Consider the following 137,247-nt stretch of genomic DNA (forward strand, 5'->3'; position numbering starts at 1 on the left):
CCCCCCACAGCCCCTTGTACACCACAAGGCAGCGCGGGTGTCTGGGTCTCGCCCTCCTAGAGGCTCGGGAGGGGATTCCGGCTGCCCCCGCTTCCACCCCTGTTCAGACGCACACTTGGGGGTCCAAGGAGGCAGAGGCGCGCCCGTCCCGTCGGACAAGGACCCGGGCCAGATCCTGGCTTGGAGAGGCGCGGAAGATCGCCCTGCCCACCTCTCCCCTCCTGCCGTGCGCGGACCTGTCGCCCCCTAGACCCCACCTTCATACACATGCCGGTTCTTGGCTAGAGGAGGGAAGCTACCGGTCTATCCGGAGCTCCTGTAAGCCCCCAAACCTCCGTCCACGGGGCCTGTCCTCCCCCAGCGCCGGTCCCCTGCGGGTCCCCCGCCTGCCCTTGCTTACCTGCTCGGGGTGCCCGACTACCCGTCAGTGGTGGCCGCGCCTGCCGCCCGCGCCGGCCCCAGCCCCTGCCCCTGCCGCCGCGACCGCCATCCCGGCCGCCTGGGCCCGCGGCGCCCGGGGGGGCCCGGGCCGGAGGGGGCGGCCGCGGGGGGGACGCGGCGCGGGCCGGCCCATGGGGCCCCCCCGGGCTCGATCAGCCGCGGGCTGCGGCCATCCCGGCCGGGCTGGGGCTGGGGCTGGGGGTGCCCTGGACGGCCGGCGGCTCGGAGGGCGCGGGGCGCGGGGGCGCACGGACGGCGCGGGCGGCCTGGGCACGCGGCTCTGGGCTCCGGGGCTGCGGCGCGAGGGGCCCGGGCTTTCGGAGCGGCTTCACCGCGCGCTCTCCCGCCGCCTCCGCCGCTCCCGCCGCGGACGGCTTGGCCGGCTCCGGGCGGGGGGCGGGGCCGGGGGCGGGGCCAGGGGCGGTGGCTCGGGTTTCCCGGGACGAGAGCCGCCCCCGCCCAAGGAGAGGGGGGCGGGAGGAGCGCAGGTGGCTAGGGTGCAGGGGCCACAGCGCCCCCTCTAGAAGGTCATCTCCCCGGGCCCCTTTAGGAAAGCCGGGGCCCCAAGACCACCCCTCCCCAAGGGCCCCCTTCTGGGTTAAAAGGCACAGCGCCCCCGACGCCAGTATCCGCGGCCTTCAGCGCCCCACGCTCTATTTGAGGATCTGGTTTTACTGCCAAACTCCTGGGTCCTGCCTGGTCCCCTTCCGGAAGGCAGGGCCCCAAGAAGTACCCTCACCAAGGAAGCCCCTCAAGGGAACCGCAGCACAGCGGCCCCCTAATTAGCTGTTTCCCACCCCTACTCCAGAGACCCGAACGGCTCATCTTCCAAAAGTCTGGCGCCCCAGGAAGCACCTCCCCCAGATTCCCCTCCGGGGAATTAAGAGTCACAGCACTACCCCAGACGACGGTCACAGCGGCCACAGTCTCCTCCTACCCCACTGAAGATTGCGGGGTCCTCCTAGTCCTGCCCCAGGTCCTCTTTCCACAAAGCTAAAGAAGCCCCCCGTGACAAAGCCGTTCTAGAGAACTGAGACCCAGTGTTTTTTCCTAAGACAGTAAGTGATACCCTGAGACTGATGATCCCCGCTGCCCACAGAGCCCCTCATCAAGTGGCAGTTCTCCCCAGTCTGGCCTCAGAGCCCTGCGAGGGGATCCCATTCCCACCCCTGGCTCTCCGCGGCGCTCTCTGAGTACCAGGACCCCGCTTTGCCTCTCCCGCCTGCGCGCCCAAACCCACCGCGCCCCCTCCCCGACGGCTCCGCGTTCCTAAAGCGCCCCCTGGCGGCCCCAGCTGACTCCGGGGGTGGGTGGAGTGGGCGGGGCTGGAACTGCCGTGGCCCCGCCCCCCCGCGGCCTAGTTACCGAAAACACCCTCCTTACCTCCCAGCCCTCAGCCCTCGGCCCCCGCATCGGGCTTTTTCCCGCGCCGTCCCGGCCACCGCCTGCGTTCCTGGGGCCGGGTGCTCTGGTTTCTCTCTGCTGCCGCCTGATTTCTTGGGGCCTCCTCACCCTGGCCCAGGCCGCCTGCATTCCTCTGATCCCAGCAGCCCTGGGATTCATACGGGTATTAGACCTTCCTAGGACCACCGTCCCGCCTCTCCCCGCCCCCCCTCCGGGCCCTCAACACCCCCCCCTGCAAAGGCCTGTACAACTTGCACTAGTACGCAGTATGCGCGATGACAGGAGACACTCAGGTAGTCTCACCCCCTGTACTCGGGCTCATGCAGGTGGGGGACCTCGGGAGCACGGAGGAAGGACAGCCGGAAGGAGTCCGCTAGGACGTGAGCTTGCGGGTAGGGTGGGGGCATAACAACGAGCGGGTATGAGAAGTGGCAGCGTGGGAGCTGCCCGGTCCTGGTCTGGGATGGGAAGGGCAGGTGTTTGCTCTGTGCAGCCTTGGGCCGATACTTGTTGAATGTGCCTCAGTTTCCCCATCTGTAACACGGGGTATTATGAGTAGATTCTAATAGGGTTGTCGTAGAGATTAAATAAATAGGAGTAACAGTCCCTGGCTCGTGGTGAGCGATGCCCGAGTGTCTGCCATTATTGGTGTCACCCTGTGCTCCCCCCGGTGACACACTCACCCTGGCCATTCGCACACGGACCCCCCAAATCTTTGATCCAGGCAGGGTCACACCCGGTGCCATCCTTGTTCTCACACACACTGGGACGCCCTTTCTGAGAACAACACCATCCCTAACACAGAGCGGTCACGACCACCCACGTCCTTGCCCGAGGGCATGCATGGACACACACACACACACACACACACACACACACAGGTGTCCTTCCTTCGCTTCCAGCCAGACACACGTATGCACATGGACACAAAGCTCACACTACCCATAACACACACACACACACACACACACACACACACACACACACACACACACACAGGTGTCCTTCCTTCGCTTCCAGCCAGACACACGTATGCACATGGACACAAAGCTCACACTACCCATAACACACACACACACACACACACACACACACGGTACCCAGTAGAGACACAGACACACAGGATATTCACACACAGTAGCCCACCAGCCCTCAGGTCGCCCCGTGGTTGCTCGGGCACATTCACGCGCGCTTGGCAGATCGTTACACACGCCCTTGCTACCTGGCGCCGATACACATGACACACGTTAATTCACACACAGGCACTCCGTGTGACCCACTCCACACCCACTGCTGGTACAACACGGCCACACGGAGACAATTCATGTTCCTGCGGTGTGCACACACAGCCCTTATGCGTACGTTTCACACAGTAACCCACCACATGCACACACCCCGGAGGATGCGGTATGCGCCCCACAGCCACACAAGCGCAGGAGACTCGGAGACACTGTCGTGCGTGCACACAAGCGCACACACGTGTGAGGCTAGTCTGGGAGGCGTAGCCCCTCTGCACACATGCGGCCCAGCCGGGAGCCCACCCTCCTGCACCCAGCCACCATTAAGCTGTCACCAGCCGCCCCTTGGCCACCTCCTGCTCACCCCACACTGCCGGCATCCCCCTCCCCACCGTGGCTGGGGCCATGGGGGTGGGGGCGTGCAGACACATGGGGCGCAGGACACACACATGTGCCCACCATGTGGAGGCTTGTAAAGTGGTTGCCCTGGCAACAGCAACTTGAAAGACTGGGTTTTTCCTCTGGGGTGGGCAGGGGCGCCAGGGTGAGGCTGCGGTGGGGCGAGACAGGAGGTAGGAAGGGGTACGCCAGGACACGTGCCCACCTTCCACCGCTGTTGGAGACCCCATCACCTGCAGGCCCCCAGAAACCCTGTTCTGCTTGGGGCCAGCCCCACGTGGTCACAGGAGACACACGTTCACTCCGTCCCAACACCTTCCCGCACCAGTGTGTCACCTTACGCAACCCAGCACCTCTGGACGCTCTCTGTCACCAACCCACACACTTTGTCACCCCCTGGACAGGCAGTGACAGACACCCTGTCGCACTGGCTGACTCACACAGCAGCTGGGAACTGGGGCGCACACAGACACACCCTCCCTCTGGCCCCCACCCCCCTCAAAGGAGCTGTCTGAGCCCAGCTGCCCGGGAGGCCACGGGGATTCAGGGGCTGGTTCTATTTGCAGGAAACACGGGTATTTACAATGCTTTATTTTTAAACCTTCCTTCTCCCAGACTGTGGCTGCTGTGGGGTGGGGGTGGGTGGAACAGAGCCTTGAACCTCCCCTGCTTCTAGAGCAGCCCGTGGGTGGCATGGGCTGTGGTCTCCCCAGTGCGCAAATATGCACAGAGAAACCGAGGCTCAGTGTGGAGTAGGGGGCATCTGTGGGCACGTGGCCCCTGTGGCTGATTTGAGCCTGCTGGCCCTAGGGTCAAGGCCAAGGCAGGGGTGGGACAGCGCAGGTGCACCCAGAGCTCAGGCCCTGTCACCTACCAGCCCTCTATGTTGTTTGCCTGGGAATTAGTTCCGCTCACTCACTGCCTCGTCGGGTGTCCCACCCCCAATGCCCCCTCCCCTGCAGTGCTCACTTGGCAGTTTTGAAACCTGGGGATCAGAGAGGTCAAGACGCTGGCCCAAGGTCACAGAGTAGGGAAGAGGCTCACACCCGGGGCTGGATGATTCCAGAACATTCAACCACTGCCCTGGCCACTCCTCCACCCCTGAACCCCGAGGCTGCCCCCCCCCCGCCCTTGCTGCACAGTCACTGCTCCCAAGGGGAGTGCTCTGTTCACTAGTGGAGGCCCAGGCAGAGGTTCTGGGAGGCCAGCGGCTGCTGGCCAAGACACGGACTTGGCTGGTGGAGAAGTTTCCATCTTAGCACCAGGAGCTGGTCCAGGCCCTGCAGGCCCCGGGCTGTACCTCAGGACCCCCAGGAACCAGCGCTGCAGGGGTGGAGGTGGCCCGGAGCCCTCTGTGTCTTCTGTCTCTCCCGCCACCCCCAGCTGGAGCATCTCCATACACTCGTCATTGCTCCACCCCACGATGAGCTGGTCACGGAGATGGCTGGGCCTCAGTTGGCTCATCGGTGAAATTGCTCCCACAGTCATTCTGTGCCCAGTGCAGATCCTCAGGGATTGGTAGTGTCATTCTCCCGTGGAGGAGGGAATGGGCTTGCCAGGGGTCACTGGGACAGCTCCGGGCGGCCAACTGCCGGCCAAGAGGCTCCTCTAAACTAGGCTCAGGGTTCTCAATGTGACAGTCATCCTGGCCCCAAGCTGGACAATGCTGGAGTGGAGAGAAGCCTCAGCCCCAACAGGGGACACAGCCCAGGGTCAGAGCGAGGGGGCCAGGAGGAGCTGGTGGCCTCGGCCAGGATGGGGCCCTTGAGGCCCGTGGGCGGCAGGAAGGAGGTGGCCGGGTCGAGGCGAGGGAGGATGGGAAAAGCAGGGCTGACGGCCATCCCCATAGGGCCATTTGCAGCCACAGGCCACAGGTCAGGGGCCCTGTCCCTGGGGGCCCTGGGTCAGCAAGGCGGGAAAGCCATCAGGCCAGCCCAAGGGAGCCAGGGCCGCAGGGCAGGCAGCCGGGTGGGGGCTGGGCCAGGGGCTGTGCGGCACCTGTGGGGCGGGGCGGGGGCTCACGGAGGCACAGCCACACACACACACACACACACACACACACACACACATAAACACACACTCAGAAACACAATTATATACACAGACCCCCCCCAAGTCACACACACTCCCCAGTCACAGCTGCACATGCGTATACACCATCACACATGCAAAAGCCATACATGTGTACAAACTGTCCCCCCCCCACACGCACGCACGCACGCACGCAGCAGCCCCGGCTGCCAAGGCTTGCGGGTGCCCTGCGGCACCCCCCCCAGCACCCTGGCCCTTGCCACCCGTCTGCCCAACCCTGCTGTCTCGCGTCCTTGGCCTGGGCTGCCCTAATCCCTGTCTCGTGTCCTGAAGCCAGAAGATAAGGGGCAGCTGCAGCCCCAGATAAAGGAGGCACAGCCACAAATCCGGGGTGGCCCCGGCAGAAACGGGCACTGAGCCCAGGCTGCACGAGCCCTGCTGCTGCCACCCCATCCGGCCTGGCTAAGAGGGACAGAGAGAGGGCAGGGGAGAGACAGAGGCACAGGGAGGGAGCAGGGAGACAGAAAAGAGGGACTCCGAGAGAGAGAAGCAGAGGGAGAGAGGGAGGGCGAGACCAAGACAGACGGAGACAGAGAGAGAGAGAGTACACGCAGCACCTTCCCCAGGCCCTGCCTCCCCCCATCTGAGTGCCTCGGTGGTCCCATTGGTCCCCTGTGCCACCTACCTCCTTTCTACTTCCCCAAATCCAAATGTCAAGATAGGGCATTCAGAGGACGACTCAGGCCTGGTTCAGCGTGGGGAGGGGGACATCTTCCTGAATGTCCCCACATTCTCCAGGGTGACACCTGGGAAGTTCTCATCCCCCTGCCACAGCCTCAGTGAAGGCAGGACCCCCCAGAGCAGGTCCTGGCCCTTCTGTGCCTCAGTCTCCCAGCTATGATAAGATGCCCTCACTCAGCAAGTGTTCATTGGGCACCTCCGGTGAGCAGGGCCTGGTGCTGGGTGCTGGGGACACACAATGACTGAGGTGGACCCAACTCCCACCTTCTCGGAGCTCATAGTACAGTGGGGAAGATGGCATGTGGCCAGGTAGCACCAGGATGATGAGGGTCACGATCCCAGTGGGGGGGGGGGTGCTCAAATGGCTGCAGAGCCTGAAGGGGGCAGTATCCCCAGCAGGGGGCAGTTAGAGAGGCTTCTGGAGGAGGAAGGGAGGGAGGAGGAAGAGGAGGGGGAGGGGGAAGAGGAGGAGGGGGGAGGGGGAAGAGGAGGGGGTAGGAGGAGAGGGAAGAGGAGAAAACTAGAGGGTGAGTGGAATGAATGAGGTGATTGGGAGCAGGGAATAGACTTCTTGCAAGAGGGAACAGCACATGCAAATGCTGAGAGGTACGACTGGCTCATGGGAAGTCTGGAAAGAACCTGGTGCTTGAGTTTAGGGAGTGAGGGCATAATGAGGAGTGAAACTGGGGAAGGCAGCAGGGGATGGGTCCTGTAGGAACTTGGGGGCCGTGGCACAAGGCTGGGGCAGTAGGGAGACACGGAAGGATTGGGAGCAGGGGAAAGCCATGGTCAGATTTGTGCCTGGGAGGCTGGGTTTTGGGGGCAGGATGGAAGATTGAGGCCCAGAAGTGTGTGTGGGGGGGGCGGGGGGCGTGATGGGAGAGGGGATGGACTAGAGAGAGACTCTGGGGGGCAAGTGGGCAGGAGCCAGGAACCCACAGGCTGTGGCGGCGGGGAGGCAGGAGGGGAGGCTGATGCCCTGCTCTCTGGCTCAGGACGGTGGGGCAGTCCCTGGGCCAGGGACCTCTGGGACCCACGGATTCAGGTGGATTTGGGATGAATGCCTGTTCCCTCTGCACAAAGTCAGAGAGTAGAATAAGTGAGTTAATGCAAGAAAAGGGCTTAGACAAAATAAGTGCTCAATAACTGTAGAGCTACTGGTATACGATTAATACTACACCACTATAATAATAAGCAATTAATATTACGTCATTAATATTAATATTGTTGTCAATGGCCAGTCCAAAGTCCCCTCTCTCTCCCTCCCCCCGCTTACAGGAGGCCCTCGATTGCCTTACACAGAAAGCGCAGGCCATGGCAAGGCAGAGCCAGGGAGGCCTTGGAGGCCCAGAGAGGGGAGGCTATGTTCAGACAGCCCTCTGTGGGCCTCAGTTTCCCCATCTATCCAACTGCCTCTCTGGAGTGGCCTGGGGTGCTTGTGGGGACGGTGGGGGGAGACTCCTGGTGGAACCTCAGAGGGCAATGGGACGGGCATCTTAGGAGGGAGGAGTGAGCTCGGGTCCCCGGAGGTGGGCAGGCACAGCTGGGCAAGAAGTCTCGCCGGGACTGGACACCGCAAGTCCACCGTTTTATCCCCAGACTGTCCTGCAGAGGGCAGCCGAAGCCAGCGCTAGAAGCCAGACCGCTCCCCCGCCCACCACCACCTCCGCTCCTCCGGGAGCTCTCAAGGGTCCGGATTCGCCTGTTGTAGTCGCTGCGGGTGTCTGGCTCTAGGACAGCCTCTGGCGCGCAGGCACTCAACTAATTATCTGTCGATAATGTCCCGCATAAAAGCCGTGGAGTTTATTTTTTTTTAAGCCCCAGTTTCAAAGTTTTTCGAATACCCCTGTGGGTCGACTACGGCCCGTCGGGAGAGCACTGAGCAAGCCCTTCAGCTCAGCGGTACTACCCTAAGTGGGACCCCGAGGCTCCCCCCCCACACTCAGGCTCCGCCCCCTTACGTCGACTCGCGAACAATGGCGTCACTTGGGGCGCCCCGGGCATGCGCATTTCCCCAGCACGACGGGAAGACGCACTCGCGACCCGGAAGGCCTTCCCGCTGCACCCCAAAGCCGGCGTGAGGGGGGCCGATGGCGGAGGGAGCGGCGGAGGCCCCAGCAGAGAGTGGTGGCGGTGGCGATTCAGGAGCCGGCGCTCCGGAACGGGGGGTGGCGCCCATTAAACCTCAGTGAGTCGCCGGGGCAGGAGGAAACCCTCACGAGGCCTTCCCGGCACCTACAAGAGGTGCATGCCGGGTGACGGGGCAGCGGCCCGGGCGGGAAGCTCGCAGGCTCTTCAGTCTGGGCGGTTCCTGCACCCGCAGGGTCGGAGCGGACAGCGCACGTTGGGGGTTGTCACGTGTGCGAAGGACAGCACGGTCCTTGTCGGGCTGGGCAGGGTTGGAGGCTGGGGCCGCAGTGCATGCTGGGGACTGTAGTCCGGGCGTATGGCGGGAGTAGCGCTTGTGCACCTGCAGCCCGCCTCAGCTATGGGCAGGGACTTGTGTCTGAAGCGCGGGCCGTGGGGCATGCTGGGGAATGTGGCGACTGTGGCCCCATTGCAAGGCATGCGGGGACATGTAGTTTTCTCTAGCCGAATGTGGCCGGAGGTGTTTATGCCTGTTTGTAATTTGGCTCAATACTCCCGGCAGTGGGCCCCGGGGACAAAATCTGGGCTCTGCCTGTGGCCTTGAGGTGGGCCCTCACTGGCAGCTGGCTGGTTCTAAGTAATGCACTCCCCATCAGCAGAGGCACCTAAGCAGGGACAGGTGTTAGGACTCCCTCCACAAGCCCTTTCCCCACTGCCTCTCTGCCGGCAGATACCTCACCACTAAGGAGCAGTTCCACGAATTCCTGGAAGCCAAAGGGCAGGAGAAGCCCAGCCAGGAAATCGAGGCAGGAGACCCCGGTAGCAATGACCTGGCTGAACCTGAGGCCAAGCGCATCCGACTGGAAGATGGGCAGACGGGGGAGGCGGCCGAGCCCGGGGAGCAGCCGCAGGCTCAGAAGAGAGCCCGGGGCCAGAACAAGGGCCGGCCCCACGTGAAACCCACTCACTACGACAAAAATAGGCTCTGCCCGTCCCTGGTCCAGGTGAGTGTAATTGTTGCTTGAAAGTCCTAGAGACCTTGGGTCTGAGCCTCTCTGCTCCCGGTTCAATCCTTAGGAAGTTGTGACGTGTTATTGTCCTCGTCTTCCTGATGAAGAAACTCAGGCTTGATGGGTTCCTGACTTGCCCCAGGACACGCAGCAGGAGGGGAGGGGTTTGAGGCTCACACCCAGGCTGCCTGGTTGGCCTGGCCTCCCTCCAACCGTCCTCATGGCTTCTTGGTTCCCATTCAGGATTCAGCTGCAAAGTGTTTCTTTGGCGACCGCTGCCGCTTCCTGCACGACGTGGGCCTCTACCTGGAGACCAAGCCGTCGGACCTGGGCCCCCGCTGTGTGCTTTTCGAGACCTTTGGCAGGTGCCCCTATGGTGTGACCTGCCGCTTCGCTGGGGCCCATCTGGGACCCGAAGGCCAGAACCTGGTGCAGGAAGAGCGGGTCCAGGTCCCGCCAGTCCGCAACGGCCTGGACAAGGCCCTGCAGCAGCAGCTGCGAAAGCGCAAGGTCCGCTTTGAGCGCGCCGAGCAGGCCCTACGCCAGCTAAGTAAGGGCCACGTGCCAGGCCCCTCCCCTGAGGCCGTGGTCCCTGAGGTCTCGGGGGCCGAAGGTGCCCCCGGGCAGGACAGCAGTGACACCCAGCAGGCCCTCCCAGAGCCAGGCGCTGATGCCCTTGCCAGTGGCTCGGTGCAGACCTGTGGGCCCCTGACGGACGAGGATATAGTCAGGCTGCGGCCTTGTGAGAAGAGGAAGGTGCGTGGACGGGGCTTCCTGCTGAGGGCGCTGGTAGTGTGGGGGCAGAAAGAGCTGAACACACACCCCCAGCCCCAGAGAATCAGGGCTGGGGTGGAGGGAGGGAAGGAGGGAGGGAAAGGCTTCTTGGAAGAAGGGGCAGAAGGGGCATCAGGCCTGCGGTTTTCACAGTTGGGTAGAAGCTCTGCAGCAGAGGAGAACACAGAGAACAGAACAGTCCTCCCACAGGTTCCGTTGACTTGTGCAGAGGCCCAGAGGTTGGCGGGGGGTGGGGGGAAGCAGGGGAGCCCCAGAGGCCTGGCCAGCTTCCCTGGGTTTTGTTTCCCTGCAGCTGGACATCAGTGGCAAGCTGTACCTGGCGCCCCTCACCACGGTATGTCAGCCCGGCAGTGCCCAGTGTCTGCCCCTGCCTGGTGGGTCCTGAGGCTGTGATAGGCGTCCGGGGTCCCTGCCTGCTGCCCCTCACGTGTGCCCGTGTCCCCCGCTGCCCCCAGTGTGGGAACCTGCCCTTCCGGCGGATCTGTAAACGCTTCGGGGCTGACGTGACATGTGGGGAGATGGCTGTGTGCACCAATCTGCTGCAGGGCCAGACGTCTGAGTGGGCTCTGCTCAGACGCCACCCGTGCGAGGATATCTTTGGTGTCCAGGTTGGTGCCGCCCCGAGGAAGGGAGGCGGGAAGTGGGGGAGGGGGGAGCTCTTGGCTGCCTAGCTTTGGGGCAAGTTCAGGGTCGGATCTCCCTGACCCCAGGCCTGACTCAGTCACTCCCAGACCCTTCTTGCCTCAGCCATGGGCCCAAGGGCTGACCCGATGCCCCTGTGAGGGCCGGGGGCCTTGGCGCAGAGCCACTTTGGGGAGACAAGGCCGCTGGCTCCATCCCCATAGTGGGCAGGGACAGCCTGGTCCAACCCCTCACTCCCTGCTCTGCCCCCGGCCACAGCTTGAGGGCGCCTTTCCTGACACCATGACCAAGTGTGCCGAGCTGCTCAACCGCACCATCGAGGTGGATTTCGTGGACATCAACGTCGGGTGCCCCATCGACCTTGTGTATAAGAAGGTAGCAGCCGCGTGGCCCTGGACCCTCCACGGTGTGGGTGGGTGGGAGCCCGGGACCTGGCCTTGCTTCCTGCCTGAGTCTCTGGGGACCTGTGGGGGCTCCTGTGCCTTGCTTTCCCTGTTTGGACGGCGAAGGCAGAGAAGGCTTGTCAGGCCCAGCTTGTGTCCCGCCTTCCCTTGCTCTAGCCCCCCGTTTCTCCCAGGGCGGGGGCTGTGCCCTCATGAACCGCGCGGCCAAGTTCCAGCAGATCGTCCGCGGCATGAACCAGGTACGCCCTCGGCCGCCCCCGCCTCCTCCCCGGCCTGGCCCCGGGTCCCGCTGACCGCCGCCGTCGCCGCAGGTGCTGGACGTGCCGCTGACGGTGAAGATCCGCACGGGCGTCCAGGAGCGTGTGAATCTGGCACACCGCTTGCTCCCCGAGCTGCGGAACTGGGGTGCAGCCCTGGTCACGGTGGGTCTCGGGGCACGGAGGGCGTGGGGGCCTCAGGAGCGCTCGGCAGCCCTTCCTAACGGTCTCTCTCTTCCTGCTTCTCCCTCCTGCTCTCTGGCTCTCCCTCCGTCTCTGCCTTCGTCTGTCTCTTCGTCTCTCTGTCTCTCTCTCTCTCAGCCTGTCTCTCTTGATCTCTCTGGGTCTCTTTCTCTGTGTCTGATCCTCCGCCTCCTGGCCCGTCTCTCCCTCCCCGCGCGTGGCTTCTCCTTCAGCTCCACGGCCGCTCCCGGGAGCAGCGCTACACCAAGCTGGCTGACTGGGAGTACATCGCGCAGTGTGTGACGGCAGCCAGTCCCATGCCCCTGTTCGGTGGGTCCCCTGCCGCCAGCCCTGCTCCCAGAGGCCACATGCCTGCCGCCCGCCCCCCGCCCCGGGGATGTCACCGGGCTGGCAGGACCTCCCCTCGAGCTCCCGCCTGCCCCCAGCTCCCTGAGACCCCCCAGCCTCTGTCCCTTAGGAAATGGGGACGTCTTGTCGTACGAGGATGCCAACCGCGCCATGCAGACTGGCGTCGCAGGGGTGATGATCGCCCGGTAAGTGTGCTCTGTGTCTGGGGGGCTACAAAGAGCCGGCTGGAGCTGCACCTGCCTCCCTGCCCCCGTCCCTGCTTGGTGTTCCCGGGAGGTGGCTCTTCCAGGACAAGGGGCAGAGAGGGGGTGCGCAGCGGCTGGGGGGGAGGCGGGGAGCAGGCCTCTGTGCCCTTGAGGGTTGGAACTCTTGGGCTTTGAAGGCTGGCTGAGCCCGGCGGGGAGGCAGGGACCAGGGCTCCAGCCGCCAGCCACCGACCCCCTCCCCGCCCCCCCACCCCCCCCTTTCCCCGCAGGGGTGCCCTGCTGAAACCATGGCTGTTCACGGAGATCAAGGAGCAGCGGCACTGGGACATCTCGTCGTCTGAGCGCCTGGCCATCCTACAGGACTTCACACGTTACGGCCTGGAGCACTGGGGCTCAGACACGCAGGGCGTGGAGAAGACCCGCCGCTTCCTCCTGGAGTGGCTGTCCTTCCTGTGCAGGTGGGTGCTGGGGCCGGGGGGGTGGGGGGCCGTGTGTGGGGACAGCCCGGCCTCACCCCGTGCCCGCCGCCCGCAGGTACGTGCCCGTGGGCCTCCTGGAGCGGCTCCCGCAGAGGATCAACGAGCGGCCGCCCTACTACCTGGGCCGCGACTACCTGGAGACGCTCATGGCCAGCCAGCAGGCGGCCGACTGGATCCGGATCAGGTGCCAGGAGACCGAGGCGCCGGGCTGTGGGAGGCTGGGGGGCCCGCGGGCCGCAGGCCTGACTCCGCTCTCTGCCCTCTTCACAGTGAGATGCTGCTGGGACCCGTGCCACCCAACTTCGTCTTTCTGCCAAAGCATAAGGCCAACGCGTACAAGTAGCCGCAGGGTGGGGAGGGGGCGTCTGAGGGCCCAGCGGGGCCTCCTGGTGCGTGAGAATACAATAAACTTTATTCTTTTAAAGCCCAGGCGTTTCTGTGACCCCGAGGCTTCCCCGTCCGGCTCTGGGGAGCTTTGTCTCGACACCGGGCTGACCCTGTCCCCGGCAGTTACTTTTCCTTTCTCACTGACGAGTCTCCCAGCCACCCCCATGGGCCCAGCCCTGTGCTGGCCACTACGGCTGCCCAGGGAGGCTTTACCCACAAAGAAACCGCTAGGGCTTGTGAGGCAGGGGCCTCAGCCCTCGTGGGTGTGGATCCGGGCAGGCTGCCTGGAGGAAGGAGCCCTAGAGCTGCCCAGGGCATGGCTGGCAAAGGGTCTGCCCCACCCTTTGTGAGGCATGTCTCTGGCTGCCTTGGTTTCTCCATCTGCCCTCTGCCCACCCCCCACCCCCTGATACCGGAACCTGAGCAGTGGGCGGGCCGCAGCCTGGAACCCGCCGCCCAGAGTAACCAGGCAAATAGAACTCTGCAGGACCCTGAGCCTGTTCTCCGGGTGGGCCGCCTGTGCTCCCACCTGCTGCCCTCCTGGCCTGCCCAGGCCGGGCGCCCTGCCTCCCCATGCAGCACCCCAAACCTTTCTATGCGCCTACGGCTCCCCAAGAAGTCTTCAGCCCCCGGGGCCTGGATGGCACCGAGGGGCCAGGCAGCCAGCCTGCTCCCACCTGCACGGAGCCTCTTCCTGCTGTGGGTACGAGTCGGAGGGTGTCGGGTGTGGGGGGGGGTGCCTGACAGGGTGGGGACCAGGGCTTAGGAGTGCTTTTGTCCACAGGGTCCTCCAACCTGTATCAGCCCCCAAACCCGGAGAAAGAGGTGTTTCCAGCCCCTCCGGCAGGTACTAGCCCCTCCCCCAGCCCTTGATGAGGACCCCCGGGGTGGGTTGGAGGGGTCTGGGCCTACCCTGCCCATGCCCCTGGCCCTAGGTGGCTCCTAAAAGGTAAGGCCTATGTCTCTGGTCCCTCAGGTTGGCCTTCAAGGGCAAAGCCTGTGGCACCCATTCCCCAGACAGGTCCCCAAAATGATGCCCAGGACTCCTGACTCCCAGATGGGACCCCAGAGGCAGGACCTCTGTCCCCATTCCTCAGGGATGGACCCCTACGCCAGGTCTCTTCCCTATCCCACGGATGGGTCCCTGAGGTTTGGGCTGTGCCTCTCACCACCTCCACCCTATACTCCTTCCCCCAGGTGGGTCCCAGAGCTCCTCTCAGGGCTGCCCCTCCCTGGCCTGCAGGTTTCCAGATGGCACCCTGCGGGTGCTTCTTTGACCCCCGCATCTACCGAATCGAGTGGGCCACCACCGACTTCGGGCAGTCGTCCCTGTACAAGCTGACGGCAGTGGGCGGTGGGGGACCCCCCGGGGGTCTGGCCGAGGGCCCCGCTTCGCCAGGCACCTACCTCCTAGAGCCCCAGCACTACCTCAAGGCCCCGGTGCCGGCCCCACCGCCCCCGCCATACCCACACTACCAGCCGCTGCCTGGGAGCCCCCAGTACCTCATGCCCTACTTCCCGCCCGAGGGGCCCGGGCCAGAGGCTCTGGGCTTTGTGGGGGATGGGGGGCCCCCTGCCTACATGGAGCTGCCTCCGCCCCTGCTCAAGGAAGGCCTGGGGCCAGCCCCACCGCCGCCCGCACCGCCACCGCCACCTGTCCCCGAGGAGAACAAGCTGCCTCCCCTGCTCCTCACGCTCCCCACTGAGGCCGCGCTGCCCCCCGGCCCCTACGGCCACCTCAAAGGCCGCCTCAGTCAGTTCCACGGGCCCAGCGAGCCCCTGGCCTTCCCGTCCAAGGAGCTGCAGGGTGGTGGGCCCGGGCCGGCCCCGCTGTACCCGCCGGGCCCCGGGGAGCCCAAGGCGGCCGAGGCAGAGGCAGCCCCACTGGGGGCGGGTGAGGCCAGGACCCCCGAGGCAGCCAGGGCCTTCGTGCTACCTGAGAAGGTGCTTCTGGAAGATGCAATGAAGCTCTTCGACTGCCTGCCGGGCAGCGCTGAGCCCGACGGGTCCCCGCGCACGGCCCCTGGGCCTGCCCTGCCGGACAGCGGGGGCGGCGGGGACGACTCTTCCTGCGACATCCGCTCGCTGCACCTGCCGGACGAGCTGCTATCCTTTGACTACAGTGTGCCCGAGATCCTGGACACCGTTTCCAACGTGGACTACTTTTTCAACTTCAAGGCCCTGGATGAGGAGCCGCTGCCCCGCCCGGGGCCCCCAGCCGCCAACACCGCGGCCCCCGTGGTGCGGCCTGAGCTTCCCAGCAAGAAGAAGGCCGGCACCTCGTCCGCCAAGAAGGGCAGGCAGGGAGGCAAGGGCAAGCAGGCTGCGGGCTCGGCCAGCGCCACCCCCTCGGGGCCCAGGCAGGACCTGGGAGCCACCCTGCATTAAAATGGATTTGACCTCTCGGCTTGCTGTCAGCTTGGTGGCATCGCAGGGCCTGGGGACAGCGAGCCTAGGCTGGACACGGAGGACGGCCCCCTCCTCCGCCCTGTCGCAGCGGGCCCGGGGTCACATAGGAAGGCCCGGCAGGCCCTCAGCACCCCCTGGGTAACTGGGCTTCCAAAGCTGAGCCGGGGAGCCCTGCAGTCACGGGGAATTATAAATCCCTCCTCCAAGACCCGGAAAATCGGTCAGCCAGCAGAGACGGCGGGGGCGGGGGGCGGGGAGACGCTATCCAGGCTGCGCTGTGAGGATCTTTTGCCCAGGTGTTTGGCGGGGAAAGGGTTGCCCAGAGAGGGGCACGAAATGGCCCAGTGATGAGGCCTACCCTCCGCCCGCAACCTGCTTCTCTCCCCCTGCAGAGGACCAAGGGGCCCTCCTGCCCCAGGTCCCGGGCTGGGTCTCTGGGGCCTTCAAGGTCGGGCTCTGCTGGGGTGGCCCCGGTGGTGTGGGTGTGGGGAGGCAGCGTCAGTAGCCTGAACCCGGCCCCTCCTGTCTGCCAGGCACCGCACCGGGAGCCTGCTGGCCTCGCCTCCCTGCACCCTCCTTCCGGAGTTTTCCAGAGTCTGCGCCTGCCCCCGCCTGGCCAGACAGACAAGCCCGGAGCCCACTGCCCTCCGCTTCCTGCTGAACCCCCTCTCCCCGCAGCCACGTTTGGGGTATTTTTAAGACTAAAGCTAAGTGCTTTTGGCGAAGGGAACGCCCTGGCCAAGGACGTCGGAGGATGGGCTCGGTTTCCTTGAAGGTCAATGCGAATGTTAGCTGTCAGCCTAATGTGGAGGGTGGCTGGGGACCCGCTCGCCCGGGAGGGCGGGGTAACGGCTCCCTCCTGTGTCTGCCGGTCGAGGCTTTCCACGACCGGACCGAGATGGCACTGGACCATGAAGCGGACCGTGGAATGTACTTTTTTTAACCTAACAGTCAGGAAACTCATGGGGCCACCCAAGTTCTCCCTTCAGATGAGGTGGCCGTCCCGTGCCACCCAGGAGTTAAGAGTGAGGTGGTGGGTGGAGAGGGACCCCCACTGGCCGGCTAGGGAGAATACACATAGCCGTGTATGTGGTATATACGTGCACACACCTGTGCACACCTGTGTGCACGCCAGCTGTGTGCGCACGTGGGTGTGTGTATCTAAGTGTGTACACGTACTCAGCGGCTCACGTGCTCGCGTCATGGGTGTGTGTACACGTTAGGCGTGCACGCACACGTGTGTGTACACGTGGACGCTTCCAAACGTTTCTCCGTGTACGTAGCAGAACGCGCACGTACGCGTTTGTGTACACGTGAGGGTTTATACCCCAGGGATGGAATCCCACCGGTCGCTGCCTTCTGCAGACCCCCCCCCCCCACTTCTCTAGCAGGACTCGTGGCTGTGTCTTAGGCCTTTCAGAGGGTCGCCTCTTACTCCGCCAGGTGCCCTGCTCCTTCATTTCACCGGCGTCCTGTTGAGGACCCGGGCTGCCCCGCTCCTGTCGCAGAGGAGCTGCGACATGGGGATGCTGCGGGAGGCGGCAGAGGCAGGTGGCAGGGGGACAGAACACGCTCAGAACACGCGGCACGCACACTGCCGCCAGCTGTTTTAATGGAACACTTTAAGACCACGCTGGGCTCCCCTGGTGCACTCGGCACCTGCCTCGGAAACATGCACAAGCCTTTCGGCACCTCCTGCAGGGATGAATCCAGAAGCCCTTGAACCGGAGGCCCTTCTCCGTGTGCAGCAGTTTGGGGACGGCGTAGGCCAACCACACGGACAGCAGCATGGCCACCATGAGCGGGATGATCGTGACTGTCGCCGGGATGATGGACAGGGGGAAGGCCCCGTACACGTAAACGCTGAAGGTGGTCTCCAAGTGACAGTAGCTGCAAGGGGTGGTTGGAGAGAGGCCATGGTGTGCTGCCCCTGGGGCCCTGCCCTTCACCCCAGTAAATGTGTTAAAACCCACAGATAGGAGCGCTGGGCCCCCGGTGGTCAGTTGGGACGCCAAGTTCCATTTCTGCCCATTTCAACTCTTCTCCAGTCTGAGTCTGCTGTCCTGTCTGCTGGCAACAGTCCTGTTTCCCCCCCCAGGTTCCCTGTGGTACCCTCCTCCTCCAGGGACCAGCAGTCTCCCTGACTCCGTAGCCCAGGCTCAGTCTAGAGAGGCAAACAAACCAGCCCACTGCCGAGTGGAAGCAGAGGGCGGGCATGCTGGGGCCACAGGCCTCCACGAGCTGGGCAGCGAGCGACAGGGTGGAGCAGGCTGGGAGGGGGAACCCAGGGTATAGGAGAACTCACTGGAAGCACGGTGCGGAGAGAGGAGACGATAGGACCAGAGGTAGTCCTCTCCTCTGGATATGCCACCCCATGTCTTCCACCCATGGCCATCCCAGAGTTGGCCCCACGATGTCAGGGTGTAGGGTCTCAAGGGAAGGCAGGGTCTCCATGGGCTTTGGGGGTGGACTTTGTATCTGTCCAGAGGGGATAGATGATGGGGAAGGATATTGTCCCATATGCCCCCTTCCAGTGGGAGACGTTGGTAATCTAGGCCAGCACGCCTAGAAACCTCTTCGCACACGTGGGTGGAAAATATTCAACAACCAGCTCTAAGGGGGAAAGGCTGAAATTGGTAGGGTGTGCCAGTCCCATGGTGTAAATTCTCCCACTGTGGCTGATTTCAGGCTACCAAGGGAAAGACAGTTGGCTTGCAAGATCCCTGGAGATCTAAGAGTCAGCTCATGCACACCACCGATGAGATGGGGCTTGTGAGGGACGTGGCTGCCGGCCGTTGCTCTTCCCCCAGCACCCAGCATGGGCTCTGAATAAGGACTTATTTAGTGAGTGAACAAATGTCACCTAGAACTTAAAGACTCACTCTTCCCCAGGGACAGTCTGGGCTGCTGGGAACATTGATGTTTATCCAGGACCCGCCAAGGGGAGAGAGAAAAGTGGGTCCCTCGCGTGTGTGTGACCTGCCGCAGGAGAGCCAGCCATGCCCCCAGAGGCCCCCGGCACAGGGCGATTCACCCCCGCTCACCTGTAGTATGGATCCACAATAGAAACGTAGAAGACGTAGATTCCATTCCTTTGGTCAAAAATAACCTTGTTTGCCGTCGGGCCTCCCAAGATCTGATACGGGACATTTGGCCATCTCAACGGGGCATCGTTGTCTGGGTCATGGCAGCTCACGTAGTTCTGGGGAGAAGGACAGAGGCATGCCCACTGGCTCCGGAGGCTGGGGAGGGCCGTGCCAGCGTGCACAGATGCACCCCCACTGCATGCAGGGCCCCACCTGCAACACTTCTCACCAAACACCCACGGGGGCAAGTCCAGGGCCAAGTGCCTGGTGGGCAGGTGGTTCATGACCTTAGAGGGGGACACTGTGGGTGGCTGCTCAGCCTTTATCCTGCCCTCCTGTGTCCGGGCCTTCCCATGCTGCAGGGGCTGCAGGCTTAGCCGCTCTGCTCGCCAGAATCCCTTACAGCCCTGAGTCCGGGTGTGAATGAGGTACTGCCAGTTTCAAGCACTCTTGGTGTTATGGGCTGAGGCGTCCCCCCTGAGCCCACCGCCAGTCATATGCTGGTGTCCTAACCCCCAGGGCCTCAGAATGTGACCTTATTCAGAGATAGGGTCTTTTTCAGGTGATCCAGTTAAAATGAGGTCGTTGTTAGGGTGGGCCTTGATCCAGCATGTCTCGCGTCCTCATAGAAGGGGGAAATTTGGACCTAGCCGTGCCCAGGGAGAACATCACATGTAGACAGAGGCAGAAATTGGGGCATATGTCTACGAGCCAAAGAACACCAAAGATGACCAGCAAACCACCAGAGGCCAGGAGAGCCTGGAATAGATTCTTGCTCACTCTCAGAAGGAACCGACCTTGCCAACACCTTGATCTCAGACTTCTGGCCTCCAGAACCGGGAAAGGGTCCACCTCTGGCGTCGAAGCTGCCTGGTGTGTGGGGTTTTTGTTAGAGCAGCCCTAGCTGATTGATACACCTGGGAAATCTGAAGGCAGAAAAGAGGAAGAGCCACCTTCCTGGGGCTTCTCACTGGCGCTGCCACCCAGCACGGTCGTGGCATCAAGAAGTGGTCAGGTGGTGGCCGCAGCTTCTCCTCCCCGTCCCCGGGTCCCAGGATTTTATCCGTGACTCAACTGCTTGCAGGTACATCATGCTGCCTCCCTGAGCAGAATACTTTGCTCTTCTGCACTATTTGCTGGTGGGCCCAGAAGGGAGGGGGGCTGGGCTTATAAACAAAAGAAGAGACAGAAAATGGAAAAGCCAGAAAGTCAAAATGATGGTGAGCCCAGCGATACAAAAAACTGAAGGGTTCCTCTTGCATGGCATGAGCAAAAACCCAAGAGACATCGAAGACAAACGGAGGGAGGCATTTGCAAACTGTACTGCAACCGAGAGTTAATTAACCTCTTGGCTCTATAAAGAGCTCTTGACAAGCGAGGAAAAGAAGTGAAAGTGGCCCTCAAACAGGAAAAGACACGAAACCCAGCCCACAGAGGAAGTCACGCGCACGGAAATGGACAAGTTCGTCCCTGGGATGGTACACCTTGCTGGTGTGCTGTGGGGACAGGGGCGTGGCGGGAGGCACGTGGCACCAGCCCACGGAGGGGACCTTCGTGGCATCCGCCCAAACTGCACATGCCTGTAGCCTGTAACCCAGCCAGCCCTACCCTGCCTGCAGGCAGCTCCACAGGACAAGGGTGGACGGAAGTGAGAGACTGGAAATGGCCCACGCCTGTCAGTGGGGCAGTGGCTGAACAACCCCAGAGCACCCTCCCAGGGGAGCGCGGTCACGTGACTTTAAAAGGAAGCCCCTCTCCGTGCCCTGAGGCCATGCTGTAAGGGAGCGCGGGCTACCCTGCTGGGTAGAGAAAAAGCACATGGACGACTCAGCTCCTGGCTAACAGAAGCCCCACACAGGAGAGAACCTTCTTGCACCTGCCAGCTGAATGTCCCTGCAGGGGCACCCCCGCCCATGCCTCGGGTCTGAGGTGCAGAACCTCAAGAAACAATCCTGTTGAGTTGGGGGTGGATTGTTTGGCAGCAGTCGGTAGTGGCTAGCTATCCGTCTTACTGCCCTCTCGGCTTTTCTGGGTTTGAAAGTTCTCAGAATTAAAAACAGAACACAGATGCAGAAGCAATGTCCACGGTGTGGATGGCCACCTGGGTGTATGTTGCCCGTCCCCAGGCCCTGCCCCCTTCCCCCACCACAGGTCCAGGGACGGAGTGAGGGCAGACACCTGATTTCAGCTGTGGCATGGTGCCAAGCACCCCTTGGATCTCACCTTCCCGGGGGTTAACAGCAACAGGCCCTCCCGTTTGTCAGGAGCTCCCTGCGTGGTGGATCTACACAGTGCCCCACAAAGCACCTCTTTTCTGGGCCCCCCCAGCACACTCCTCCAGCTGCTCTGGTCCTTCCCTTGGCTTCCTTGGCAGACACATCCTTAAGTCAGAACCCCAACAGAGCTGGTTCTCAAACCCATGCCAGCCCTCACTTGTCCTCCAGCAGCTCCTTATGTTTCGCTAGCCGCTGGGCTCCTCTGTGGCACCTCTGATTTTCCCACGTGCAAAGAGAGCTCTGTATTTCCTTCGGCTGCCCGCTTCGTCCCTGCGATGTAAATGGCCCCAGGGTCAGCCCACATGTTCAAGCTGGAAATGAGGGCAATGCTTGGCTCTTCTCTTCTCCTCCCACATCATCCAGTCCCTCACCAGCCCCTGTTGGTTGTGCCCCTGTTAGGCACTGGATGTGTCCCCCCAGATTCATATGTTGAAACCCTAGCCCACGATGGGATGGAGTTTGGAGGTGGGGCCTCTAGGAGGTAATGAGGTTTAGATGAGGTCCTGTGGGTGGAGTTGCCAGGATGAGATTAGTGCCCTTCTAAGAAGAGACACCAGAGAACTGAAATCAGGGTCTCAAGGAGATATTTATATACCTGTGTTCATAGCAGCATTAATTAACCACAATGCCCAAAAGGTGGAAGCCCCAGCGTCCATTGACAGGTGAATGAATGGTGTCCATCCATCCAGTGGAATGTTATTCAGCCTTAGAAAGGAAGGGACCCTGACACCTGCCACGACTCAGAGGGACCCCGAGGACACCGTGCTCAGTGAGAGGAGCCACACCCGGAAGGACACATCCCGCAGGACCCCACTCCCATGATGTCCCCAGAGGCGTCCCGTCCACAGAGACAGAGAGGAGAGGTTGTGAGCCAGGGCTGGGGCAGGGGGTGGGGAGTCCGTGCTTCGTGGGGACAGAGTCTCCGTGTGGGGAGATGGAACGTTCTGGAGACGGAGGGTGGGGGTGGTCGCAGGACGGTGCGAGTGTGCCTCTTGCCGCTTAAAATGACTACAATGGTACATTTTATGTTGTGCATATTTTACCACAATTGAAAAAACTTTTAAAAATCCTTAATTTTTAAAAGGGGTGTGGGGCACATGACTGGCTCAGTCAGTACAGCATGCAGCTCTTGATCTCAGGGTCGTGAGTTTGAGCCCCACGTAGGGTGTAGAGCTTACTTAAAAAAATAAAAAATCCTTCAGGGTGCGCCTGGGGTGACTCAGTCAGTTAAGCATCCGAACTCTTGGTTTCAGCTCAGGTCTTGATCCAGGGTTGTGAGTTGGAGCACCACACTGGGCTTCATGCTGGGCATGGAGCCTACTTTGGAAAAAAAAAAAAAAAAAAAAGCCTTTGGGAGTAAAAAAAATTTAAAAAGCTGGGTCATATAAAGACCATGTGAGGGTGCCTGGGCGGCTCAGTTGTTAAGTGTTGCCTTTCAGCTCAGGTCATGATCCCGGGGTCCTGGAATCAAGTCCCGCATTGGGCTCCCTGCCCAGCAGGGAGCCTGCTTCTCCCTCTCCCTCTGCCTGCCGCTCCCCCTGCTTGTGCTCGCTCTCTCCCTGTCAAATAAAATCTTAAAAAAAAAAAAAAGACCACGTGAAATGAAAAAGAGGAGACAGTTGCTTAGCCTAAAGCCCCATTGATATTGAAATAGCTAGCTCCACCTTGTGGGTTTCAGTGGCTAAGGGGCTGTATAAACAGTCCATCCAGTGACTGCTGAAAATGCACAATGTGGGTCCAACATGATGGAAAAGCCTCTCATCCTACAAAATTGCCAATCCCCAGGACAGATGAAAAATAATTGTAATGGGACAATCTCTCATGCTACTTGGAATGACAGCACTAACAAGAAGAATGCAATACTCCATATGGGCACAGTCGGAAAATAATAAACGCAAATCACATATGCGTGGCTTTCTCTATAAAAAAAAAATGATCAGGGACGTGGTGCTTGCACAGCATGGTGAATGCATGAAACGCATCGCCTAAGTGAGTTGTACACTTTAAAAGGGTTGGTTATAGGTTAGGTGAATTTCACCTCAGATAGGAAAAAAAAAAAGTAAACCCACCGTCAGTAACAAAATAAATGATCAAACTGAGACAGGAGGAGTGTGAGAAAGCTTTGAAGGTGCCGGGCTAAGACAGGAGCCAAACGTCTACACGCGGGAAGGGGCTTCAGGTGTGGGGAGCGAGCGCCACCTGTTGGCGGCGTTGCTGCGCTGCGTTCTCGCCCTTGGCAACGAGAGGCTGAGTAGACGGAACCGGCGCACCGGAAGGATCTCTTCCTTACGCTGACACCCTACCCTTACTTCTCCATCGAGTACGAACCCGTGTGCACGATAGAAACGCTCCCGCGGCGGGAGAGGCCATGAATTTAATCAGCCCCGGGAGTGATAGGCATTGGGATGGTTCTGGAACTTTGCACATTATGAGAATGCCTCCCCCGCCCGCCCCACCCCAGGGGCCTTGGTGCCAACATCCCCGATTGTCTGGGCAACTCCCTTGAGAGAGATTCCCAAAGACTTGCTCGCCTCGCGCTCCCAGACGCGGCCCCAGGTGTCCTCGTGTGCGTTCCCACCCCCACCCCCTTGCTGTGGACTGAAGGTTTGCGTCCCCCCCCCCATCCCTATGTTGAAACCTACGCCCCCAGGTGAGGGTACGGGGGGGGTGGGGCCTTGGGGAGGGGCTCAGGTCATGAGGGTGGGGCCCCCATGAATGGGATGAGTGCCTTTATGCCTTCTGCCGTGTGAGCACGTGGGGAGAGGACAGTGGTCAGTGACCCAGGAAGAGGCCCTCGCCAGACACGGAACCTGCGGGCGCCTTCAACTTGAACTCCCCGCCTCCAGAACCGTGAGAAAGAAATGTCTATTGTCATAAGCCATCCAGCATGCACTGTTATAGCAGCCCCCGAACACACACCCCAGCCTGAGCAGTCAGCACCGTCTGACCACTGGCTGAGTCGTGCTGTTCCGACCTGTTTTGGAGAAAGAGTGAACGCTACCTCTCGGTTCCAGGCGAAGGGACCTTTGTTGCCGGGGTTCTCCATGATGGTGGTCCAGTTCTGCGGCTGGGCCCGGCAGAGCGCCGTCTGGGCGGTCAGGGAGTACGTGTACGTGAACAGCCCGTGCACCTCCAGCAGGACAAACTCTGCCTTGATAACCTCCTGGAACTTTCCTTCCCGCCACCTAGGACACACGCGCAGGGCTGGGCTGCAGGCGATGAAGCAGCCCTGAGGTGTGCTGGGGGCTGCGGGGGGGGGGGGGGGGGGGGCCCGCAAGCAAGGCGGGGGAGGGGGGCCAGCCTCACCAGGCTGACACTTCGTGACACTTCCAGGAGGGAACCAGCAGCAGGTGGGACAGAGGAGGGCGGGGAGGTGGGGGGCGCGGGCCCTGTCTCCGGCGGCGTGGCCACAAAAGGCCTCTCTGAGAAGCAGAGACTAGGAGAAAGTGATGTGAGGGTCTATAGCCAAAAACTATCACTTGTAAAGAAATAGACTAATTAGTTAATAAGTAAACCAGTACACAGACGAATAAAACCCTTCAAACCTGTCCTCTGACACTTTTCTGAGGACATCTGCCACCATTCCAAAGGGATATATTTAGGGGTGTTGACTCGGATTGTTCTAAAAATCGTTTTGGGGGCACACAGTCTGTGGTCTCCTGCCAGGTGGGAGCTTACGCCCCTCCCCCGACTGGTCGCCGGTTTTGATCTTTACCCCGTGTAGGCTTGCGTCCCCCCACATGGCTGCTCTGAGTTTGGGGCTCGGTCCCGCGTGCCCGGCCCACAGTCTTGCCCGCGCGTGGGATTAGGGCCACGGGGAGTTGAGACGGGACATTCTAGTGACCCCACCTGTTTTGAAGGGTAAGCAGGTTCCTGCCGTCGTGAAGTCAGTCTACTACTATTGAGTTGGATGGTCTGCAGGGCATGGAACTGAGCCACTCGCTGACCCGTGCTTGTTTAAGTCAATCACCATTAAGTACAATGGAAAACGCCAGTCCCTCGGGCGCCCTGGCCAAACTCGGGAGTGCTCAGGAGCCACGTGTCACTCCTGACTGTCGCCTAGGTGGCACGGAAGGATGGAGCATTTCCACTGGGCACTGCTGGTCTGGGGCAGCAAGGAGGTAGCTCCACCTCAGGGTGGCGTGGTTCTGGGCCCCCCCGGGGGCCGGTGCTCCAAGGGCCCCACTGGCTAGTCGACCACCCACGACAGTGTAGAAGCTACGCACGGTGGGGTGTGCAGGGGCTGTGATGAAGGAAGGCAGCAGAGTCCAAAGAAGGGGGAGCAAAATGAGAGCCATGGGCTAGGCCGTGTCCCCCAGACTCCCGTGTGGAAGCCCTAGCTCCCTGTGCGACTATGTCTGGATGTGGGGCCTTTAAAGAGGTGGTTGAGGCTGAATGAGGTCATAAGGGTGGGTCCGGATCCCACAGGAGCGGGGAGAAGCATGGCTGTCCTCACTCGCTCTGCCACCTGAGGACAGAGGGAGAAGGTGACCACCTGTAAGCCAAGGAGGGAGCCTCGTCGAAACCAGCCCTGCCGCACTCTGACCTTGGACCTCCAGCCTCCAGGACCGACCGTGAGAAAACCAGTGCCTGTCATTTAAGCCCCTCATCGGTGGTATTTCATTATGGCTGCGTGAGGTAAGACATTGCAGGAAGAGGGGGCGCCTGCGTGGCTGTCGGTTGGGCGTCCGACACCTGGTTTCAGCTCAGGTCACCCTGTCAGCATCATGAGATCGAGCCCTGCATCAGGCTCCTGCACTCAGCGCCGAGTCTGCTTAAGATTCTCTCTCCCTCTGCCCCTCCCCCACTCTTGGTGGCTCGCTTGCTCTCTCTCTCTCGCAAATAAATGAATAAATCTTTAAAAAAAAAAAAAAGGCATCGCAGAGAGAGGGCACAGCAGGGGCAGGGCCGGGAAGGGCCCCTGGGAGTCTGGGGTGTGCAGAGAGGGGTGGGGAGGGCGGCGGGGAGGAGGGAGCTCTAGGGGAGTGCGGGAAGGGCCCTCCGGGGGGTCTTACAGTTCCACCACGGGCTTCCATGGGGTGTTGTAGTAGACGAGGTGGGGGCAGCCCAGCTTCTGGTACTGGTAGTCCACCACCAGATCCTCACTGGCCTTCTGTCCCTGGAAGTTGGGGTCGTAGGCTTCCCTAGGTAGAGATGGGTGGGGGGCAGCATTCAGAGCCGTGGTCAGAATGACCCCAGGAACGCTGCGACGGTTAACGTCACGGGCCCGCTAGGCCGGGCCGGCTACTGGGCTTCGGGCTGGCCGGCCCAGCCTTTGGACGGGAACTGCAGCGCTTGCCTGCACCCCCAGCCTCCCCCATCAGACTGTGGACGGGCCAAACCTGTGCAGTTATGTGAACCAAATCCTTATACTCTCTCTCTCTGTGTGTGCGTGTCTTTCTCTGTCTCTGTCCCTCTGTCTCTCCTTTTGCCTCTCTTGTCTCTCTGTATCTCTCCATGTGCGTCCTGTCATCTCTTTCCCTGAGGCCCCGCCTCATGCACCCCTCCGTGCCCCCATGAGGGCTGACTGCAGGCTCCCTGGTCAGCAAGCCCAGCAGCGCCAGGTTGGGCCTTGGCCGTGAGTGTGGACAGGTGACTGACTCCTGGCTTGTATCTGAGGGGCCATGGTGTATAAAACACACACACGTGTCTTCCCCTGCTGGGGGTCGGGGGCTCCCTGTGCCCGGGTGCCAAGAAGGGCCAAGTCCCCCCCATGACCACTCAGTGGCACTCGGGACCAGCTGCACCGCACAGAGGGTCACCCTGGCCCTCAGCCCCTCTGCCTTGGCTGACAGTGTCTGGTTACCTCTGCTCGCTCAGGTGAGCAGGTGCCCAGGCTCTAAGAGCTGGCGGCAGGCTGGCAAGATGGCAGAAGGGTGGCCTGGTAGGTGGGCAGACCTAGGCTGGGGGCCCTGCCACATCATACTGGCTCCCTGCTGACGTGCACCTCCCCTACCTGTCCCCTCCTCATCTCAGATTCCCTACTGTCCAGCTATCAACCTAAAAATGATTTCCGATCTGCCTCTGGGGTTAGGGGGCAGTCACAGGAGAGAGGGCGTGAAGGGAAATTTCGGGCTCACTTCTCGATGACGTAGCTGTAATTGTCCTGAAGGCCCACAGGGTCGAGGATGCCCTTGTGACAGGCTGAGATTTCGCTGCAAGTGACAAAAGGTGGTGAGAAGCTCCCTGCCCCCATGCAGCACCAAAAGAATCATGAATTCTTCCCTTGGACATGTATGCCCCCCCTGGTTTCATTTTTGAGACCTTTCTTACTTCCAGGATCAGCTTGCATCTTCCCCGCTCAGAATGTCCAAGGGGTCCGGATTAGTGTGGGAGAATGATTATCAGAGGCCCAGACCTAGGCACTGGGTGTCCTGACTCTTGAGACAATCACTTCCTGGATTTTCTTTGCAGTGTTACCATCTGGGTATGCCTCCTTAGGCAATGTGGTTTATTTCTGCCAGATTGGGGGTTTTAAAGACTAGAATCATGTTGTGTGTGTTCTGTTGTGCCTTCTGTTCCATATCCATGTTTGCACAACCCGTCCAGGCAACTCTGCCTTGACAATTTTCATGGCTGGGATAGTCCACTGCATCCAGCACCTGTTTGTCCATCCTCCTGTCGATGGATTCAAGCTGGCTTGCTTCCAACGAGGAGCTATTAGGAATAATATTGCTAAGAACATTCCAGAACCCTTGCCAATGTCCATGTGCATGATTGGATTGCTGGGTCAAAAGATGTGCTTTCTAAGGCGCTGAAAAGGGGCGCCTGGGTGGCTTAGTCGTTAAGCGTCTGCCTTCGGCTCAGGTCATGATCCCAGGGTCCTGGGATCGAGCCCCGCATCGGGCTCCCTGCTCAGCAGGAAGCCTGCTTCTCCCTCTCCCGCTCCCCCTGCTTGTGTTCCCTCTCTCGCTGTCTTTCTCTCTGTCAAATAAATAAATAAATAAAATCATTAAAAAAAATAAAATAAAACAAAGCGCTGAAAAACGTACCTACCCCCCCACAAAGTCAGTGTGTTCCAGAGGCCGCCAGGGGCTCCCCGTGCCGACCAGCACTTGCTACTGGCCACGCTCGGCAAATTTTACCACGCTGGTGGGCGAATAATGGCCTCTAAGAGAAGTTTTCGTTTTCTTTTTCCTATTAAGTGAGGTTCGCCACCTTTCCAGCACTTCTTCATGTTTACCAGCCATGTGGATTTCTTTCTTTTTTTCTTTTTCGGAAGTGCCTGTTCATGATTTTTGCCTTTTTTTAAAATTTTTATTTATTTATTTATTTATTTAAACTTTATTTATTTATTTATTTTATTCATGAGAGAGAGAGAGAGAGAGAGAGAGAGGCAGAGGGAGAAGCAGGCTCCCAAGGAGCAGGGAGCCTGACGCGGGACTCGATCCCAGGACCCTGGGATCGTGACCCGAGCCGAAGGCAGACGCTTAACCATCTGAGCCATCCAGGCGCCCTTGCCCTTTTTTTTTTAAATTTGTCTTTTTAAAAATGATTAATTTGTAGGAATTCTTTATAAAGTCTGGATACAAGCCATTTGCTGGCTACACATGTGGCAAATATCTTCCCCACTCTCTTTGGCAGAAGCTATTCATATATTGTTTAAAAAATGTTCCCTGCACACATGTCCTAAATATATAATTTATTGATTCAACAAAATGTTTCCATTTAGGGGAAGTGTGGTAAAATCATTGCCTGAGTTTATTATTGCCCTTGATCAGAGGAGTACTGAAGCTAGCTAGCCTCAACTAGCTCCTGAGAGCCAAGTGTTAAATCTTCTGGAATTTTGTGGGCCAGCGGATCGTTCACGCTTGTGCTTGAAGTCGACAGGGCCGGTGTATTCACACCACAGGAATTGGCATGTGCTCTGGGATTCAGCCCCCACCCCCCCCACCCCCCACCCCCGCCCCAGGACCAATTGTTATACATTTATCAGCACACCACTGCCTGAAGGGGAGAAGTATGGCAATTTGGCCAATCTTCTGGCTTTTTTTCTTTTTTAAATTGGATTCTCATGGCTGCATTCCCTGGGGGTAACTATGGATACTGGAGGCAAAGTTCCCCAAAATTTCAGCAACCAATTAAAACCAAAACCCTCAGCATTTTTAATCAAAATGAGGAATTCAGAGACTCATAAAGGAAAGAGAACACACAAAAGATTAGGGAAGAGGAAAAAATGTAAATATTACCAAATTGATAAAGGAGGGGAGGTCACTGTGCCAGAAACACCAACTTAACCTATTAATATTCATTATTTGACTATTTATTATGGAAATGTTAAATATACACAAAAGTAGACAGGATAATGTCACCCGACTTCAACAGTTGTGAAGCAACTGTGACCAAGCTTGTCCCGTCCCCACCCTCAACCCCGACATCAACACACTTACTTCTGAATGACGATCTTTTTCTCCTGGTCACAACCCACTGAAATGAGCGCCGTCTGCGGAGGAGAGAGGCAGGTATGCTGACCTGAGTCGTGAGGGCCACTGATGGTCCAGCCACAGCAAAAACTCACACCCAGGAGAGACTGGACATGGTGAGCCTGGATCCTGACACGGTGACCCGGGCTCCTGGGATTCCCTGTAGCCAGGCCTGGCCCCTGGAGCTCAAGCCCTAAGAGCCCACCAGATCTATGGGGTGAGCCTAAGTGGCCCCATCACAAACCAATTTACAAATGCAGGATAATACTGGGTGTATAGAAGGCAGGGGAGGAGAATGAATGAATGAATGAATGAATGGGCATCAATAATAAACAGAAAGGAGAAAAGAGAAAAAGTTATTTGGGGTTAGCCTGATAGTCTTAGGGACATGCTTTTCAAACTGGACTATGGTCGCACCCTCAGAGTTATAAAAGGGAGTCTAAAAAGCATCAGACAGAGAAACTTTTGGTGTTTGAAAAAGAACTTTATGTTAAGACAAACATGGATTGGGCGCCTGGGTGGCTCTCAGTTGGTTAAGCAACTGCCTTCGGCTCAGGTCGTGATCCTGGAGTCCCGGGATCGAGTCCCGCATCGGGCTCCCTGCTCAGCAGGGAGTCTGCTTCTCCCTCGGACCCTCCCGCCTCTCATGCTCTCTATCTCTATCTCATTCCCTCTCTCAAAGAAATAAATAAAATCTTAAAAAAAAAAAAAAAAAGACAAACATGGATTTACCATGGAACAGAATGCAAGATTGTATCAATTTGACAAAAATTGTGGTATAGAATACATATAATATAAAATGCACCATCTGTTTTTTTACATATGTGTATATTTTATCCATCCATTTGACAGAAAGAACACAAGGGGAGCGGCAGGCAGAGGGAGAGGGAGAAGCAGGCTCCCCACTGAGCAGGGAGCCCGATGTGGGCAGGGCTCGATCCCAGGACCCCGGGATTACAACCTGAGCCGAAGGCAGATGTTCAACCAACTGAGCCATCCATTCGCCGTCTTAACCATGTCTAAGGGCACAGCTCAGTGGTAGCAAGTACCTCCATCCGTCTCCAGAACTTTCCATCTGCCCAAACTGAGACACTCTGTCCCCAAGAAGCACGGACTCCCCACCCCCTGCCCCAGCCCCGGCTCCCACCCTCTCTTCTCTGTCTCTGTGGACGGGACGCCTCTGGGGACCTCCTGGGAGTGGGGTCCTGCGGGATGTGTCCTTCCGGCTCATCTCACTGAGCACAGTGTCCTCAGGGTCCACCCACGTTGTGACAGGTGTCACGATGTCCTTCCTTTCTAAAGGCTAAGTAATGTTCCAGTGTGAGGATGGGCCCCATTGTGTTTATTGATTCACCCATCAGTAGACATTTGGGTTGCTCCCACCTTTTGACTATTATGAATAACGCCAATATGAATACTTGTGTACAGGTTTCTGTGTGGATGTATATTGTTTTCCATTCTCTTGGAGCACTGAGGAGTGCTGTTACCAGAGTTGGTGAGCCCTGTTCTGGGGATGTCCAACAAGGAATGAGACTACCCGTGCGCCTGCTCCAAGGATGGTGAGTCATCAGGGGCAGCCCTGGGGGAGGCTGTCAGGAGGAAAGGGAGTGACCCTGGCAACTGGGACAGAATCACCTCCATTTTCAGATCCTGAGCATGGGCTCAGCCAGCTCCTCAAGGAAAAGCCAGATGAGGCCCACTGCCATTATGCTTTTCTTTTCTTTTTTTTTTTTTAAGTAGGCTCCACACCCAGCATGGAGCCCAATGTGGGGCTTGAACTCACGACCCTGAAATCAAGACCTGAGCTGAGATCAAGAGTTGGACGCTTAACCGACTGAGCCACCCAGGCGCCATACCCCGCCCCCCCCCACCGCCATTATTCTTAACACTAACAGCAAAGAATATGGGACAGCAAAAATTTGGGACATACCAGTGGCTTGAGGTCCACACACGAAATTTCCTTGTTGGCTATGTCCAGAGTGATGGTAGATCCTGTGGGTCTTTTTATGCTGCAAGGCAAAAGGAATGTGTGGTGTTGCACACCTGTGTCACAAATATTGTCAGTGTTAACAGTAATCACTGACCCATCGACTTATTTATGCGCCCATCCATCATCCACCCATCCCTCCGTTTGTCCATCTGTCACCCATCCACTCAGCCATTTGTTGCAGAATAGTGCCCAAGAACCTCTGCTCACACATAATGACCCCACTCTCCCTTGAGTTTCTACCTCTTCTTGAGTCTGTTTTGTTAATTTACATATAATAACTTCCTGAAAACAACATCTGACATTCAATTTCATTATCCCGAGCTACATATTCTGTTTTTCACTGAAGTATAATTGAAATACAGTACCATATTCGTTTCGGGCGTATGACATTGTTATTTGAGGTTTAAATACATTGCAAAATGATCACCATAGTAATTCTAGTTACCATCTGTCGCCATACAAAGTTAGTACAATATTATTGACCATATTCCCCATGCTGTACATTACATCCCCATGACTTATTTATTTTATAACTGGTAGTTTGTACCTCTTGATTCCCGTCACCCGTTTTACCCACCCTCCAACCCCCTGCTCCTCTGGTGACCATCAGTCTTTTCTCCGCCTCTATGAGTCTGGTTTTGTTTTGTTTTTTAGATTCCACATGTAAGTGAAATCATATGTTATTTGTCTGTCTCTGCCTGACTTATTTCACTTAGCATAATGCCCTCAAGATCCGTCCATGTCATCACAGATGGCAAGATTTCAATCCTCTTATGGCTGAGTAATATGCCATTGTACATATACCCCATCTTCTTTATCCATCCCTCTATAGATGCTTAAATTGCTTCCATAATTTGGCTACCATAAATAATGCTGCTATAAACATAGGGGTGCATACACCTTCTCAAATTAATGTTTTTGTTTTCTTCAAATAAATATCCAGAAGTGGAATTACTGGATTGTACGGTGGGTCTACATTTAACTTTTGGAGAAAACTCCATACTGTCTTCCAGAGTGGCTGCACCCGTTTGCATCCCCACCAACAGTGCAAGAGGGTTCCCATTTCTCCACATCCTCACCATCTGGTGTTTCCTGTATTGTTGATTTTAGCCATTCCGAAAGGTGTGAGGTGGTATCTCATTGTAGTTTTGATTTATATTTCCCTGATGATCAGTGACATTGAGCATCTTTTCAAGTACTATTGGCCATTTCTGTCTTTTCTGGAAAAGCGTCTATTCAGATCTTCTCCCCATTTTTTACTCGTATTGTTGTTGTTGCTATCGAGTTGTGTGTGTTCTTTACATATGGTGGAGACCAGCCCCAGTATTTTCTCCTAGTCAGCAGGTCGCCTTTTCACTTTATTGATGGTTTCCTTTGCTGTGCAGGAGCTTTTTACTTTGAGGAAGTCCCTCCCACTATTCTTTTCATAGGTTCTGTGTCCATCTGTGTCCATACTTTCCATTTTCCATTCCCAATGTTCATTTCAATTCTCTCCTCTTTTGTCAGGATCATGGGGTCTCATCTAATGTACTGGTCTTCTGAAGAGCCAGCCTTACGTCTCATTGTGACTTGATACTGTCTTCTGCCTTCTGTTTAATACATTTCAGATGGTATCATTGTTAATTCCTTTCTTTTTGTGGTTCTCCTAGTTCTTCAAGTTAAATATTTAGTTCGTGCATCCTTAGTCCATCTTTCCCCGTAATAATAAAAGTGCTCAAGATACACATTTTCCTCTGAGTATCTTTTAGCTGTGTTCCATGGATTCTGAGATTCAAGGATTATTTATTTATTTATTTATTTATTTAAGATTTTATTTCTTTATTTGACAGAGAGAGAGCACAAGCAGGGGGAGAGGCAGAGGCAAAGGGAGAAGCAGACTCCCCGCCGAGCAGGGAGCCCGACATGGGGCTCAATCCCAGGACCCTGGAATCATGACCCGAGCCGAAGGCAGCCGCTTAACCGACTGAGCCACCCAGGCGCCGCCCCCTCCACAAGGATTATTTAGAAAAGTGTCTCTTAATTTCCAAGAAAAGGGGCTTTAAAAATTTTTTTAAATTAATTAATTAATTAAACTAAGAGAGAGGCAGAGAGAGAGAGAGAGCACAAGCGGCGGGGGGGGGGGGCCACAGGCAGAGGGAGAGGAAGAAGCAGGCTCCCCACTGAGCAAGGAGTCCAAAGTGGGGCTCAATCCCAGGACCCCAGGATCATGACCTGAGCCAAAGGCAGACGTTTACCCACTGAAACACCAGGTGCCCCAGAAATGGGGCTTTTGGTTTCTGGCTGTTCAATTCTAGTTTTGTCAGATTAAAGTCTGAGCATGTGGTCTGAAAATCTCTCCTGGGAGATCTGATTGATGTTTCTAATGGCCAAGGATATACAAAAATTGAGTGATTTTTAAATAAATTCACCATAAGTGTGAGAGAGGAACATGTATTCTATATTAATAACATATAATGTACTTTTTTTACTTTTCATTTGCATTTTTCAGCTTTACTGAGGTATAATTGATAAATAAATTGTAAGATCACGAAGGTATATAATGTAATTATTTGGTGTATACACATATTGTGAAAGGATCCCACCCCTCATGGAGTTAATTAACACATCCATCACCTCACATATTTACCTTTGTTTAGGGTGGGGAGGTGGTGAGAATATTTAAGTTCTACTTTCTTAGCAAATTTCAATTATACTATACAGTGGTACAAAATTCTAGATCTAGAATGAAAACTTATTGTTGAAATATATACCCTGGGGACCTCCTGGCAGTGGAATCCCGTAGGATGTGTCCTTCTGGGACTAGCTTATTTCACTAGGCACAGTGTCCTCAAGGTTTGTCCACGTTGTGGCAGGCATCAGGATGTCCTTCCTTTCTAAGGCTCAATAACGTCCTGTTGTGTGGCTGGACCCCATTGTGTTCATGCAATCATCTGTCTGTGGACACGGGGCTGGCTTCCATGTTTTGGTGACTGTAAATCATGCTGCTGTGAACATGGGTGTGCAAGTATCAGTTTGAGTCCCTGCTTTCCCGTTCTTTCAGGTATAGACCCAGAAACGGGATTGCTGAATCATATAGTAATTCTAGGTTCAATTTTTTGAGGAACCCACCACTTAGAAAATGTTTTCAATCATTCTGGCCTTACTGTCCTTGGAGGGAGTGAGTCTGGATCTTGGCCCCATGTTCCCAAACCCTGTTAAGGGAACCCCATAGATAGCCTGGGCCGCCCCCTCCCCCACTCCAGTTTAAGCGACCACATACCTGGAGGTGAAATTGGGGTCGGCTCTGCCCCAGTGGTGCTGCTGCCTCAGGGAGATGTTCTGTGGAGTCAAGAGCAAATGGGCACTGCGATGGTGGGACATCCTGGGGCCACGCACAGTCGCACAGTCAGGGTTCAGGAGAGATGGAGGTAGGACAGGGCCCTGGGAGAAGGAGCCTGAAGACCATCTAGCCCTCTCCTGATTCTAATTGTACCACCAGCGAGAGGCTTCTAGAAGCTCATGGAAATGACCACCCCAAGCTCATGCATTTCCTTGCTGCCTTTGTCTAGGGGACCTATAGTGAGGGGTGACTTTGTTTCCCCTCTTCTTTAGACGGTGGCAAGGACTGGTCCAAAGACTCTGTGGTGGCGGACTGGTGCCTTGCCCCTGTCCTGTGGAAACCTCCCAACCCCACACCAGGCTTCGGGGGTCAAGCGCAAACCGCATAGTGCGACCATGAGCCCTGGCTTGGCCCTATGGATCCCCCAGACTCCTATTTGGCCAAGCCCCTCCTGGTCCCCCTACTTCCCCTCCATTCTGATGCCTCGGTTTACTTAACCACCCGTATTTCCCCAGGGCTGTGTTAGGCTCTCTGCCGTGGCCCCTGTGCTTATCCCCTGTGACACCTTAATGACCTCACTCATTAGGTCTGGGGGACTGCTGCTTGCCTTGCCTGGGGGGAGGGGCAGGGCAATGTCCTCTCCAGGTTCTCCAGCGCCTTATCCCACTGTGTGCAGGGAAGGAAAGGAGGGAGGAAGGTCAGGCTGAGAGGCACCTTAAGGCGGCCGGAGCTGGCTGGGTGCCATCAAGGCTGTCCTTCATCACACGCCCCTGGGGCTGGGGCAGGGGCGCAGCTCACCAGTCTGTGTTTGGTGTTCCCGTCATAAGTGTAGCCGCCCTCATAGATGATGGCCTGCAGGCCCAGCGAGTGGGGGTTGCTCACCATCACCTGGCAGGGGCCGGGGAGGAGAAGCACACACAAATGTTCTGGGCCAGCAGGCACAAAGGGGTGCCACTGGGGGGTCCCATCCACAGGTGACCCCAGTGCACCTTCCCACTGAAAACCGAGCTTGCTCCGCAAAGGCAGGGGACCCTCCAATCCCCAAATGTGCCCAACCTCATCTACCCCCGAGCCCCGTGCCGCAGACAGCTAGAGCTGCAGAGCTGCAGGACCCAGACCCGTCCCCAGTGCATGGCCTGGCATCCCTGGGCAGGCGCTGGTCCCGGCTGGCTGGCTGGACTTCGTCCCATGGCCTTGTATTAACCGGCCCCCCATTTTCCGCTCCATTACTTATAGCCAAGAGTCCAGGCTTGGACACTTGGGTTTCAGGTCTGGGGACACCCCCTGTCTCTCGAGCACCGCCTGCTGCCTGAGGGAAGGCATGAGTCGGGCTCCAGCTGGCCTAAGAGGCAGGGGAGCTTATGGGAAGCACAGGGCAGCCCAGGAGAAGGGAGGAGAATGAGGGGCACAGGCCCCGAGAAAGGAGGCCAGACAGGCAGATGCTCACTGAGGAGCAGGACAGGGTATGTCTATGAAGCATCATAAGCGAGGTCTCCCCCTGGGGGATACCAGGGGGCTCTCAGAGCCTGGGACTCTGGGGAACGCCCCGTCTCAGGAGCACCTGTCAGATGCAGGAGGTGACCTTACCAGTGGGACCGGGGACATGCCTGGCCGCGGTATCATCAGGGCAGTCAGCTCCAATTTGCTGTTCATATCAATGGTGTACATTTTGTTGTCAAATTCTCCTTGCAGAAGTTCTGCCTGGGTAGAAACGCCAAACAAATCCATGAATTAAACCAAGCTCCCGTTCCCAAAGCAGAACGGGCAAGCAGGTGGGAGGCCTTCCGTGGCCTCCCCTAGGGATGGAGCTTTCCAATCTGTCACTCATGTCTTCCCTGCTAGATCCTGCAACCCCAGAAGACCCTCAAGGTCCACGCCATCACCCCATAGCTGGGCCTCCTCTCTCCAGAAGTGCCTTCCCCCACCCACCTGACTTTTACAATTGCTTTCTTGCTATGTGTGCATCCCTAGGTGATGGGACTTAGTCCTGCCCATTTTCAAATGTTGTTCTGTATAAGTCTCCTTCAATCCCCAGGCTCCCTGTCATCCCTTTCTTTTCATTTCTATTCATCTTTGAAGCACCCGGGCCGCTGGACCTGTAGATTCCCAGTCTGGATTTTCCTGGCACAGGTGGGCATGTTCCTCTGTGTGCGGAGTTTCTGGCAGACTGGCGGCTGGATCCATCAGGTTTGGGTTGGATCACACTGGCAAGACTCAACAGATGGTAGATCTTCCATCAGCAGCACCTAAGGCTGGCTGTCGCTCTCTTTGGATGTTGGGGTTGCCACAAGACGACATTCTATCATTTTGTTTCCACACATTTGCCGGGAGAATTTTAAGACACTTCCCCCCTTCTAATTTTCGCTGACCCAGTAGAACAGTTGGAAGGGAAGATGGGATAAATGCTTGCATCTTGCCTTTTACTTACCCCACGTTCAAGGAAACGGATTGGCTTCCGGCCATCCTAAGAAGGTAGTCAATGAGTTGCTTCTTGGAGAAGTGGCTGATTCCGGGTCTGGGGTGGAGAAACGGCCAAGAGATACTGGGACATCCTGCCCTAGCTACGGGACGGTTGATGTGAATCCTGCTCTGCTGCCTGATGGTGCCTGCCAGGTTTCTCCACGCCAAGCGGCTACTCCCCCTTTCCAGACTGTTCCCTATGAGCGCATGACTAAGACCAGTCCACCCTCAGGCAGGGGTTAAACTTCTCCTCCAGGAGGGAGAGTATGTAGGTACATTACTCAAGAGTTCTTCTGAAGGGGTGGGGGGAATGTATCTCCGCTCCCTTTATTTATTCAGTCATTTATTTATATCCCTGTGGACTCATATTATCCAACTAATTGTCCCAGCTTTCACCCATGGTTTTTTTTTTTTGTTTGTTTGTTTGTTTTTGCTTTTTTTTTTTAAGTAGGCTGTACGCCCAATGTGGGGCTTGAACTCACAACCCCAAGATCAAGAGTCACACGCTCTTCCGATTGAGCTGGTGAGGAGCCCCATCGTCCATGGATTTTCGTTATGCTGTGTAGTTGCTGTTTTGGTTTTTGTTTTGTTTTTTTGTTGTTGTTGTTGTTTTTGGTGGGATTTGGGAAAACTATTGTACTACTTCTGTCCAGCAGCTGATCCCCCTTCCCCAGAGTACCCTCAGTCTCCTCTGGCAGACCGGCCCTTTGCACATCCTTGGGCAGACGGCCTGCTGGACTGACCTCACTACTCTTCTAAGGAGTGGACCCTGATTGGCTCATCCCCAGCCATGTGATTGGTGCGGAGTGGGCCCCTCTGAGCCAATGAGATGCAGGAGACACTGGAGCGGGTGGGGATTTCTCTTGGCTTCTGCAGAACTCTGATGAGAGACCCTGTCTCTTGCCTGGGATACCGTGTGAGGCGGCCCGCCTGCAGCTGCCGGCTGGATACCATATGAGAACGCGGGGCTTCCCAGAGGCATCTAGATGGATCTTCAGGATGAAGCATGGAACACCCCCGGCAGGCAGAGTGCAGAGACGGACAGGAGTCGGCTCCTTGCTGGCATGATCTGAGTTACTGAATCAAGCCTCAACCTGAGGTCTTCCCCCTTCAGACCTTTTGGCTGCACGAGCCAACAGCTGCTTTTGCGGCTTAACCCCATTCGATCTGGACTTTGTTACTCGCAAAAAGACGAATCCAAATTGATGCATCCATGTTTCCATATTTCTATAATCCCCCCCTTTGATCAGCCCATGTGTGTGGGGGGGTCAAGGCTGAGCCCCATGGCTTGGTGGAAGCCTTGAGCCCAATCGAATCTCCCTCTCCAGAGCTCTCCAGGTAAGAGTCTATAGAACACTGATGGTTCATCTGACTACTTGAGGAGGGAGCAGTCCTGGCAAGCACATCATTTGCTTTATTCTCTTACAAACCATCATTAAGGGTTGGCTGGCTTCCTTGTTATAAAGAGCGTCTACTAAGGTGATGTATGTTTCTATCTGAAATAAGGGGCATGAAACCCATATAAGGAGAGGGCGCCAGCCTTTGGGGATCAGGGGTGGCTGGTTGCCAGATTTAGTTGTTTATGTGAAATTCAAGTATAACTGCTCGTCCCATATTTTCCCCGGCAGCCCTCCTTGGACCTCTTGGGTGTGGTTGCTGGTGACAAATGCCCCAACTCTGGCTCTGAGAGATTTGTCTTTTTTAGAAAGAGTGCCGGGAACATTGATCCAAACAGTGATGATCACATACTTTGCAAACGTCAACTTGGAGTTGGGGATCCATAAGAACCGCCTGGATGTTCACGGGGCACTTCTGGAAATCGAAAGCTGGAAACACCGAATCGGGGAGTGGGGTCAGTATTTCCACTCTCCCCACATCAGTGAACATCAGGGCTGCCTCTTGGGACCAGAGGTTTTGGCCTGCAAACTGAGAGGAAAGCGATTTCAGAAATCGTTCAGAGTCTTTTTTGAGGACGTCAATTTTACCTTGCACTTCAGGTTTAAAGAAGGTAGACCAAACAAACAAAGTCATCGGTACACTTTGTGGAAAAATCTACTCTTCAGTTTCATTCATTCTTTGGTGAATAATAATGGAAACTCCGTCTTTTCCTCGTCAGAGAGGATAGGCAAGAACTAAGTCTAGACTTATGCACAGGTCCTGGACTGCTCTGGAGAGTTGGGACGAAAGCTACAGCCCCTCACCCAGAAAATGCCCTGGTCGTCAGAATGTCAGGGTGAAGGCTTCGAAGAGACGGTCCTGTTCCTTGTCCTATTCTAATGCCAGGCAGCCTTCGGGAACTACGGTGCCCGCGGCTCGAGCAGCGAAAGCACTGAGGTAGCGAGCAGCACACCTGGGGGACTTTGCTGGCTCAGCTGCTAACAAGTTACGGGGCCTTAGGAAAGAGGGAAACTTGAACTTCAGTTTTTCCTCCCTTGTAAAAGTTGGACGCTATGATCTCCTTCCTGGGGCCTTGTGAGGATGAAACAGAATCGGACAGGCATGATGTATAAGGTAATGTGAAATGACCCCTCCCTCCCACCCCTCCCTACCTCTCCGTGCCTCAGTTTTCCCGTCTGTCCAATGGGGACAATATAAGGCTCTACTTCTTTTTTTTTTTTATTCAGTTTATTTATTTTTAGTAATCTCTATGCCCAGTGTGGGGCTTGAACTCACGACCCTGAGATCAAGAGTCACATGCTCTCTAAGCCAGCCAGGTGCCCCGAAGGTTCCACTTCTTAAGATGATGGTTCCAGTTGGAAAACACTCAGGTAAATGAGTTAACAGTTGGAAAACGCTCAGACCAGCACCTGCCATATTCTGAGTGCTCAGTAGGTTTTAGCTGCTGCTGTCATGATTTTCATAACTAGTAAAATCACTATTACTGTTAATTTTTTCAATATTAATGTTAATTAAATATTAATTAACATTAATATTAAATTATTACTATTGTTGTTAAAATAATCTATTTTAATAAATAGAGTAATTTCTAGCCTTCAGAAAAAGAACCAGAGGGCGCCTGGGTGGCTCAGTTGGTTAAGCGACTGCCTTCGGCTCAGGTCATGATCCCGGAGTCCTGGGATCGGGTCCCGCATCGGGCTCCCTGCTTGGCAGGGAGTCTGCTTCTCCCTCTGACCCTCTCCCCTCTCATGCTCTCTCTCTATCTCATTCTGTCTCTCAAATAAATAAATAAAATCTTTAAAAAAAAAAAAAGAACCAGAAGTTTGAGAACAATGGGACACCTGGGTGGCTCAGTCAGTTAAGTGTCCATCTGGCTCTTGATTTTGGCTCAGGTCATGATCTCAGGGTCGAGGGATCAAGTCCCGCATTGGACTCCGCATTGAGCATGGAGCCTACTTAAGATTCTCTCTCCCTCTCTCTCTCTGCCTCTGCCCACCCCCCCGCTTGTTCTCTTAAAAAAAAAAAAAAGTTTGAGAATACGATTTTGTCATCAATGGGACAATGACACTACTTTGATTTTACCTACTTTGATTAGAGAACTTGATAGGATTCCCAGGCTGCAATAATACAAATTGTTCTCCTGAGTCAAAACTGCCAGTTCATATTCATCTAGGAAAAACCAAACAAGATAGAACAAAATTGAAATGAGGGTTGTTTCAATGGACGAAAATATAAAAAATATAAAAAGTTTACAAAAAATTACCCCAGACTCCATCATATAAGCCAGGGGTCAGCAAACTTCTGTAAAGAATCAGATGGTAAATATCTTCTGCTCTGCTGATCATGTGCTATGTTTTTTTTTTTTTTAAGATTTTATTTATTTATTTGACACAGAGAGAGAGAGCACAAGCAGGCAGAACGTGAGGGAGAAACAGGCTTCTGGCTGAGCAGGGAGCCCAATGTGGGACTCGATCCCAGGACCCTGGGATCACGACCTGAGCCGAAGGCAGACACTTAACAACTGAGCGACCCAGGCGCCCCGATCATGTGCTATGTTTACAAGTGTTTAACTCTGTGAAAGCAGCTAGGGGCAACTTGTAAATGAATGGGCATGATTGTGTTCCAATAAAACTTTATTTACAAAACCAGGTGGTGGGCCACATTTGGCCCTTGGGCCATGGTCTGCTGACCCCTGACTTAGGTAACCCTGGTTAAATATTTTAGGAAACATCTTTTCTGGTAGTGTTGTATTCGTGGTATCATATTCTGGAACCCCCTCAAGTTTTTTAAGAAAAGAGCTTAACTGTTTTCTTTCATGTGTATGAATATACCCGGATGAACTGTAACTGATTAAACCTGTCCTCCACGGATGGACATTGAGGTTGTTTCTGGTCTTTTGCAGACACAAAGTTCCAAGGAACACAGGACACCACCAAAAGGTTTTGTGAAAGGCTCAACTTATTTCCTACATATTTTTATTCTTTAAAAAAAGAAAATCAAGGAAGCTTTCAGAAAAAGTGAGGCTTAAGCTGAAACTTGGGGAAAGCATCTGATGTAGAAATGCGGAGGGGTGTTTGCAGAGCAAGGAGCGAATTAGCCTAGTTTCTCAACCTCGGCTCTACTCAGTTTTGGAGCCCGATCCTTCTTTGTAGTGGGGAGAGGGTGTGTGTGTCCTGTGCCTTATAGGATGCTGAGCAGCCTCTTGGGCCTCCACCCAGTGGATGCCAGTAGCACGCCCCCACAGAAGATGACCGTCTCCTCTGATGTCATCCCCAGACATCACCAAGTGTCCCCAGGTTGAGGAAATGGGGGGTTGCTGTTCAACAGGTCTAGAGTTTGAAAGATGCAGGACGAGTCTGTTCTAGAGCTCAGCTGTGCATCATGCCTGTAGTTAATACTGCCCTGGGCACCTCACGATTTGTTAAGAAGGCAGATCTCCTGTTACGTGTTCTCACCAAAATGGAGTAGAAAATGAGGTGTAGTGGAGGAGGCAGGTGGCAGAGCGACTCACACAGTGACAGGATGCCCCTTATATACAAGCAAACAACCCATCTGGGCGATGCTAGACATTCTCAGCAGATCCATAATTGATCCGCAGTGTGCATCTTGCAACTGACTGTCTTTCACCCCAAATTCCTAACCATGGTTACCTACAGGAAGCCAAAGAGGGGTGTGGGTTTAGGGAGCCGGTCCAAGGGACTTTATTTTTTTTCATTTTCATTATAATTTTTTAAGAGACAGAGAGTGAACAGGGGTGGGGGCTGGGGAGAGATAGAGGGAGAGGGAGAAAGCGCCTCTCAAGCAGGCTCCATGCACAGCACGGAGCCCGAGGCGGGGCTCAGTCTCACGACCCTGAGATCATGACCTGAGACGAAATCAAGAGTCAGACGCTTAAGCAACTAAGCCACCCAGGCGCCCCAAGGGACTTTAACTGTACTTGGAATATTTAAAAAAAAAAAAATTCTTTAAAGGACCATGCACCATTGGTTTAGTTATGAGAGCATTTTATATCATGAATTTCTGTAACTATTTAAAGTTAACTTTAAACAGCTACAGGGACACAGATGGTAGGATGTAATGCGATGATCAGCAAACAGGGGAGATACTGACTTAGCACCCACATGACCCCCCAGCGTGTCCCACTCTTTACCCCCAACTCGGGAGCTGTGTGAGGAGAAATACTAGTCGGGCAAAGCTCATCCTTCAGGGCAGCAGCAGGACAATTGAGTAGCAAAGAAATCCTGAGATGCCATCTGTTATGGGTTGAAATGTGTCCCCTCCAAAAAAGATGTGTTGCAGTTCTAATCCACAGGACCTCAGAAGGTGACTGCATTTGGGATTCAGGTCTTTACAGAGGTGATTAAGTTAAAATGAGGTCATCAGGGTGGGTTCTAATCCAGTACGATGGGTGTCCTTGTAAAAAAGGTGGGGGGGGGGTTGGACACAGCCACGCACAGAGGGAGCGCGGTGTGTAGACACGGGGGGACGACAGCCACCTACAAGCCAGGGAGGCAGGCCTGGGGCAGATCCTTCCCTGGAGCCTAGGCAGGGAGCATGGCCCTGCTGATACCTTGATTCAGAACCATCTGTCGTTCTAAGCCCCCCAGTTTGTGGGCATTTGCTGTAGCGGCCCTAGGAAGCCAACACCCAATCCATATTCTACTTCCTAGTGAAAGGGTACAAAAGTTTATGCCGGGAATTGTTCCCAAATGTGTGACAATCACATTTTGGTTCGGGTTTAGTTTGGTTTTGTTTGGTTTTGGCTAGACTGAATCTAGTGGGTCAGTGGTTAGTAAGCCCCGTAAAAAGCACTTCTAGAAAGCTACCCATAGGTTGGGCACTCACTGGCAGCAACGCTGTGGATGGTGATGTTGGCTTCAGAAATGGAAGAATACAAGGTGTTGGGTCCTTCTTTCACATGGACAGGGTAAACGAGCTGACCTGTGAGACGACAGGGCACAGTCACGAGGAAAGGGACCCCCCCATTGCTGAAACACCGAGTGATCCCCACCGCCCGCCCCAACCCTTGGTGAGGGACTCAAATGATACAAAGTGGAGGAAAACACAGCACCAAGGCGCACCGGCTGTAAAGCATTGTGCAGAAGGCGCTTAGGGTCGAGAAAACCAACGCTGTGTGCCCCGGTGGGACAGGAATGCGGCGCATCAGCTGCAGAGTTCACAAGAAAGGCTGTCTCACACCGGAATGCCTTTGACTCTATGGGTAACACGTGCAAGGAACAAGAGCTTCCGTTCTCGGGTGAGCTCTCCAAATGGACGGGCCAGCCCTGAGCCTTCTCTTGCACTGGGGGGAGGGGAGGGGATCGATGGTGTTCAGGCGGCCTGACAAGTGGGCGTAGTGGGTGGTCTTCCATGACAGGACCCCTTTCCCCTGTGGGGGGCGGGGCTGCCTTCTGCTTCTTGTCTCCTGCAGGCTGGCGGGCATTGCTCGGATCCCTCAGCTAGGCCAGCAGGAGGTGCTGTGCTGTTTTCCCAGTTCTCTCTGGCCAGGGGAAGTCCAAGTGGGCAGCCTCGAGCCATGTCCTGGAGTTGCTGACCTTGGCGCCAAAACAAGGCTTGTGGTTCTTGGAGGGAAGACTTGGGCTCGGCCCTAGGTGACTGGTGGGCGACTTTCGGAACCTGCCCACGTGGCCCCCTCAGGACTCCAGGGGGCAGGACACTGGGGCAGGGTGGGGGGGCGGGGGGAGAGATGCACACGGTCAGCACCGAGAGTGAGAATGGGCTGGAGGCCTCTCCCCTGCTGGAGGCAGGGGAGAGAAAACCCAGCTGTGCTTTCCCCGCCCAGAGGGGGACACCCAGAGCCTGGGCCTGGCTCACCTGAGTTTCTGGAAACCAACAGGCTCTTCTCAAACCAGAAGATTAGAATGCCCTTCTGGCCCGGGGTGATGAGGATGTCCAGGGTCCCATTGTAGTCGAAGGGTAGCCCAAAACTGCTGTTCAGGGGGTGTTCTGAGTAGCCGAACCTAGCCTGAGAGGAAAAGACCACGGAATCTGTGGAAGGCATCACCGGCTCGGCAGTAGCAGGGGTCGGCGTGCTTTGCGGCAGAGACTTCCTTCAAATCTTTTTTTTTTTTTTTTAAAGATTTTATTTATTTATTTGACACAGAGAGAGAGAGAGCGAGAGCAGGAATACAAGCAGGGGGAGTGGGAAAGGGAGAAGCAGGCCTCCCACGGAGCAGGGAGCCCGATGTGGGGCTCGATCCCAGGACCTTGGGATCATGACCTGAGCCGAAGGCAGACGCTTAACGACTGAGCCACCCAGGCGCCCCTCCTTCAAATCTTATTATCTGGGCCAGTGGTTCTCAGCTTGGGGCGACCCTGCCCCGAGGGGACACTGCGTGATGTCCGGGGGGATACGAGGGGCTGTCAGGACTAAGGGTGCTCCCGGCTTGGCCTGGGGGGCCACTGCTCCACACCCCACAGTGCCCAGGATGGCCCTGGACCAACCCTGGACAAAGAGCTCTCCTCCCCCAGTGTGCACAGTGGGAGGCTGAGGAGCCCTGCCCTCTCCTGGGCTGCCAGAGACATAGCGCTCAGGGCAGGATGGATGGCGCTGGACCCCTGCAGCTGCCACCTCCAGGACACCGGGTGGGGGGGGGTTTGGGGTGGGGGGGTGCAGGCCCATCTGCACAATGTGCTGAGCCTGAGAGTGCACATCGCAGCCCCCAGCCCAGGCCCACTGTGTAATACACCGGCTGCGTCTTGTCCCCTGTCCTGGGGGCCCGAGCTGTGGGTGGCAGAGTAGCCAACTAAGGCAACGCGCCAACCTGAAGGAGGGCAGCCTTGAACCGCTCCCAGGTGAGGCCAGGGAAAGCCGTGAGCCCGGGCTGTCCCTCCAGGCAACAGTACAGCAGCTGGGTCAGGCCTGGGGCTTGGCTCCCTGCAGAGGGAGCCCCAAGCCAAAGACTCCAGCAGTTTCAGGCACTCGGGGGGCCGGGAGCAGAAAAGCACTGAGTACTGAGTACTGAACAGAGAAACGTGCCCTGCAGGTTTCCTCCTCCGTAAGAAGGCTGTGACTGAGGCAGCTCACTGGACATAGACTAGGAATGCAAACTTGCAGGGAGCGAGCCCCAGAGCCTGCAGTGCATCTGCCCCCCGCCCCCGAGTGTGGATACCCGCCAGCCAAAGCCTGTGGGATTGCAGGTGGGCAGCCTGAGAAACTGTGCATAGGTGGTAACCCTGGACTCTGTGGTTATGAGGGCACTCTGGGCAGGGACGGGACCCAGCTCATGGCCAGAGGGTGTGGGCTTCAGCCACGGACGTCAGCCCAACCTCCCGAAGCTTCCTGACAGCGGGGCTCCCCTGAACTCCAGAGCTGCACATCCCACCTACCCAGGGTGCAATACTGTACTTAATCTTTTCCTGCCTTAATATTTTTTCTTCAAATGCAGTTTACATGGACTGACTCCTCTTTTTTTTCTTTTTTAAAGATTTTATTTATTTGACAGAGAAAGATACAGCGAGAGAGGAAACACAAGCAGGGGGAGTGGGAGAGGGAGAAGCAGGCTTCCCGCGGAGCAGGGAGCCCGATGCGGGGCTCGATCCCAGGACCCTGGGATCATGACCTGAGCCGAAGGCAGACGCTTAACAACTGAGCCACCCAGGCGCCCCAGACTGACTCCTCTTCTTAACTTAGTCTTATTCTAGATGATATCTGTGAGATCACAGGTGTCATGTACTGATTTTCTGAATACCCATGAAAATAATCATTAACAAAGAGTTCAACCTGAAGCATTTAAAACAATCTTGTGCATTGTCAGCAATACATACTTTGTATTTTATCCCTAGTGTTCAGCACAGTGCTAAGTACCTCCTAGACACTACTTAAATATTGCCAAGTGCATGACTGAATGAACAAATGAAAGGGGGAGGAGGGTGGTGGTGTGTGAGTGGGTAGATGGGTGCATGGATGAATAGTTAGGTGAACAGATGGGTGAATGGCTGAGTACGTAGCTGCACAGGTGGGTGGGTGAATGGGTGGATAAGTAGGTGGATGGATGGATGGATAGATGGACGGATGGATAAGTAGGTTGGACAGGTGGGTGGATGGATGGATGGATGGTTGGATGGTTGGATGGATGGTTGGATGGATGGTTGGATGGATGGACAGATGGATAGTTAAGTAGATGGACACATGGATGAACAGGTGAATGAAAAGCTAGATGGATTTCAGATACGAAAATCCAAGTGTGTGTCTTAACAAAAACCTGGCTTGGGGCAAAGGTCATTTAAGTCTTTCTTCTCAGTCCAAAGTTACTCACCTTTCCCTGATCAATGAGAAGCACCCCAACCTGTGACAAGGAGTGAAAGTAGAAGATCCCACCCAAAGATCCGACTAGTTCTGCCTATAAAACAAACAAATATCACATATGAATAAATCATTAACGCATTTGATTTTAACTCCAGATTACCTCATAAGCTAAAATGAAGGAAAGTCTTTTTGTTACGATCTATTTCCCCTCTATGGAAATGTAGCATGTAGGACAGAACCTTGAATGGGGAGAGAGAGACAGCCAGAGAGGGAACACAAGCAGGGGGAACAGGAGAGGGAGAAGCAGGCTTCCCGCGGAGCAGGGAGCCCGATGTGGGGCTCGATCCCAGGACCCCAGGATGACGACCCAAGCCGGAAGCAGATGCTTAACGACTGAGCCACCCAGGCGCCCTGGGAGTTTTCTATTATAAACAGCACCATGGACTGAATTGTGTCTCCCCCAAAATTCGTATGTTAAGATCCTAACTCCATCTTAGTCCATGTTGGCTGTATCACAGAATATGCCACAGACAAGTAGCTTATAAGCAACAGAGGTTTACTGCTCACAGTTGTGGAGGCTGGAAATCTGAGATCAAGGTCCCAGCATGGTCAAGTGAGGGCCCACTTCCAGGTTACAGTCTTCTGTGTTCTCACATGGGAGGAGGCTAGCAAGCTCTCTGTGGCCTCCTCTTTTAGAAGCGCTCTGATCCCATTCACAGGGACTCCACCCTTATGATCTAAACACTCCCAAAGGCCTCACCTCCTAATACAATCACATCAGGCATTAGAATGGCAATATAGAAATTTGGGGGGGGGCATTCAAACTAGCACCCCTGATGAGATGGATGGTCCTTGGAGGTGGGGCCTTTGGGAGCTAAGTAGGTTTAGATGAGGTCCCGAGAGTGGGGCCCCGATGATGGTGTTAGTGTCTTTATAAGAAGAGACACCAGAGCACCTGGTCAAGAATTCATATTGGGAGGGGCACCTGGGTGGCTCCGTTGGTTAAGCGTCTGCCTTCGGTTCAGGTCATGATCTCGGGGTCCGGCTCAGTGGGGAGTCTGCTTCTCCCTCTCCCTTTGTCCCTCCCCCTGCTCATGCTCTCTCTCTCTCTCAAATAAATTAAATCTTTAAAAAAAGAGATAGAGACACCAAGCATTCTCTCTTCATGCGAGAACACAGTAAGAAGGTGGCCCTCTGTGAGCCAGGAAGAGAGCCCTCACCAGGAGCTGAATCAGCCAGCATCTGGATCTTGGATTTTCCAGCCTCCAGAACTGTGAGAAATAAATGTCTGCTGTTTAAGTCACCCAGTCTGTGATGTCTGTTATGGTGACCCAAGGTGACCAAGACTCACAGTCAACCCATCCCAAATGGCAGAGGTTGCTGGACTTTCCAGCCCTTCATCTCCCCACCAGACACCCCAACTCCTCCCCTGCTGGCAGAACTCCAAGGAAATGAATCACAACTGCTCAGGTACATCAGCCTTCTGGCCTCGAAAACAATAACCACACACACACACACACACACACACACACACAGGCACACCCACAGAGCAGAAAGACTATTGTATTAATAATTGATGTCTGAGTGAGGAGACATCAAAAAGAAGAGTAAACTTCATATAGAAGGGAGGAGTGCATTTTTAGTTGTGCTTAGGATGGTTGTATTGTATTGGGTGGAATGATGACCTTGTCAGTGTCTTTATTTGGAGACTAAGGATGGTTGAAGGAGATGCATAGGGGTGCCAAGTTGACAAGGGGTGAACTTGTGTTGGTTCATTTTATGTGTCAGCCAGACTGAGCTAAGGAACGCGCAGGTAGCAGGTAAAACATCATTTCTGGGTGTGTCTGTGAAGGTGACCCTGGAAGAGATTCACATTTAATTTAGTCGACCTGATAAAGATCACTCTCACCGGTGTGGGCGGGCATCACCCAATCCGTTGGGGGCCCGCGTAGAACAAAGAGGAGGAGGAAAAGGGAATTTGTTCTCTCTTCTTGAGCTGGGATGTCCTGTCCATCTTCTGCCCTCAAACTTCAGACTTCCTGGTTCTCCAGCTCACAGATGGTAGATGGTGGGGCTTCCCTGCCCCACTAAGCATGTGAGCTGATTCCTATTATCTACCTACCTATCAGGTTTTTTAGCGATGATCATTTTCAACTGAGCACACATGTTAAGTCCTTCTAGGCCTAATTTTGGACGTAAATATGTCATCAGTTAGGTTCTAGGCTCCCTTGGGCCTCCCGGGCAGGGCAGAGAAACCCCATTCAGGACCCGGTCAGAGCTCGAGAGCAGAGTGGACTCCCTGCCTTGCTTTGCACATACTTCCCGAGCGTCCGGGGGAGGAGCCACTCTCTGGGTCAGCACGAAGCCTCCTTGTGCCACCCAAGCATCCTGTCCCACTTCAGCTGTTCGGATCTTCAGCTCTGCCAGGCTGTGTGGTAAAGGCTCTGCACCGCTCTGTGCCTTCAGCCATGTATCCGTGTCCTGGAGCCGCCCTGTGCTTGATGGTGCAAAAACGACAGAAAGGACCGTCACATCGGTGGAAGAGGGAAGCCGGAGGTCTGAAATCAAGGTGTTGGCAGTGCTGGTTCCCCTGAGGAAGAAACCTCGCCATCTCTCTCTTCCAGTGTCTGGTGGTTGCCAGGAATCCTCGGCTTCTCCTGGCTTGCAGATGCATCCCTGCAATGTGGCCTGCATCTTCACATGGCCTCCTTCTCTGTGTGCATCTCTCCATGTCCTCTTAGAAGGACAACAGGCATGGGATTGAGGACCCACCCCTGATTCAGTATGATCTCATCTTAAATCATTAAATTTGCAAAGATCCGATTTCCAAGTAAGGTTACGTTCTGCGGTTCTGGATGAATGTAATTTGCGGAGGGTGGGAACTGACCCACGAGAGTTCTTTCCTCTGTATAACTGGGATGAGGATGGTACCTGATGGTACCGATCTTTGGGCGGGCCTGGGGTTAAGTGCAGACTTCACTGTGGCACCAGGTTTATTTACATAAGTACTCCTGAAACCATCCAATGACCTAACACCTTTTGAAACCTTTCTTAACTTCCTAATCTTCCCAGCCAGCTCCTTTGACCGGGAATTTTCCCTACTCTCCCAGCCCATCAGACTTTTTTTTTTTTTTTAAGATTTATTTATTTACTTATTTGAGAGAGAGAGAATGAGAGAGAGAAAGCACATGAGAGGGGGGAGGGTCAGAGGGAGAAGTAGACTCCCTGCTGAGCAGGGAGCCCGATGCGGGACTCGATCCCGGGACTCCAGGATCATGACCTGAGCCGAAGGCAGTCGCCCAACCAACTGAGCCACCCAGGTGCCCAGCCCATCAGACTCTTAAAAAGAGAAAAGCCCTTGTTCACCCAGCGATTGTTAATTACTACCACCATGCAGGACATAAATATATATTTATTATTTTTCTTGTTCACTTTTTTACCAAATTAAACATACCTGTCTTTCATAGGCAAACTTCTGAAATCTGTATCCCTGGGTGTTTGAGAAATAGACATTGGTCTGAGAGATCTGATCTCCATGCAAATAAGCAAAAACTGAATTACTTATATCCTGGAAGAACACAAACACATAAAACAGTCTCTTTAAAAGGAGACAGAGGGTTAGAGGGGTTGGGGAAATGTTCTCTAAGGGTACAAGCTTGCAACGGGTAGATAAGTAAGTTCTAGAGATCTAGTACACAGCATAGTGATTACAGACAAGACTGTATTATACCACAAAAAAGAAATGATGATCATGTGATGGAGGTATTAGTTAATGCTATGGTGGTCATCTATTTATAACATGTAAATGTATCAAATCAACACATTGTACACCTTAAATTTATACACTGTTGTATCTCAATTGAAAAAAGGAGACAGATGTGCCCGTAATCACACTCCTGGGCATTTATCCCAGAGATGAAAACTTATGTGTAAACACAAATGAATGTTTATAGAAGCTTTACTCATAATAACCAAAAAGTGGAAACAACCAGTATTATTCGATGACAAAGGGGAATGTATTAGATACACACAACCAGTGGGAGGTGTCTCCAGAGCATTCTGCAGAGAAAAGCTAACCCCCAGAGTTTCATGTTGTAGGATCCCATGTATACAACATTCTTGAAATGATGAGATTATAGAGATGGAGAACAGATTTAGTGTCCGCCAGGGGTTAGGGACCGCAGGGCAGGGATGTATGGAGGGAGAGCTTTGGGGTGATGGAACAGTCCAGTATTTCAAAGGCAGAAGTCCTCCTGTGACTTCACATATGTGATAAATGGCACAGAATTAGACACACACGTTATTTCCATGTCAGCTTCCCGGCTTTAGTTTTTTATTATAGTTATGTAAGGTGGAACCATTGGCGGGACCATTGGTGAGGGGGGCGTGGGACTTCCTGCAGGGTCTATAATCATTTCAAAACAACAAGTTTAAAAAAGGAAGGTAGATGGATATATTCCTAGTGTGTCAGCCAGGTGATCCCATATCTCAGGTCCTCTTCTGAACCCTGGGGAAGGGATCCTGCCCAGGTCCTTCATGGAACCCGATGCCCCAGCCCTCACGGATTACTCTGTCCATATTTTCATTCACAATGATCTATGTTCAAAACAGAGTAAGAAAAAAAAAATGACAGGCTCCACATCATATACTCACCACGCAAAAGGGATGTCCACTATAACAACAGTTGTCACCAGAAACATGTGAAACAGGGTGTTCTATACCTAAGAGGACAAGATCATTTTAAAAAACATGAGCTTCCAGGGCGCCTGGCCGGCTCAGTCGGTGAAGCCTGCGACTCTTGATCTTGGGGTTGTGAGTTCAAGCCCCACGTTGGGTGTGGAGCCTACTTAAAATAAATAAATAAATAAATAAACCACAAGCTCCCTAAATTTCAGGGGAAGGGGTAGAGCAGGGTTTCTCAACCTTAACACTACTGACATTTTGGGGCCAATGGTTCTCGGTTGTGGGGCGGTCCTGCACGGTTTCGCAGCACCGCTCTCTGCTGACTCGACACGCCAGTGGCACCCTCCCCCAGTCTTAACAACTAAAACGATCTCCAGACATTGCCAAGAGGGGCATACCTGTCACAACTGAGAACCACTGGTTTCGCAGGAACTCTTAGGACCCTGCCAAAATTGCAGGAAGGGCCCCTTTCTCTTAGGGAGGCCTTCTTTGATTCTATTACAAGAGCAGAAGCCTCAGCTCCAAAGAAAATATACACGCGGCCAACAAAGACAGGAAAAGGTGCTCTCAGCATCACTGATCATCAGAGAAATGCAAAGCAAAACCACAGTGAGGTGGCACTCAGGTATTAGGATGGCTATTATCAAAGAATCAGACATCCAGTGTTGGCAAGGATGGGGAGCAACTGGGAGCCTCGTGCATTGCTGGTGGGGATGTAAATGGGTGTGTGTGGTGTGGCAAACAGGATGACATTTCCTCAAGAAATTGAAAATAGAGATCTGGCAATCCCACTTCTGGATCTCTACCCAAAAGAACCGGAAGCAGAGACTCAAGGCAGGATTATTCACATTAACTAAGACATGGAAGCAATCCAGGTGTCCACTGACAAATGATGAATGGATGGGCAAAAATGTCCTGTAGACACACAGTGGAATATTATTTGGCCTTAAAAAGGAAGGGCATTCTGACACCTCCCGCAACAAGGATGGACCTTGAAGACATTGTGCTCAGTGAGAGGAGCCAGACCCAGAAGGACACATCCTGCAGGACCCCGCTCCCAGGAGGTCCCCAGAGGAGTCCCGTCCATAGAGACAGAAGGTAGATGGTGGGAGCGGGGCTGGGGATTCAGCCCTTTGGATGCTATTAAAGAAAGTGATGGAGAGAAGAGAAAGAATAGAGACAGGACTGAATTATGCTACGAGGAGCACTTACGGTTCCTCAGTATGTTAAAACATGGAGTTTCCAGATGACCCAGCAATTCTACTCCTAGGTTAGGTTACCCCAAGAGAACTGAAAACCTATGTCCACATACAAACTCATGCGGGAATGTGCACAAAAGCAATATTGCACAATGGCTAAAAGGATGAAACGAGCCAAGTGTCCAGCAGCTAATGAATGGACAAAAGTGGTTCATCCATACAGGGGAATATTATTCAGCCTTAAAAAGGAGCGAGCCGCTGACACACGCTAAAATGGGGAGGAAGCTCGAAAACACAACGCTCAGGGAGAGAAGCCAGACACAAAAAAGCCAGTGTGTGATTCCACGTGTGTGAAATGTCCAGAACAGGCATGTCCACAGAGACAGGAAGTGGGTGTGTGGCTGTCAGGGCCTGGGGAGGGGGTGGGGAGTGACTGCTGATGGGGACAGTCTTTCTTCTTGGGGTGATGGAATGTTCCAGAACTAGACAGTGGTGATGGTTGCACAATATTGGGAATGTACCAAATGCCACTGAATTGTACATTTTAAAATGTTAAAATGGTCAGTTTTATGTGACTTTTATGCTCCCTTCCCCCCACCCCAAAAAGGAGAAAGAGGCATGAAATGTGAGAGAGAAAAGAAGTGATGCAGAAAGTCAGGAGGGGGATAACCAGGCAGCAAAGCAAGAGCCAGCTCATGGGTGAATTTTGGAGGGAGTGAGACGAAGGGAGCAAAAGCAGAGAGGGCTATGTGACAATTTGGCTGCGGGCAGTAAGTTCTGCAAGGAATGGATGGAGGCAGCTGGGTGTTTGGTTTGGATGTGACAGCTGATGACATGGCCCCCAGGCTGGTCAGAGCAGCTTGGGGCTTGTTACTACAGTCCCTGACAGTAGCCCTGGGACTTGGCTCCACCTGGGTTAGGTACATTCTTTACCCACACCCCCCACCCCACCAAGCATCATTCACTCTGCATTGCCCGGTCACCTTGTTGTTGGGGGTCAAATCCCAACACTGTAATGAGAAGTCAGACAGAGGCCAAACCAAGGTGTGGCTCTTCTGCTGTGCTTCCCTGTCCCTCCCAGGAGGCTGCCAGCCCCTCTCCAGCCAGGGCTCAGCAAGCACCTGGCAGACACCACACTGGCTGGGCAAGGTTCCCTCTCGTGGGGTCCACAGTCTTTCGCCAAAACTAATATAAGTAAAAGAATAACGAACTGCAAGATGGTGATCTACCAACGCTTGTGACTCTTGACCGAGGAGATTTTTGACTCCCAGTGAGCATCCAGTGGATGATGTCTGGGGACATTTGTGGTGTCAGGATGGGGAGAGGGGAGGGGCGCTCCTGGCAGGAGGTGGGAGGGGCCAGGGATGCTGCTCCAAATCCCCACAGTGCCCAGGGCGGCCCCCCCACAGAGAATGACCTGGCCCTAAATGTCAGCAGTGCTAGGGTTGAAAAACCTTGAACTGACCCCTTTTCTTTTCTCTTTTCTCTTCTGTTCTTTTCTTTTGTTAAAAAATTTTTTTAAAACATTTTATTTAGGAGAGAGAGAGAGCAGGAGGGTAGAGAGGAGCAGAGGGAGAGGGAGAAGTAGACTCCACGCTGAGCAGGGAACCCAATGCAGGGCCCGATCCCACCTCCTGAGATCATGACCCGAGCCAAAATCAAGAGTCAAATGCCCAACTGTCTGAACCACCGAGGTGCCCCAAACTGACACCTTTCTCATCACAATGGGTCCCTGGCCATCCTTTTCTTAAGAATGGCATCTCCCTTGTCTTCATTCTTGACCTCATCCCCTTGCCTCCTCCGTGAGCGTTCTCTTCTTTCTCTCTCTTCAAACAGCTTACCTTCTCTCTGTTCCCTGTCCCTAAGGGGCAGGAGGTGGGACTGAATATTCCCATCACCCAGCCTTGTCACCGAGCATGTATGTGCATTCTTGGCCCTCCTTGATCCTCGCTGACATCCACTCCAATGCAATTCCCGCTGACGTCCCTCATTTCTCCAATCGTATCAGAGCAGGTTTTTGTGGTTTGTAACTACAATCCCTGACAGAAACACTAGGTTCCCACCGTACAATTTTCATTTGAATTTTAAAGGACAAGGTAGTGTCTAGGCGCTGACATCCAAGGAGCAGCTTTGTTTGTATTTCCAAAATTAATAAACCTGTGCTTGGATGTTGGCAGATTGCAAACAAAATTTTAAAAAAATACAAAACACGTATACCTATAGATGCGTTCCAGGAATTGGCTTCATAATCATAAATGTAGATTTTTTGATTCACTACTAACAGCAATACTGAGTCAGCGATATGTGCCGATGTTACTTCTGGTGTGCCAACCTAAAAATAACGACACAGGATATCAGGAAGTGCATCCTTCTGGACTATTAGGAAAATAAGATGTCTAGATGCACATTTAAGAAACATGTATGCCAGCAAGAGTTGTTTGGTTCCTAGGTGTTGGGAACTGAATATTCTGGGCTCAGCTGGGACTGAAACTGAGAGCTTGGAGTTGGTGTTTGGTGCCCTCGGATACCTCCTTCCTCCTTATCAAAACTTTCTCCGAAGATAAAGCCTAAAGTGTAAATTATGAACGATGAACATAAATGATAAATGTGTTGCTTATAAGAGAAACATTGGCATTTTAATAGATGGCAAAGCCTTCTTTAGTATAGGACCCAGTGGTAGAATTTCTCAAGATAGTTACTCAGAGGGCAAAGGTTTTTCTGTTTTGGTTTAGGACAATTTAGGGAGGCCCTGAAATTAGTGCATATAATCTATCTATTCATAATACACAAACAGTTATAAGGAGCACTTCCAACAATTCTGCTTCAGAAAAAACAGCCTATATTAGTAGTAAGGGCAGAATAAATCAACCCTTCTTCTGGCTTAGAAATTATTCTCAGTATCTTTAAGAGGTACATTGTAATACAAGCTCCCAAACTAACAAAAACAGACTAGTGTGATATTTCCAAACTGTATCTTCCCCCTGAGTGCTACTTATGTTGAGAATCCTTCAGATGGTTCAGTAAAATGACTACCTTCATTGATGCAGGGATGGAAAGTGGAAGGAGACTACTTTTGAAATTATCTCTCGTGAAAAAAATTTGCCTTCTGAAATAGACAATAAAAAAGTTAAATTAGGAAAATTTCACACAAAAAAGAAAAAAAGATAATGCCAGACACTCTAAAATGTTCTATTCAAACAAAATTCCTTTTTTAACAAATTTTATTTTACAGAGAGAGGTGTGTGTGAGCAGGGGGGAGGGGCAGAGGGAGAGAGAGAATCCCAAGCAGACTTCCCACTGAGCACAGAGCCAGACATGGGGCTCGATCTTACGACCCCAAGATCACAACCTGAGCTGAAATCAAGAATCAGATGCCCAGCTGACTGAGTCACCCAGGTGCCCCCCTTTTTAAAAACAAGGTTTAGGTTTAGGTTTTATCTATCTATCTATCTATCTATCATCTATCATCTATCTATCTATCTATCTATCTATCTATCTATCTATCTATCTATCATCTTTGCATGAGTAAACCTCTATAGATTGGGTATTTGACTTCTTGAAATAACATTTTAAAAGTGTGAGCATGTCAAATATAAAACTATATAAAATGTACATTAAGCAATAGCTTGTCTTACTCAGGATGAACTTCAGCTTTGTCATTTATATAGTTCTAATCTCACTAAAGTAAAAGGTTTCAGACCAGGAATGTGTATGCATGAAAGAAACATTGTTTCCTCAGGCAGGAAACTTTTAAGAAGTGGAAGGCCATCCATGAACATGGTATATTGCTTCCTTATCCAGATCTTTTTTCTTCTGCCTCCTCCAAGAGACTTTGATGGTTTTAGACAGAAAGGAAATGCTGAGTTAATTCTTATGTGTTTTAAAGTTTTATTGTTATTAAGATTGATATTTTTCATAACTGCCTTTCCTGAGTGTTCATGGCTAGTTTACAAGAGAGGAGTTGATGTTTTCAATGTCTGTGTTGTATTTGGCCCTCTTGCTGCACTCAGTTATTAATTCTAGTAGCTGATACTCGGATTGGCAAGTGTCTCTTTCTTTCCAATAAGTTTTACATTTCATGTCTTTCTCTTGTCACATTGCATTGGCTGGGACCTCCAATACAAAGTTGAATTAGAGTGATACAATTCTCTGTTTTTACCTTTATATTGTCTCTTTTACAGGATTAAATACTTTCAGCAAGTATTCAGTTGACATCAAAACCAATAAAACATTGAAGGAGAAAGGATCACTGAAGCATCAACTGTAGAATATTCTTTTAGTTGTTTATTTTGGGGTTTTGTTTCTCTCTCTCTTTTTTTAAGTAGGCACCATGCCCAGCATGGAGTCCAATGTGGGACTTGAACTCATAACCCTGAGATCAAAACCTGAGCTGAAATCGAGAGTCAGATGCTTAATGGACTGAGCCAGTCAGGCGCCCTTGGGTTTTGTTTCTGTTTTAGACTCTGTCATTGAGGTGAGTTTTCTTTTCTTTTCTCTTCTTTTCTTTTTAAAGAGAGAGAGTGAGCAAACACATGTGCATATAAGTGGGGGGGGGGGCAGGGGTTGGTGGGTAGGAGGGGCAAAGGGAGAGGAAGAGAGAGAATCCCAAGCAGGCTTCATGCCCAGCAGGGAGCCCAATGCAGGGCTTCATCTCATGACCCTGATATATGACCTGAGCCAAAATCAAAAGTCAGGTGCTTAACCAACTAAGCCACCCAGGTGCCCCTGAGGTGAGTATTCTAAACAAAAGTTTTCTGAACTACTATAAGGTTTTCACCTATTTTGACCTTTTTTTTTTTTTTAACAAACTCTATTCATTCATGCATTTGGCACACATTTATTGGATACTAGGCTCTGGGAACATAAAGATGACCAAACATTGTTTCTACCTACAAGACCTTCTTTAGTTCACTAGGGAAAAAAATACAAAGAAACAAGTTTGGGATTGAAATAAATATACAGTGGCTCACTTTTTCAGGAACCCTAGCTATTAGAAACCTAGTTAAGAATCCAGAAGTAACAACACACTTAAGAACATGCAAAATCAACACTACTGTTCACAGGCTAAAGGTCAAATACCTTATGAATATGCTTTTCTTCAAATTTTATGTGATCTGGTTTTAGACACAACTTGAAAACAGTAAATTAGAGGGGCACCTGGGTGACTCAGTTGGTTAAGCACCTGACTCTTGGTTTCGACTCAGGTCAGGATCTCAGAGTTGTGAGATCGAGCCCTGCATCTCGCTCTGTGCTTCTCTCTCAAATAAATAAATAAAATCTTTTTAAAAAAAGTTTAAAACAGTAAATTAAAAAGTAGGGGAGTCTCATGCCAGTCTTGCAAAAGACTGGCATGTGGACAACAAAATATGATGTCTGTAAACAAGGGAAAGAAACCAGGAAACATGTTTAAATTAGATATATCATGACGTTATAGCACAAGGTAACAGCCAGCTCCAAAGGCAGTGGCTGTTGGCATCAGCCAGGCCGACGCTCCTACTCAGAAAACTTGACTGGCTACCTATATCCTAAAGGATCACGGGCAAGACTTCTTAACTGGCCTACAGGGTGCTCCATGATCTGAGTTCTACCTGTCTCCCTACCCTAGGGCTTCTTGCCCTCAGCTCTATTGACCTTCCCTACACAGTCACCCTGATGGACTGAAATCCTACCTGGGCTTCAACTAGTCCCTGATGCCCCTTCCTCCATGCAGCCTTCCTTGATTGGCCCCAAGACCCCTCCTCCTCTGAGCCACTAGTTTCCATGTACTACTCTCCTAATCCTATCTCCCTCCAATGCTGCTTCCCTGGTCTCCCCCTGGACAGCTTCAGCCCCTCACTCGTGTCCTTCTGCTGTCTCACCTCTCTGCTTCCTGTTTGGCACCCAACAATCAATGATCCTTAAAATAGAAGTCAGATTGTGTCACTCCCCTGCTTAATCTCTGGTGGCTTTCCACTGAAATCCAAATTTGTCACCACACCTTACAAAGCCCCGTGTGATCTGATACTGCTGACATCTCCCTTTACTCCTTCCCCTCACTCATTGTCCTTGAGCTGTTCCTCCAAAGATCAAGCAAGGCCCTGCCTCGGGGCCTTTGCACATGCTGTCCCTGCCGCCTGGAATGCTCTTCCCCCTGACTGCAAGAGGAAAGGACGCTCTAGGGAGAGGTTCCAGGTGGGACAAAGGTCTCAGGAAGCATATGCACCAGCAACATAAACAAATTATAATTTTAGTTTAACTGCCAAGAAATGGGATCATTGTGTCGGAGAATGTGTGTTGAACATTTTGACAGATTCTGCCAAACTGTCCAAACCCAGTTAGCCTCATCCACGTTTGCCCTCATCCTTGCCAACACTACAGGCAAAAAGTGACATTTTCATCATTGTATTAAGCATTAGAATGTCTCGTTGCCTGAAGCTATTGGAATCAGACCCTCTCTGACTCCAGTGTGTTCTGGGCATCAGGATATCATTTAAGCATGTTATGCTCTAAGCTAGGGGGCTGGCAAACTTCCTCTGTAAAAGGACAGAGAGGAAGTATTTTAGGGGCCACAATGGCCTCTGTCTTGACCACTCAACTCTGCTCTTGTAGCACAAAAGCCCCCACAGAGAGTAAAACTACTACGGACATAGAGATTTGAATTTCACATTTCACATGTCATAAGATACGGTTCTACTTTTGATTTTTTTCAATCATATAAAAATGTAAAGACTATTCTTAACTCGCCAGCCATACGAAATCAGGTGGCAGGGCTGACTCTGGCCTGAAAGGCCATTGTTTGTGACTCCTGCTCTAAAGCAGATGTGACGAGGGAAACATTCTGCCCCTGAGCTGTCCGACACGCTTGCCATTAGCTCCACTGAGTGCTTGAAATATGCTCAGTTTGCGTGGATTCTGCACTGTATTTAATTAATTTAAATTTTTAATTTTTTGAATTCAGTAAAACACAATGTATTTCACAATTTGTGATAAAATATACATAAAATATGCCATTATGATCATTTTTAATGTCCAGTTCAGTGGCATGACACACACTCACCCTGTCCTGCAGCCACCCCCACCCTCCGTCTCCAGAACTTTCCATCTCCTCAAACTGAGACTGTCCCCATGAAGCACGGACTCCCTACCCCCTGCCCCAGGCCCACCCTCTCCTGTCTCTGTGGATGGGACTCCTCTGGGCACCTCCAGGAGTGGGGTCCTACGGGATGTGTCCTTCTGGGTCTCGCTTATTTCATTGAGCCTAACGTCCCCCCAGTTCATCCACATTGTAGCAGGTGCCGGAATGTCCTGGCTTCTGGAGAGAGTGACACAAACCTTGGACCTCTGTGTCCTTGCTTTCTCTCCCGTCTGTCCCACGGCTTCATTGGTTGCTTCCTCACCCAAGTGCTCTGCCTTCTCTGTGACGTCCCTCCCTTCCTCCTTGGCTCCTGCCTTCCTTAGCTTCTTTGTCTCCTATGTTCCAATTTCTCTTTCTCTTCTCCCACCTGCTCTGTAAAATCAAGATTCACCAGAACCTCTGGCTGATGACCATGGGATCCTTGGGTGATGGCCTGCGGCCAGAACTACCACTGACATGTAGATGACCTTCTGTTCCCATCTCTGGCCTCATGTGTCCTCGATGTCTTGCAAGCAGCAAGTCATCCCATGCTGCCAACTCTCTCCCCCACCCCGTTCCTTACACCAGAAACTTGGGGGCCACCTTAAACTGCTTGCTCACCTCCATTCTCCACACCCCAGGAGAACTGATAAGTCCTGCTGAGTCCCCTCCTGCTCCTTTATTACAGCCTTGCGTTCTGTTTAGGCTTTAGCATGTTGTTGTTTTGGGTTTTCTTTTTTGGGGGGGCTGGGCTCTTGAAATCCTCCTGAACACAAATTGTGTAGCCCCCAATCCTCCACCGCCCTTAGGAGGAGGAGTAAACATTTCAGTATGGTGTACACATCTGGTTTTCTAACCTTGCACCCTGATGACCCCAAGTGCACGCTGAGCAGTGTTCCCATTTCTTCGAATGTGCCCCCCTCCGTGATGATTAATTATATCCAGGATCTGTGACAGGTGGTACCATACCATACTGTAATTCTTTTATTTGCTGGTTTCTTCATTTCTCTTCCTCTGACTCCCACCCTGACTATGAACTCCCTACAGGCCAGCAACCAGCAACACAGGGCAGGGCCATCTTCCTTAATGTTTGTTGAATGGATGAATGAGGGCAAATCTAACATGTTAATAAAAAGGAAGGTAACAGGGGCGCCTGGGTGGCTCAGTTGTTAAGAGTCTGCCTTTGGCTCAGGTCATGATCCCAGGATCCTGGGATCGAGCCCCGCATCAGGCTCCCTGCTCAGTGCAGAGCCTGCTTCTCCCTCTCACACTCCCCCTGCCTGTGTTCCCTCTCTCGCTGTGTCTCTGTCAAATAAATGGATAAAATCTTAAAAAAAAAGAAAAAAAGGAAGATAACAGTATATAAAATGGTCACTTACCCTAGATACAGGGCTATGTTTTTCTTGCAAGGATGTTTAATCAAGTGTGCTCTCGTAGATGAAAAATACAGTTGGTCCTAGAGAGATAGTCAAATCTTAATAATAACGAACAGCTGAGAAAAACAATTTCCTGATGTATAACATTGAAACTGTATAGGTGAAGTTGAGGTAGGTGCATAATAGGAATGTAATGTAATTTTCCTGTTTTCCTAGTACACTCTGGTGACAACAGATGTCATGGGGGGCAAGGGAGGGAAGGAGCCGGGTGAAGGGTACCCGAGACATCACTGTGCTATACTTGCAAATTGCTGCGTATTTACAATTATGTCAAAATAAAAAATTAAGATTCACAGGATAATTACTGATATCACATTGCATTCCTTGTACATGTTATTGCTTATTTACAGATCATGAGTTATTTGAAAGAGATTACCAGAGGACGAGGAATTGTAATGGTAACACGTTAGGGACCAGGCGCTTGGAGAGGATTTAGAAATGCAGACATCACTTTTGAAATAATGCCATGTCAACAGGAAACACATTTTAACAGGTGAAATATTTCTTCCTGCATTGTAGGCACACATGGGGTGAAAAAAAAAAAGGCCCTTCTTGCAGGATGTCATGTAAGCAAAGTAAGGGTCTGCTTCTTGTTACAATGTAGCAAATGAACACCGAAAAGGGGGATCTGAGTTCTAAACCCACTTCCATCTCCTGGCTTTCTTCATGTCATTTGATTGCTTTCAACTAGTTTTTTTAGTGAAATGGGAAAGATTAAGCCCTACTTCAAAGTACAATGGTAGGGATTAGATAATGTTCTATGCCTGACACATCACGGGCGCCCGAGAAATACTAGCAAGTGTTAGTTCTGAAAGTGATGAATGAGAGAGAGAGAAGTATGGAGCCACGTACCCCTTGAATTTGCTGACTGATATGAAACACCTTTCCTGTCCTCACTGTGTGATTACTAGAGGTAAGTGACAAGAGAGACCATCTGTCATTTTTACTGAATATTCAGCATGACTCCTACCAGGGTATCTCTGGGTTAACCCTCAAATACCTGTTCCTGATGCTTTAGGGTTACGGGTTTTCTTTCTCTTTTTGGCTGTGGCCAGGGGCGGGGAGATGGATGGTATTGGTGGCTGAAGAATGTTGGTACAGTTTATAGCTTATAGCAGAGGTTTTCTAGCTTGACATATGCCAGAAGCACCTGGAGATTTGATAAAGGGTAGATTGCTGGGCCCCACCTCCAAGTCTCTGATTCAGTAGATGCAGGGACTGCAAGCCTAACAAATTCCAAGGTGATGCTGATGTGGTCCAGGATGACACTTGGAGAACCAGTGTGAGGAAATGGGAGAACTGGGTATCACCAGTCTTTCTAACTTTGGGACAAATCCCATCGGTAAATCTTACTGGAAAACTCTACTTTTTGCTCACTAGCTATGTATCTTTAGGTCAGTGAGTCTTTAATTTTGCTGGGTCTAAGGAATCACTGCTCCATGACAACTGTTGTAAAGATCAAGTTAGGCCATGCACCAGGAGGGCACATTTACTATTTCATGGGCAAACAGGGCCCTGCTGAATATGACAGCTTACTCCAGGCAGGAATTGCCTGAGGACAAGAACTGGGCATTAGCATTTATCTGCCTAACCCCCGTGGCATCCTCCATACAGTATTCACTAATATAATATTTACTGAAATCTAAAAATGTTCTGGGTAACGAGTGAGAGAAATACTCCACACCCTCATGGAGCTAATATTCTAGTGACAACAGACAAAAAATTTATCAAAACAATAACAGAAATTAGTGATTGATAGGAAAAAGCCATTGCGGGGTTGCGGGGGAGTGCTTTAAATAAGGATGTGCTTTTTAAGTAAGTCGGGATCAGAATGCCTTAAACCAGGATCAGGAACCAGCCACGCAGAAATCTGGAAGCAAACTGTGCCAGGCAGAGGGAGTAGCAAGCGTCATCTCCCCTGTCCCCAAGGCTGGCTATGGCCAGTTTGGCTTGTTCAAGGGATGGTGTGACTGGAGCATTGATTCAGGGGTAGGCAGGGGCCAGACTGCTGATTCTCAAATTTCCAGGGGATGCTTGGCAGTGGCTAGAGACATTCTTGACGGATTGTCAAGCCTGGGTAAGGAAGTACTACTGGCATCCAGCGTGTGGAGGGCAGGGATGCTGCGCAACATCTTACACAGCACAGGACGGCCCCACCCCAAAGAGTATCCTAACTGTCAGCAGCGCAGCTGTTGAGAATGCCTGGGCCAGATCATAAGGGGAAATGTAGACTGGGCCAGGAACTTGGGTTTTATCTTGGGCGCCACAGAGAATCAGGGCAAGGGGAAGACGAGATCAGACTGGTTTACAAATGATCCCTCTGGCTGCGGGAGTGGGCGATGGAGAGAAGCGCACGGCTAGGGCGGCGGCGACAGCGGACGTGGCTCCTAGGGTAGGAATCGGGCCCAAGCTTTGAAGTGGCAGTGGCGGGACTTTGTGATGCGCTGGACGAGTTGGGGTGAAAGAACCGGAAACAGCAAGTTCAATTTCTAGAACAAGAAACTGGGAAGCCTTAACGAGATTGGGGAGCCTCCGCTCAGGAACGAGCCGGGCCCCCTCCCCGACCCTGGGCAGCACCCCTCCCCGGGGAAGGCAGCCCCACCGGCACAGCGGCTGAACTCTGGCCAGCAAGCAGAGCCGCAGGGTCGCCGCCGCCAACAGCACCGACACCAGCATCTCGTACGAAGACCCAGCGCCAGCAACACGCTTCAACCGCCGCTGGGCGTCGCCTCACAGTCTGGGCATGCGCAGACTGGAGCCTGAACCTGAGCGCGCAGCCGCCAGCACAACGCCTGGCGTCCGAGCATGCGCACCTCGTCTCCCGGGGAACGCGAAGCCGCACACAACACGCCCCCCTCCTCGAGCGTCTGGGTGTGCGCACACTGACGTTCATCGTCTCCCGAACCCGCCACCAGGGAGGGCTCTAGCTGGCGCATAGCCGCCCGTGGGCCGGCTAGTTTGAGCATGCGCAGAGCGTCTCCCGGGAAACCCGAATCCACCAATCAGATCGTGCTCCAGAGCTGGAAGGCATGTCGCCCGCGCGCCTAAGCCCAAGTGTATGCACAGGGCTGCCTACGCGTTCTCACACATGCCCTTGCCGTACCAGCGGCTCGCTTTTCAGGGGCCCTGCAGCGTGCCCACAGCCCTCCACGTGAGCCGAAGGGGTTCCAGAGCGCCAGCAGGGAGACCGGAAGAGGCGGAGGCGGTGAAACGGCTGAGCCCCGCCCCCACAGTCCTGCAGGCCCCACCCCCGCGCTTTCCGTTCCGGGTCACGCGCTCCTCCCCCCCCTTCCCCCCCCCCCGGCGTGCCCCTGGGCACGCGCGGGACTTCACGTACTCACTAGCCGGGCGAGAGGAAATGACGCAAGTCTTGTGCGTCGCCAGGATGGCTGGGCTATGGCGGCGGGCACAGGCTACGTGCGGCTGTGGGGCGCTGCGCGATGTTGGGCGCTGCGGCGGCCACTGTTGGCCCCCGCCGGGGGACGGGTTCCGACTGCCGCCGGAGTGTGGTTGCCCAGAGGCCGGCGGGCCTGCGACGCCTCGCCTCCCTGGGCGCTGTGGGGCCGAGGCCCCGGGGCCGCGGGCCAGTGGCGGGGACTCTGGGAGGCGAACAGCCGCGGCGGCGGTGGCGCATTCTCCAGCGGCGAGGATGCCTCCGGAAGCGGCGCGGAGGATGGAGCCGCGGGCTCCGGGGGCAGCGCTGGGGGCGGGGAAGGCCCGATCATAACGGCGCTGACTCCTATGACGATTCCGGAGGTATTCCCGCACCTGCCGCTCATCGCCGTCACCCGCAACCCGGTGTTTCCTCGCTTCATCAAGATTATCGAGGTAATGAACAGCCCCGCGGTGGCTCCAGTTTCCCCACCTCTTCAAGCAGCGGGTTGGACCGAGGGATCCTTGAGCACCCTCATGCCACAACTTTTTCCAGGCATGAAGCTTCTTAAAAGTTGGAGTTCGAGTCCTTGCCTTCTCGCTAGTTTGGTGAACCTGAGCCAGATTCCTCCCCCTTTCAGATCTCTGATGAACCCAGTGAACTTAACGACTGCCCAATTAGAATAGCCCTAGTCATAGAACTCTACAATGCTGGAAAGGACCGAACAGTCTTGTGGCCCAGTTACTTTTCTGCGGGTTTTGGTAAATGTTTCGTGACACTCTTACTCGGGGCGGTTTGCAGTCTGGTTTCGAGCCCCTTTGGGATCAGGATTCATTCCTTCCTTAAATATTTCTTGACCGCTTACCGCGTTCCTGGTACGGTTTTTAGGGATACAGCAGTGAACAAGACTGATAAAAATTCCTGCCTCTGGAGCTTCCGTTCTAGCGGGATGCAAGAGGCAATAAACAAGATTAGTAGATAAATTACATGTTGGAAGGCAATGACTGCTATAGGGACAATAAAGCCAGGAATAGAGTACAGGAGACTTAGGAGGAAGGTGGGGGAAGGATATTCTCAGAGGGGTGCAGCCATGGTTTATTCATTCAGAAGAGTGTTCTTGACCTGCTGTGTAACAGGCACTGGGGATACAGCAGCAAACAAGTCAGATGCAATCCCTGTGCCTAAGGAACCTTTATTTTAGTGGAAGAGACATTAAGCAAGGTCGTTTCAGACTTAAGAGCTAAGGGGGTGGGGATGATGGACCAGGGTGATGTAATAGAAAGCAACATGAGTGCAAGGAACTTGAGTTTTCAGAGTAGGAAGGACCCAGATGCCTGCCTTTTTTCCTGTCCCTCCCTCCCCCCCCTTTTTAAAAACAATGTGGAAATTAGAGTCCTTGGTGAAAGGTTATCTGTTAACTGAGCGAGGTCATGTGGTGAGTCAGCCTCTGCATTCACTCTCCAGCCTCTCCTTCATACTCTATAGTCTCTGCTAAACGAATCTCAGGACCGGAGGAGCCCCTTCCACCTCCTCTCCCACCTGCTGATTGTGTGTGTCTGAGCTCCTCTTCCAAGGGTCTTCCTTGGTTTTGAGTAGTGGTTACTTGCAGGCCCCAGAGCCTGTGGGTTCATATCCTAGGTCCACCACCCATAGCTCCTTCACCTTCCGAAAGCTGTTCGTCTGGGTCTTCTTTTTCTCATCTGTGAAATGGGCCTCATAATCATACCTCAATTCTTAGAGCTGGTCGGGGAGGTAAGTCCCCCTGTGTCAGGGGTATAGCCTCATACCTTAATCAGAAGCTGCTGCTATTGCTTCCTGTGTGGTAGGCTCCTGACTTTTCAGAAGTGTGCCCTGGAGGCCTTTTTCCTGTCCTTGACCCCAGCCGACCTCTGGGGCCAGGAGTGTTCAACTACAGTCCCCTCAGCCCTGCAAAGTAGCAGATGCCTCTTGTGCCCTATGCCCAGAGAGGAGGACTCCAGGAGATTCTGTCTCCCCACCCGGAGTTAGCCAGGACAGTTAAATGAATCACTGTGGAAAGCGGGAGACTGGCACATGGTATGCACTGTGTTTCTATTGTTGTTACCTTGTCAGTGACGACAAGGAATCCTGCCAAAGGGAGGAGGCAAGTGCTAAGATGCAGCAGTCAGCTGTTACCAGAGAGGAATTAGGGAAATTTCCATGGTGCTTGGAAAAGGTTTCTGGACCTGTTAACAAAGCTGTATTTATTCTTGATTCTGTGGTTGACACGGCCTGTGGCTAAGTTGCCCCTGTAGTTTCTCTCCTTATTAGTGGCCTTTCAGTATAGATCAGTGGCTCTTAATATGTGGTGGGTCATGTACCCATCCTGCTTGCTGTCATGGACCTTTTCCCTGGGAAAAATGCATCTGTAGGGCCAGGAATTCCTGGACCGTAAGTTAAGAGCCCCTGCTAAGGGATGAGTTAGAACACTAGTTCTCAAACTGTGGTGCGGAGGCCAGCAGCATCAGCATCACTTGGGAGCTCTTTGAAATGCAGATTCCCAGGCAGACTCCAGGCCGCCTCTGTCAAGAAACTCCAGGGCTGGGGCCCAGCCATCTGTCTTAGCAAGTCCTCCAGGTAATTCCAATGCATGCTGAAGTTTGAAGGCCCTTCAGTGTAATCAGGGTCTGGGGTGGGAATTAATGGGCTGAAAGGAAATCACTTGAGCCTTACAGACATCTGTGCTCCTGTCCCATCAGATGTCCCTGGAAGATGTTAGCCCTCTCCCTGTCATTGAAATGACATCAGGATGATGCATTGTTGTCCCGGGGCTTTCAGGCCTTGATCGGAAGGGTGTAGATGTGATTGATAAATACTTTCAACGCAAATTGGAGGTAGTTGTGGCCTGGGGGTTGGGCCACGGCTGAATTATGCACATTTAGTGTTGTCCTTCTGACGTTGTTAAAATCAGAATAGTCTGGATTTTCAAGCCAAGACATTTCATCTCTAAAAAGCTCTTGAAATTGGAAGTGAAATCAGTTTCTTGGTTCTGGCCATTGGTCTCCTTTGAATGTTCTCTAGAAAGCGGGGGAAACCACCGAGGAATGCAACCCTGTCACCCTGTCCCGCTACATTCTCTACACACGTGTGTGTGTGTGTGTGTGTATGTGTATGTGTATGTGTGTTTGGTTTGGGACTTCCTGGACTGTGTTGGTTAGTGTCCTGGGTCAGGTTAGCATAGCCTCGAGAATAATCTAGAAAATGCTAGAGCTGCTGTCAAAATCTCAGCTAGAAAACCTGCCCTGCGTTTCACTTTGGGGTCATTGTCGTGCTAGGTTAAAAATAAGAAGTTGGTTGAGCTGCTGAGAAGGAAAGTCCGTCTTGCCCAGCCATACGCCGGTGTCTTTCTAAAGAGGGATGACAAGTAAGTGTAACTTTTCCTTCAGTTCTTCGTTGAAGTTGCCCTGGAGTGCAGCTCATCACAAGTTCTCCATAGAGTAGCCTGGACCTCTGACCTTTGACCTGGAAGAAATCAAGCAAGACCTACCAAGCACAAGGCCAAGAGCCAAGCATACTTTTTTAGTCTGGGCTGAAGACTTGGCTCAGCTCTAGGTTTCACGTGTTGTCAAGTTGTTTGGGGGGGAGGGGAGGGGCGGATATTAATCTCCAGGACCTTTGGTGGTCAACCCGCCTGTGTGGTCACTTGAGAGCAGAACTAGGCGGGCGGGTAGTACAGCTCCAGGTACATCCACCTTGACTCCAGGTGGGAATTAGTTCCACTTTGGAGTTAGAAGTGTGGAATGAGATCCGTTCCGTCCGGGCCTCTCCTTACGGCTGACTTCACCCAGGAGCTGCTCACCTATGTGCAGCAGTGGCAGCCAGGGGCCGCCCTCAGCTGGCAGGCGCTCTGGGGGGCCCTGCAGCCCCTGTGGGAGCAAGGAACTTACCCTCAGTTTCCAGTGGAGGCCGGCAAGGGTGTTTCTCTTCTCTTCTCTTCCTCCTCCTTCTTCGCCCAAGACATCCCACTGGGAATCAGGGCCTGTGACCATGCACCTTTGTGTCCCTGTCCCTTAGCAACGAGTCTGACGTGGTTGAGAGCCTGGATGAGGTCTACCACACGGGGACGTTTGTCCAGATCCACGAGATGCAAGACCTTGGGGACAAGCTGCGCATGATCGTCATGGGACACAGAAGGTGAGGGGCCCTCAGTGTGTGGGATGCGGCAGGAGGAGAGGCCCTGAGTGTCCCCGGGTTCTGGTACTGGCCATCCTTGCTCAGCCCTACGGCCTTGTCATTGCAGGAGCTAGATCAAAGCTGGAGATGGCGGACACAAGTCACCTCTGGGTCCCTCTTAAAGTGGCAGTATGGGTGGTTAGTGATGGGTTGTATCTTTTATGCACATTATTCACAGGCGTGTCACAGGTAATAGCAAGTTGCTTCATACCCCAGCTTTGGTAGGCTTATGTGCCTAGGTGTCAGCTCTTCATAGTTGGGCATGCTTTTCGCCCAAGTGCCCTTGTCTGCATCTGCGCTCAGATCATGCTGGATGTCCAGCTTAGCGCCGCGGTTTTTCACTCGATCAGACGCGTTTCCTTGTCGGTCTGTGTAGTTCCCACGGCCACTCTGCTGGAGGGCTGCATACAGCGTGTGAGCCCAGTTTAAATCCTTGTCCTGTCACAGTTAATTATGACAAATTTGCAGGATCCCGCTGGGTTGAAGCTCTCCACCTTTTCACGTGTGTTCCAGGAAACATTAGTCCTCAGGATGCTGTCAAGAGTGCCACAGTCAAATCCACATGGGAAACATTTCTGAGTCCTGAGCCATCAGTGTAGTAAATGTTGTGAAAAGCCTCTCATCAGAGACGCCCATTGGCACTTGTTGAGGCTAGAGTTCTCTGTCCTTCTCCCTCCCAGAGCTTCGTTCTGGTGTTAACAAGGCGGCACCCCCAGAACACACTCGGGGGAAATGGGCTGTGTTAGGCACTGGCTCTGTGAAAGGTCCTGGTGGCCATCCCGCTGCACGGAGCTCCCACACCCGTCTTCATCTGTTTACATTAGAGGAGAGAGGCTGCCACTCTATCCCCTGGGGGGATTTGTGAGCTAGAGGGAATGGAAGAGGCAACAAAATGAATAGAAACGGTGGTGGCTACTCAGTGCTGTCCTGAGCTACAAGGTGCCTTATGGAAGGAGTCCTGCTGGTTCCAGGGGCCAGGCGTACTTTTTCTGTGCAGTTGGCCGGGGTCAGCCAGGCACTGGGTTCCCGCCCTGCCAGCTCTCAGGCTGGCCCTCTGGGGAAGGTGGCAGTTAGTTACCCTATGGGACAGGAGAGAGCCGAGAGGTGAGGTGGCGTGTTTGCACTCGTGTCACTTGACCCCTGATGTCTGCTGGGTACCTGGGTGTGGAGATGGTAGGTAACTGGGTGCAGAGAAACAGGCCAGGGGCCCAGCTCCCATCCCCAAGAAGGGAGGACGTGAGCATCAAAGCAGGTCACCAGCTGAATTCTGATGGTGGTGAGAGCTTTGGGGGGATGCGAAGATGGACGGGGTGAGGAGTAGGCATAGGTGGGGGCTGGACCTCACATGGAGTGGACAGGGAGGGCCTCTTTGTGGAGGTGCCCTTGAACTGAGGCCTGAGCAACACGAAGGAGCTGCTGTCTGGTGAACTCCAGGCCGAGGGAGGGGCAGGTGGGTTCCTAGGGTCGGGCTGTGCTTGGTGGAGCTGACAGCTTGTGATGGGCCCCAGAGCTGGTTGCCGCTGGCTTGCCTGGCAGACTTCAGATGTTTGTGGAGGACAGCAGGTGTTGGTGTGGAATGCGGAGTGGCTGGGTCAGCTGGAGGCCATTGGTGTGCCGGGGGGGGGGGGGGGGGGTGCTTGTTCTAGAGTTCTGAGACAGCAGCTTGGTCTCCAGCTCCTGGGCCCAGCAGGCCTCCCTGTTGTCAGCGCTGGAAGCCCCTGCAGCTTCATGTCTGCCTCGTTTCCGTCTTCAGGATTCACATCCACAGACAGCTGGAGGCGGAGCCCGAGGAGGCTGGAGCCGAGAACAAGCAGAATCCCCGCAGGAAGACGAAGCGGGGCAAGAAGGAGGCAGAGGAGGAGCTGAGCGGTGGGCGCCACGTAGAGGTGATGACAGAACCTTCTTCGGGGCCCCCCAGCGAGGTGCTCATGGTGGAGGTGGAGAATGTCGTCCATGAGGACTTCCAGGTCACGGAAGAAGTGAAAGTAAGTCGCTGCGGCTGCCCACGGAGCTCCCTGAGCAGGGGACATGAGGCTCTAGCCCGTTACGGCTGTCAGGTTCTTGTGGAGTGCAAAATGTGCTCTTCCCTCAGCTCCGCCCCAAAGTCCAGGAAGAAACCGGCATCCGGAAGGTAAAGGAAATGCGTCGAGGCCCTTAGCTGCCCATGAAGGAGGCAGGGTTGTGACCTGGGTCCAGCCCCAGCCCGTGTCTGCTGTGCAGGAGCCCCCAGCCTTCTTTTCATACTGGCTCCTTCCCTTCAAGCCCAGGGCGCTGGGGAGGGGGAGCAGGGCCCACACACCATTTCCCGTGTCTTCTAGACAGGCAGGCAGCAGCCTTTTGGCTGCCTTGAGCCCAGATGCAGGTTGCCTGCCGCCTTCGTAGCGTAGCGAGCCAGCTGTCCCGGTGGTGGGTGATGCCCTCCCGCCTGGTCTCCTGGTGCTGCAGCAGCAGGGGGCCGCCTCCTGTGGGTGGGGGGTGAAGAAAGGTAGAGGTCATTGAAGGCTCCTTGCCCTTGCGCATCCCGTCATCGTCGGCCTCCCTGGGAAGAACGTGCCATGCCTAGCCAGCCAGCAGCCTTGGTCTGCTGTCGTGGCACAGTGTTGAACAGAGTTCTGGGGGCTTCTGAGCTTGGTGGGAAGGAATCTTCTGGTCCATTGGGGATGTCTATCCCGGGCGCTGGGAGGGGTTTGGCTGCCTCTGCCCAGAGCAGCAGCAGTCACACCCACAGGGCCATGCCCCACGGTGGTGGAAACGTTCTCTGGTTCTGTGCCACTAGCCCCCACGGTTATCAAGTGCTCGATCTGTGGTTGGTACAACTGAGGAACGAAACGTCTGGTTTTGTTTTCATTCTAATTTATTTAGATGTGAGTAGCTACCCTTGGCTGCTAGACTGGGCAGCAGAGCTTTAGAGTTTCCTATGAGGATCGCTAGTGGGAGAAAGACACAGCGGAATTCATAGATGCCCCAGGGAAAAGAATCCGGGAGACTTGAGGAGGCTGCACACTTGTGCTCGTCCATGCAAGCGCCATGGGCGTCTAGCTGCACTCTAAAGTTCCTTCTGGAAGGTCAGCCCCGTCATTTCAGGGACGAACCCCTAACTAGAGGCTGGATGCTTGCAGTGAAAAAACACACGGCAGGGGCGCCTGGGTGGCTCAGTTGGTTAAACAACTGCCTTCGGCTCAGGTCATGATCCTGGAGTCCCTGGATCGAGTCCCGCATCGGGCTCCCTGCTCAGCGGGGAGTCTGCTTCTCCCTCTGACCCTCCCTCCTCTCATGTGCTCTCTCTCTCTCTCTCTCTCTCACTCTCTCTCTCAAATAAATAAATAAAATCTTAAAAAAAAAAAAAACACCGGCAGCCGCTTTCTCCGTTCCCACCTGTGCCCTCACTGGGGTGTGGTATGCTGGGAGCCGCCTTCTGGAAATCATCAGGTTCCGGTGGTTACCCCCATAAACTGTCCATGGTCCTGCCAGGAGCATCACTGTCCTTGCTGTGGTGGTGATGCCCGTGGTACCCACAGCAGAGGGGGAGCCTGGGCCTGAGGTTCTGGGAGGGGACAGGCCAAGAGCCCTAGTGACCTGCTGGCCCATCTCCAGAGAGGAGGATTCGAACCAGAGTATGCTGAAGTTGGGGGCGTTGGTCGTGAGACTTGTGCTGAAATAAAAAATAAGGAATAAAGAAACCCCCTGTCCTCGTTTTTTCCTGAAAATGGCTTGTTCTAAGGTCAAGGTTGAGCGTGGTATAAGGAGGTAGGCGTTGGTGTTCATTTTTACTGTCTTGATCCTGAGTCCCCATGACTGGTGGATTCAGGCTATGCTCCTGGGCATCTGAGGCCATACCTGGCTTGGGCCAGGCGGTAGGGGCTCCTTGGGCCATGGCCCTTGCTGGACCCAGGGACTGATGGCTGCCTCCCTGTTTGCCAGGCCCTGACTGCTGAGATTGTGAAGACCATCCGGGACATCATTGCCTTGAACCCGCTTTACAGGTTGGTCTCTGGCGCTGTTCGCTAGTCCTGGTGTGTGGTCGACCCTCCCTGAGGCCAGGCTGGGGTCTGTCTGCCTCTTTCTACAGTTGGGTTGGTGAGAGGCTTTCGCAGAGTATTGTCCCGATAGAAAACTTTGCCAGGGGCAGAGATTCAGGGCCCAGGGCCCAGCCCTGTGCGAGTAGATCCTGCTTCCCTTGCAGCAGGGAGGCCCTGCAGTGGGAGGGTGGAGGGAGATGCCTTAACCAGTGCAGGTTCTTTGCCTCCTTCTTACTAACAGGGCCTTGGATTTGGCCGGAAGCCTTTTTGTCATCAGCTGAGGTGGAAGGAGGGAATCTCACTTGGAGGTCGCTCCATGGCTGCTGGAGGGGGCTTGTGGCTGGGCATGGGGTCGTTAGTCTCATGATTCTAGGACGGGTGGGCTCACTGCTCCACACCTGGCTCCCCATGGGCATCCCAGGACCTTGACCATTGCTGCTGGGGAAAGGAGACTCAGGCCAGCGCTCGTACCAGGGGCCCAGCCCCGGCTGCTGCAGCATCCCTGCACCCAGTGGCAGCATCCTCTGTCCCTTCCAGAGAGTCTGTGCTGCAGATGATGCAGGCGGGCCAGAGGGTGGTAGACAACCCCATCTACTTGAGCGACATGGGCGCTGCACTGACCGGAGCCGAGTCCCATGAGCTGCAGGACGTCCTGGAGGAGACCAACGTGAGTGAGCCCTGGCCCGTGCTGCTCTGCGTGGCGGGAGGCCTCCCAGCCTGGCTGCTTGTCCCCAGCTCTGCTTTACAATTCCACTTGGCGCTCGCACGGGTCCATCAGGCCACGCCCTGCTTCCTGGTCTCTCTTGCAGCTGCTGGCATTCCCTCTGGGTGGTACCTTTTATTTAGCAGGTGGTATATTTGGCCCCACCCATCTTGTGCTGTTATGAGCCATGCCCCTACGAACATTCCACAGCTTGCAGATGTGCTGGACTTTATCTGTAGGAGGTGTTTGCAGAACTGGGCTTGCTGGGTCAGGGCGGGTTGTCTCGGGTTGGTGACACATAGCCAGGTCACTCTGCCCTGTTTGCGCTCCGTCTGGGAGGTGCCTGCTCCCCGCCACACGCTCACCATGCACAGAGAGATGCCGACTTCTGACCGCCACTCACGTCTTCCCTTTCCTGGCAGATTCCCAAGCGATTGTACAAGGCCCTCTCCCTCCTCAAGAAGGAGTTTGAGCTTAGCAAGCTACAGCAGCGCCTGGGGCGCGAGGTGAGCCTGGGCTGAGGACATGCCTGCACAGGGAGGGCGGCGTGCGGGCATCATTCTTGGTCGGGGCTGGGAAGCTCTGCAGTCCGGGATGCCCTCCATCACGGCAGAGCACTGTGCTAGGTTCAGCGTCCTGGGAAAATGCCGGACGCTGGCGACCAGCCTGGGAAAGGTTGAAAATCTGTTTCCCCAAGGCTCTGCTGTTTGTGGTCCCCCTTCCTGATTGTGGCTCAATCCGTGGGCTGCCTGGATCGTTGGTGCTTACCAGTCATGTTGTTTTTCAGAATTGACTTGCTTTTTCTACTTTATTTTAGAAAAAAACTTTCAGGTCACATCTTGGAAAATCTTTAACACTTGGTTATTAGCTTGAGGCAACTTTATAAACATTTTTTTTTAAGATTTATTTGATAACATTGTTTTGTTTTATTTTATTTATTTTTAAGATTTTATTTGTTAGCGTGGGCGAGAGAGAGAGTGAGCAAGGGTACAAGCAGGGGGAGCTGCAGGCAGAGGGAGAAGCAGGCTCCCTGCTGAGCAAGGAGCCTCGTGCGGGACTTGATCCCAGGGCACTGGGATCATGACCTGAGCCGAAGGCAGACGCTTAACCGACTGAGCCACCCAGGTGTCCCTGATAACATTGTTTTAAAAGATTTTTTTTTTATTTTTTGAGAGCGAGCACGAGCAGAGGGAAAAGACTGAGGGAGAAGCAGGCTCTCTGCAGAGCAGGGGGCCCAATGCAGGGCTCAGTCCCAGGGCCCTGAGATCATGACCTGAGCCGAAGGTAGACACTTAACAGACTGAGCCACCCAGGCGCCCCCCCCCCTTTTAGTACTTATTTATGTCTACCCCCAGTGTGGGGCTCAGTGTCATAACCCTGAGATCAAGAGTCACATGCTCCACCGACTGAGCCCACCAGGCGCCCTGGCACAAGGCAGTTCTTAATGCATCTCTGATGGGACACGGGATTGGGGGTTGTAGGCGGCCCTGGTGCTCAGCAACCTCTGAGTCCTTGCCTGCAGCCCTGTCCATCCAGAGGAGGTCCGCGCCTTTGGGAGGTGCGCTAGTGGCAAGCTAGCTTCACTTGGTCGCAGTCGGGTCCGAAGAGCGCGTCCCCTTCTCTCTTGGAACTTGGCATCGTTTATTTCCAGCTCAGGGAGACCGGGTTCAAGGGGGAGGGGGCTGGAAGCGGCCACTCAGGGTTTCCTTCTAACTGTGTCCAGAGGAAGCAGCGCCCCCAGCCCGTGGCAGTTCACGGACGTGCCTGTGCGCCCTCGCATGCGCTCTGACCGCGGCCCCTCGGCCCCTGCAGGTGGAGGAGAAGATCAAGCAGACGCACCGGAAGTACCTCCTGCAGGAGCAGCTGAAGATCATCAAGAAGGAGCTGGGCCTGGAGAAGGAGGACAAAGATGCCATCGAGGAGAAGTTCCGCGAGCGGCTCAAGGAGCTCGTGGTCCCCAAGCACGTCATGGACGTAGTGGATGAGGAGCTGAGCAAGCTGGGCCTGCTGGACAACCACTCCTCTGAGTTCAAGTGAGCGTTCTGGGGGCCGTGCCCGTCCACATGGCGTCCGCCCCCGAAGGCCACCCGCCTCTTGTGCCTCAGCCTCAGAAAAGCCGGTGACCCGGCAGGGTCCGGGGTGCCAGGCCAGAGGTCAGGAGGGTGGGTCCCCTGGGCACCCTCCGGTCACGCTGGGCGCCTGAGAGGCACTTGGTGTGTGATGGTCCTCTCGGTGCCCCCGTGTGGAACACACTTTTCTTTGTCACCTGATTGCCAGCTGGAGAAATGACGTCTCAGAGAAGTCAAGTCAGTGAGCAGGGCCTCCGAGCTGGTGGTTGGGGACAGGGATTTGATTTCAGGGATGTCTGGCCTTAAGCAGCGCTTCCAGCCAGCACCCCTCCCCTTGCCCCCTTCCCTCTGTCCCGTCCTTCGTGTGCCCTTGAGAGCCAGGAAGTCAGCGTCTCTTCCTGGGGGCTCAGCCTTGCCCCGTGGGTGCCCAACTCCCAACCTGGGGTCGCTCTTGGGGCAGCGCTGACCTGCCACCAGCCAGCCCCGTGTCCCACGTGCCCCGGGTGAGATCTTCTCCAGCTGCCTCCACGGAACGGGGTTCTGAGCAGTCCCTGAGCTCGCCACGTCTGGGCCAGGAAACAGGCCGCGCCCCTGTGCCGGGAGCTGGGCAGTGCCCACAGCGCGGCCTTTGCTGGTTATCGGCTCCTCCCGCTGAGGGGCGCGGTTCATGCGTCAGGGTCAGCGGGTGCCGGCCCCGTGGATTGGCCACGGCCATGCTGGGCAGTGAGCTGGGCCCCGCTCACCAGCTGTGGTCTGTCCCCTGGCAGCGTCACTCGTAACTACCTGGACTGGCTGACGTCCATCCCGTGGGGCAAGTATAGCGATGAGAATCTGGACTTGGCCCGGGCCCAGGCGGTGCTGGAGGAGGACCACTACGGGATGGAGGATGTCAAGAAGCGCATCCTGGTGAGGCCCCCCGCACCCCTCCCCTGGGTTCCAGGCCTTCCCCCCCCCCCCAACCCCTCACCCCGTCCCTGTGAGGCCCGCCTACACCCCTTGTGCAGGTCCCTGGGCATGGGCTGCTCGAAGCCTCCCCCTGGGCACCACGGTCCCACCTCCCAGGCACTTGTTCCAAGCACACAGGGTGGGCTCTGAACAGCAGGGTCTGTCGTCGTCTGGATTAGGGACCCAGGCTTCCCCCCCATGCTTGGGGGGGAAGGCAGGGTCCCAGAGGAGCCACTTGGGGAATTTCTGATGTAAGCTCCAGGAGGGTCTTGGCCAAGACAGGACTGGTCGGGTGGGGGCGGGGGGGTGGTGGTCAGCAGAGGCTGAGGAAGGAGAGGGGGAGGGCTCCAGGGTGAGGAGCAGCTCAGAGGCTGCACGGGCAATCTGGGCCAGGCCGCTTGCTCCCGGGGCCTCGGGTTTCCGAGGAGGGACAAGAGTCGTGCCTGACAACACGAGACGGGCCTTGCTCAGGGCCAGTAAGCTGTGGCTGGAGCAGCAAGAGGGTCAATAACAGTGCAGGATGTGGGAGGAAGGGATTACTAGCAGCTCGGCCTGCTGCCCTGGTCACCCGCAGGCGGTCACTGCAGTCTGCTCTGCTCCTCTGGGACATGCCTGGTCCCTTCCACAGCCCCCAGAGGCCTGAAAGGCAGCATGACAGTGGCGAGGCTCACATCAGTTAGGGCCCCTGGTCCTGCAGAGTGGGCGGCGCATGGCTCATGGGAGCCCGCCTCCGCCCGCAGGAGTTCATCGCTGTCAGCCAGCTCCGAGGTTCCACTCAGGGCAAGATCCTCTGCTTCTACGGCCCCCCTGGCGTGGGCAAGACCAGCATCGCCCGCTCCATTGCCCGCGCTCTGAACCGCGAGTACTTCCGCTTCAGCGTCGGGGGCATGACGGACGTGGCCGAGATCAAAGGGCACAGGTAGGCCCGGCCTGGCTCCGTTCCTGTGTGTGCAAGGGGGTGTCAGCGGCGAGCGGTGATCTCTGCTCACGCTGGGGTAAGTGACCGACGAGCCCAGCGGAATCCAGCTGCTCAGACGTTGGCTCAGAACCCTGGCCTCGGCTGCCAGGCAGGCGGGCTCCCAGGAGTATTTGTTTGCCAGGCTGTTGGTAGATGGTCTCGCTCATTGCAGTTTCCGTCCTACCCAGTTCAGCTCCCCCGGCGCTGCGGCCAGAGTCCCGGGGCCATGTGCCCAGCCCCAGGACCAGGGACTGTGGACCAGAGCCAGGGGCGAGGCGGGCCCCACTGAGAATGGGGCAGCATGCCAGTGAGGCCCCAGCACCTCCCCTGGTTCTTCGCTCCCTCACCAGCTGGAGCAGGGGCTGCTATCCTGAGTCCAGGGTCTGGAAACCGCCAGCTATGTGCGTGCGCCTGTCCGTTGGGGCAGTCATGGTGTGTTCTCCTGGAGCTCACGCGCTCATTCCCTCTCTCCCTCCCTCTCTCCTTCCACTCACTCTGCTCCAGCCATATGGGCTTTCAGCACACCATGCCTGATCCTGCCCTTACCCCAGGACCTTTGCACAGGCTGTTCCCCCAGAAAACCCTCTTTCTTCGAATACCCACACAGCTTGCCCTTTCGCTTCTTTTGCACAGGATTTTTTCTCAAAACGCTCTCTATCCCCACCTTAATGCCCCTGAAATGGCATTGCAGATCCTCTGTCCTTTGTTACCTTTGTAGAGTGTATACAGCCCACGGTTCCTCATGATTCCCACCTCCATCTGGCTGCCATCTGTCTGCCCCGCTGGGCCTTGCTTTAAAAGGCGCGGGACGCGGGTCTGCCTTACTCACTGTTGAGCACCAGACCCCCGCAGCTGAGCTGGGACAGTAGAGCAGGGAGGAGGTCAAGAAGCACTCCGGCAAGTGGCAGCCAGGTGTGGGCCATGGGCCCTGTGACCCTGAGGTCTGGGAGGCCGTGCTGTGCCTGGGGGGACCTGGGTGGGGGGAGCATTTCTGCCGCCGGCACCTGGCTGCTCCTGACCTCTATTCTGTTAGATTGGGCAGTGTAGGCTGGGTTTCACCATCCGGATAGGAGGTGCTGGCTGGGGGGATGGGTCTGAGTGAGACCTGGTTTTTTTTTTTTTTTTTTTTTTTTTAAAGATTTTATTTATTTGAGAGAGAAAGAAAGAGATAGAGAGCACGAGAGGGAGGAGTGTCAGAGGGAGAGGCAGACTCCCCGCCGAGCAGGGAGCCCGATGCGGGACTCGATTCCGGGACTCCAGGATCATGACCTGAGCCGAAGGCAGTCGCTTAACCAACTGAGCCACCCAGGCGCCCTAAGTGAGACCTGGTTTTGCATCTGTTCCCCCGGCCTGAGTCGGGGCTGGAGGGCGACATTCCCGTCGCTGGAGAGCGCAGGCTGTAGGGGTAGCCATCAGCCGGTGCCAGCCTCCACGCCGCCTCCACGGTTGCTGCCTCCGGGCAGCCCTCCACAGAGGCCGAGTGGTACACTGAGGTCCTGGTGCTCTCTGCGAGCTGGGCCTTTGGGTGCCGCCAGGTGAGGAGCCAACCGCTCCTGCTGTGCTCTGCCCCCCAGGCGGACGTATGTGGGTGCTATGCCAGGAAAGATCATCCAGTGCCTGAAGAAGACCAAGACGGAGAACCCTTTGATCCTGATAGATGAGGTGCGCACGGACGAAGGGCTGGGCGTGCGGCCGGACTGGGAGCTGACGAGGCAGCCCAGCCTCCGTTCCTTAGCGCTCTTCCCCGAGGTCAGACACGGTCCCTTAGGTCCTCCTGGGCCAGAGCTCCAGGCGGTCCCGCCCAGGCAGAGTCTGCATCCAAGACTGGACCTGTGGCCCCTGCCATTTCGGTTGTCCCCTAGTCACCGGGTGGTCCCACCACCGCCAGGCCACTCCATGACAAGCTTCTGTCCTGCCTCAGAGGACCCCGTGGCGGCCCTCCTGCTCCGGGCTTGCCCGGTGCCTGCCCCTGATGCTGGTGAAAACTGGTCCCGCCCGGTGTCGTCCCAGCAGGAGCATCTGGCAAGCAGGCACGGGGAGCGGGACGGGTTCCCAAACTGCCCGCCTCTGCTGCTCCTCAGGTGGACAAGTTAGGCCGGGGCTACCAGGGGGACCCCTCGTCGGCACTGCTTGAGCTGCTGGACCCCGAGCAGAACGCCAACTTTCTGGATCACTACCTGGATGTGCCCGTGGACCTGTCCAAGGTGTGTGTCCCACCGGGGAGGGGGTGCCCAGTGAGGGGAGAGGCAGGGTGGCCAGTCCTCCGGTACCTCCCTGCCGCCCTCCCCAGGTGCTGTTCATCTGCACGGCCAATGTCACCGAGACCATCCCGGAGCCACTGAGGGACCGGATGGAGATGATCAACGTGTCTGGCTACGTGGCCCAGGAGAAGCTCGCCATCGCAGAGGTGAGGGCAGGACCCTCACCGCAGCTCTAAACAGCGGGGGTGCCCCCCAGCAGCTGGGGCTGGGGGCATAACTGAGCACCGAGTGCCAGGCCCCTAACCAGAGCTGCGGGGAACAGTCCGCAGCGGCCCTGCTTGGAGCGGGGGCGGCCGGGGTCTGCCCACTCATGTAGTGTGCGTGTCGCCAAGAGCAGAGGCGAGGCCCGCCGTGAGCCGTGTAACCGCTAATGTGTGACCCCGGCCCGGGCGCTTCCCCAGCCCGCCCACTTCTCCAGCTTAGTTCCGCTCCTGCCTGGGGTTCACGTCAGACTCCCGCAGGCTGAGGGCCCAGGCCTCCGGGATGTTCCTGCTTCGGATGCCAGTTGCACATTCCGGGGCTCGCTTTCCTCCTCCCAACTGGCTATAAATCGGGCCTTCCCACACCTCTTCTTTGGGTTTGCCGGGTTGCTGTAACAGCTCACTGAGCTCAGAACGGTTTACTTCCTTGCAAGTTTATTATAGAGGGTACAACCAGGGAGCAGCCGGAGCGGCTGCCTCAAGCCCGGCAGGGGCAGGGACGGGGACTTCTGCAGGTAGCTGGCGCTCCCCTGGGGATTGTGTGCTTGGCCCTGATAGCCCCCTCCGCCGTCAGCACACTGCTCCCCGGCCTGCAGCACACCTCTCCTCGGGCCGGCACCCCTGCTGCCCGTCCCCCCACCAGCCGTGCGTCCTCGAGTTCTGTGATAGAACGTGTGTCCTTGGCCGAGGCTCACCTGGGATTCAGGTCTCCGCATTTCCTGGCCGTTACTGGTCTCCCCAGTGCGGGGGCTGGATTCGTACCCTGAAGAATGTTAAGTGGAGCAGAGAGCCGGATTTCCTTCCAGAGAAAAGGGAAGGTGTTTCCGACCCAGTGTTTCTAGCTGGAAAGAGGTTGTGCATGTTTCTCCCTGAGCTCGTCACAGCCTGCAGGTGCTGGGCCCCAGCCCTGGGGGCCTGACAGCAGCCTCCTGTCCCCTGGGGTGGGAGGGGAGCCAGAGGAGCTCTTGGCTGAGGTAGTTACAGGGGTCCTGGGGCCTCCCAACCAGGCCAAGGAGGGGCAGGCGTGGGGACCTGGGCCAGGGACTGCCTTTAAACCTTTAAAGGGATGATAAGAGAACATGGACTCCCCAGAGGCCTTGGGGCCAACCCATGTCAGTCAACAAGTGTCCTGACATGTGCGGTTGTGTCCCCATGTCTCAGCTGCTTTCTGCTCCCCACTTGGTGCTCAGGCTTGTGTGTCCCAGGACTGCCGTGTGGCAGGAGTCGGGCTGGGCTGTGGGGGACCTTGGGGCCTCTTGGCCTCCACATTCCTGTCCGCTCGGGGTGGCAGCTGCTCAGTGTGAGCGGGGGCAGCCCAGGGACCAGGGGAGACCTTCCTGGAGGAGTGGCATCTCAGCTGACATTTGGAGGAAGGGCAGGAATGGAGCCTGGGCAGAGGATGTGGCAGGAGCAGGGGCCTGGGAGCTTCTGGAGGCGGCGGGCTGGGCATCTGCGGGCTCACTGTGGGGTCCTGGCGCCCGCCGTGCGCTCTGCCCGGACTCCCTGCCGCCTCACCTTGCTGGCTCCTCACCCTCGGGTCACCGCTTCGGTGTCATCTCCTGGGGCAGCCTTCCACGAGCTCCCCTTGCCTCCCCCCCCCCCCCCCCCCCCGGGATGAGAGCTTGTACAGGCTGGTGCTGGGTCCGCCTCCATCATCTCTAGCCGGCCAGGGGTCTTGGGAAGGTTCGGTGGTAAGTGGGGGCCACAAGAGAGGCGCCAGTTCTTGACCCTGAGGCCCCTCCCTGCCAGCGGTACCTGGTGCCTCAGGCCCGTGCCCTGTGTGGCCTGGATGAGAACAAGGCCAGGTTGTCATCAGACGTGCTGACCGTGCTCATCAAGCAGTACTGCCGGGAGAGTGGTGTGCGCAACCTGCAGAAGCAGGTGGAGAAGGTGAGCTGGGCCCGCCGGGCAGGAGGGCAGGGTCCGCAGCCTGTGCAGGTTGGGGGGCGGGGGGCGGGACACTCCTGAAGATTCCACCGCAGGGTTTCCCCACAGGAGGCCAGGCCACAGAGACAAGAGAGGGTGGGGGCCGGGGAGTCTGTGCTTCACAGCGACACTCACCATGTGGGGAGATGGAAAGTTCCTGGAGACAGATGTGAATGCAGTTGACGCCGTGAGGCTGTAAACTTGTAAATGGTTGAAATGGTCATTTTATGCATTTTACCGCAATGTTAAAAGTTAAAAACGCGTGGGGTGAGGGGCACATGTCCACCGTGCTGCCTTCCCCACTCCAGGTGTTACGGAAGTCCGCCTACAAGATCGTCAGTGGCGAGGCCGACCTGGTAGAGGTGACGCCCGAGAACCTGCAGGACTTTGTGGGGAAGCCCGTGTTCACCGTGGAGCGCATGTACGACGTGACGCCACCCGGCGTGGTCATGGGGCTGGCCTGGACCGCCATGGGTGAGCAGCAGCTCTGTCCCAGCCCCCCTCCCTGAAGGGGTCCAGGAGACCAGGGGCTCATCGAGGAGGGAAAAGATGGGCCCACAACGTGGCACTAGTGCCCCACAAGCCTTATTTGCATTGAGGGGAGTTCCTCTGGCCTAGGGGGTGGTGTTGACACCCAGCGGGGTGGGGGGGGCCTCCTCTGGGTGACCTCGCTCCGCCAGGCAGGGAGGCCAGGCAGCGGGCCAGGGGTGGTGCTGCGGGGAGAGGTCCACAAAACCGGCCGGCTCGGAACAGTGCAGTACCTGCTCATTTGGGTGAGACTGAAAGGAATTGGGGTTCAGCGCCCTCGCTGTGTCCACGTGGACCAGCAGTCCCAGTGGCGGCGCTGCGGTGCGAAGCAGGGGGGCAGCAGGCCAGAGGGAGAGCACAGAGGAAACCCAGGTGTCCCCTAGGCGCCCCACTGCGAGGCTCGGGGAGGGGGTCCCAGCTTCACAGCCTCTACGGCTGGTCTCTCAGGAGGCTCGACACTGTTTGTTGAGACGTCCCCTCGGCGGCCCCGAGACAAGGACAGCAAGGGGGACAAGGATGGAAGCCTGGAGGTGACAGGCCAGCTGGGGGACGTGATGAAGGAGAGTGCTCGCATTGCCTACACCTTCGCCAGGGCCTTCCTGATGCAGCAGGACCCCTCCAATGATTACCTGGTGACCTCCCACATCCACCTGCATGTGCCCGAGGTGAGGCCCCACCTGCCCGCTCTGGCCCTGGCCCCCTGGCAGTGCCCAGCCCGCCCACCCCCACCTGCCTCTCCCCACCAGGGTGCGACCCCCAAGGATGGCCCGAGCGCCGGCTGCACCATTGTCACGGCCCTGCTCTCCCTGGCGATGGACCGGCCAGTGCGGCCGAACCTGGCCATGACAGGCGAGGTGTCCCTCACGGGCAAGATCCTGCCGGTGGGCGGCATCAAGGAGAAGACCATTGCGGTGAGTGTGACCCCGTGACCCCCTCCCCGCCCCGGGGTGAGTCTGGACCAGAGGCTCCCCCCACCCCCCAGGTGGCGCTGTGTCCTCACGCAGCTGGTGTAGGCCTCAGGCAGGCAAGGGTACCAGCCGCTTACAGACTAGGATTTGGGCCCATGTTGAGTGGAGCGTCCTCTGCCTCTTGGAGAGTTACCATCTTGGCTGCTCTCCTGCTTCCTCCTCAACCAAGCACCAAGAATCGGGGGTGCAGAAAAAGCAGGAGAGGGCCTCCTGGGGGTGCAGCGAGACGCCTACCTCGGCCAGTTAGTCCTTGGCTTCCCCCCAAGTGTTGGGACTCCGGCCCTGTCGTCCAGCCCTGGACCCCCTGCCTCCTGAAACCCGGCCTTACCTGCAGCCCCCATCCCTCCCTTGACCTCCCTACAAGGTCGAGTCCACGGCTTTAGAGACTCTACAGTTCGCTTTCCTCGCTTGCACAGGGGGAGATGCAATTAGGCCGCGCTGGCTGTGTCCCTGGATGGTCCCCCAAAGGGGTAGGGAGGCAACAGCAGGGTGAAGTGGGGCCTGGCAGTGGGAGCCCTGGAGGACTGTGGGCAGGGCGAGCAGTCCTCTCTGGGAGGACTCCCCTCTCAGGAGTCGGGAGCTCACAGGTGCCCTCAGGCTGTGTGGTAAGGCTGGGCGTGCTTTGATGCAGTTTGTTAAATTCCCTTGTGCTTTTTAGCTGCCGAACCACTAAACCTAAGGCCCTGGTTACTGTGATTCATTAGAAAATGGGGTCTCTGGGAGACAGGGTCCTGGAATAGAGGCCGGGAACGGGGTTTGGGCTCCAGTTTCCTCAGCTGCAAGATCGGGTGTGCAGGGGAGCCTGGTTGGGCCGAGCTGTCCTCAGCTGACGTGCCCGTGGGCCCTCCCTCGCAGGCTAAGCGTGCTGGAGTGACGTGCGTCGTCCTGCCAGCCGAGAACAAGAAGGACTTCTATGACCTGGCTGCCTTCATCACCGAGGGCCTGGAGGTCCACTTCGTGGAGCACTACCGTGAGATCTTCACTATCGCCTTCCCCGAGGAGCAGCCGGAGGCCCTGGCCGTGGAGCGGTGACGGCAGGCTGGGCTCTGCTGGCACAGACGGGCCCGCTTGGGCCAAGGAGCTCTGGGCAGCTGAACCGCCAAGGGGCTCAGCAGAGGCCCAAGTTGAAGGACCTCAATTACGGCTTAATCACGGAGTCTGACATATATGAGTATTTAATTATGATTAAAACCCCTTTCCAGTACTGCCTGGCTGCTTGTTCTGTACACCCTGCCCCTCACCAGTGCGCCCTGGAAGGCTCACCCCCTCCTTCCCCAGACCATCACAAGACCCCCAAGTTCTGAAAAGGCTTTATTACACAGAGGGGAAGGGGTTCAGTCCTTCTTGGCTGCGGCTTTCCTCATGGCGGCCAGGACGTTGCTCAGCTCCTCTCTCTTCCTCTTGGCGCGGATGTGTGTCCCCACCTGCCGGGCAAGGAGGGCGCTCAGTCCGGACCCGAGTCCCAGCCGGGCCCCTGCGCGCGACGACGCACCTACCCGTTTCTTGATGAACTTGAGGGCGCGCTTGTCCTTGGAGACCTTGAGCAGCTCCATGGCCCGCCGCTCGTAGGGGGCGAAGCCGCACACCTCTCGGATCATGTCCCGCACGAACTTGGTGTGCTTGGTGAGGCGCTGGGGAGAGGGGGGGGCGTCAGGGCGAGGCGCCCGGGGCCTGGGGTCCGCGGCAACGGGGACGTGCAGCCCCTCACGCCCGCCTTCCCACAGCGGGGCGCCCCCGCTTGGGCCGGGACCTCCTCCCCCTGACGGCCCGGCCCCAGCGTCCGCTCGCCGCGCACGCGGGTCCCGGGGGTGTCCACCCGCCGCCGGGGCGAGCCCTACGCCCCCACCCCCTTCAGCTCGAACCTCCCAGGCTGCCGCCGCCCCCCCCGCGCTCCGTCGCTCGGCCGCCGGGGCCCCGCTCTCCTCCCGCCAACACGCCCCCCCGAGCGCGCGCGCCCGCACTCACCCCGCGGCGGCGGCTGTGCCTCGGCTTGCTCACGTTCTTAGTCACCTTGTGGCCCTTGTTAAGGCCCACGGCCATAGGGTAGCGCAGAGCCATGGCTGCAAACGGGAGCGGAGAGGGGAGCGGAGGTGGGTCCGGGCTCGGCCCCCGCCGCCCGGAACCCCGCGTCCCGACTCCCCCGGACTCCCTCCCGGCGCCCAGCCATAGCCCTAAGACGCAAGGGGGCCCCGGAGTCCGGATGGCGGCAGATCCTACCCTCCCGATGCCACACTTACCGGCCGCTCCTCAACGGCTCCCGCGGCGGAAGGGCTGTCGCCTCGCGGAACTCTGGGCTATCTAGCTTCCGCGGGTCGAGCGGGCCAGAGAGGCAGAAACGCCGCGCGCTCCCCCTGGCGGATGGAGGCCCCGCGGTCTCCACGCGCACGCGCGAACCTTCTCCCTGCGCATGCGCGCTTACAGTAGCCGGTTGGAAACTAGCCTTGGCCGGCGCTGAAATGACTTCCTTTGCCAATGGGTTGAGGGTTCGAATCCTACTTCTGCGGCTTGCTGGCTAATCCCACCTGGGCCCGGGCTTAGGGACCCTGCGCCAGGAACGTCAGCTCCCAGTACTTGAATTTCCTCGTGTCTAGAATGACGAGAATAAGGGGCGCCTGGGTGGCTCAGTCGGTTAGGCGTCTGCCTTCTGCTCAGGTCATGATCCCAGGGTCTTGGGATCCAGCCCTGCGTGGGGCTCCTTGCTCCCGAGGAGCCTGCTTCGCCCTCTCCTCCCCGCTCATTCTCTCTCTCTCTCAAATAAATACATAAGTAAAAATCTTTATTAGAATGAGGACAATAATAGTGCCTATTCCCAACTGTTCGAGTAAGGTATAGTGGTACTCGACACAAAATAAAATTTCCATAAGCAGATATTGGCTTCATTCTGTATGACGCCAAACTGTGTTAGAACTGAAGAAGGCGATTTGGTATAGTACACCCTGACGGCGTTTGATATAATTTGATGTAATTTTCGGTGGTGCAGGGACTGGAGCCACGGTAGAAACAAACAAACAAAAAAAAAATTTTTTTTTCCGGTTTTTATCTTTGAATCCTACCTATTCCCAAATGATGGTTCCATTTTGGGCTAGTCTCTTTGTGGTTAACCCTTGTAACACTTGCTAATTCTAGAGCTTTGCACAGCCAACAGTAGCTAGCATTTTGCAATGTTGTATTTATTCTACGGTTTTTAACTGTGCCAGTTGCTTTTTCTTTATGCAAACCACACTCATTTATCATTTTACGGAGAGGAAGTGTCAATTTTTCACTAAAATTGATGTGCAGATAAACATAGCCAACACTTTGTTTAAAGTCCCTTGTCAGAATCCTACCTCCTGCCACGGACTTCCTCCCTCTCTCTCTCTTTTTTCAGATTTTATTTATTTGAGAAAGAGAGGGAACCCAAGCAGGGGGAGTGGGAGAGGGAGAAGCAGACTCCCCGCGGAGCAGGGAGCCCGATGCGGGACTCGATCCCAGGACCCCGGGATCGTGACCTGAGCCGAAGGCAGATGCTTCACCGACTGAGCCACCCAGGTGCCCCTTCCTCCCTCTCTCCAAGCACATTTCCTTATCTATAAAATGTTAAGGGGGCGCCTGGGTGGCTCAGTCGTTAAGCGTCTGCCTTTGGCTCGGGTCATGATCTCGGGGTCCTGGGATCGAGCCCCGCATCGGGCTCCCTGCTCCGCGGGAAGCCTGCTTCTCCCTCTCCCACTCCCCCTGCTTGGGTTCCCTCTCTCGCTGTGTCTCCCTCTGTCAAATAAATAAATAAAATCTTAAAAAAAAAAATTAACAATGGTAGCACCAACGTCCTGTTGTGAAGATGCCATGAGATCACTAATGTCACGGGCTTAGTGCCTGATAAACATTCCCGTCATCGGCACACAAACCACGTGCTTTATACTGCAAGTAAGGCCTTTGGCCCAGAGTCAGTACCTTTCCTCGCACCCCTGACTTCCCGGGTGAGATCTACGTCTCTCAGGTGGAGAAGTCTGGTCGCCTGGTCCCCATACACACATCCCTCTTTACCCGCCTGCCACCAGCAAACTGGAAAAGCTAAGCAATGTGAACAACCTATGTGCAAGGGAGGAAGGGTTTTTATTATGAAACAGAAGGCTGGGTCCGGCCCAGAGCGCGTTCTTTCCCTCCTCCCCGCCTCAGACCCCATGGGCAGGTGAACAGTTTGAAGGCCGTCCCCTGCTTGGGGCCAGGGTAGGGGGACGCTCCAAGGTTGCGTCAGTGGAAAGAAGAGATCAGGGAGGCACTGGCTCCAGGTGGGAGATGGACAGGGTCCCCAGGGTGCCCTGTTTGACATGGCCAGGGGCCTGGGCAAGTCACACCACCTCTCTGAGCCTCAGCTTTCTCATCTGCAAAATGAAAGCAGCAACCGTGTCACCCCGGCCGTAGTTGTGACCGTTTCCAGGGGCTGGTAGACTTTCTCGGTTGTCCTTTTCTGTCTTGATGACTCTGTCTTGAGCCACGGTCAACAGCTCAGAGGTGTCTCGGTTTGTGTCGCCGCCACTCTGGGGCGGCTGGATGGAGGGTTCCCCTCCGGGAAGATGAAGGAGTGCCACGGCCGGGGGCTCAGGCAGCAGCGGCAGCGGTGACGTTGAGCTCCTGGCGGATGAACCAGGCCCTCGGGTGCGGCAGCCAACCCCGGAGCAGGCAGAGCAGGTGGAAGTGCCACGGGTAGAAGACACCAGGGGCGCGTGTGGCGCCGCCGCGGATCACGGCCAGGGCTGCCTTGGGCCCTGGGGCCGCCTTGGCCCTCGTGACGCCCCTGGGGACAGGAGGGCTCGGTGGAGACTGCAGCTGGGCGGCCCCCCACAGCCCCCTGCCCCTGTTGGCCCCGGGCCTCACCTGACTCCCTCGGCGGTCGAGGCGCGATCCCGGAGGCCCAGGACACACATGGTGATGGCCACGTTCACGTCCTGCACGTCCAGCTCCCGCCGTAGAGAGCCGAAGAAGCCGTCCAGCGCGAACTTGGCCGCGGAGTATGGGCTGGAGAAGGATGTGGGCACATGGCCTAGGAGCGCGGGAAGACAGCAGCTGAGTGACCACGCGGCGCTCCCCCTCCTCCAGGGAGCCTTCCTGCCCTCCCCAGGCTCGCCCGCCTCAAGCCCTGTGACCTCCCGACTCCCCGCCCCGCGGGCACGCACCCAGCAGCGAGGACACGACCACCAGGGAGCCTTTGCTGTCCGTCAGGCTGGGCAGCGCCAACGAAGTCAGCTGCACGTAACTCAGGAAGTTCACCTGGAGGTGGCGACTGCGAGTCACCGCATCGCGGAGACACTCGGGCCCGGGAGGGGCGGGGCCTTGAGGCGGTGGGCGGGGGCTGGTAGGGGCTGGACCTGAGGTGGGAATTGGGGCGGGGGGGAGGGTGGAGCCTGGGGGATTGGAAGGCTAGGGCGCTGCGCGCGGTGGGGCGGGGCACCTGTAGGAGCCAGCGTGTCGCCTGGACGCTGCGGGACCGCGTGCCTGACGGGGTGGCGCCGAGGTGGTTCAGCACGAGGTAGTCCAGCCCTCCTGGCCCGGAGAGGCCCATCAGCAAGGAGCTAGTTCTTGAGGCTCCGCCCCTGGGCCCGAAGAGATTTCGCCCCCCCCCCCCGCCCCTGGCCCCGTCACCTTGAACTAGAGAAGCTCCGGCCAGAGCACTGACCCAGTGAGTTCCGCCCCGGTGGCTCCCCGCCTCATATCAAAGAGACCGGGCCCTACTCCCTGGATCCTGCCAGGATTCGTCCCTGATCCAATAAGGCCCAGCCCAGAGTTCCGCCCCCTGGAGGCAATGAGCCTCCACCCCCCCAGCCACGCCCCGGACCCCATAAACCTCCGCCCACCGACTGCCACGGCCCCACCCCTTTCGGGTCCTGCCCGGTGAGGCCGAGGCCCCCGTACCAGAGTCCAGGCCCCGCCCCTCACCCAGCTTGTCCAGCGCAAACCGCACCACGCGCTCGGGCACCTCAGGGGAGGCCATGTCCGCAGCGATGAAGAAGACCTTGGGAGCGCCCAGCTTCCGGCAGTTCCCTACCACCTGGGGGGGCCAGAGCTGCCCGTGGGCCCGTCCACCCCGGCTGGGCCCCCTCCACCTGCTAGACCATTGGGGCCCCAGCCTCAAGCCCCCTCCCCGACTCGGAGCTTCAGGTGACATTCCACATTATTCCCAAAGCTCTGCCACTGGGGTCACAAACCGGCAGCCTGCGGGCCCAAATGGGGCACGTTTTATTTGCTCAATACCAACATTTAAAACTCAGGGGATTTCATATAAATCTCGATATTTCTGGCCTCTCTAGAAGTTTTGCAAAGTCCGTCCCCAAGAACCGTACATCTCCTTGGAGCCACAATGGGCTGCTGCTGAGCAGTGTCCACCACCCCTTGTCTGAGGTTGAGAACCCTGGCTGCCGGCACAGGCTTTGGAGACCACCAGTAACCCCAGTTTTGAGGAACACTCCCTGTCTTACACTCACTGCCTTAATGGATCAACCCAACACCGTAACCCAGGAGAAGGTACTTTAATTGTCTCTGGTTTGCAAAAGAGGCAACTAAGGCTCAGACGTTAAGCTACTTGCCTAAGGTCACCCCGGAAGCCTGGATCTTTGCAAGGAAGGATTTACACCCAGGCCCCGTTTTCCAGCCACTCCCGCCCCACGAAATGGGCTGCCTCACCTTTTGCAGGAGGGCCTCGGTGTGGGCCGTGAGCACCAGGTGGGCGCCCAGGCGCGCGTAGAGATAAGCCAGCTCCTCCCCAATGCCTGCGCTGGCCCCGGTCAGCAGCACTCGGGCTCCCTGCAGGCCAGCTAGCAGGGTGCAGGGGTGATCAATCCTGGGGTGGGGGGCGGCACCGGACAGCTGGCCCGATTCCTCCCTCCCCCACTTCCAGGCACTCACCAGGGTCAAAGTTGTCATCCCAATAGTAGGAGAAGAACAGGGCCCCCAGCCCGGTGAGGAGCAGAACCTTCATGGCCAGCCCTGGGTCTGCAGGTTCTGCAGCGGGAGAGAGGACAGGCACAGGGCTGGCCCACAGCCACCCCCATTTCCCCAGCTGCGCCTTTGTTTGATGAAGATGCTCCAGGCCCTGCCCTCTCTCCTCCATCTCGGCAGGTGCTGCCTGGTTCAGGTCACTACATAGCTTCCCCTGGCCATTTCAACAGCTTTCTCCCTCCTCGAAGCAGCCAAATGACATCTTGCCTCCCCCTGCTGAACATCTTCCCTATTTCATTTAGGACAAAAGCCAGCCTCCTTGACGGTCAAAAAGGCCCTGCAGGGACCAGCCCCTCTGGCTCACTCGGCTGTGTGCCACACCCATCTCTTCACTGTTCCCCAGAATCGGCCAGTCTCCAACCTGCCGCAGGGCCTTTGCATTGGCTATTGCCTCTGCCCGGAATGCTCTTCCCAAATAGAACCCAAGGAGTTGCTCTCTCACTTCTTTGAAGTCAGCACAAAACTGACCTCCAAGGGACATTCCCTGGCCTCCTTTTCTAGAGCGCCTCCTGGTCCCTCTCCTTCCCTTGCCTCCCTCTACAACTGCCAGCCTCTCAGCACTTGCCAGGACCTGAAATTGTCCTGATGATTTGTTACATGTTCACTGGCCCTCTCTCCTCCTAGACTATCAGCTCCATGAGGCAGGAAGGAAATGGAAATCTGCTGCTGCTTTGTTCACTGTTGGGACCTCAGGGCCCCAAACGGTGCCAGACATGCAGTAGGACGCTCAACAGATACCAGACTGACCCTGAGTGATACGAAGAACATTGGAGAGAAGAGCTGGGGGCGGGGGGCAGAAAGACAGCTCTGTCTGGAGACACCCAGAAGGAATCTTAGGGCTCGGTAGGGGACACAGGGGCCTGTGTCATTAGAGTTAAGATGTGACTTCAGCTGTGGGAGTGGATTTACTTGTTCCAGGGAGAGGGTGAAAGAGAGAAACAGGCCAAATGCTTAACGTTTGGGGGGGGGAGCGGGTCATGAATCTTCCCTGAGAAAGGCGCAGGACCATCACATCTTGGGCTTTCTGTCCTCTGAACTCAGTAGGACAAAGAGGAGAGGGGGGCTTCCAGAGCTGAGAGATGGTGGGGCTGGGGTGCCTTCAGATCTCTAGATCCAGGCCTCAGTTCTTCGCCCCCCACTGCAAAGTTCCAGCTGCCTCCCCCATCCTCCTGCTCCCTCCCTCACCCTATGCTTTTCCGGCAGCCAAAGGGATCTTCCAAAGAAATCTGACGTTCCCCTTCCTGCTCCAAACCCTCCTAGGGTTCGCCGCTGCCCCCCATGGAGACCAAGCTCCTCACCTCAGCCCACAATGCCCCGCGGGTCTGGCCCACCTGTCCATCCTCATCTTCCACCATTACTGTCTATGAATCTTTCTCAGCTCTCAGAAAGGGGCACTCGCCCTTCCCCAATCACGGCAGCCATCCCACCTCTCCCCACGTTCCGGGGGAAGCCCGCGGAGCCCCGCAACTTGACTCTCTTCCCACCTTGACCCCAGCAGCTATGCAGGGGGAGGTGGGGACGGGCGGATGAACGGCTAGCTGGCTGGCCGTCTGGGTGGATGGATGGATGGATAGATGGACGGATGGATGGGTGGATGGATGGATGAGGCAGCCGCCTGCGATGGGGGAGGAATTGGGAGAACCAGACCCTCGTAGAACGTACTGGTCCCCTGACCTCGCCAGGCCTCAGTTTCCCCTCTGGACAAAAAAGGCGTGCGACGTGCTGCGCGCTCCCAACCTCGCACTCACCCACTCGGGCCTCAGTTTCTCCCACCGTCCAGCGGAGCTGGGGTCCGGGCCTGGGAACCCGGCGCGCGTCCCTCGGACCTCCCTAAGCGGCAGCGTCCGGACGGACCCCCGGCCGCGCCCCCTCCCTTAGGGCCCGGGTCACGTGACACCGAGCCCACCCCCCCCCGGGGGGCGTGGCCTAGCCACGGGAACGCCGTGCCCGGGCGTTGCCCGGCAACGGCATTCCGCCGGGCTCGCCCCCTCCGGGCCCTGGTCCTGGTCCCGGTCCCGCCCCCTGGACGAAAGCCCCACCCTGGACCAGATCACGTGACGCAGGCCCCGCCTCTTTCGCACATTTCCGCCGTCGCGTTGCCATGACAACCATGCTATTGGCCCACTCTTCCTGGTCCTGGGCCCTCAGTTCCCTGCGTCGGCGCGGGTGGATCTCCCGGGCCCCGACATCTTCTTGGGTCACTTTCAGGCCTCACTCTAGACGCCTGACTCCTCTTTTCCCCCCCACGCTACCCGGGCCGTGCCAGGCCGGTCTACATTTCCCAGGAGTCTTGGCGGCTAGGCGAGGCGTCCGGCGCCTCACGGGGCGGTGCTGACTCCATTTCCCAGGCAGCTTTGCGGCGGACGGGCTCGGAAGATTACACTTCTCAGAATCCTTTCGCGCGGTAGGGCTGCGGTCCCTCTCCCGGCGTCTCTGAGCCGTCGCGCGACTTCGACTCCCGCAGGCCTTTGCGACTAACCAGGGCGACTACGCTTCCCAGAGGCCTCTGCGGCGCTGTCACCGGAAGCGGCGGGCGAGTGGAGTGTCCTTGCGCGCGGAGCCGAGCGACCATGGTGCCCCGAGTGTGGTCGCTGATGAGGTGCGTCGGGCTGCCGGGTGTGCCCCGAGCCCCCGAGAAAGTCCCCTCCTGTGGGCACTACCTCTCGTTTGCTTCCAGCTGGATCTCCGAATTCCGTGTCCCCATCGCCCCGATGGGGAAACTGAGGTTCAGGCGGGGAGGGCCTTCCCGAGATGTTCTGTCGCCTCCTTCCCGCTCCCCAGCAAGCCCTTGCCTCCTGATTGTGTCGGAGTCCCCGTTGCCTCCTCTGTAAGGTGGGAATGCCGCAGGCGCTGTACCAGGAAGTTCATGCGTGCCCAGAGCGACGTATGACACACGGGAAGCGACCAGGGCCACTTGGAAACCCCTCGAGGGTGGCGCGCAGGTCGTGCCTCCCGGGGCTGGAAGGCAGAAAGTCAAGGGTCTTAAGTATTCACGGTTCCCTGCTCTGTGTGCGGGATCACGAGTGACCCCTCTTCCTCTCCGGGCCTCAGTTTACCAGTTCAGTGGGGCCGAGTAGCTGTGCTTTGCGCAGTGTAGATTGAGTGTTGTGCACAGTAGGCGCCAGGCACGCCTCTGGGCCCCCGGGCTGCCTTGTTCTTCTGTACTGGCTGCCTGGCTTCAGGTGTGTCACTCCTAGGACTGTGGCACCCGGGAGTCGGACTCCTCTCCCCGCGTGCGCCTAGAGCGAGGAGTGCCCGAGGAGCTGCTGAGCGGCTGTCCTTCCCTGACTGCAGGTTCCTCATCAAGGGCAGTGTGGCCGGGGGTGCAGTCTACCTGGTGTATGACCAGGAGTTGCTGGGGCCAAGCGACAAGAGCCAGGCTGTCCTTCAGAAGGCTGAGGAGGTAGTCCCCCCAGCCATGTACCAGTTCGGCCAGTACGTGTGTGAGCAGACCGGTCTGAAGATGCCCCAGGTACCCTGGGGCTGGGAGTGAGGCTAAGGCTTGGTGGGAGGAGGGTGTCAGTTCTGGGGTGGCTCTTGGTCCCTGGTCCCTCCAGCCCTGCCTGGTGTCCTTGGCCCTGGGCTTTGTGCTGCACTTCCCTGCCTCGGAAAGGGGCTGGGGCTGCTGGCCGGGCCCTTCCCTTTTCACCTGCCCCTTCTCCCCTCTCTTCCCAGCTCCCAGCCCCTCCAAAGTTTAACTTTCACATCCGTGACACCTGGAATTCAGGTAGGCCCTGGTCCCTGTGCTTGGGGGGTGGCCCCTGATACCCCCCAGCCTAGCACCCCCTCCCACCGCTTCCTGGTCATTCCTTTCCGTTGCTCCCCTTGCTGCTCCGTGCAGCTCCCACGGACCTAAAAGAGGAGAAGGGGTGGAGATTTCAGGGAGGTGTGAGCAAGGTGGAGCCTCCTTTGAGGATGGGTCACATTGGAGCTCATCGTGTGATCTCAGACAAGAGTAAGCCCTGCCCCATCTCTGCCTCAGTTTCCCCATGTGGGAACCGATGGACCTGGAACGGTGCCTCTAAAAGCCTCGCAGAGCTAGGGTTTCCGGGGGGCTGATGTTGGACTAAAGCGGGGGGCTGAAGGCGCTGGGCCCTCCCTCTCCACAGGCATCATTATGGTGATGTCGGCCCTGTCGGTGGCCCCTTCCAAGGCCCACGAGTACTCCAGGGACGGCTGGGCGTACCTGAAGGAGCGAACCAAGTAGCCTGTCAGAAGAGGCCACCTGCCCCGGTCAGGAACAGGGGCAGGGGCACCAGAGACCTGGAGACTCCAGACTGGGACTGGGACCCCACACCGAGGGCAGCTCCTGGCCTTGCCGGCCCAATAAAAGACTTCGGAAGTGCTCCCCGACCCGTGTGCTGGCCCTGGGGACTTGGGGTGGCCTGGCTGGTGCCGAGTGCAGGGGCCCGGGCTTCTGGCACCTAGCAGCTCTACAGGGCCTGACCTTGCCCCCAGGCCTGGGCTCACCCCTTCGCTGTCCGGGGCCCTGCCTGCTGGGCCCCCAACCTGGTTATGGGGATGGGGAGCAGACACTTGGCCCTGGTGCTCCATTGACCGTGCTCAGGGCCTGGGAATGGGTTGAGGAAGTACTGAGGGCCAGCCCAGGTTAGGGATCTCTGCTCGTGGAGGGGTGAGCCAGGCTGGGGCATTCTGGAGGTTGGGACTCGGTAGAGTGGGCACAATTCATCAGTTCATCTCTCCACATGGCCAGGAGTTCCTGTGGCCGCGGAGCCTACGTCTGGCTCAGCTCACTGATCACCTGTGTCTCGTCTGGTCCTGGCCCTCCCTTGCCTGCTCCCTACCCACATTCTACCCTCTCCCCACAATCTGGGATTTCCTGGGACCACAGGCTTCTTGTCATTACAGTGGGGGGGGGGGCTTCCGTACCCAGAGAGGTTCTGCCCTCCCTGCGTCCCCTGCTCCCCTGGGAAGGCTTTCCCGCCCCACACTGGGTCAGCTGCCTGGTGACCTGAATGTTCCCCCCCAACCCCACTGGGAGAGTGGGCCCTGGGAATACTCCCAGCCCGGAGGGCATCCCACCATGACGGCAGTGGGAGGACATCTGTGTCACAGACGACGGCGGGTAGAAGGTGGGCTTGGCTGGGAGCCCGAGACTTGCCCAGGTTGCCGCTCCAGGAGCACGGAGCAGGCCTGGCCAATGGTGCCCTGAGCTGACACGGGACCCCCCTGTTTCTAAGAGTTCTAGGGGTTATGTTGCTTGGTCTGGGGGACAGAGCTCACCGAGGCGCAGGAATTAGGAGAGGACTGTGGTTACCGGTGGGGAAAGCAGAGACTGGAAGCCAAGACGCTGCCCAGGCTCTCCAGGGATGAGAAGATCGTGTGTCCACGGGAGCTGTGGGGAGGAGTGTGTGTGGGGTGATGGGTGGCCTGGCCTGGGGTGTTTGGGGAGGCAGAGCCCCGAGTGTGCCACTCTGCTCTCCAGGAAGAGTCTCTGGCTGGGTCTCCCATGTCCAGCGTGGCGCCTGCCCGCTCGTGCTGGGCCACAGGAAGGAGACGAGCAGGTCCAGGGCAAGGGCAGCGTGGGAACATCCCTGATCCCGGGGGCTGCCTGGGGGGAAGCCAGCCCAGGTTCAGGGCTGAGCCCTGTGACCCACCCCAGCCTGGCACCTTCCACCAAGCCCTTCCCGCAGCCCAGGGAAGGGGGCCGACCGTGGGCTCCGTTTACAGGTGGAGAAGGTTGTGCGCAGCCTGGAGCCCGGGGAGTTAGCTTCAACCCTCCCCGGGGCGCTGGATTTCCAGGTGCCTCACCCCAATGGACCCAGTCCTGGGCCCTCGAAGACAGGAGGGGTTGCGCTCAGGGCACACGGGGCTGTGGCTGTGGCATGTGCTCCACAAGGTCCCTGAGGCCTCGGGACCCCGTCATCATCACTACCACCATTTTACAAAGACAGGCCGACATGGGGGAGGGGGAGACCTGCCAGGGCCGCCCTGCCACGCTCTGCACTCCAGGCGATGCCCACAGGAAGGGAATCCAGCCCTTGTAGGTCAGGAGGGAGCCACGCCAGGAACAAGCTCACGCCCACGCGGGCGGCCGAGCCTGCAGCCCCAGCCACACTGCTCACAAGAGTGACTGCAGCCCCCGCAGGACCCCCATGCCAGCGGTGGAGGGGGCCGCGAGGTGGGGCTCCGGAGAAGCAGAGATGGCTGGGGGCGGGTCCAGGGGCGGCCGGGCAGACAGGCAGGGCTTCGGGAAGGCACAGGAGTGCACAGTGAGGGCCGGGAGAGGGGCATGCGGTTTACGGGTTGAGGGGGCGGGCTGAGCTGGGTGCACCTGTTTGAGAGCACAGAGCAGGCAGGGCTGGGTCATCTCACAGAGGCGACACACGTACCCACCCCACCCCCCTCCAGGCCCCACTCCTGGGACCTGCTGGGGCCTCAGGCGGCTCCGAGCCCTCAGGGGCCCTCAGCAGCTCTGCGGAGCCGGCCCCAAGCCAGCCCCTGAAACCACATAAGCTCCGGTGTGTAGCCACTGACCACATGGCCCCAGCCCACATCAGCCCAGACTATGGTGCCATTCTTGACCCCTCCATCCCCTTGTGCAGTCAGATCCCAATTCCTCTGTCCACTTGAATCCATCACCAGTGCCAAGACCACCTCCCTGGTCTTCCCGACTGCCCTTTTCCGTCTATTTCCCCAGGTCCAAGTCGGATCATGTCACTGCCCGAGTCAGAAACCTCCTAGGCCTCCCCGCTGCCCTCTCCTTGAGCAGGAGCCCAGACTCCTCCAAGGGACTCTCCGCTCCCAGAACACAGCTGGTTTTCACCACGGCCTCGGCACACCGCTCCTGCACCCTTTCACTGGGCCAAACTGCCTCCTCCGGAAAGCCTCCCCTGACCCCTTCCTCCCGCCCCCAGGCTGAGCTAGGCACGCCCTCTGGGCCTCCTGACCGCCTGCAGGTGTCCCATCATGGCACTTAGCACTTCAGGGCAGGATCTCCCCACCTCAGCAACACACAGGCTTGGGACCAACCCCGGGCACCTCCGCCCTGCAACACCAGTAGCAGCCTGTGCCCCTAGTCGGGACAGCTAAATGTCCCCAGGTGCTGCCGGGTGTCTGTGCTCTGGGGACAGTCATCCCAACTGAGCACCACTGCCCTGGGAGGTTGTATTGGTCCCCTGGGACAAAGGACCACAGACTGGGCGGCTTGAAACCACACACACTGATTATACCACAGATCTGGAAGCCATTAGTCCAACATGGGCCTCACTGGGTCAAATGCAGGTGTGGACAGGGCTGGCTCTTTCTGGAAGCTCCGGGAGGAGCTACCCATTTTGGCCTTTTCCAGCTTTGAGAGGCCACTGCACTCCTTGGCAAGAGAGACCCTTCATCTTCAGAGCCAGCCAAGTAGTCTTCCTGTCCGCAGCCCCTCCGGCTCCCCCGCCTCCCTGTTCCCCTTAGAAGGACCCTGGTGAGGACCCTGGGCCCACCTGGATGATTCTCCATCACCAGGTCCTTAACTGAATCCTGGCTGCAAAGCCCCTTTTGTCACGTTAGGTGCCATGCATACAGGTTTCAGGGACTAGGGTGGGGACACCTTGGGCCCCTTCCAGAGGGGGCTTATTTGGCCCACCGCAGAGTCTGAAGGCTGGGTCACGTGTCTGTCTTCCCCCAGACAGGGCTGGACTCCACCAGATCGCTTCCACAGACCAAGAGGCAGCAGGCCTCCCTGTCACCATGGCTCCCCTGGATGGGTGGACCCAACCTCCCTCCCCAGCACTACGGCCACAGACGCCGGGCCCCAGGAGACGGGAGTCTGTGGCTGACCTGGGGAGGCAGCACACTGCTGTCAGATCTTAGCCCGCTGGGATGCAGTTCCACTTAGCAGATCCTAGGAGTCAAAGCCACAGATGAGGGGAGTTGATGGGGGGGCATGGGGCCAGGGAGTGTGAGCACCGGGGATAGTTGGGTTGGGGAAGGTGAAAGGTTCTGCAGACAGAGGTCAGTAATGGCTGCAGAGCAGTGTGCAAATACGAATGCCTCCGAGCTGTACACTTAAAAGTGGTTAGAATGGAAATTTCATGTTCTGTGTATTTTACCCACGTTTAAAAAAAGCACAGCGGCCTGTTCAGCAAGGGCTGGGTGCGTCCTGGACATGGAGGCAGAGCGTGGGGGCCAGAATCATCTGAGGTACATCAAAGGGCCCAGGAGGGTGCGCTGTCAGCAAAGGGCTTCTGGAAACCCTAACAGCCCCTTAAAGCTGCCCCTTCGTCTTTCCCTGAAGGAAGAGCCGTGGCTCAGCAATGCCAAATATAATTTACAGGAAGAGGCGAAATAAAAAGAGAAAACGCTCTAAATAAAGGGTATGTGAACAGAAACACATTTATTACAAAAAAAAAAATCAAAAAAAAACAAAACAAAAAACAACACAAAAACATTCACATTGTATTGAGCTACAATATGGCAGCAGATAAAAAAAATTATTGTACACAGTTTAAGATAACTCCTAACAGAACATACTCTTGTAGCCACGTGACAGAACACGGGGATCCAAGCACTTAGTAGCGGCGAGTGAAGCGGGTGTCGTTGGGTCGGCTCCCCCGGTTCTGTCCTCCAAAGCCCCCCTGCATTCCACCGCGGGGGATCACGTGGCCCCGCGAGGCCCCACCAGGGGCAAAGCTGCCGCGCCTACGACCAACACGGATCCCGAGTTACAGAAGCCCGAGCCCCGTGCCCCTGCCGGCACACTTTCTAAACCTTCTCCCAGGTGAGCCAACATGCAGAGGAGACAGTAGGAGGACCAGCAGCATGGAACACTTACCCTGACATCCCTCCCCGGTTCATCATGTGACCCGGCCCAGAGTGACCAGACATACTTCTTTCGCCACCTACAAAACAAAACACACGGTTCAAGCAGCGCCTCCGAGCAAAGCGCATGGAGATGAGGACACCGACACAGGGCTCGTGTGACTCCAGTCCCTCTCCCGAGCCACCCAGTCAACCCAGAACCCGAAGATCCCGGCCGAGGCATCAGCACACGAACCACACACACCCGCTGTCCTAAGTCGAGGCAGAGAGGAGTGAGCATCCTCCGTTCCACCGCCCCCCCCCCCACGTCCAGTAAGGGATGAGCAAGACCCTGTGGTCTTGGGGAGAGCAGAGAAAGCTCTTCCTGCCCTCAAGAAGCAGCCGGAGCTTTCCAGATGCTTCTCCACAAAGACAGACACACCCCGGCCGAGAGCCAGGCCTTACCTTGCCACCTCTTGTGGTCCCTGTCTATCATGCCTCCATCAGCAGCACCCTGCCACGCACGGTCATCCTCTATTCTTCGGCCATGGTCCCCCCAGTCACGTCTGCCCCTTGGAAAAAGAGATCTCTGATTTGGATTGCCCCCTTCTCTGCCTTTCACAGTGGGAGGGGTGGTGGGTTCTGGAAGGTGGGTTTAGCATTGTGTGTCCAGTCCCCATCGCTTTCAGGGGTGGGGGTCCGTGGGAAGTGGAACCTGGCTCTCCAGGCTGCTCAGGGCTCTGAGGCGGCCCAAGCAGAGGCCAGTACGCTGGGTCAGGGGGCCAGCCCTCATCTTTCCCTGAGACCGAGGGTCCTCAGTTGGACACATCAATCCTGCCAGAGGCACGTGAGGCCCGCGCAAGCACGGTGGGGTGCAGGACACAAACCTGGGTGGAGGAGGCAGTCCCCGGCCCTCGCTCATCCTCTTGTCAGAGCCGTATCCGCCCCACCCGTCGCGAGAGTCCCGCCCATGGCGCTCTGGTCCTCCGTGACGTTCGGGGTAATGCTGGATGTTAAAGAACCAGAAGAAAAAGCAGGCTTCGGTATCGAGCCTGGATCCCAAGGCCGTTGGGGCAACAAGCTAATAATCACAATGACAAGAGTTCAGAAGTGCTAAGCACTCGACATGTGGTCTTGTGCCACACAGGCCTTTAGCCTGCACGACAGCCACGTCCCCGAAGTCCGCCCAGGCACTAGTGAGGACAGTCGAAGAACAGAGTCACAGAATGGAGAAAGAAACTGAGGGCTGAGATCCACCCTAATCCAAGTGGAGAGAATTCAGGCACTAAGGAGAGAAGGGCACTTGGGCTTACTAACTGCCCTGCGCCAAGAACAGACAATCGTATGCCAGGTGCATGTGCTCCGGCCCCACAGAACCACCAGAACAAAAGGGCCACTAGGGATCCTTTACCACGACTCATCCTGGGCCTGACGCCCCTGGCCAGCCCACCGCCAGCCACCCTGGGGCCCCGCTTGTGGAAAAGGCTTGCCTGGCACAGGATACACGAATGCCTGACCCCGTTCCAGGCGCCATCTGAAAGAAGAATGGAAGAGAAAGCCTCCCATTCTAGGAAAAGCTTTATTTGTTTTAAATATTTATTTGAAAGAGCAAGCGAGCATGTGGGGGCTGGGAAGGGCAGAGGGAGAGAGAAGCCCAAGCAGACTCCCTGCTAAGCATGGAGCCCGACACGGGGCTCCATCCCGTGACCCTGAGACCACCACCTGAGCCCAAACCAAAAGTCGGACACTTAACTGACCGCGCCGCCCCCCAGGTGCCCCTAGGAAAAGTGGTTTGAAACAAATGCCCACTCATCCTCCCCCTGAACCCTGCCCCTGCTCTTAGGGAGCCAGTGAGGTGGCTTTGGTTCCACTGTTACTCTCACCGTCCCAAGAATCCAACCGGTGGCCCTGGCCCTCTCTTGGGCCGGGATCACACTGAGTGAGAAGACCGAGGAAGGAGTCCTGGTCATGAAGCCCTTGGATGGATGCGCCAACTGCCCTGTGGCTGCTCCCCGTCCGGGCTTATCTTACCCATTAAACCAGAAAGTCTCCGAGGCCAGAGTGGGCTCGTGCTCACACCAGGAGCCCTAACCACTGTGCTCCACCCCTTGCTTCCCCCCTGGCCTCTCGTTCCCAAATGTGTGCAGACATCTCCCTCAACAGAAGGGGGAGGCAACTGTACACGATGGACAAAATACAGCATTGTTCCTCCCAGGAGCAAAATTAAAAGCCAAAGCGTCCAAGAAAGTCAGTGCTGCCACATGGAGCAAGAGCTGAGCAAATGAGACCCCAAAATAACACTTCCATAAAGAATCTTCAAAACACACCAGCTTTTTAAAAAAAATCAGTCTGTGATTTAAACCACTTCCTTTACTTTTAGACAAACAAAAATATTTAATAAAGAATAATCGGGGCGCCTGGGTGGCTCAGTGACTTAAGCATCTGCCTTCAGCTCGGGTCATGGTCCCAGGGTCCTGGGATCGAGCCCCGAGTCGGGCTCCCTGCTCTGCGGGGAGCCTGCTCCTCCCTCTGCTCCTCCCACTGGCTTGTGCGCGCTCTCTCTAATGGACAAATAAAATCTTAAAAAAAAAAAATCTTTTATCAATAGCCTTCTAAAAACACAAAGCTGACAGAGAACACTTTTCAGATGAAGCCCACTTCTACTCTCCCTAGAATTTCACGACATAGCCATGCTCTTCCATCCAACCGACCAACCCGTGCACGGGTTCAGCAAGACCAGAAAGCTTGTGCCAGGGTTCCCCTTCTGTGTCCCCTGTCCCCACCTGCCATCCAGGGCAGCACTGGGGTCTTATTTAGGACAGTGTGCGAGAGGAAAAGCAGCCTCTTGGTATCAGCAGCGCTTTAGTTACTAACAACGATGGGCAAGGGGGGCCGCAGGGACCAGGAGCTCCCCATGAGGGACTACGCTAGCGTGGCTATCGGCCCATTTGGTCCCACTCCCCTGTGCAGGAGAGGAAGCACCCTCCATTTCCAGCTGGAGACGCACGCTCAGCACAAGTGCTGGCACCAGGATGCGACTCTGGTTCTGGTTCTAGAGCCTGGACATTTAACCACCGCGTTCAACTTTACCAAAGAGAAACAGAAGACCACGTGTACATTTAGCTGCGTGTCAGGTTTACCTCCAGGAGTAGAGAAAAAGGAATCATGTGAGGATTCCTCCGGAGGTGGCAGAGGAAGCCCCTCCAGCTGGCCGAGGAAGGCAGCCACCCCCAGCCGTGCCCTCAGGAAGAGGGAGGAGGGAGCCGAATGGAGCGGTCTGTGCTAGAGGCAGGGAAAGGAAGCTCCAGGGCGGCAATTCTGCCCAACGATGCCCTGACCACACCCTTCCCTCAGTCCGCCTGATCTTCCAAGTAAACCCACGAAAGTCAATGCTCTTTGGGGAAGTTCTCAAGCTAAATCTAAAACAGGAAAAAGAAGCCAATCAAGTCTATTTTCTGATGCGATCATCCCGCAGAGCGCGGGTGTGGCCAAGACTAAGCTGCTTTCCGAGGCTCCGTGGGCAAGGGGACCCAGTCAGCACAGCGCTGCTCGGCCCCTGCGGCCCTGGACTTGCACGTGCTCAGCTGTGCAGCACGATCATCCAGCAGAGCCCAACACGCCCAAAGCTCTTTAGCCGTTAGTACAGGGCATTATTATTCTTACTTAGAGGTGAACAGAACCTCAGGGTCAAGACCTAAAGAGGCTCCAGGATAAATGACTCCTCCTCCTCAGCTGAGGAGGGAGAATCGATGCCACGGCAAAAATGGGGTACAAATGGAGTTTCGGACTCACCTGTCCTTCCCTTTCTCCCATCATGGATCTTGAACCTTCTCTCCTGAAAAAGGCAATTTACGTAAAAACATTAGGGAAAGAAAAATAGGTCGGTTAGGCTCCCCGCAAAAAAACATTTCCCAATGGGCGCCTGAGTGGCTCAGTTGGTTAAGCGACTGCCTTTGGCTCAGGTCATGATCCTGGAGTCCCGGGATCGAGTCCCGCATCGCGCTCCCTGCTCGGCAGGGAGACTGCTTCTCCCTCTGACCCTGCCCCCCTCTCGTGTACTTTCTCTCTCTCTCATTCTTTCTCAAATAAATAAAATCTTTAAAAAACAGAAAACAAAAAACATTTCCCAAATGGAAGCTAGGTAATTCACGCTCTAATGGTTCAAGTGGGCCCACAAAACCTGGAAGGGCCAACCCTAGTTCTTCAGCATTCAGAAAAAAAGGAGAGAAGGGGCGCCTGGGTGGCTCAGCCGTTAAGTGTCTGCCTTTGGCTCAGGTCATGGTCTCAGAGTCCTGGGATCGAGCCCGCATTGGGCTCCCTGTGCAGTGGGAAGCCTGCTTCTCCCTCTCCCACTGCCCACTCCCACTCAAGGTCTCTCTCCAATAAATAAATAAAATTTTTCTTTTTTTTCAAGATTTTATTTATTTATTTGACAGAGAGATACACAGCGAGAGAGGAACACAAGCAGGGGGAGCAGGAGAGGGAGAAGCAGGCTTCCTGCCGAGCAGAGAGCCCGATGAGGGGCTCGATCCCAGGACCCTGAGACCATGACCTGAGCCGAAGGCAGATATCCAACGACTGAGCCACCCAGGCGCCCTGAATAAATAAAATCTTAAAAAAAAGAAAGAGGAGAGAAGAGCAGACAGCGAGGGGGCAGGGAGGGCCACGGGGGCCTGGCTGACCTGTCGACGGAGTGGTCAGGGTAGCGGCCCCGGTCCCTGTGGTCAAAGTCGTGGAAGCGGTCCTGGCGGTTGAAGTCAGAGTGGTAGCGCTCATCCAGGGCGGCCCGCTTTGCTTCTGGCCAATAGGCGTCGTCTCTCCTGGAAGAGGAAGAAAGGAGTAAGTGCAATTTCTCCTCCACTTTCATGACCTTTGAGGAAGTAGGTGAACCGGACCCTCAACTGGTCCTTGGCTCCTATTACTTCATGAGCTGAGAGGGGCTGGCAGGGGGATGTGGAATCCAACTGTAAGACTCCATTCTATTTCGTCTAACGTGCCCCGCTTCCCCTACACAGAACTTTGGTTTCCCTGACAGGAGGGCAGGTGGGCACACATGCACCTCTACAGGTCGCCTCTGGGAGTAGCACACAGCCTCGATCTATCAGGACAGCAAGCGAGAGCGGGGACCCCGAGCTCTCCTCAGCACATGGTCTGTCCTCCAACGTGGACTTGACCCAGCAGACACAAGTGGCAGGGCTTTGAGAAGCACTCGAAACATACGGTTTCAAAACACTTAGGACCGTAATGAACTCCCAGCATCAGTATTTTGCACAAAGGCCAAAAGTCCTAAAATAACTTGAAGGCCCTCAAAAGCAGTCTTGCTGAATATTACACGGGGACCTCTCTAACCCATGCAGTTGAGAAAAGATGAATACAAACTGTGTTTTTTCCCAAGTGGGGAGGCAGGTGGAAAAGCTTTGATCAGATCAATGCTGGGACTACCACCCCCGACTCCCAACAGCACGTTTGAAATCAGGCCTGTTTTTTACTGGGGCTAACATTTTAGTATTCACGTCACAAGAGCATGTCCGGGAAATAAAAGAATGTTCTTCGAATAAACCGGGTCACTAGAGTGACGACAAAGCCTAGAAAGGGGGCCCGAAGGATGGGTTTCTTGGTCTCTGGCCACCCACTTAGTACTCGGATGTCATGTGCGGCTCTGGGAGTCTGCACTCCTTCCTAGGGGGTTTGCACTAGGACTTGAACATGAGGCTTTACTAGACACTGCTTTGCGCAACCATTTCTCCACCGACCCCTCACCATGACTCATGTTCCTGACGACGTAAAGGACATCAAATTGGGCGGTAGCATGCGCTTGTGCTGCCTTTGAAACAAAACTCTCCCATTAACATGCTCTTGGGGCCCATACCCTAGTTCTAAACGCCCCAGGCCACCACTAGGGTGGGCTGAGAGCCGCTCCACTTAGCTCCACTTACCGGCCATCCACGTCGTAGGGCCTCCGCACCGCAGGCCGCCGCTCCTGCTCGTAGCGCAGCTCCTGCTGGCGCCGCAGCTCCTCGCGCTCGCGGTGGATGCGCTCCTGCTCCCGCCGCCGCTCGTGCTCCACGTGCATGCGCTCGCGCTCCAGCCGCTCCCGCTCCATGCGCTCACGCTCCAGCCGGTGCCGGTGGAAGGCCAGCCGTTCGCGGGCAATCTCCAGCCGCTCGCGCTCCTCCCGCTCCCACTGCGCCTGCATGCGCTGCTCCCACTCACTGCGCTCACGCACCCTGTGAGAGAGCAGCAGCTGGAGGGGCCACGGGCCACCCAGCGGCTCCCAAGCCGGGAATGCAGGCCCGCCCTGGGGCTCGGCAGAAACTCGAACTCGGGGCCGTGCCTCCCCCTACGGGACTCCAGCTCTCGCAGGCCCACTGACGAGAGGGCAAGGGCGGTAGCAGGCCTGGAATGCCAGCACGGGCCCCGCTCCAGCCACGTTCCTGCCCGGCGGGTCATTGGGGCAAAGAGGCGTGTGCACGTAGAGGGGCAGCTAGAATAGGAGCTCAGCCTCACTCTCTGAAATTTTTTCTGGAGCTCAACATCTCATTCCATGAAATAGCCCATTAAAACTAAGCAACAAAACATCCTTTTCATAGTGAACTATGTCTCGATGAAAACCTCTGCTTCCTAACCCGTGCGCTTCAATGAGTCACCAGGGAATGGGGCGAATCTTTGGATGCGGTTTTAGAAGTTCAGATGAGCTGACTGACCAGCGGGGGCCTGCAGCGGCAGCGAGAGGGGCCGGCAAGGCTGTGCGGGACCCCTGGCTGCTACTCTGTCGCTAGCGATAGCAACCGCACCCCAGCGCGTTTCTTCCTGGCGCCCCGTGCGGGTGACGGCAAGCAGCCAGGGGACAGGGCTGCCGGGCTGTCTCCCCCCAGCCCTGGCCACGCACTTCCAGATACATGTTTGTACCCGCAGAAGTGCATACTCCGGCCTCACTGTGCCCGTGGTCTGGACCAAAACAGCTACTCTTCTCCCGTGCACCCCAATGCCCAGTGAAGCTGAGCCACGCTGCATGGCTGGTGGCATCTGACCTGTCCCTTTGGGCAACTCTCCTTCTGTCTGCTTTTCCTGTCAGGTTGCTTTCGCCTTTGTTACAGTGATTTCAAATTGCGTTTATTCCCATCTCTGTGTCTTTCACGAAATGAACAGAAGTCATATTCTTATTCAGTCGACTTCTCCTTCCAACCCTAAACTCCTGAATATACTTACTTCCAACTTTATACAAGTGTAGACTTCGTGTTTACATTCAGTCACCAGTTTATGGTGGCTATTTTATCACTGACGTGAGCTGGAGACCCAAAGTGCTGTCTAAAGAACAGCTAAGTGACCTGAAGCTATTTGGGGGAGTCCAACCTTTTGTCACTAGTGAGAAATGTCCCTTTTGACATCTTACAGTTCCACACGCACATGGGTCAGGTGCGCAGCTCCATTTGCCAGTTACTTCAACAAAAGTGCCTTTTGCCTTGCCCTTGGAAGCAGGAAGCTTACCCCACCCCCCAACTCATTCTCACTCTGCCAATATTACTAATGATTTTTTTAAAACTCCTAAGTTGAGGGGCACCTGGGGGGGCTCAGTCAGTGGAGCGTCCGAGTCTTGGTTTCAGCTCAGGTCATGATCTCTGGGTCATGAATTCGAGCCCCATGTCGGGCTCTGCACTCAGTGGGGAGTCGGTTTGGTACTCTCTCTTCTCTGCCTCTGCTGCCCACCCACCCCCTAAAATAAATAAATCTTTAAAAAAATTTTTTTTTTTTTTTCCTATCAAGAAACAATTCAACTGTCATGACTCTCTCCCTGCATATGTTCCACTGTTTCTTGTTTTCCCTTTCTGCATCTTCTGGAGCACGTGTGGTATGTTTGTTAACAAGCACTACTGCACCAAGAAGGCATTCCAACTCCCTGCCGTTCCCTTGCGTAACCTTCAAAAAGAGATGGGCCTATCTGCATGAGAAGATCATTGGAAAAAAACCACAGCATAAAAGTCAAAGGAGCCAAGAGGTTTAAAGCAATATGCCACAGACAGGGGACTTTGGAACTATCCCCCTAGGATACGATTATAACAAGTCCAGAGATACAAGCAAACCAGTAACACTCCTGGACACGGACTCACCTACGGGACTCGGAGTCTCTCGACTTCCGAGGCTCTTTGACTTTATCAAAGGACACAACAGACCGCTTCTCTCTGCTGGCTGATTTGCGATCCTGGCTCTTAGAAACCTAGTTCACCAAGAAACATCCAGAAGTTAAAGCAGAAATGACAACAGAAGAATCAGGTGGGTCCAGGTCCAAGCATCCAAAATGAAGGCTGGAAATGAACACTAATGTTTAATGGAACAAGAAGGTAACAAGGTGTTCCCCTCCTAAGAAATGTCATGTTTTCCTTATCATAGTTCAAAGTCAGAGCCTCATCACCATGCTAAACTATCCACTGAGTATCTTCAATAGGGTCAAAATGGAAGCCCTTCCCCCACTAAACTTTTTAATGATCATAACCAATTTTTTAATACTTTGTCTTCTGCGTCCAAAATAGATTCCTTACTCTTCTTGTTCTTTCCCTAATTAAGTGCCCAACCATGGCTACTTATGTATATCGGAGAATTCCTGATTTGTGTAGTCACATTATTTTTATGAGATCTTCCCATCTTAGCCCTGGAGCTCGTACATCAGTTGTGGCCATTTTCCAATCATTTTATGTAAAATAAATGTAAAAGAGATCACATGTATTATAATATTAACAGAGATCATTTGCACAAACACAAACAGACTGAAACGTTCCATAACAAGCTTGCAGGAACTTCAATGGTTTGTCACCTTGCAGCACAGGGTAACATGGCAGGCCTTAGGCTGGAGCCTGGGAACCTAGCGCCTAGACCATGCAAATATTTTGTGCTGACCACCTGCTTTCCTTCTGGGAGTCAGGAAGTTTGTACCTGGCAGAACGCCTATGTAACCATTCCCTGATAAAACCCTGGGGTGCTGAGCCTCTAACAGGCTGATGGGCTTCCCTGGGCAGGAACAGTGCCCACGTGCTGGTACACTTTCAGGGCTGCGTGAGCTCACAGGCAGGAGCGAGCACAAGGGAGTCTGCACGGGTCTCCTGCACACGCTGCCTATGTCTTTTCCCCACGATCTGGATGCGGTCCTTACTGTACCACTGGAGCCAATCTTAGCTGGGAGTGCCCACCACAGGCTAAGCCCAGTGGTCCTTAAGAGTGAATCACTGAATGTGGGTGGCCTTGGGGATCCTGGCCCTGTATCTACCCAAGTTGCAAGACTGTCAAAAATTGCATTTATGGATATCAACAGCTGCCCAAGACCCTAATAGCAGGCAGAGTGAAGTGGTAGGAACGTAAGATGGGTCCTCTGTGACTTCTGTGCTCTCTCTACGGAGCACCCGCAAGGAGCAAGAGCGTGGGACTGAGCCAAAGTGGAGACCGGACTTAGAAAAGCAGGAAAGGCTGGCTGGGTTGTACAGGAGTTTAGGAATGCACAATGGAGAGCTACTGAAACTTTCAGGGGAGGCAATGAAAACAGCCACATACAGGCTGATTCAGAAAAAAAAAGCCAACCAGGGCGCCTGGGTGGCTCAGATGGATAAGCGTCTGCCTTCAGCTCAAGGTCATGATCCCAGGGTCCTGGGATCGAGTCCCGCATCAGGCTCCCTGCTCAGTGCAGAGCCTGCTTCTCCCTCTCCCTCTGCCATTCCCTCTGCTTGTGCTCTTCTATCTGTCAAATAAATAAATAAAATCTTAAAAAAAAAAAAAAAAAAGCCAACCAGTCCCATATTTGAATTTTATAAGACTATTGCTCTAACCCTTGAGCTATTATGGAACCTTCTCCACCACATCTCAATTTTAAAATTAGCTTTAGAAAATTAAAAAAAAAACAAAAAAACAACAACAAAAAAAAAACAAAAAACAGGGGTGCCTGGGTGGCTCAGATGGTTAGGCATCTGCCTTTGGCTCAGGTCATGATCCCAGGGTCCTGGGATCGAGCCCCGCATCGGGCTCCCTGCTCAGCGGGAAGCCTGCTTCTCCCTCTCCCACTCCCCCTGCTTGCATTCCTGTTCTCGTTAACTCTCTGTCAAATAAATAAATAAAATCTTAAAAAAAAAATTTCCTCATCAGAATTAGTAATGAAAGCTTTTCAAACTGTTTCTTAGAATGTCAAGATGTCTACAGTTTGAAAAGATATACCACCTTTCTTAAATTAAGCTCAAAAATCCCCTAAACTATATAGAAATATAAATGAAAGAAATGTGAAATGAAAAAAATAGTATACCCTAATTAGAAAATTAATACTCACTCTCTCTTTGGATCCTGATGTTTTGACACTAATAACAGGCACACCTTTAGATTTATCCATCACCACAGTCCGCTCTGTTCCTCGACTTCCTACAGGAAGAAAGGAGTTGTGTAACATAAGAAACAGGAAACACCCAAATTAGAAAAAAGTACTCAACTCTATGGAAAAGAAATCTAATTTGTGTTGCTGACTGACTACAGTAAACAATGAAGCACACCAACCAGAAAAAGAACAAACACCAAGTGGCATCTCTGGGGACAATACCTGATTTTGTAGTTCGAGATCGCTCTGAGGGGCCAGGTTTCTGATCATCTTGATCTTTACTCTTTTCTCCACTTCCGTCTTCACCTTTCTTAACGTCCTCTTTTCTATCAGCTTTATCTTCCCTCTTAAGGTTTGCAGACCTAAAAATAACGTCCCAGGACACACAGGCACGTTAGATCCCCTATTTAGAGCAAAGCAGGCACGACCTGACTCTTGCCCTGAGCACCACAGGACCAGGAGGCTGCCTGGGTTGGCATCGACAGGACGATGAACAACAGGGAGTCCCACCTGCTCTCCCCAAGCACCCCCGAAGAGTGACTGCAGGAAGGAATCATCTCAGCTACTGGAGGTGAAACCCTTCCACCAAACGTAAAGAAACGAAGGGATGAGGGGCCTTGCAGTCTCCCCCAGCTGTACGGAAAACATGCAGAACGGGAACTACAGAAAAGGACCACCTTGGCCACAGCTCCCTCACAGAAGAGCAGTACCTGTCACTGGTGCTGGACTTCTCCTTTTTCCCCTCACCCTCTCTCTTTTCAGAGGTTTTCTTCCCAGTAGGCTCATTTTTTGCCTGAAAAAGAGAACGAAATGCAAGTATTACCTTATTTCCTAAAAGGGTCACATCCCTGGAAGAAAACAGCCACTTACTTTTTCCACTGAGATCATCTTCCCATGGAGCTCTGTTTTGTGCAGGTGGTTAATGCATTTTGTGGCCTCTTCTGCTGTGGACATCGTAACAAAGCCATAGCAGCGAGCTCCAGGACTCCGGGCATTTGTCACCACCTTGGCACCCACCACCTCAAAGGAAAGCACACAAATATGGCTCAGACAGGAGCCCCACTACTGCCCCAACCCCCAGGTGAAATGAGCAGGGCATCACAGTTCACACTGCTTTCCTCGGATCCACGAGTCCTGGCGCCCTCCCTGGGGTGAGGACTGTGGGAGAGGCCCTGTTACCTGGTGCCTGACAAGTGGCACCTGACAACTAAGGAGGATAATGCTATTGCCTCACTGCGACTCCTCTGAGGCTCTGCCTCACTTCCGGCTGCTTCTCCTGGGCACCAGGATGGCAGTACAGAGAAGCATCGAGGAAGTGAAATACAAGGCAGGCCACTGCCGGCATTCCGTTAGCCATGTGGGCAGTGAAGCAGGAAGACATATCTGGAGATGGAGCCTGAGAGACGACACTCGGAGCAGTAACAAAATTCAGTGAGAGGTTTCTGGTGCTACAGGCACATCTTTACATGCTACTTACTTTTCCTGATGACCTCACAAGCTGAAGTTAGGCACCCGGGCTCAGGGGAGGTCCCCCATAAGCCAGTATTCATCCTCATTACGCCACACAGAGACTCAGACCCAAGGGAGTTTCCAAATGGGCTGGTTCCCTGACTCAAACACCTGAAGCCTGCAATGCACCAGAGACACTGGAGGCTCCAAGGTGACATGTCCCTGCTGAGAGCACCCATCTGCTCTGAGGGCCACAGTGGAATCATCAAAGGGGCCGACCTTGTATTACTGAGCCTCAGGGAATCGCTAGTTCTTTCTACAACCATGTCATATTTAATTCCGTTCATTAGTTCTCGAACATCGATAATCAAGGTAAATACTATTGGTTTTCTCTGTTGTGACTGGCTGAACCCTTACTACAAAGGTCCGTGCCTTTGGCTTGCCCCAAAAGCTACCTCTGAGACAAGGAGCCCAGGATAGTGAAGAAGAGTACGAAGAGACCCAACACAGGTGCTCTGAAACAGGGAACTACAGCAGGCCTTGGGGGCGGGGGGAGGCGGGTGCATCTATCCATCACTGCCATAGTTCACAGGCTGAGCAGGGAGGGAGGACAGGCAGGTGCTGCAGAGGACAAGTGGCCAGAGCTGCCCCAGCTGTGGGTGAGAGCAGGTGAGCTGAGAGTCATGAGGTGGAGGCACCAACAGCTCTGCTATAGCTACACACACCATCTCAGGGAGGCAGCAACTTTCAGGGCCCCCAAGTGTAGAAACAAGGTTCACATGGGGGAAGTGACATGCTCCCGGCCACACAACTGAGCAGCAGAGCTGTGGCCTCTAGCTACCCAGACCAATCTGACTCCACGGGCCCTGTTCACAACCCCTTTCCACAGCCTCACTGGAGTTCTGTACTCTCCCCACCCCGCCCTCTGCTACGACCCCCAAAACCCTCCCTGAGTTGGAGTTTAAGGCTCAAAACCATTAGAAATGGATTCAGGAAATCCTCTAAAATTGAAGTGGTGGCTTTTGGGCCAGGGAAAAGGAAGAAAAAATACTAAGTTGATGTGGGCTCTGGGAGCTTCCACCTCTCTCACCTCTAGCCATGGACAGATCCTTCACAAGCCATAAGCAAACGTGAGCCTAAAGAATGGCAAGGTGTTGTTCAGAGCAGTCACCAAGAGGGGACAATCATCTGCATGTAGAGGCCATACTACACTGGCTTCAAAACATTTTCTTCTCCAGAAAACCCCTGGTCTTACCTTCCCATATTTGCTGAAAAGATTCTTCAAATCTGTAGCTCTGGTGGTAGAAGAAAGTCCACTAACCCAGAAATTTCTACCACAACTGCTACGACCTATTTCAAAAGAAAAGCCTGGTCAGAAACACCATACTCACAGGATCCTGAATCTTAAAGACGGAAGTCAGTCATTCCAAACCAGACACTTTCCAGTTGCCAGCACAACCCAAGCCAGCTTAGGCAGGAGGGCCTGCCCCCGTCCTCACACAACCCTTGCAAATGCACACTAGGCCCACCAGGGCTGCGAGCAATGCCACTTACGATATAGTGAGTCAGGGGCTATTAGGACCATGGGAAGTTTGCTCCCTCAGAAAGTCACCAAATGGCATTAGGCAGCCCAGTGGGGTGGCTTCTGAACATAAAACAGCTGCTATCAGGATGAACCCAATTCAGAAGCTTCTCTTTCTTGTCACAAATACCTTCCCACCTATCCCTTGTTTGTATTCTAGGCTGCTAAGAAGGAATGTGAACCGACAAAATGTCTTCTCCATTAGCGATTTTACTAACAGATAGTGGTGTTGATAAATCTGAAGTATCAGGTAACCCCAAGATATCTGAAACCAGAAAAAATTTTTCCATTTACAAGTGTCACTGAGGCTAAGGAATCAGTAAATCGGAGGGTCAATCAGGATTAATGAGCTCAAAGTGTCAGAGTGCTCTAGCCAAAGCAGGAGTCTGCTTCAGATCGATACCTTAACTCTGAGGACCTGGCTTGCTCCCTATAACCCAGAACCTGCAGAGTGAATAGCAGAGGAGTAGAGAAAGGCTTCATGAAAGGCTGAGGCAAATCTGGGTAAGAAACGCAGTACGCAATGAACTAGAACCAGAAACCCCACTGCTGCCAAGGCCAAACATGCTCCAAGAGACCAGTGTCACCCCAGTGACCTACCCTTTTCCTCTTTGGAAAGCCTTTTTGTATCCGAGTCATCTTCGACAGAACTAGAGACAAAAGATAATGTCACTCCAGAAGGAAAAAGCAGAGACGAAACAAACTCAAAATTATAAAACACGTGCTGAGGTTGCATACCTACCCGAAATTTAGTTCTGAAAAAATGATACCCCGACAAACTTGTATTGGAAATCTGACCTAACCATAAGATTTCAGACCCATAGGAGTTAATTAATTCTGCTGGGCTAAAGATAATTAGGAAGATTTAAAGAAAACAACCGTGATAGGTTGAGAAAAGAAAAAAGATTATGTAATCAGTTTAAAATAAACAAAGAGAAATAAAACATTGCTTAGAAGTAAACTACAATTGCATCAGTCTGGCTGGCCAATTGCAGAAAAAACAGCTTATGTGTGTCATTAAATGACCAATGAAAAGGAGATAGCGTCTGGTCTAAAACTGAGAAAAAACAAACCTCATTTTCTGATCAGCGCCCTCACTGGCTGAGGACTCTTTAGGAGCCGGAGGGACTTCATTACAAGCTTCAAAAGCAAACTTCTTCACGTCTTCTTTGCTATCTCTGGGGTCTGGGCTTGAGGCTTCCGGGGGCGCTTCCGCGGCCTCCTCGCTAGAGGCTTCCGTGTGCTCTGAGGCTTTACTACTCTGCTCAACTGGCTTCTCTAGCCCTACAGGCTCACAGTCCGTCCGCGCGCCATCGCCTGGCTGCTCCACGGGCTCCCTTTTCACTACCGCTAACAGGGTGTCTGCCCTGCTCGACTGAGCTTGTGCTGTTGACTCGCTGGCCAAATCTAAATCACCCTCCTCCGGATGGGCGCTGCCAAAAAGGTCCTCTTCCTCCGCAAGCTTTCTGTCTGGCCCCACGCTACTTGTATCCTGTGCAAAGGGCTGCTCCAGCTCGGAACCTTCTTCTTTTACTGGCTCAGATTTACAAGTTTCCCCCAAAATGTCGAGTATTTTCTCATTTTCTACGGATTTAACAGGAATAGAATGGCACAAGGTTTAATTACCAGGGAAATAAAGCAATCACAAATGCGGAACTGGCACGGCTGCCACACTAACACGAAGAGAACTGCTAGCTACACAGAGATTGGAAAACCCGCGGGTACACAAAGTTACACCGGTTACACTACCTGCACTCCAACCGACTGCTACAGTAAGCCGCTACGCTACATGGAAGAGAAAAGCATCCCAGAGATTTAACCCCCAAAACCTTCTGGCTGATTCTTGACAGTCTTCATTCTGTCGTCGTTTACATAGGACTCTTCCGAATTTAGCTTCCAAAGTCCAAGGTGCTTAACTGAATGTATCACCATTCACTGAACAGCTCAATTTCCAAATTTCTTTGAATTTCTTTTAACAGAACAGTCCAACATGAAAACCAGAATCTCTTCCATCGGTGCTCTGAGATATTTGCAGTCCAGAAAGTGAATAGCATTTGTTTGGAATTCTCATGAAGAAACTCTTTCCTCTTCTGGAATCCAGTTATGTCTCAATGTTTTAAAATGCATCTCCCTACAGCTACCTGCACTGCCTGAATTAAAAACCACAAAGTTAAGACACTGCCCAATATCACAAGATCTGTTTTGTGGGGAGCACGGGTATTAGCGCGTGAGAGGCATCATGCAAACTCTTTCTACGTTCGTTTAAGTGCCGTTTACGTTTAAAAAGGCATGAGATCGTTTCATCTCATCAATACATTCTGTAACATGAGAAGTGAGCCACTTTCACAGATCTGGTGATATGGCTGGGTTTCCAATCTCTATGATCCTGGTATGTTCTGGATCGTAAACCTTTAGAACAATGTATACTACGGTAAGGCAACTTTTTAAAATTAAAGAATTTAAATTAGAGAAGGTGGAAAGCTAGAATGGTTCCAAACCCCCGCTGGTAAGTTTTTCATTTAACAGTACCTGGCTCCAAGGATGGCTCTTCAATTTCCTGCAACAAAAAACATAAATAAGATTGTGCCAGATGAATGAAACCTACAGCTTCTTTACACCAAAAACTGTAACTAAAAAGGGAATTTCTAAAACACGTACTAAGAAACTCACAAACACGACAGGTGGAGAACCTACTCACATTCAGGACAGAGCCCACACACAACACTGCACCTCACTCGCCTCTGCCCCAAACCCCACCCCACCCCCTCCGCCTGGGCTACTCTTAAGGGGCCTGGGATCTGGCTTTTGCTCCTGTTTGTGCTGCCTCATTTCTCCAGCGCCTGGCAACATTATCACTTTCCATGGGAATGACTGCATCACATGCCCGTCTGTCCCCCTAGACCGAACTCTTAAAAAAGCCGAGAGAGCAGTGTTTTTGTCTACATGCGGTACATAACAGAATGCCTGACCTTTATCATTTTTTTTCACTTAACGTAGATTAACTTCTGAAAATTTGAGTGAGGGAATAACGGCACAGGTGGTTTGACCCCTGTTCTCAGTTCTCATGGTCCTACCATGTCTGCATCTGGTCACCTGAGCGCTCTCCAGGATTACACACTACTCCTCCCTTATCTCTCCCACCGGTGTTTCTACTGTGCCACCTCTAATTCCTAAACATCCCCAAATCTTTCCCAGGAAGCCCTGGCAATCCAGACCACTGCTGTTCCTCGCCTCCAATGGCATCCAGTTTTACCATCCCTTCCCTGTCTATCTGCCACCATGGTGAGCACACGGTTCCTCCGTGGCCTATGGCCATCGGCAATGGCCCCCTCATACCATCTCTCTCCTGACAGGTTCATCTATACCCCTCCTCACGCCCAGCTGAGTCCCACACATCCCCCAGCACTTAGCTCAGGGGCCATCTCCTCATAGAAAGGTTTCTCCTAATGGCTTCAGAGGCTTCCCCACTAAGGAAGAGCCTTTCCCTCACTATGCGGTCCTCAGCGCCTACAGCCCCTCTGCATGAGGCACTTCATCCTGGAATTCCAGCCAATACTGACGAGCGCTGACTAGGTTCCAGGCACATATTTAAGCCCTTTACACACACACGTTCACCATCAGACAGCCCTGACAGGTTGGTACTCTTAGTATCATCCTTCCTTTCAAATTGAGAGACTGGCACAGAGTGGCTGACAAACTGCCTCAAAGACACACTGCAGAGCCACGTTCTGCACAATGGCTGTGTGAGCAGGAGTCCGTGTCAGCCCAAGTCTCTTCCCACCATGTCTGGTGTGTACTTTACACAGGGAGGAAGGGCCCTATGAGGATGGCAACGTTCATCTTTGCACACACGCCTGACACACCACAGGCACGAACACACGCCTGGGACGTGGGGGCGGGAGGTCTACACCTTCATTGGGAGCTGGCCTGCCATTCTGAAAAGCCCCAGAAAACTGTTCACTTTCGTCATACCTTCATTCTATGTATTTTGTTTTTCATGCAACGTACCCCACTCTGAGATTTAACCCTACTACTAAAAGCCAAAGATCATTCTAGGCAGAAGAATTTTTCCTTTAACTTTCTCCAGAGAGAAACAAATCTATCCGTTTGTCTGTGGAAGAGTTTATGTATTTTCTACTTTAACACAGGAGTCTTGGACCTAGAAAGACTCGAGAAAATGACATCCAGCTCCCCCTTTCCTTTCGGAGCCAGGAATGGATGGTGTGTCACTTTGCAGCTGGAGAGAGACATCAGCCCTAAAGGTAGGCTGGGTTCCACCATGCTTTCTTGAGGTTTGTACACTCCTTGAAGCTGGGTTTCTGACTTGCCAATAACTAACCTTGCCCCTGCCTGGCTGAAGCAAATGCAGATTGCATCTGAAAGAGGATTTCTAATTAAGCGTACAAGTGAATGAAATATGACAACAAAAAAACCCCCCAAAACAAAAATAAAGACTGGCAAAAGCTGACTGTATTTTCATTTCCTTGCAAAACTTTCCAATCCAACAAAAATCTGATAGCTACCCAGCTAAGTTTATTCCAATGGTTTATATATCTAGGCAGGCTGGCAGAAAAATTAAAAGGAAACTCAAGACCCACATTTATGTAAATCCTACCTGAAAGTTAGTCCACATCTCATTTGTTCTCATCTAAGATTTAATATTTACACAGATGATAGAGTCAAGACGATAAAGTCATCAAAGGAAATCTGTGCATTTTCTACGAGAAAAATTCCCAAAGGCAGAACCGGACCCCCCAAGATTCCACCTTTCCCAGCTGTGATGTCTGTGTTCTCGCCGCCCCACCCTCCTGCGTCCTCATCTGGATCCCATGAGTATCTCCTAGGGAGGGAGTGCTCCCCCAACCCTGCCACCATCTCCCCTTAGTCTTTCTGCAGAGGATGCCACCCAGAACAGATGAGACAGGCAGTCCTTCCCCAAGCAGTCAAAATCAACAAGAACGTCCCCAGACAGGCCCTCCTCTCCGCTATAGATAAGCCACAGTGCCGGTAGGGGAAGCCACAACGAGTCCTTTGTAATAAGCATGTTGTATTTGGGGAAATTGGAAAACGAAGCCCTCTGAAAATGCCAATAGGTCAAACAAACCTTGTAATGACTTTTACTTGGGAATGCCATATGACGTCTGAAGTGGTCTCCAGAAATGGTAGTCTAACCTTTGATTCTAAAATTATTGAGACATACAATTTACCTGTAATATAGTGAAGTCAGATGATGAAGTATCTAAATTGTTTAGGGTTTCTTTGTCCTCGATCTGTAAAATAAACAAAAATACAGTTTACAATGTCAATATTAGGTAACACGACAGTACATCTGTAAAATGAAAACTAATAGCCATGAAAATCACTTATGACAAAATTCTAAACATGATGCAGGAATCCAAATAGCATTATAGCTTGACTTCACCTCGATTTAAAAAAATGTTATACATGTATATAGTATTTGCAAAGAGACTGGGAAACCCACTATGGTAGCACTGAGGGTTTTAAGATATACGCCAAGGGAAGAAAGAAAAACAAAGTTTAAGTTAAGCAGAAAAGAGATTAAAATTAGACAGTACACAGACTCTCCCAAGTCAGTGGGAACACTAGGTTTGGGGGCTGCTCTTCTGTGAACGATGTCCAGAATCAGACTGCAGAATGGATTCTTGGATTTCTGGGGCCACCACCACTTCTCCAAGCCCAAATGCTACTGCTACTGAGCCCGCTGCCCCAGGGTGATTCTGGCCAAGACCGAGATGGCATGTCTGAGTACCGGCCTCCTAGCCTCATCAATTTCCAAACTGGAGTGAGGGGAGAGGAACACAGGGCTGCCAAGGCAGGTGGCCCACGGAGGCCCGTCTGTTGGGGAAAAATGACTGGTATGCTGACCTTCTATGCCACAAGATGAGCTCTCCCCAGTAAGGTGGGGATTCCCCACACACATAAGGGAGGTTCATAATGTTACTGTTGTGAGAACCAAAATAATTTAAACTGCTTGCAGTGAAGCCCCAAGGTTGTTATATTTTAGGCAGGAGGAATAATTTTCAAGTATTTTAGCAACAACATGTATGGCTATATTACGTTTATCCGACGAGGAAACCACCCTTGCACCACTCCTTCCTTCCCCTGATGCAAGTGTCTTCGGAGAGTCAATGCGTGCTCACAAAGAGTGCCGCACACATGCATGCGAGACCACCTCTCCTTTCTCTATCCACACTGAGTGGCAGCACATTCTGTCCCCTGCCATATTCTCACCTCCCTCGTGAAAATTGTTTTAGTTCATATGAATCTACTTATCTCATTTACATGGTTATATAACAGCAATAATTGTACTACTGGAAATAGTAATACAATTTTACAGTTAATGACAACAGCCCTATGGTGTTGCTATATGCCAGGCACAGTTCTAAACCAGGGTCGGCAAACTTTTCCTACCGAGGGCCAGACAGTGAATATTTGAGACTTTGCAGGCCAGACGGTCTCTGTCATGACTACTCTATTGTTTGAGAAATCAGATGTCACGGATGACTGCCACAAACGGGTATGGCTATGTTCCAACAGCTTGTTGGCCAGTTTGATGACTTTAGATCTAAGCTACTAATAAATGTTCATCTATTCAATCCTCCCAAAACCTATTATTTTTACAAGTGAGGTCCAGAGAAGTTAAGTAATTTGCCCAAGGTCACTCAGCAAATTAAGTGTCAGACCTCTAGTGAATGGTCTTAATTCTTAACTTACCCTACACACCTCCACTAATTTTAATTAACCATCACTGGCAAACATGTAGTATGTTTCCAGGCTTTTATGACTGAAGGTATTATTTTCTAATCAGAGGGGGGAAAAACAGCCTTCAGAAAGAGCAGCTAATAAGGAAGGGTATGTACTTTGTGTCACTGCTCTAGTGTTTTGGGTACTTTCTACGAAGCCAGCGAATGAGACTTATACCAAAAAATAAAATTACACAACCTGTTTGTATCAAAATGACAGTCAATTCTCAAAATCAAACTCACCATTCAAAGATGACAAACTACTAACTCTCAGGATACTCAGAATCAGTTCTAAGAGGAAATGCAAAAATATTCTAACGAATGGCAGAAGCGGATCCACCAGCAAAAAACAGGGCTTCTTTCCCTTGGGGCGACTCAGTATACTTACTGCAAGAGATCTGAGAGCCACTAAGAAATCAAGGTACCTCCCAGGAACCAACACGTAAGGATTGCTACTGAGATGCCTAACAGCTGCTAATTTTCACTGCCTTTTCGGTCTACCCGACAAACGCTCATCCTCACAGAAATAATCTAATAAATTATCTGCACCAAGTCAACACGATGTAGGAGCTAAGCACACCGACTCTGGACTTAGCCTGGTCTTAATTCTTATTCTCTTCGGAGCTGTGGGCTGCCTGGAGAGACATCTTTACCTCTTTACTCCCAGATTTCCTCAAGTGGAAAATCGCAAAATATCATCTGCATATGCCCTGTTCTTGTTAAAGTATTGAAGGACATCTGCCTAATTCCTGGCAAACTGAATTCAATAAATAGTACTCATTATAATTGTAGTATAATTAGATTTATTTCTAAAATGAAAAAAACTAAAGCTCTGAAGACCATGTGAAAGCTTATTTTATGAAAGGCTGACGAGGAGGAAGGCATGGATCAGCTCTATCAGGAAAAGGTCAACTTTCAACCTCTATTTCGCTATTTTCAAGGCATGCGAACCATACCACCACAGACAAGCTCCTGTAATAGGAAGGTCTCTGAGAGCGTCCCTGATAATGATGCATTACGCAAACAGATAGCACATACTCCTGGATCTCATTGAGACACCTCTCAACAAAGTGTTTTCAGATTGTCTGGATTTTACACATGAACAGATTAAGCACAATCCCACTGAACTAGCAATAAAAGAGCTCAATTCCAAATATAAATCTTATCATCTCTCAGAACATTTGAGGAACGGATACATTCACGGGGCATCCTAGAGAGAGACACTGCCGAGTTACCTACAGCATGTTCTTGAAGCTGCTCAGGAAGCTCCTTCATTTCTCCCTCGACTAGCTCTCTACTATCGGACATGGACTCTGGGAGGTTATCTGCATCATCGTCTTCTACACAGTCTGCAACACTTCCATTATCGATTTCTGCTTCATCCAGTACACTGATATCCATCATGTCAATGTCTTGCAAGTTCTCCAAACTGGTTTCAACATCCTCCTGTGGCAAAACAAAACACAACCATCCCATGACTGCCGTAGGTCGATCCACCAAGTTGATTCACTGACAAGGCTGCACATACCTGTCCATCCCCAGAGTTTTCCTCCAGTCCGTTGTCTTCCACACCCTCTTCTTCTGGTTTACGCCCTGAAGAGAGAATAGTTTACAGCACCAGATCAATGATCTGTATCTTCTAGAAGCAGTAACTTTTACAGGCCCTAAGCATCACAGAAGCAGACACCAACACCTGTAGCACTTCCCAATTTAGGAATGGTAATCCTGGAGGGTAAGGCCTTTCAGGACAGAGCAGCCCACGCCCCCCCCCCACCCCCCTCAAGCAGAAGAGGTTGTTCTCATCAAGTGGCTGTGCAAGTATAAGGAGCTGGAAATGAGTACTTGGTAAGGTCAAGGCAGATCAGACCTGTTTTAAAGCCTGGCCTTCACGTCAAGTAGCTTTGGCTATGGGGAAGACAGTATTTCATACAGTGTGCTGTTTTTTAGTTAAGAAACATGGGGCATAGGGGCGCCTGGGTGGCTCAGTCATTAAGCATCTGCCTTCGGCTCAGGTCATGATCCCAGGGTCCTGGGATTGAGCCCCACATCAGGTTCCCTGCTCAGCGGGAAGCCTGCTTCTCCCTCTGCCCCTCCCCCTCCTTGTGTTCCCACTCTGTCTCTGTCAAATATCTTATAAAAACAAACAAAGGGGCATATTTTCCCATAGAAACTGACACAACAAAATATAAATAAGCAATAAGAAAAGTCATCCATAATTTTACCACCTAGAGTTAACCCCCATGTTACACTGACATACAGAGACATCCTCCTCTATTCTATATATATATATATACGTGCACTATACTTACTGTATAAAATGACACTGCACCACCATTCTGTGACCTTGTCACTTACTATGTTATGAACTTATTTCCATATTCTTTAACAGCATTATACAGAGATACCACCATTGATCTAATTAATACGTATGCGTGGAAATTCAAGAAAATGCTTATAAAGATGAACATCCTGGCAGTTCTTTTCGTACATACGCAATTACCATTTTAGAGCATATTTCTAGAAATGGCATTCCTAAGGCAAAGGGTGTGTATATTTTTAAGACTTTTATTAAAAACAAAGAACCCACATATTATCAAGATGCCCCAGAGGAAGGTTGTTCCAATTCATACAGCTCCATCAACAATGAATAAAAGTGCCAATCTTTCTGAATCTGTTAAAACCAGCTTTATTTCTTACCCTTGCCAATGTTCTAGGCAAAAAGGAATACCTTTTTAACCTGAATTTGTCCTTAGGTTGAGTATTTTTGTTCAGGAGGCTGGACTCATTTTCTGGCTCACATTTCAGTTTTTAGACAGATTTGACTCCGTTGCTTTGAAAAATGAGGAAATCATTTCCCCTTAACTTCCCTCACTCAACCTTTTAGTATTTCTTACAGATAGGTTAATTTTAGAACATTCACAATCTGTTCTGAAGACAACAGTTCACAGTGGGCAGGCACATTCATCTAAATAGCATTTTATGTGGCGATTTGCCTTTATTTTTTGTATTAATTATAAGGATAAATAAAAAAAATAGAAAAATGTAAAGGATAATAGAAATGCCAGGGCTGAAGAGAAAATGGAAATCACTAGCCATGATAATAATGAAAAATGTAGGGGAAAAGTGAAAATTCTGGTCTAAGAACAGGCCTGCTAAAATTAAACTGATTGACTCTTTTCATTGTGAAGAATAAAATCTCATGAAATACAAGACCAAGTCTCAAAAGCAGAGTGTAGTACACAGGAAGGGTATGTGCTTTGGAGCTATAGCTCCTTACCACAAAGGCACTCCTCAACTTCTTTTGTGACTTAGTCACAAAACAAAAAAAACTCACTTCCCTCAAGACCTTTTTCCCAACATGAAGATGAATTTCTTAAGGCCATTGTTTTCTCAAGAAATGTTAAGAGAAATAGACATTAACTTGCTTTTATATTTAAGGATTAAGCTTGTAAGGATATGAAATGTGTAAAATTCAGGGCAAAAAAAGGGGGGGGGGAAGGAGGACAAAAAACCCAAACCTAATCATTTATACCATAATTGAGGTTTTTTAAAAAACCTCTCTCAGGGATAAGAACTTCCTTATTACACGTGTTACCTGATTTTTCCATAGCTCTTTTTTTTTTTTTTTACAGACTTTTTTTTTTTTTTAAGATTTTATTTATTTATTTGAGAGGGAGAGAATGAGAGACAGAGAGCACGAGAGGGAAGAGGGTCAGAGGGAGAAGCAGACTTCCTGCTGAGCAGGGAGCCCGATGTGGGACTCGATCCCGGGACTCCAGGATCATGACCTGAGCCGAAGGCAGTTGCTTAACCAACTGAGCCACCCAGGCGCCCTGCCATAGCTCTTTTTTTTTTTTAAAGCTTTTATTTATTTATTTGCAAGAGAAAGAGAGAGCACAAGCAGGGGCAGGGCAGAGGGAGAAGCAGGCTCTGATGCGAGGCTTGATCCCAGGACCCTGGAATCGTGACCTGAGCTGAAGGCAGACACCCAACCAACTGAGCCACCCAGGAACCCCTGATATTTCCATATTCTAATTTCATTCAGAAATATCTTTCAGGAAATCTGAAAGGTTTTTCAGGCATACATTATTTAAAAACACAGATCATGACACTAATAGAATTCAATACATTATGTGCAAATAGCCTTAGTGGATGGCTGGGAACACCACTGCCATTTAGTAATATCTAAGACAAAATATGCCTTGAGCTTTAAAAAATGTCTGGAACTCAACTCAATGATCTCTATGTAAATATACAAGGAAGTTGCACTAGCAGCATTTCCACAGATTTATATTTGATAAGGCTGGTATCATTCTAGAATATATACATTGGTTTTTATCCAGTTCTATCCTAGTTACTAGGAAAAATCTAAGTAGGTCACCACAAACTTGCAACCTTTCTTTCTCTCTCCCTTTCACAAGAGAGGCAGCAGGTTTCCAACAAGCAAAATCAGTTTTCAACTTTCACAACCACCTTTGCTCCAGAGCAGTAGCACAGATTACTGCAGCCGAAACCTCTTGGGGGAGGGGGAAATGCTCTTAAGTAAGAAAGGACCAGAAATGTCAAGGGAATTCATGGTCTTAAGAACATTTAGTCTTGGGGCGCCTGGGTGGCTCAGATGGTTAAGCATCTGCCTTCAGCTCAGGTCATGATCCCAGGGTCCTGAGATGGAGCCCTGCATCAGGCTCCTAGCTCAGCAGGGAGGTCTGCTTCTTCCTCTGCAGCTACCCCGTGCTTGTGTTCCCTCTTTCACTATCTGTCAATTAAATAAATAAAATCTTTAAAAACAAAACAAAACAAAAAAACCCCTTACTTTAAAAAAAAAAAATTTTAGTCTTCAGTATATATAGAAAACATAACCCTGGCTGGGAAGCTTATCAAGAAGCACTATTTGGGAAAAGGCACCCTACTTTCTAAAAAAGAAGGAAAAAAATGCGCTTAAACCAATGCAGAATTGATTTGAATGAAAAATACAGCTGTCTGGAATAAACCAGAATGATGTCTTTTGTACCAAGGGAAAAGGTGCCCCTCAAATCCTTTCTCCAGAGGAAAGGTCCTCTTCGTTCACAGCCTCCAAACTCTAAGGCATGGCTCTACTTGCCCTGCTCTGGCATCCCTAACCTGTTTCTAGCTTCCATGCCTGGGGTTCCAGCTCCTCCTCCTGGCTGCACTTCTGCCTCAGGGATCATCTCCAAACTCACCGGTTAGACCGCCTCCTCTGACTTCTGCTCGGATTCCCCCACAGCACCCCGAGTGGCCTAATGCGTGTGGGCAGGTTGTTACTTTTAAAACGTATTTGATTATACAAATACATTTATGTAATTATACGCTCAAAGAGTCACTTATTTCACTGTCAATTTTACTTCACTAATAAAAGATTCATGCTCATAAATATTTTCTTGCACTACATATTAATCCATCTCCATCTTTTATTTCATACTGTGAACGTTCCTTAGTTTAGTGACCCCAGCACAAAGAGGCTTTATTAACTTACCATATCCAACAACTGCCCACTTCCTCACATCCTTGTTAATATGGGATATTAGGAACGGTATAAATTTTTACAAGTGTGAGAAATAAAAATGATAATTCTATTTTTATATGCTATCCTTCAATTACTAGCAAGAGAACTTCTGTATACAGGTCATGTTTGTTTTTTATCTGTGAACTGCTTATTCATAGTCTCTACTTGCCAACCGGACTGCATGTCTTCTTTACTGAGATATAAGAATACTTAATGTTTTCTAAATATTCATATTCTATAATACTTTTTTCTAAGTCTGTTGCATCTGAATTATTTGTCTTTTGCTGAGAGATTTAAACCTTTTATGCAGCTGAGTTTATTTGCCTTTTTGTCTTGCTTTTAGTGTCATTTCAGGTCTCCCTGACCACGGTGACTATGAAAGTGCTATCCTAGCCAGAATTTCTATTTGCCATGGAAGGAGGAAGAACAGACCTTTCCCCACCATCAGATAGACAGCCAACTGTTCCAGCATCATCTACTGAAAAATCCTTAGAGCCACCTTAAAAAAAAATATTTTAGGGGTGCCTGGGTGGCTCAGGCATTAAGCGTCTGCCTTCGGCTCAGGTCATGATCCCAGGGTCCTGGGATCAAATAAATAAATAAAATCTTAAAAAATACATATTTTTTAAGTAGGCTCCACACCCAACGTGGGGCTTGCACTCACAACCCTGAGATGAAGAGTTGCTCGCTCTAACGACTGAGCCAGCCAGGCAACCCCAATGCCACCTTTAAGATGAACAAATCTTCAAACTTCCCAGTGTTTGGTATCCTACTATTAAAATTAGAGGAACTCTACATCACTGATTTTTCACAATTTTGGTTATTCTTACACACTTTCTTTTTAGATAAGCTTGGGGCTAATCAACAACTTTCTAATACGAGACCATCACATCTACGAAAGAAAACTTTCTCAAAATTAGTCATGTCACAGGTCTTAAATATTTCCTTTTATTTTGCCATTTAAGAACACTAAAACATAGATTTTTTTATATCTTGCTTAACTCTTTGACTCACAAGTATCACTTCCACCTGCAAAATCCAAGAGAATCAATTAATAAACAATTTTAACTAGCTAGCAAATTTAGTTGGTGCACTGCTATTAGCCAGAGCTTTATTTTTTTCAGATTTCGGAAGCTGTCACTGGCTAATTTGATTGTTTCACCAGGATTTAATTTCATGAGGCATATTCAGTCCAAAAGACCTTACAAACCCAGCACTTGCCTACAAGGTACCACTCTCCACAAAAAAGAACAAGGGTGCCTAGAAGAAATGGCTGATTCCCAAGGTGCGGCAGGAAAGTACAAGAGACTGGAATACTCTATTCTGTCAGAAAGTAAGGAAGTGCTCAAAGAGTGATATGGATATGTCAAAAAGATACACAAGTCAGCTTGAAGGGCTCTCACTGGAACAATCTGAACATCAAAATAATCATCACAAAGGTTTATAACTTACTGAACAAAGTAAGAACCTCTAAGTTCACACTGATAAATAAGGAAGAAGGGCAAGCCATCCCTTATGGCAGAAAACCAACTAATAAACGTAGATAGTATAAATTTAGAAAATCACCAGTGGATGGGGTGCCTGGGTGGCTCAGTTGGTTAAGCGACTGCCTTTGGCTCAAGGTCATGATCCTGGAGTCCCGGGATCTTGTCCGGCATTGGGCTCCCTGCTCGACAGGGAGTCAGCTTCTCCCTCTGACCCTCCCCCCGTCTCTCTCTCTCTCTCTCTCTCAAATAAATAAATAAAATCTAAAAAAGAAAAAGAAAATCACCAGTGGATAAGAATCAGTGGGTGCTAAAACTAGTGGAGGATGAACAAGATATTTACAGAAGTCTCAAGGTATCTTCCCCACAGATACAATTACAAAGGGTAAGATAGTAACTTTCCAATGGAGAAACCTGACCAACAGCACTTTAAGTTAGTTACTCAAATGCACAGCATGTGCCTCCAGAGAATATGCTGAGGAAGAGAATATGGAGGATGAGTAGTTTCTGGTTCTGCTGACAAAAGTACATAATTTGAACTCAATGAGAGGAAAAAAAAATGAATGAATAAACAAATAAACCCCAATTCAAAAAAACCTTCAAAGCCTTCAAAACAAATGGTCTGTACGCTTCAAAAATGGTAATACAGGAACACAGTAAGTCTTAGAAACTGCCCCAGATAAAAGGAAACCAGAGAGACACGACAACTGAATGCAATGCATGACCCTGGATTATTTTTCCTTTTGAGTTATAAAAAACCTAATATTTAAAGATGTCAGCTTTGGCAACTGTATCCATGTTAATGTCTTGATTTTGACAACTAGGGCTCTTTAATACCCTTGCTGTCAGGCAATACCATAGTATGCGGGGCAAAGGGGCCCATGCCAACCATTCGTTCTGAAGTAGTTCGGAAATGAAAAAAAACACACATACACACATAAGGAGGTGGGGGGAGGATAAAGAAATTTAGTAAAATGATAACATCTGAGGAGGCTGAAGGACACATGAACTTTTCTGATTCTTGCATCTTTTCCCTAATATTAACCTGTGTCAAAACAGACACACAGCCCAGCAGCACAGGATCAGAGGAGAGCTAGAAAGCAAACATAAACTTCGCTTTTCCAGTTAAGTTTACTTTTCTGATAATTACTTCAAAAGATTCTGCTTAAGAGATTACTGGTATGAAACTACTCTGGAGAAGTGCTGAGATTGCCTGACATACACTCCAGGATTGTGACTAAAATAGTGAGTATGATTTCAAAGCATTTTCAGTTTCTTCAAATTGGGTCAGAAGAACGAACCTTATTTTCATTAAACTCTTGCTAATATGTAAAAGGTTGTCGAAAATAATTCAATAGAACATAGATACTTGCCGTACCAAATATCAAAATATACTGTAAAGCTCAGGAATAGAACAAATTATGCCAAGCAAAGAACCAGACACAAAAGAATTTGTATTGAATGGTTTCATTTTACACGAAGTTCTATGACAAACAAAAATAATCCATCATAAAGAAATCACAACAAACTTTTTTTGGGGGGGGTGTTAGGGGGCTTAAGGGAGTGTGACCGGGGAAGGGCACAAAGAATCAGTCAGAAATGGTCCATACTTTGATCCCTACCTACCTCACACCATACGCAAAAGTAAATTACAAATGAATTAAACAACCAAATTAAAAAAACAAAACCATAAATATTACTCTACAAAGTAGAACGTAGAATATTTTTTATAATTTTTTTTTTTGGATTTTATTTATTCATCTGAGACGCAGAGAGAGGAGAGAGCCTGAGCAGGGAGAGAAGCAGAGGGAGAAGGAGAAGCAGGCTCCTTGATGAGCCAGGAGCCCGATGTGGGGCTTGATCCCACGATCCTGGGATCATGACCTGAGCTGAAGGCAGACACTTAACCATCTGAGCCACCCAGGTGCCCCATACTTTTTATAATTTTAAAGCAAAGGAGGACATTTTATTTTTTTACCTTTTTAAAATAACACTTCAAAAAAAGATTATCTATTTAGAGAAAGAGTGTGCAAATGTGCAGGAGCGGAGGGGAGGGGCAGAGGGGGAGGGAGAGAATCTCAAGCCAACTCTGCACTGAGTCTGACGCGGAACTCCATCTCACAATCACCCACAAGATCATAACAGGAGCTGAAATTAAGAGGCGGATGCTTAACCGACTGAGCCACCCAGGCACCCCAAGGAGAGCCTTTTAAAACACAACATAAACTCTAGAAACCATATAGAATAGGTTGACAGCGCGGCCTGTATTAAAGATTAAAACTTGAAGGACCAAAACATCACAAAGAAGTTGAATGACAAACTAGGAAAAAACAACTGCAACATTTTAGAGAGCAAGCCCTCAGAAGTCATCAGTAAGACAAACTCAGCAGAAAAGTGGGCAAAGGGCATTAATGGCAGTTCAGAAAATACAGATGGCCAATTACCAGAAGCAGTTTAACCTGTAAAGAGATGTAAATTAAAATTTTACCAGTGGAAAAATGCAGATAAATGTAATACTTTTCTCCTACATAAGAAACAACATGTAACAAGATAAATAATCCTCAACGTTCAGTGAGAATTTAAACAGGCACCCCTCTCCCTGTTGTTGGTGGAGATATTAGCAGTACAGCTGGCTGGAAGAACTACTTGTCAGTAGCTATTTCAAAATAAAATGCACATATCCTTGAGCCCATAATTCTACTTCTAATTAAGTTATCACAAAATAGGGCACCTGGGTGGCTCAGTCAGTTGAGCGTCTGCTTTGGACTCAGGTCATGATCCAAGGTCCTAGGGATCAAGTCCCGCATAAGGCTCCCTGCTCAGCTAGGAGTCTGCTTTTCCCTGTGCCTCTGCCCCCCTCCCCCCAACTGCTTGTGCTCTCTTGCTCACTCTCTCTCAAATATTAAAAAAAAGTTATCAAAAAATGTGTTTCTTTACACAGAGACATTTCTGGTTCGTGGCAGCACTGAAAACTGGAAATGCCAAGTCAAAACTGGAAAAAATCTCAACAGTTTAATAACAAAGGAGACTGATGAACCAAACTGTGGTACATTGATAAGAAACGTTACAATAAGCTCTTTAAAAAAAGGAGACCTTTTTATACTTGCAGGCACTATGGAAATACGTCCTTAACGTGGTAAGTGAAAGAAACAATCTAAAAAATATTTTGTAAACTAAGACCTTTTCCTTAAAAAAAAAAATATATATGTGCATAGTTTTGTTTTTTTGTTTTTTTTTTTTTTTTTGACAGAGGGAGAGACAGCAAGGGAGGGAACACAAGCAGGTGGAGTGGGAGAGAAACAGGCTTCCTGAGGAGCAGGGAGCCGGATGCAGGGCTTGATCTCCAGACCCTGGGATCATGACCTGAGCCGAAGGTAGACGCTTAACCGACTGTCACCCAGGTGCCCCTTTATATATTTATTTCTAAAAAACCACATATGCACATAAAAGTCTGGGAAAGTATGCCCAACCTTCTAATAATGGGTTACCTCCTTACTAGAAAAAAGAAGCTTCTACATTTGTGTTTAAAAAACAAAAACACTTAAAACAAGTACTTTTTTTTATCAAAAAGAAAACACAAAAAGAGGTCCAACAGGCTCTATTTTCCACCAGTATGACTGTCTTTCTGTGATTTTCCAGTACTCTTTACCGTGGCAAAGACATTTACTTGGGCAAAGCCAAAAATGCACAATGTACTATGGACCACAGAAGTGACTTCATTCCAAAGTGAGGTCACCTGATTGCTGTTGTCCAAGAGCTTACACCGCACAGTGTGGCTGACATTGGTCCCTGCTTCTTAGACATTTCAAACCCAATTCTTCACCACTGGCCAGGTAATACGAATATTTCATTTTGTTTGGGGGCCTGAGCAACAAAGCCACCAATTACCAAGAGAACTTTTAGAACAGTTCAAATGCCCAGTTTTAGCTGATTCTTTCTTAAAACAGTAATTGAGGGCGCCTGGGTGGCGCAGTTGGTTGAGCAACTGCCTTCGGCTCAGGTCATGATCCCGGAGTCCTGGGATCGAGTCCCGCATCGGGCTCCCTGCTCAGCGGGGAGTCTGCTTCTCCCTCTAACCCTCTTCCCTCTCGTGCTCTTTCTCATTTTCTCTCTCTCAAATAAATAAATCAAATAAAAAAAAAAACAGTAGTTGAATGTTACTGAATGAAATTACTGAATAAATATTAAAGAAGAAAGACAAGGAAGATAGAGCCCCTCCCTTCAATAATCTCATTAACATGGGGCAGAGTGACATTAACATTAAAGCTAGGTCTAAGGGGTACCGCCTGGGTGGCCCAGTCGGTTAAGCATCTGCCTTTGGCTCAGGTCATAATGGACCCTGGGATTGAGTCCCACACTGGGCTCCTTGCTCAGCGGGGAACCTGCTTCTCCCTCTGTCTGCCACTCCCCCTGCTTGTGCACTTGCTGGCGCGTGCATATGCGGGCGCTCTGAAAAATAAAATCTTGATAAATAAATAAAGCAAGGTCTAAGGAACCAGGTCATCACTGTGCAGAGGGCTGAAGGTGGGAGGACTTGCTACTGGTGGGATCACAAGTCATCTGTTGATGAACAAGGACCTGAATGTAGACACATGGGGAGAGGGGTAGCCAAGAACATAAGCTTAGGCAAAAGAGGACCAAGAGAGGGAAGCACATGTTCGGGGCCTGACTAAAGCCCAGGATGTAGTAGAGGAAAGGCTGAAGGGGAGAAGAGGGAAACGGAGATTTGGGTCAGATGATAAAGATCGCTAATGCCACGTGGAATGAATGCATCATTTATGCACTAGGCAATTTTGAAAGCAATGTCTGTGAAAGTGACAACTGTTTTGGCCAGGTGGTATTTAAAAGAGAAATCAGAGAAATAGGAGACCCAAGCAGTCCTAAATACTCTCTATGTAAAGAAGGTTAAGAGTCTGGATAAACAAGGGCTGCTGAGAGGCCTAATGAACCAATATGTAAATATCCCTTCCATTCTGTCTGAATTCCCAAGTACCAGAAAAACAAAATACACTAGAAGAATCTTAAAGGAAATGCAAAGTTTCATTCCAGGCCCTTAGATGTACAGGGTAGTTCACAGACCCCAAACACAGCCAACTAAACAGGCTCATTGGCAAAGGAAAGAATTGTGAAGAAAGTTCTTAACATTAGTAGTGTTTATAAAATCCTTCCTACCTTTGCTGGATCTCTTTGATGTCTTCTTGTTTCCTTCGGAGGTAATTTCAATTTCATCAGGATTACCCCCCTCATCTTCAATTGCCTGAAGAGAAGGTTAAAAAAATAGTTTACCAAAAAAGGCAGCACGCAGACTCGACTTTCACAGAAACTTCAGGTTGCTGATCTGGAAAGGGCTTCCCCCCACCCATCTGTTGTCTTGCTCTACCTTGGAATAAAGACTCTGGAGTCAACTTATTTCTTAGTACTAATATCACCACAATCTAGTCCATCCTGGACTAGGGACCCAAGGGAACTCAAAAAGGAAAAAGCACACTCTTCCCTTTCCTATGACTTCACCCAGCAACGTGTTGTTTGACCCTCTGTGACTCCCTTTCCATGCCATGCCTACACTTGGCACTGTCTGGACAGAATACTTAACTAACACTCACTCGGCTGAGATCGTACCGTGTGTGGCATGAGACTGGACATGACCCATACTACCTCAGCAGATCACTCACATCTATGACTGACTTCAAAGGTCTTGCTCTTAACCAGTAGCAGACCTACCTGAAAGGGTACAGAATTATAATGATCTCTTGGCAAGCCCCACCTCCCACCCAAGAACTCATCATTCCTTTGAACAGCCCGCACCCACACTCAGCACAGCACATAGCACCAAGGAGGCCTGCAGCAAATGGTTACTAAGCATGTCATCAGTGTTATCCTTGGACACTGGGTTTCGCTTTTAGGTTTTACTGATAACCTCTTCTCTCTTTACTGTACTATCCTGTGAACACAAGTTCTGTTTAAACCCACTTCAGATAGCATGTTTTATTTGCAGACGGTTTCAGAAATTCAGATCTTCAGGAGTTTCTCAGCATCGAAGTCTGAATTTGCAATGGGGCTTAGGGACTCCACATCTGAACTGTACCAGGAACAAAGAAAATCTCTCTTCTCTCCGAAGCCAGGGTGAGGAGAAGGAATTGGGGAGTTCTGCTCTGGGATCAAGGAAAACACAACCAGAAAGTCCCTCCCATTCTTCCCGGCAAAAGAGGATTCTGGAATACTGCTAGAACAGAAAACTGCCCCAGACAGGAGGTGCATCATTTTGCCCCTCAGTATGTCTCCTCTGGGTGCAGTGTTTACAGGATCATCCCCAGGGACACTGTGGGCTATGAGTCATCCTTACAGAGCTCGGGATGCTACTCTTTGTGCTCCTTCCGCCTTTTCCTCATTTGCCCTTTCTGGAAAAATGGCAAAAAAAAAGGGGGGGGGGGACACTAAACTAGATGGTAGAAATAAAAAAATCAGTAATTCTAGACTCACTTGGATAAGGTAGCATATCAACATACAGACTGATGATATTTATGTCCTATGACCACACCCCTAAGAAAATGAAAACAGGGAGAAAAAATGAAGAATGGTTCTGAGAAAATAGTGATGGAGGATCCTTGAAGTCACATACCAGTTTCAGCCACCAATCTGACAGGAAGGTTCAATGCCATCCTATCAGCTTTGCAGTCTTGCAGACTGTGAGTAAAAAGGATAAAGGTCCCAATTTGGCTTTGCTGACTGGAGGCCCTGGTGGCAACCCTCAACCTTCCAGCATTTTTTCTAGAACGTCTTGGTTGATGAACTACCTGCCCCAACTTGAGTAAAAGAAGTTAGTATCCATAGTGAAACAAACACAAGTTCAAGTTAGAAAAGCCCAACTGACTCTGGACTAATCAACCCACCATTTTCGAGCCCCAGCTTCCTCATTCAGAAAATGGGAAACAATCCCTACTTCCCCTTAATAGCAATGCGTAATAATTGATGCCCTGGTCTTCAGTTGTTTGGGAGCCAGGAGGGTGCAAAGAGTCACAAATCACACCAGTTTGCAGGGGTTGCGGGTAACGATGCTGAGATTACACAGGAGAGGTCCCAAGACGAGAACAGGTCAACGGGAGAAAAACAAAAAAGCCAAAGAGAACGTGAAAAAAGGAAAGGACCCAAACGTTTAATTAACTGCTCATGCTTTTCACACCCATCCCTCAGAACCCCTCGAGGTAGGGACAAGAGTCCTGGTTTTGCAAATAAATGGTGGCACAGAGAAGAAAAATGGATTGTGACAACGATCGTATCTTCATGTACCAGGCGGCCTGCCAAGCCCGTTTCACGCAATCTCGTTTAATCCTAACACGAAAACACGGTCTTTCCTTCTCTTTACAGGATAAACAGGCCGAGAGAGCGTTAAACGTCTTCCGTGCCCAAGATCAGGCCTCTGAGACCCGGAAGAGGCCCAAGACCAGACACAGGGACGAGAGCCCCACTGTGCCTGCCTCCTGGCGAAGTCCTGAAGCTGTCTTCACCTTCTCCCCACCACCGTCTCGCGTTTCTGCTCGCTAGCGCAACAGTACTTCCTTTTCCGTGCTATTTCCCCGATCTAGAGCTGGCAAATTCACAAACCGCTTTTTCTTTTTAACCTCTGAACGTGCTCTTGGCACATTTGCCCAATAAACTAGACGCCTCTTCAAAGTGCGTCGACCCTAACGGGCCATGGAGCATCGGAATCTCCAGGGTGAGCCCCGCGGATAGCGCGGGCTCAGAAAATCGGCCGGCCTGGGCCCCAGTCCCTACACCTCGTCTCCACGGCCGTGTGACCTTGGCCGAGTCCCCCCACCTCACCCAGGAAATGAGGGCTTCCGGGTCTCCCGTCATTTTTGGAGCCTAGGGTGGGCCGCTAGGAGGAAGGCCCTCCGCGCAGTGGCTGGTGAGGAAAACGGGAGCCCTCGGCCAGGGTGCCCCGCCGCCGCAAGGCCGCGGCGCCTTCGCCGGCTCGCGCCCAGATAGATGTTCCTCCCTTCCCGGGCCGGCGCTGAGGTTCGCACCCGGGCCCAGCTGGGCTGGGAGCTCCCGCTAGGACCTGGGAAGAGTCGGGAAAAGCCCAGAGCTTCAGGCCAGAGACAGGCCCCACAAGGGACCGGGGGCGGACCCCGAGGTCAGGGGACCGCAGTCGCGGCCGCCAGGACCCCCTTCTCATCTCCTGCCCGTCCCCGCAGGGCCCCAGCTCCACCTTTTTGAGACGCTCCATCAAAACGCTCTTGTTGCCGCTCGAGTCCAGATTCCGTTTCCTCAGCTCCGCCCGCAGATCGATCACCCGCAGGTCGCTGAGCCGCCGCGTCCCAGTCTCCGACGAGGCAGAGCTCAAAGCCGCTGCGCCCGCCGCACCCGAATCGCCTAGTCCTGAGAGAGTCTCCGCCATTCCAGGGACCCTGGCTCCGCCGCCCACTTCACACAGAACCGGGCCGGTTTTATCTGGGCACCTAGCACAAAATGGCGCCGCCTGCGAGGGAACCGCTCCAGCCGCCCTGGCGCGCCTCCCTTCTGCGCAGGCGCACCCGGCGCGGAGCCGACGCTGCCGGTCGCGTGTGCACATGCGTGGTGAGAGCTCACAGGGATGTGCGCAGGCGCATTGCATCTCGCCAGCCTCCCGCCGCGAACGGCCGTGACACATGCGTGCTGCAATTACGGCGCCTGCGCGTTGTGGTGGGGAACGTGCGGTTGGTCGACGCGCGAGCGCGCGTGCTGTTAAGAAAGTTGGCATGTGCGGCACGCATGCGCTGCCGGAAAGCGGGGCGGGAGGAAGCGAGTGCGTTTTCCTCTTAGGCGGCGCCATTTTGTGCTCAGAGCCGCTACAGCCGCCGGGGGTGTGGGAAGTGGGTGGCGGGGACGCGAGACCTGGGATGGCGGAGACTCTGGCAGGGTCCGGCGAGTCGGGTTCTGGCACAGCCGCTGTCGGGTCGGGTACCTCGGAGGCCGGGACGCGACGGCTGAGCGACCTGCGGGTGATAGACTTGCGGGCGGAGCTGAAGAAGCGGAATCTGGACACGGGCGGCAACAAGAGCGTCTTGATGGAGCGGCTCAAAAAGGTGAGGCGGCTCGACGTCCCGGGGTGGAGCAGGAGGCCGGGGCACGCCCCCGCGCCGACCTGTCACCGCGATGCCCGGACGCGGGCGCCCCTCCACCATTCCCCCTTGTGACCGACCCCGGCCCGAGCTCGCGGGGACCAAGGGGCCCGGCTGTGTGACCTTGGCCGTCACCGCCCCTCTCTGTGCTTCGCCTTTGATCCTTCTTCCAGCTGGTCGCCTCAAGAGTGCTGAAAGCGCGTCCTTTTAGCCGCCGGGTGGCCGCCTGGACTTTTTTTCCGGGCTCCAGTTGGAGACTCGGTTCTGTGACCTTGGATAGGTGCCTTCTCCCTGCGCCTCAGTTTCCTCTCCTGGGGAACGGATGAGTGAAGAGTCTTGGCGGTCTTGCCGGAGAGGGGGTTGTGCTTGTTAATACTCCAGGACTTTTGCTCTTGTCGTGCCCTCTCCTCCACCGCCGTTCTTCCATGGCTTCTGGTTGGTGCCTCGTAGTTTTTCTCGCTCTACCTGAGATGTCTCCCCAACGTGCTTTCTAGAGTGTTGCTCCATCTCCTTGCTTTCCTGCACCGTTTTGTGTTTATGCCCCACCTGGCCGCACTCAACCCCACATTGAGTATGGAGGAGTAGCTGTCGCCCCAACCAGAGCAAGCTCCTTGCAGAGCTGGAGTTTACCATTGAGTGCCTAGTCCTGTGCCAGTCCGGAGGAAGGTGCTGAGCAACCCTACACACACACACACACACACACACCCCACCCCACCCCACCCCACCCCCAGTCTGTCTGGTGGGTTTTCTCCCCAGAAGTCAAGCGCGGCTTGTGGAACACCGCTCAGCCCTTTACAGATGGTGGACCTAGTGTAGCGTCTCTCTTACTGTTACTAAAGTGGAGGGTTGGGCAATTTCTAGTTTAAGGGCCATTTCGGAATGGGTCATTGACCTGCACCCTGGAGCCCCAGTTCGCACATCCCTTTGTTTTTTGTGCTTAGGGCCCAGAGAGAACCAAGTTGTGCTAGGTTCGTCCTGTGCCTTTTGGGCTGGCAGCCCAGATAGCAGAACCAGAGTTGTTGCTCTTTGCAAGGAAGTGTTTGATTTTGTTTGCTGGGAAGTTGTTACTTGACAAAGAACAATGTGTGCCCTGCAGGTCTCCACAGTGTTGTAAAGTTTCATCTCTTCTTAATAGGCGGTTAAGGAAGAAGGGCAGGATCCTGATGAAATTGGTGTTGCGTTGGAAGCCACAAGCAAGAGGACAACAAAGAGGTGTATTAAAGGTATCTGCTTGTACTTATTGCTGCTGGAGGCCTGAGCATGTAGAGAACTTACTTACAGATCAGGTTTTTTAACACCATTTCTGCCTTGTGGGCCCAGAGAATGTCTTTGGTCTTCATTGTTCCCATCTAACAAGTAGGCTCGGTTTTCACCACGTTACTAGTAGTTTTGTCAGGAGTGCTGGGAGGAGTAGAGAGATGTGCAAATGTTACGTAAATTAAAACTGAAACGTGTGTTAAAGACATTTTAGTTCTTGTCATTGGGATTCAAAAACAACCAGAGTAAGGCATGCTCTTAAAGCTGCTCTGAGCATCCAAATACACTACGTGACTTTCTTCCTGGGAAGTTGAAAAACGGGGTTTTAAACCAAAGAAAATGACACCAATCTGAGACAGAGTAGAACCCCCTATCTCTAAGGATACAAAACATCTTTGGGGGCACCTGGGTGGCTCAGTCGTTGAGCGTCTGCCTTCAGCTCAGGTCATGATCCCAGGGTCCTGGGATCGAGCCCCACATCGGGCGCCCTGCTCGGCGGGAGGCCTGCTTCCTTCTCTCCCACTCCCCCTGCTTCTGTTCCCTCTCTTGCTCTGTCTCTCTCTGTCAAATAAATAAATAAAATCGTTAAAAATAAATAAATAAATAAAAAAATAAAAAAAACCAGATCGTTGGAGTATTTTCATGCAGCCTATTTTTTTTAACCAGTGAGGTTTTGTTTTGTTCTGTTTTGTTTTTTTAAGATCTTATTTTGAAGTAATCTCTGCATCCAACGTGGGGCTCGAACTTACAACCCTAAGATCAAGAGTC

General features: G+C 53.5%; 9 protein-coding genes across 14 annotated transcripts in view; 5 read left to right on the forward strand and 4 right to left on the reverse strand.

Moving 5' to 3' along the window:
* The first annotated feature begins 8,291 nt into the window (after window positions 1-8,291).
* On the forward strand, window positions 8,292-13,111 carry DUS3L (dihydrouridine synthase 3 like). The gene is made up of 13 exons (XM_028126399.2): window positions 8,292-8,442; window positions 9,073-9,346; window positions 9,596-10,108; window positions 10,440-10,481; window positions 10,603-10,755; window positions 11,048-11,164; window positions 11,367-11,432; window positions 11,505-11,615; window positions 11,867-11,963; window positions 12,112-12,187; window positions 12,478-12,666; window positions 12,743-12,871; window positions 12,958-13,111. The coding sequence occupies exons 1-13, from the start codon at window positions 8,345-8,347 to the stop codon at window positions 13,028-13,030; spliced, it is 1,938 nt and encodes a 645-aa protein (XP_027982200.1). The 5' UTR covers window positions 8,292-8,344; the 3' UTR covers window positions 13,031-13,111.
* Window positions 13,112-13,185: 74 nt separating this feature from the next.
* On the forward strand, window positions 13,186-15,462 carry PRR22 (proline rich 22). 2 transcript variants are annotated; one of them, XM_028126400.2, is made up of 3 exons: window positions 13,186-13,777; window positions 13,859-13,921; window positions 14,318-15,462. In XM_028126400.2, the coding sequence occupies exons 1-3, from the start codon at window positions 13,648-13,650 to the stop codon at window positions 15,460-15,462; spliced, it is 1,338 nt and encodes a 445-aa protein (XP_027982201.1). In that variant the 5' UTR covers window positions 13,186-13,647. The 2 variants fall into 2 exon arrangements, with proteins under 2 accessions (XP_027982201.1, XP_087873971.1); XM_088017845.1 differs by having other exon boundaries at window positions 13,670-13,777; window positions 14,272-15,462.
* Window positions 15,463-16,939: 1,477 nt separating this feature from the next.
* Window positions 16,940-63,791, reverse strand: CATSPERD (catsper channel auxiliary subunit delta). Its single transcript, XM_028126018.2, has 23 exons — window positions 63,718-63,791; window positions 61,968-62,022; window positions 61,059-61,135; window positions 55,620-55,692; window positions 54,804-54,918; window positions 51,358-51,425; window positions 50,159-50,272; window positions 46,715-46,798; window positions 44,271-44,421; window positions 43,281-43,376; window positions 40,522-40,604; window positions 38,787-38,963; window positions 36,165-36,278; window positions 35,376-35,465; window positions 34,518-34,576; window positions 31,199-31,277; window positions 29,236-29,288; window positions 26,926-27,000; window positions 25,861-25,989; window positions 23,847-24,030; window positions 18,528-18,685; window positions 17,116-17,373; window positions 16,940-17,012 (listed from the first exon to the last, which is right to left on the reverse strand). The coding sequence occupies exons 1-23, from the start codon at window positions 63,789-63,791 to the stop codon at window positions 16,940-16,942; spliced, it is 2,439 nt and encodes an 812-aa protein (XP_027981819.2).
* Window positions 63,792-64,499: 708 nt separating this feature from the next.
* LONP1 (lon peptidase 1, mitochondrial) lies at window positions 64,500-84,460 on the forward strand. Its single transcript, XM_028126306.2, has 18 exons — window positions 64,500-64,943; window positions 67,782-67,870; window positions 68,521-68,640; window positions 70,433-70,664; window positions 72,601-72,662; window positions 73,236-73,365; window positions 73,824-73,907; window positions 75,214-75,434; window positions 76,238-76,376; window positions 77,156-77,334; window positions 78,948-79,035; window positions 79,455-79,577; window positions 79,664-79,780; window positions 81,584-81,724; window positions 82,069-82,234; window positions 82,736-82,953; window positions 83,035-83,199; window positions 84,112-84,460. Exons 1-18 carry the CDS (start codon window positions 64,512-64,514, stop codon window positions 84,286-84,288), a joined length of 2,883 nt encoding a protein of 960 aa, XP_027982107.1. The 5' UTR covers window positions 64,500-64,511; the 3' UTR covers window positions 84,289-84,460.
* Window positions 84,461-84,554: 94 nt separating this feature from the next.
* On the reverse strand, window positions 84,555-85,578 carry RPL36 (ribosomal protein L36). Its single transcript, XM_028126307.2, has 4 exons — window positions 85,494-85,578; window positions 85,222-85,316; window positions 84,753-84,887; window positions 84,555-84,680 (listed from the first exon to the last, which is right to left on the reverse strand). Exons 2-4 carry the CDS (start codon window positions 85,312-85,314, stop codon window positions 84,591-84,593), a joined length of 318 nt encoding a protein of 105 aa, XP_027982108.1. The 5' UTR covers window positions 85,315-85,316; window positions 85,494-85,578; the 3' UTR covers window positions 84,555-84,590.
* A 2,164-nt stretch (window positions 85,579-87,742) lies between these two features.
* Window positions 87,743-92,043, reverse strand: HSD11B1L (hydroxysteroid 11-beta dehydrogenase 1 like). The gene is given in 8 exon segments (XM_088017860.1): window positions 87,743-88,027; window positions 88,108-88,273; window positions 88,407-88,650; window positions 88,652-88,773; window positions 89,167-89,278; window positions 89,911-90,041; window positions 90,133-90,228; window positions 91,974-92,043. Coding segments are annotated over 7 exon segments (1,044 nt in total). The 5' UTR covers window positions 90,206-90,228; window positions 91,974-92,043; the 3' UTR covers window positions 87,743-87,831.
* Window positions 92,044-92,359: 316 nt separating this feature from the next.
* MICOS13 (mitochondrial contact site and cristae organizing system subunit 13) lies at window positions 92,360-94,571 on the forward strand. The gene is made up of 4 exons (XM_028126397.2): window positions 92,360-92,824; window positions 93,520-93,697; window positions 93,901-93,952; window positions 94,335-94,571. The coding sequence occupies exons 1-4, from the start codon at window positions 92,796-92,798 to the stop codon at window positions 94,430-94,432; spliced, it is 357 nt and encodes a 118-aa protein (XP_027982198.1). The 5' UTR covers window positions 92,360-92,795; the 3' UTR covers window positions 94,433-94,571.
* Window positions 94,572-98,543: 3,972 nt separating this feature from the next.
* Window positions 98,544-134,643, reverse strand: SAFB (scaffold attachment factor B). Of its 2 annotated transcripts, none has more exons than XM_028126206.2 (21): window positions 134,331-134,643; window positions 131,294-131,378; window positions 120,642-120,706; window positions 120,353-120,559; window positions 117,557-117,619; window positions 114,879-114,906; window positions 113,423-113,933; window positions 112,950-112,999; window positions 112,023-112,117; window positions 110,189-110,338; window positions 110,029-110,111; window positions 109,541-109,680; window positions 109,277-109,365; window positions 107,082-107,188; window positions 104,910-105,200; window positions 103,656-103,793; window positions 102,766-102,808; window positions 99,861-99,979; window positions 99,439-99,539; window positions 99,008-99,074; window positions 98,544-98,874 (listed from the first exon to the last, which is right to left on the reverse strand). In XM_028126206.2, exons 1-21 carry the CDS (start codon window positions 134,517-134,519, stop codon window positions 98,745-98,747), a joined length of 2,751 nt encoding a protein of 916 aa, XP_027982007.1. In that variant the 5' UTR covers window positions 134,520-134,643; the 3' UTR covers window positions 98,544-98,744. The 2 variants fall into 2 exon arrangements, with proteins under 2 accessions (XP_027982007.1, XP_027982006.1); XM_028126205.2 differs by having other exon boundaries at window positions 99,439-99,545.
* Window positions 134,644-134,927: 284 nt separating this feature from the next.
* The window catches only part of SAFB2 (scaffold attachment factor B2), a 33,025-nt gene continuing 30,705 nt past the window's right edge, over window positions 134,928-137,247 (forward strand). For 3 of the 4 annotated variants that reach the window (XM_088017865.1, XM_028126207.2, XM_028126208.2), the window contains exons 1-2: window positions 134,929-135,186; window positions 136,358-136,445. In XM_088017865.1, coding sequence (XP_087873991.1) covers window positions 135,001-135,186; window positions 136,358-136,445 — 274 coding nt within the window. In that variant the 5' untranslated portion in view covers window positions 134,929-135,000. Of the gene's footprint in view, window positions 135,187-136,357; window positions 136,446-137,247 lie in introns of all 4 variants that reach the window. The other variant, XM_088017867.1, reaches the window with a different exon arrangement.

Source organism: Eumetopias jubatus, unplaced genomic scaffold (genome assembly GCF_037043125.1).
Source record: "Eumetopias jubatus isolate StellerSeaLion01/CBP00866 unplaced genomic scaffold, mEumJub1_p1.0 scaffold_1, whole genome shotgun sequence".
Lineage (NCBI taxonomy): Eukaryota > Metazoa > Chordata > Mammalia > Carnivora > Otariidae > Eumetopias > Eumetopias jubatus.

Coding starts and splice junctions, on each gene's coding strand:
- SAFB (XM_028126205.2), bottom strand. CDS start 134,519: ATGGCGGAGACTCTCTCAGGACTAGGCGATTCGGGTGCGGCGGGCGCA. Junction 120,707..131,293: donor ATCAAAGAGATCCAGCAAAG/GTAGGAAGGATT, acceptor TTCTCTCTTCAG/GGCGTAAACCAGAAGAAGAG. Junction 99,980..102,765: donor TGGGAGAAAGGGAAGGACAG/GTGAGTCCGAAA, acceptor TTTAACATCCAG/CATTACCCCGAACGTCACGG.
- LONP1 (XM_028126306.2), top strand. CDS start 64,512: ATGGCGGCGGGCACAGGCTACGTGCGGCTGTGGGGCGCTGCGCGATGT. Junction 73,366..73,823: donor ACGTCCTGGAGGAGACCAAC/GTGAGTGAGCCC, acceptor CTTTCCTGGCAG/ATTCCCAAGCGATTGTACAA. Junction 76,377..77,155: donor ATGTCAAGAAGCGCATCCTG/GTGAGGCCCCCC, acceptor CTCCGCCCGCAG/GAGTTCATCGCTGTCAGCCA.
- RPL36 (XM_028126307.2), bottom strand. CDS start 85,314: ATGGCTCTGCGCTACCCTATGGCCGTGGGCCTTAACAAGGGCCACAAG. Junction 84,888..85,221: donor GGCACAGCCGCCGCCGCGGG/GTGAGTGCGGGC, acceptor CCCTCTCCCCAG/CGCCTCACCAAGCACACCAA. Junction 84,681..84,752: donor TCAAGTTCATCAAGAAACGG/GTAGGTGCGTCG, acceptor CTTGCCCGGCAG/GTGGGGACACACATCCGCGC.
- PRR22 (XM_088017845.1), top strand. CDS start 13,670: ATGCGCCTACGGCTCCCCAAGAAGTCTTCAGCCCCCGGGGCCTGGATG. Junction 13,778..13,858: donor GGAGCCTCTTCCTGCTGTGG/GTACGAGTCGGA, acceptor TTTTGTCCACAG/GGTCCTCCAACCTGTATCAG. Junction 13,922..14,271: donor GTTTCCAGCCCCTCCGGCAG/GTACTAGCCCCT, acceptor TCCTTCCCCCAG/GTGGGTCCCAGAGCTCCTCT.
- CATSPERD (XM_028126018.2), bottom strand. CDS start 63,791: ATGCTGGTGTCGGTGCTGTTGGCGGCGGCGACCCTGCGGCTCTGCTTG. Junction 44,422..46,714: donor TTCTCATTGATCAGGGAAAG/GTGAGTAACTTT, acceptor TTTTCCTCTCAG/GCTAGGTTCGGCTACTCAGA. Junction 43,377..44,270: donor GTTGGTTTCCAGAAACTCAG/GTGAGCCAGGCC, acceptor GTCGTCTCACAG/GTCAGCTCGTTTACCCTGTC.
- MICOS13 (XM_028126397.2), top strand. CDS start 92,796: ATGGTGCCCCGAGTGTGGTCGCTGATGAG. Junction 92,825..93,519: donor CGAGTGTGGTCGCTGATGAG/GTGCGTCGGGCT, acceptor CCCTGACTGCAG/GTTCCTCATCAAGGGCAGTG. Junction 93,953..94,334: donor CCGTGACACCTGGAATTCAG/GTAGGCCCTGGT, acceptor CCCTCTCCACAG/GCATCATTATGGTGATGTCG.
- DUS3L (XM_028126399.2), top strand. CDS start 8,345: ATGGCGGAGGGAGCGGCGGAGGCCCCAGCAGAGAGTGGTGGCGGTGGC. Junction 11,964..12,111: donor CAGTCCCATGCCCCTGTTCG/GTGGGTCCCCTG, acceptor TCTGTCCCTTAG/GAAATGGGGACGTCTTGTCG. Junction 12,188..12,477: donor GCAGGGGTGATGATCGCCCG/GTAAGTGTGCTC, acceptor CTTTCCCCGCAG/GGGTGCCCTGCTGAAACCAT.